This window comes from Nesoenas mayeri (genome assembly GCF_963082525.1).
Source record: "Nesoenas mayeri genome assembly, chromosome: 15".
Taxonomy (NCBI): domain Eukaryota; kingdom Metazoa; phylum Chordata; class Aves; order Columbiformes; family Columbidae; genus Nesoenas; species Nesoenas mayeri.
Genome location: NC_137559.1, coordinates 9,515,402 through 9,650,112, shown reverse-complemented (window position 1 = coordinate 9,650,112; position 134,711 = coordinate 9,515,402). Strand labels below are relative to the sequence as shown.

Genomic DNA, 134,711 nt, shown 5'->3' with positions numbered 1-134,711 from the left:
CAGCACTGAAGCACTCGAATTGCTCAAATAGCTCTCAGGCTCCTCAAACCAGCCCTAAAGCACACCAAGATACTAAAACTGCCTGGAGCAGCTCAAAGTAGTTCTTAGAAGTCCTCTAAACTCTTCTAAAACTCCTTGAAATAGCTCAAAATGGATCCTAAAAAAGGTCTTGTAGCAGCCCTGAAGCACTCTAAGCCTCTTCTGTGTGGCTGTGAAATGCCTCAAGTGCTCTAATGTGCTCCAAAAGGCCCCTGAAGTTCCTCTGGACCTTTCTAACGCACCTCTCAATGGCGTTAAAACTTTTCAGTAACGTCTCTAAACGTCTCCAAACAGTTCAAAACCACCCCAGACCCCCTCTGAACAACACTGAAGAGGCGTAAGCCACCCTGACACAGCTCCGTGCTGCTCCAAACCTCATTGAAAAATAGTTGTTGCTGCTCAGATGTGCTCAAGCTCTTCTGCGCACCCTCTGAAAAGGTCTCTAAATGTCTTGAAACCTCTCCAGCCCCTTCTAAGCTGCTCCAGAAAAGCCCTAAAAGCTCTGAAGATGTCCACATCCTTCAGAACAGCTCCAGAGCTGATCTGTTCTTGCACAGCTTGGCGCTGTGCTGGCGAGAGCTCTGAGCAGCTGCAGGCAGCTCTGAGTTACTGTTTATTAGAAAAAAATAAATGCCTTTAAATAAATGTATCTGCAATAGGGTTAGAGATTTGTAGAGCTTTTGTAGATCCAGATTCCTCAGGGAATCTGAGCTGCATCTGCAATGCTGCTCTAAATGCCACTGATGAGCTCCAGCTTCTCCCTTGGTTACGGTGGGATGCGTGACCCTCAGGGCGGCAGCAGCGCTCTCCCATCCCAGCCCTCCCTGCATCCAAAAAGCCACAGGGCGGCTGGTGAGAGCCCACCCAGCCCCTTCCCCAGGGAGCCAGCAAACACCTTCAAACACCCTCAAAACCTGGCCAAGACCAACAGCCGCATCCTGCGTCCCCCAGCAAGGACCCTGCAGTGGGGCCGGGGCCCAGCTGCACCCCCAGCACAGGCCCAGCGCAGGAATGTGCCCCAGCTGAGGGTATTTGCTGGCAGCCGGGGGCTGGAGGGTGGTGAAGAGCAGAGACCCCTGGCTGGAGAAGGGATTTCCAGCTCCTGCTCCTTCTGCATCTGGTGCTGATCCCGGGATGGGGCTGGGGTTGACCCTTGGCAGCTGGGATGGGAGGGAGATGGATGATGCCCCCCAACTCCAAGCATCTTGTAGGGCCAAGGGGGACAGCCCTGGTGCAGCCCCTCGCCCTAGGGTGCTGCCTGCATCACACCCGGGATTTGCTGTGGGCAGGAGCACCCGGGGTGCTCACGGGAAGCGTTGTCTCCTGCAGCTGGTCCTCAGGGATGCTCCAGGAGCTCAGATGTGGGACACAAGCCCTACCTGGCAGCTACTAGAGCAAACACCACACACACCCAGACAGGAGACAACAACAAGCAGCCCTTCCTGCACCAGCACATTTTCTCCTCCTGCTCCAAGCTGGAAATCCCTGGGGGAGCAAGGACCTCCCAGCCTGCCCAGGACACCCCAGCCATGGTGGGGGCACAGGCAGCACCCAGAGTGAGCACGGCCAAGACAGAAGCCGGGTGCACCCCTGGAAGGGGGTGTGCTGTGGGGCGGGCAGGCAACGATGGCTGTGGGCGGGCGGGGGGTTCCATCCTCCCCCAGTGCCCGCGAGTGTCCCGGGCCGGCGCGGGGGCGAGGGGCTGCAGCATCCCAGCGCTCTGGGCCCGGCCTGGCAGGGGGGAACAGCGGGCACGGAGCAGCGGGGCCCATGGGAGGGGGCTGGCGGAGCTCCGGGGGCCGGGCCCGGGGAGCCGGAGGGGTCCAACCGGGGCGGGGGCGCGGGCAGCACCTCCCCCCTCTCTCTCTCCCTTCCTCCCTCCCCTCCCTCCCCTCCGGTCCCCTCCTCCTTCCCCTCCCCGCCGAGGAGCAGCCGGCGCCGTGCCGTCCCGTCCCGGGGCTCGGCGGGCTCAGCTCCGCTCCGCCCGGTGCTGCCGCCGCCTCCCCATGCGGGTGTCCCGAGTGGGCAGCAGCCGCCGGCCCCCCGCGCCGCTCCGGCATGGCCCGGCTCTCCGTCAAAGAGCACCTGGATGGGATCCTCTCCGACTTCGAAGGTGCGGCCACGGCTGCGGGACCCCTTCGCGGGGCTGCGACCCCCACTCAGAGGGGTATACCGTAGGGAGTGGATGCCCTCCGGGGGAGGGTACTGAGGGGGATGCTGCTGGGGCTGGACGTCTTGGGGGTGATGGGATGCTCCCCAGGGGCTGAGCATCGTGGGGGGCTGCCCTCCCTGCCGAAGGGGCTGGGTGTCGGGGAGGTGGATGTTCCCAGAGGGCTGAGCGTCGTGGGGGGTTGCGCATCGGGAGGGGACTGGGATGCCCCCTCAGGGACTCCGTATCGTGGGGGGCTGCTCCCCCCACTCCCCGGGACCTGGCCATGGCGGGGTGAGCCCGACGGGACGCACCCTCAGGGGGAGCCTGGCGGGGTGCGCCCGTGGGCGGGGCAAGGGGTGTTGGGGGGGGACTGCAAAGGGCTCCGGGGGCGGGGGGGTGCGTGTGTGTGCGGGCGCACCTCCCGCGTGTGCGTGCTCCGACCCGCGGCTGCGCTCCCCCACTCCGCCGCCTGGGGGGCTGCGGCGGGGGGGGCCGGGAACGGGATGGGTTTGTCGTTCCCTTGCTCACGATTGTCCCCGGCCCCTTCCCTGACGCCGCGGCGGGAGGGGCTGGGGCCGGTGGGGAGGGGCGGGCAGCGAAACCCGACCCGGGGGCTGCTGCTGCCCTCGCCGGGGAGGAATGTGTGCACCTACCCCGGGCACCTTAACCCCGCCACTGCCGGGCCACCCCCAGTCCCTGCCACCCCCCTCCACGCCCCCTACAATCCCCCACCTCGCCCTGCATTCCCCCGCCTCTGTGTCTTCTCCCCGTCACTCTGGACACGGTCTGAGTGAGGATGGGTCAGGGGCAAGGGGCAGGTTTGGGATGAAAGAAGTCATTTTAGTGTGCCCCCGGCAGTGCCGAAGCAGTGAGATGGATGTGGGGAGGGGGATGCTGTCCTTGTGTCCCCATGGCCCCCGGCAGCCTGGCCAGCTGGAGAAGGGCAGGACCGGCCAGAGAAATAACCTGCCCGGGGGGAACTGTTATTAGCAGCACCCGCGCCCCGGCCCCTGACCCCTGCCCAGCCCGGGGCACAGACGTGAGCTGGGGAGGGGATGGGGACAGGACCCCCAGTGCCCTTTGGCCCCCAGCGCTGCCGGGACTGTAGCCAAGCCAGGGCAGCAGCCATGGGGCCGAGGAAGAGGAGGGCAAAGGCGTCCTCACTGTCGGTGGGTGCCGTGCTGGGGCACATTCTGGCATGGCAGGGATGAAGTGGCACAGCGAGGGCTGCCCCCCCAGCCTCCTTGCCGGCAGCAGCCACCCGCTGCTTGGCAGCGGGGTGTAGCGGGGGCGAGGAAGGCTGCCTGGCGGGGACCTGGGCCCCCCATGTTCTCCCGGGGGCTGGGGAACTGGCTGCCAGCACCAAACAGTGCCGCTTTGGCAGAACTGGTAGGAGTGTGGCTCCTGGGGTGGCCCAGCGCCCTGGCAGGAGGGAGAGAGGGAAGGATGGCTGCCCAGTGAGGGCGCTTCCTTCCCCCGGGGGCTTCGTGGGGGTCTTGGCTGCTCACACCTGCCGCAGCAGTGCCTCACCAGGCCATGGTGCCCATGGGGACAGGGTCCCCCACTGTTGCCAAGCAGCCTGGGGTTACTCCAGCAGGATGCTTCGCACCAGAGCCAGGAGCGACAGTGCCCATGGGACAGCAGGGTGGTCCGTGGGGGGCACATTTGCATTGCCAGCAGGCCTGGGGCCACAGTGTGGGCTCCTGGCTGTTGTCACTATTGTGAAGCTGCATAGGTATCATGGCTGCATCTGCCCCCATGGACCATAAAGTTGCTGCTGCATGTAGCTATAGCTCTGGCCTGCCTTGCCATCAGTAGGTTTCAGGGTTAATGCTGGGGGGGGGGAGGGCACGGAGGAGAGTCCTTCCCAGCATGGCTGTTTGGATGGATGCAGGGGGAGACTGTCAGGCGGGGGATCCAGTTACCTGGGCCCGGATCCCTTACAGGGGGAATAAAGCGGGCAGTGTGCTGAGCAGGGAGCCAGCAGCACCGACCAGCCGGGCACAGATAAACTGCAGGGAACAATGATAAAAACCACGGTGAACAATGCAGCAGGGCCATGGGGCTGCCGGCACCGAGCTGGTTTCCCATCTGGCCTTTTGGCACCCGGCTGCAGGAGGGGCACATCCAGGTGCTGGCACAGGGTGGCACTGCTGGGGGTCCATGCATGGGGGTGGCCGTGGGGTCAGCTGGGGAAAGGGCAAAGCCCAGCCAGTGCCGTTGGGTGCCATGCTAATGCCACCATCTCCTTCTCTGTCCACAGCACTCAAGAAGTCGTTTGAGGCAGAGGATGGGGACGAGATGCCCAGCTCCCCACCAGTGTTCCCGCTGCCGTCGGGCACCAGCGAGTGCCACCAGCCGCTGCAGCCCGGCCACCTGGCCCGCTCGGGCACCACTGCCAGCCCCAGCCCGGCTCCCAGCCCTGTGCTGCGCAGCCATCTCAGCACCAGCCTCTCTGTCAGCAGAGCCAACGGCGCCGCCAGCACCGGCATCACCCGTGTCGCCTCCTTCCAGACCCGCCGGGGCTTTGCTGCAGGGCCGGGCAGTGACGGCGAGAGCCTCCGCAGTTCGTCCTCCAGCCTGGAGAGCCCTGCTCCCCCGCAGCCGCCAGGCACCCCCCCAGCTGCTGCCCCCGGCCTGAAGAAGGTCCCGTCTCACGGCAGCGTCTTCCCAGCGGAGCTGGAGCATCCCCTCCGTATGGCCACCACCAGCCACAGCTCACTGCCGGCGCTGGACCTGCACATCGCTGAGGAGCCGGGGATGGGGACCCCCCCACTGAAGCCCTTGCTATGGGTCTCCCGGAGCCCTGCATCCCAACCCCACACCCACCAGCCCTCTTCCCCAACCCCATGCGATGGCACCGAGGTGTCCCAGGGGCTGCCCATGCTCCCTGATGGGCTGGGGGGGCAGCTGCCAGGGGTTGGAGATGTGACCCCCTGTGCGCTTCCGTGGCTGCAGCCGAGGGTCAGCCTGGGTGCCAACCCCAGCCTGGCCCACCGGCCCCTGTCACTCCCTCGAGGCCAGGGAGAGGCATCTCCAGCCCCCACAGCTCCTTCCCCAGGGAGGGCTGAGGGGCTGCCACCACTGCCAGCCCCACAAGCTGCCCCCTTCAAGCTGGTGTCACAGCCGCAGACAGTGCAAGTGAGCTCCCAGCCTGCCTTCCTGGGGGGGCTGGTGCTGGTGCCAACATTGGGGACCCTGGCAGCACCCAGTGGAGCCGGAGAAAACCCCCCCAGTGCCGGGCATGTGGGGCTGCGGGGACCCTGTGCAGCGACAGTGGTGGCTCACGGTGAGGCTGCAGATGGTGGCTGGGCTGCAGTGACACCGAAGCACGGTAGGACTCGCTTCTGTCCCCTCTCCCCACTGGGACCCCCTTATTGGGTGTGGTGTTGCCAAATCCTCCCTCAGTGACACCCACTGCCTTCACTTGCTCCAGCACTGCCAGCGCCAGGGAGGGTATCAATGTGGGGACATGAAAATGCTGGGGACAATGCAGTCAGGATGAGCCCTACCAGCTCCTTCCTCCCTCCCCACCAGTGCTGGAGTTGCTGTGGGGCACATTGGATGCCACCCAGCACGGCGTGCGGTGCGTAGCGGCAGGGGGGCCATGTGGTGCGGAGCTGAGCTCGGCGCTGGCAGGACTCCCAGCCCGCCTGGCCCTGGGGTGCCTGGCGAGCTTCCCGCACCGCCCCGGCGCTCATCATTCTCCCTGGTGCAGGGAAACAGGTCAGGACACATGTGCCCCATTGGCGGCAGCGCCAAGTGCTGGGGCCTTGCGCGTGCCGGCTATCGCCACGATCTTGTCCCGCGTCCAGCGCTTTCTTCGCCTCTCATCCCTCCTTGTCTTGGCACGGGGAGGGATCCTATCTCTCCCTTCCTGCAGGGGCAGAGGATGTGGCAGGGGGCCAAGGTGCACTCAGGTGTGCTCAGCACACACCTCATGCTGGGGGGAGGACACGGAGCTCCCTGGCATGGCCGTGCCCCCGGCTCCAACTGCACCAGTGTGGGCTCCACAGAGCCTGTGTATGTCCCCAAGCACAGGGCGGGGGACACCCAGTGTCCCCCTCAGGAAAGGCTGCAGGGTGATGGGATGGACAGGAGACGGCCGCCACCACCAGTGTTCCCTGTTTGGGTGTTTGCGGCTCATTGCCTGTCTCACTGGGGTGTCATGAGAGCCGCCGTCGCCGGGCTCTAAGTACTGACGCCGGCAAAGGCATCCATACATCTGCTGCGGGCTGGAGTGAATCATCCCCCAGCAATGCCCGTGGCCGCACGGCCCCGCCAGCCTGGCTGCCCTGCCGCTGGCCAGGGGATGGGGACGGTGCTCGGGGCCGAGCTGGGGTGAAGAGGACATGGGGGGACAGTGCCTGGGGCTGAGATGGAGTGATGGGGACGTTGGGGAATGGTACTCGGGAGCAAGCCAGGGTTTGGCAGCACAGCCAAGCGTGGTGTGCCCAGGCTGCAGAGTGGGGTGCAAGCTGGCAGGCAGCACACGGGCACCGACTGCTCTGCAGATGACAGGGGACTGGTAGGTGCTGCTTGGGCACAGTGGTTTCTCTGCCAGGAAGAGCTGGGGATGTGCTGTTTCCCCTCCCGGGAGGCCACTGCAACCCCCAGCTGGTGGCACCCGTGGGTGGCCACGAGGTAATGTGGCACGTGTGGTCCCGTGTCCCGTGGGAGGAAGCATCAAGCGAGCCAGCGGCTGCTGCGTTTCACTTCCACACCGAGCGGGCGCCTGGGTCACCCACGCAGGGCCTCGGGCGAGGAGGAGGAGGAGCGGAGGAGGAGCTGTGGGCTGCAGCCATCCTCCCTGCCTTGCACCCCAGGAGCCATTTGGCCCTGGTGACCAGCTCTCGACAGCAGCAGCTCCAGCTCTGGTCGGCTTGTCCAGGTAGGAATGGCCATGGTTACACTGGGTAGGGCAGCATGCGGGCAGGGGGGTGCTGCTGCAGGGCCAGGGCAAACCGCTCTGTCCCCTGTCCCCTGTGGGCAGGCGCGGGGTTTCACCCACTGCCTCACTTCTGCTTCTGCTCACCACCGGCACGCCGTGGTCCCAGCCCTGCGCCATGGCTCCTGCCTGTGCCGTGGCCAGCCGGGCTGGCTCCAGGTCCGGCCATGGATGGGGATTGTCACCACTGTCCCCTTGGGTTGTGTTTGGTGCTGGGAAAAGTGTCGGCCTTTCTGGGTCACGCTCAGCTGGGTTGAGTAGAGCCGCGGTGAGCTCCTCACAGGCACCTCTCCCTCTGCTTCCCCCCAAATCCTCCATTCTTTTGCTGGAGGAGCCAGCTTCATTCTCCCCACCCGATCTGGAGCCATGCTCTCACTATCCGATGGCCAGTTCGGCGCGATGGTGAGCGGCCAAGCCGAGAGCTCCTCTCTCAGCATCCTCCACCCCTGGAGCCTTATTACAGGCTTCCCTAGGAACTGGCCAATTAGCCCTGCATCAGTAATTAAATTTGTGGAGGAGGCCATGGACCTGGGATTACTTGGCCCTGCCTGGATAATGAGAGCATCTTTAACGAGTCCTGGAACAGGTCTGGCTGCAGGAGCCATTAGCCCTGGAGGTACCTGGTGATGCTAAAGAGCTTCCACGAGGCCGCCCAGCTGCTGACTGTCGCCGATGGGCCTTTTCGGCAGTGAGGGCAGGGACATGAGGGCAGGGACATGAGGGGGGCTCCTGCCCTGCAGGGGAGGCGGTTGTGGTGCAGCACCTGGTGCAGCCCCACAGCTCCACCTGCCACCCTGTCCAGCTGTTTGCAGCTGCTCGGCCCTGCTGCCAGCAGAGCACAAGGTGAGGGGTGACAGCTGAGCCCCTGTGTGGGTGCTGCATGCTGGGGAGCTGTCCCCCCCACCATGTCCTGCCTGCACCCGGCCCGCAGTGGCCAGCCACCCTGGGTGGCTACAGGCAGCGGCTGCTTCACGTGGTTCTGTTTCTGTCCTGGCCATGGTGAGGGGCTGGCAAGGACCAGGGTGGGGGTGCAGGGGGGCTGGTGTCCCTCAGGAGTGGTGACATGTCCAGGTGAGCATCGGGGGTGTCCCACCTTCCTGCCTGCCTGCAGAGCACCCCAGCACTACTGGGTGGGTGGGTTCCGGCAGGAGCAGCCACCCTGCTTGCTCTCGGCCCCCCCGGCAGGGTGTCACTGCTGTCACCAGGAAGTCCCTGGCTGTTTCGCCACTTCTGAGGAACACCCTGACCCGCAGGGGCGCAGGGGAAGCTGGGACATGGGGCACTGCTGTCCCCAGCCCCGACACCTTCCTGGTCATCCTGCCATTGCTCTGGTGAGGCAGTAGGTTTGCACCCACCCGTGGGAACAGAGTGCTGGGTGCCCCCCCGGCCGGATGCTGTTGCCACAGCAACAGGCATGTTTGGCTCCATCATCTGGTACGCCAGGGCTGGACTAGGCTGGACCCTGCCCACGTGTCCTTCGTCCCCAGGCTGCATGGCAGATGGCCACAGCCTCGGCAGGGTGGCTTGGCCGCCTCAGCAACCTGGGCCATCAGCAAGCTGCCACTCGAGCCTCGCCAACGCCAAGAACCGGCTGGCCCATATGGAGCAGGCAGGGAGGCTGTGGCGCGGGGGACGCAGGCGCTGTGGGGCACTGCGGCAGTGGGGCAGGTGGCAGGGCCACCACCCCTACCTCGCCTCACTGTGCCTGTGCCATGGCTGGGCATGGGTGCTCCTCAGAGGGCACACTGCAGGGTTATCCCCGGTGCAGGGTTGTCCCCAGTGCAACGGAGCTGGTGGGTGCCAGTGGGGATGGTACTCACGGCTGAGCGTGCCCGCTCCCGTTTGGTGCCACCACAGCCACCCACGAGGTGGTGGGTGCCATGGCGGGGGCTGGACATCCTTGTGCTTGTGTCCCATCTGCACTGGCCTGGCTGGAGGTCGGCAGTGCCATGTGCCAGGTGGGCAGAGCCAGGTGGGCACAGCCACGTGGGTGCCTTCCCCACTGTGCCAGGCAAGCGGCAGACTCAGCACAGGGGCTTGGCTGTGATGGGGAGGGGGCTGTGGGGGAGGGAGGAAGGAGGGAGGGCGGGGGGAGGGACATTGCCATGCTCACCATGTGTTGGAGCGTCAGCCTCGCCAGAGCCAGGTTTGGTGCCAGTTGGAAGCTGACGGAGGGGAGGGGGCCAGGCTGCAGCACTAATGGGGACAGGAACGCTGATGGCACCCGGGAGACCATCCCGACTGTAGCTAGGTGCTGAGTGAGGGCACCGCGGCACTGAGGTAGGACTCAAACAATGGCCGTGCCGGGGAGGAGAAGGGAAGAAAAGGCTCAGGGGCCCCTCAAGCTGCTGCACAAAGGGCTGGGGTGGGTGCAGGGCTCTGGTGGCCCCCAGGCTGGGGCATGCTCTGGGCACAGTCCCCTGGGCAAACCCTGCATGTCTCTGGGGCTCAGGGTTGCACTGGTGCCTGCAGTCCGCTTCCCAGCACCCCCAAGGCTGCAATTGGGTGTCTGGGCACAGTGTGGGGTGACAGGTCCTGCCCCATGCCCGGAACCCCCCAGGTGCGCTGGGGCTGGAGCGGGTGCTGCAGGAGGTGGCCTCAGGGTGGGTGGCAGTGTGGGCTGGGTGAAGGGTGCTGGCGGTGCCCGCTGTGCCCGATGCAAACACCTTGCCGAGCAGGTGGTGGCATCACGGGGGATGAGAAGGGCTACCCGGTGGCCACGAGAATGCCACTACAGCACCTCCCTGTCCCCATCCACCAGCAGGGTGCCGGGGGCTGGCGTGCCACGTTGCCATGCCGAGCCTCAGCGGCTGCCAGGAATGTGCCGGGGCTGCATCCCCGCCAGGGTGGCTGCTGCTGGGGTAACGGTACCGACAGAGGGGTGGGCACTGGGGGGTCCAGGCTCAGCCAGCTTTGCCCACCTGCACAGGGAGCAGCCTGGAGCCCACGGAGTGCAGCATGGAGCCGCCGGCCGTGCCGGAGGAGGAGGTGATGCCTCTCAGTGTGGCGCCCAGCCCAGCGGGTTGCCAGCTCTTTGGTTATGTAGGAATCGAAGCCGTGCTCGACCAAATGAAAATCAAAACCATGAAGACAGGCTTTGAATTCAACATCATGGTTGTGGGTGAGTGCCTGCTGCGGGGTTTGGTCTCATTTGGGGTGGGAATCTTCATTATGCTGCTGTGCCAGGGGAGATCATGCTTTTAAGGGATTTTAAGGGATTTAAGCAGTAATAAAGAGAAGCAACATCCCATAGACTGTAATGTAGCGATGCTGGTGCATGAGCTCATCCCAGCTGCTAGGATGCTCCCAAATGGGTACTGAGGGGTTATTTGCTTGAGGAATAAGTTTATTGGAGGGATAAACCAGGACTATCCCAACCTCTGGTGTTCTCCCAAGTGGGTACCAAGGTGTTACCATCCTGGGGAATAAATTCATTAGAGAGGACAAACTAGAGTTATCCCAACCTCTGGGATGCTTTGAAATGGAGACTGAGGAGTTACTGCCCTGAGGAAATTAATGTACGGAGGGGGACAAACTGGAGCTACCGGTATGCCCTCAGGACAGAGTGGGTTGGGGAAGTCAACGATGGTGAACACCCTCTTCAAGTCCAAGGTGAGCCGCAAAGCCTCGCAGCCTGGCCAGGAGGAACATATCCCCAAGACAGTGCAGCTGCAGTCTGTCACTCATGGTAAGGTCACCACCACGGGGTTGTGTCCCACGTGTCTGTGGCTTCAGACATCCCCCAGTTCCCTGATTCCCCCTGATGCTTTGTTCCCACTGACACACATCTCTGCCCCATAGTCATTGAGGAGAAGGGTGTGAAGATGAAGCTGACAGTGACAGACACGCCAGGGTTTGGGGACCAGATCAACAATGAGAACTGGTAGGAGACAATGGGGTGCAGCATCCCAGCTTAGTGGGTGGCAGTTTGGGGTGGGGGATTGAGTTCAGATGCCATCCCCCAACTCCTCATCCTCAGTTGGGACCCCATCATCAAGTACATCAATGAGCAGTATGAAAGGTACCTACGTGAGGAGATCCTCATCACCCGCAAGAGGAAGATCCCAGACACTCGGGTCCATGGATGTGTCTACTTCATCCCCCCTACGGGTCACTGGTGAGTCCCCACTCACAGCACCCATGGGTGCTCCCTGCTTGGTGGTGGGGTCACTCTGGGGTAATGGTGGCAGAGTCACTCTGGGGTGCTGGTGGTGGGGTGACCCCGGGGTGCTGGTGGTCCTTGGCAGGCTGCGCCCACTGGATCTGGAGTTCATGCGACGGCTCAGTAAGATCGTCAATGTGGTGCCGGTGATCGCCAAAGCTGACACGCTCACCCTGGATGAACGGGCAGAGTTCAAACAACGGGTGAGGGCAGGTCCCCAATAGGCCCCTTGGGGTGCCCTGGGTCCCTCTGCAACCCCGGCTCAAGTCCTATATACCACAGATCCAGGAGGACCTGAAGACCCATGCCATCAGCGTGTACCCGCAGGAGGACTTTGACCAGGACCCGGATGACAGGGTGCTGAATGACCTGATTCGGGTGAGTGCCAGGATGCCGGGGCTGGGGATGCTGCTGTCCCAGGGGTCCCAGCAGCACCCTGGGGCAAGCACATCCTTCTGTGCTGGCAGGAGAAGATCCCCTTCGCTGTGGTGGGGGCGGACCAGGAGCACCAGGTGAATGGCAAGCGGGTGCTGGGCCGCAAGACCAAGTGGGGTATCATTGAAGGTGAGCGAAGCCCCTTGTACCCCCAGGCCTCCTCAGGTATGGGAGGGGATCTGTGCTGGGTATGCTAGGAGCAGCACCCATGGGTGCATCCCTGCCTGGGTGGGTGCTGGCAGGGTGTGGATGGTGGTGTGGAGCTGTGCCGATGCTCCAGTGGTACTGAGAGCCTGCCAAGCTGCGCTCCCCAGGTACCCCCCTGCCACCCTGCCCTCCTGCCTGCACCCTGCCTGCCCCGCTGCCCATGCTGCCCATGCTGCCTTGCTTTGCAGTGGAGAACCCGGCGCACTGCGAGTTCCCCCTCCTGCGGGACCTGCTGATCCGGTGAGCAGGGGATGGGGCAGGGAGTACCAGCACCCTGTGGAGGGGGTAGTGTGGCAGAGGGGGACAGTAACTTGATGTCCTTCCCACTGCCACCTTGGGCAGATCCCACCTGCAGGACCTGAAGGACATCACCCACAACGTCCATTATGAGAGCTATCGCGTGCGGCGGCTGAACGAGAGCAACCAGCCGGGGCCGAGCCCCCACAACGGGCTGCCTGGCAAGGGCGGGGGTGGCAGTGACCTCTGAGCCACCAGGTCACCCCCCAGAGCCACCGCTGGACCCCCATGGCAGTGCCTGTACCCTGACCAGCAGTGGCTGTGCCTGGACCCTGCCTGGGGTGAGGAGCCCCCAAGAGTGCCAGGCTGCTCCGGCTCCTCATCCCCAAGTTCTGCCATGGGCACAGACGCCTTGGACCCTGCACAGCATTAAAGGTCAAGCCAGAGCCTTCACCCTTCACCATAACCATCCTCCTGCTGGACCTACAACCCTTCTGATGTGCCACCACCCTCCTGTGCTGCTCTGACTGCTGAGGCCATAGAGCAAGACCTTCCCCCAACAAGTGCTGACAGGGTGCCCTGTGCCAGCACCAGCCAGGCACCCTGGGGAGATTGGGGTGCTTACCGCAGAGTGCCGGTGGTTCCATGGGTGGCCAGGGCGGGCAGGATGCAGGTTCCCTCCCCACAGTCACCCCACCCACCCTGCCCATTTACGGCAGGTGGCACAGACGGACTTTGAGCCTCTTATCGGGTGCCGGAGGTGCCAGAGGGGGGCGGAGGTGCCACCCTCAAGGGTGTGGAGGGGCTACACCCAGCTGCGCCCCACTGTGTCACCCCCCTGCCAGGGGCACCTGGCACTGGGTGCAGCTCCCCAAACCCCTCAGGCAGACCCCACAGATGCTGCCCTGCTGGCTGCTGGCCCCGGCACGGTGTGAGCGGTGCGAGGATGGGGGAGTTGGGGCGGCCCCCCCGTGCTCCAGGGGTGCATGAAAGGCCCCATTGTTCCTCCTGCTGTGGGCAGGCCCGGGGGTGGTGCCAGGACAGCAGCACCAGCGGCTCCCTACCCCCCCGCCCTGGCCCTGCTGTGAGCGCCGGCACCTTCGCCCAGCACCGTGTTAATGATCCACCCGCCTGCGCCGCTGCCACCAGCCCCCAGCAGCCGCCCCGGTGAGCCGTGCGTCGCGGTCGCCGTGGTGGCAGCCACGGAGCTGGGGGTCCTCGGTGCAGGCGGCTTGGGGGGCCAGCGGCTCCCTGCCCCGTGCCCCACCCCTCTGTCCCAGCACCCAGATAAGAGCAGCTGCTGGCAGCACCCATTTCCCAGCTTGTGGTGTGAGGGGGAGAGCTGGCCGGGACCATGGCCAGGGTGACGGTGAACCTCCGTGCCGTGACCTCCTGGGTGGGCATCGCCCGGCTCTTTGCTGTCGTGCTGTCCTGCATTGCCTTCAGCTTGGTGGCCTCCACCCGGGACTTCTGGGGTCCCTATGGGACGTGGTGTATGTTCACCTGGTGCTTCTGCTTCGCCGTGACGCTGCTGGTGCTGTTTCTGGAGCTGCTGGAGCTCTACCCCAAGCTGCCGTTCTCCTGGGATGACTTCACCTCCGCTTTCTCCATGTTGGCAGCATTGATGGTCTTCACCACCTCAGTGGTCTTCCCTGCCACCTTCATCAGCAGCCCCTGCAGCGGCAGCAAGTGTGCCCGCCAGGCTGTGGCCACCACCGTCTCCTGCCTCTGCTTCCTCGCCTATGCCCTTGAGGTGGGGCTCACCCGTGCCAAGCCGGGGGACATCAGCAGCTTCCTCTCCACCGTACCTGGGCTCCTCAAGGTGTTTGAAGCCTATGTGGCCTGTCTTATCTTCTGCTTGCTGGATAACTACAGTTCAGAAGCTGGCCTGCAGTGGTGTGTGGCCGTCTACTCCATCTGCTTCATCATCACCCTCCTCATCATCATCTTCACCATTGGCCGGTGCCTCAGCTACATGCCCTGCCCGCTGGAAAAGGTGCTGGTGGGGTACAACGCCCTGGCCCTGGTGATGTACCTCACCGCCACCGTCCTCTGGCCCCTCTACAGCTTCAGAGGCGAGAGCCGTCCTGCGTCCTGCGGCAGGGGCTGCAGGTGGGACAAGAACCTGGGGATCACCTTCCTCACCATCTTCAACCTCATTGCCTACTTGGTGGACCTGGTCTACTCCACCAGGATGGTTTTCATCAGAGCACCTCCCTAAGGGCTCGGGGTGGTCCTAGTGGGGAGAGGGGTGGTGGGACGTGGCCGGGTGCCAGTGCGGGGTTCCTGGTGGAGCTGAGGAAGAGGCTGGATGCCTTGGAAAGCTCCTTCTCCCCGCGCTGGAGCAGAGAGCCACGGGGTGCTCCTGGGGGTGCCTGAGTGGGGGGGCTGGGGAGCTGAGTTGGGGGAAGCAGGGTGTTCCTGAAACCCTGGAGCTGGGGGTGGGGTTGGGATTAAATTGGGTCATTTTTCACTTGCTTCTGTCTCTTCTTTCTTTCCCTTCCTGGCTCTCTGCGGGATCCTCCCCAGCAGCACAGGGGTCTTGGGGATGAGAAAGTGGGGAGCACTGGTAGCACCAGGGGGGCACTGGCAGCAGCACCCGGGGACACTGGGCTCCAGCAAATCTACTTTTCTCCTGCTTGTTGACTCTGCACCAGAGTGAAGCAGGGCATGGCCAGGAAAAAAAACAGCCCGGATGCCTTTGCTTTGGCACCTGCACAGGACCCTGACAAACGGGTTTGGGAGGAATGTGGTTGCTGGGGGGGCTGAGCCTGCCAGGCCCTTGTCACCAGCACCACCGGGTCCTCATCTCCACCACCATCACTCTAGTGGGAGCCCCACTGGATCTGGTCCTAGACATGCTGGTGGGATCCCTATGCCTGCTGCTTTACTCCTTGGGGGCTGCCACCAAGTCCCCAGCCCTGAGGGGACACAGGGCTGCAGGGTGGCTGTCACTTGGTGCCACCACAGCTGGGGGTGCTGAGACATGTCATGGAGAGGACGGTGTCACGGTAGACCAGCGTACCAGGAAGAAGGCAGCAGAGCAGTGCAAACAGGGGAAGGTGTGCCCAGCGGGCAGAGCTCCTGGCATGGTGCTCCCGGATGTGGGACAGGCACCCCACGGGGCACCCCGGCGGCTTTTGGGGCCGCTGTCCCCAGCTTGCACTGCTCCCTCCACTGCCGCTTGTCCTGGCACTACCCACAGCATCGGGGCATCCCTGCTGCTTCAGAGCTTGCTGGGGGCCACGGAGTGGGGTCCCCACCATGATGAGAGGGTGGGTCCCAGGTGATGATGACAGTGCCACAGGTCACCTCGTGGGTGTCCCCTTCACCCAGTCCATGTCCCCATGGTGGCCATGACCCCATGACTGCAGCACCCTGGCACCAGATGGGCTGGTCCCTGCACCCCAGCCAGTGAGGCTGGAGCGTGCCGCGGTGCTGCAATCGCACTGAGTGGTATGGCTCAGCCTTTGCCCTCCCGGCAGTGCCGTGGGAGCTGCTTGCAGCCTCTGAGGCAGAATTTTTGGAGCAAATAAAGTGAAAACCACACTGGCTGGGCAGAGCCCTGCCCAGCACTGAAGCATGGCTATTTTTAGTGCCCAGGTTGATTGAAATTCATGGAGAAAAGGGGAAGGGGAAGCATCGTGACGGCAGTGGCTGTTCCCAGTTGTGAGGCGTGGTGCTTCGTGCCAGTAACGTGTTTGGCTGTGGAAGGTACATGGACGATGCTGGTACATGGGGTGTGGTGAAGGTGGGGTGCAGGAGGCTGGGTGGGCAGTGGGGTGCAGCATGGATGCTGGGTGACGGTGGGTGCAGGGATAGGGGTGCAGGAGGAGGCTTGGGGGCTCCCTGCACTGCGCTCCAGGGAGCACCCAGCAGGAAAGCGTGCGCCTGGTGGCACTGTTGGGGGTCTGAGCCTGGGTAAGACTGTGGGGCACCTCCCGGCAGCTGCCGAGTGTCCCGGGGAGCTGCCGGGACCCCGGTGCCAATCCGTGCTGTGCTGGGGAGCCCTGGTGCCGGTGCGGGGCTGTTGCTATTGTGGTGCCGCTGTCGATGCATTGCAGTACAGGTGTGTAGCCGGTGCGGTGCAATGCCAATGCCGATGCCAGTCCCGGTGGCGTGCAACGCCCATCCCGGTCCCGGTGCCGGTGCATTCCTCCCCCTAGGGGTCGGTGTGCCGCGGCGCGGGAGGTGGTGCGGGAGGCGGTGCGCTCCTGCGCACGGCCCGGGGCAGCCGGGGCACGGCGGCAGCGGGGAGCGGGTACCGCTGCGGTCCGGGTGAGTACGGCCGAGGCGACGGGAGCCCCGGCCCCGCGGGGATGCGGCGGAGCGGGCCGGGCGGCGGGGGCCGGGCGAGAGGGGAGCGGAGGGGAATGGGTGGCACAGTCCGGACCATGGGAAGAGATGCCGATGCTACCGGTCCCGGTCCCGCGGTGCCCCGATCCCGCCGCGGCCCGGGCATCGCCCGCTTGTCCCATGGCACGGCCGGCGGGACCACCCGGGCAGCCCCGGAGCCCACCCCCGCCCCGGACGGGACGTCTCTCCCTCGGGATAACCCCGGGCCTCCCGGGCCGGTCTGTGCTGCCCCGGTGCCGGGATGGGGCAGGGGATGCGGTGACCCGGAGGTGTCCCGTAGGTCCGTGGGTCCCCGAGGTGTTCCTTCCCACACTGCACCCTGACGCGTGCTGGGGCTGCCTCTGCCCCTCAGCGCGGGGTAGGGGGTCCCGGGGATGGATGAGGAGCCTCCCGGCGGGGGGTTACAGCTTCCTGCAACACAGCACCAGCACCCAGCCCTCTCCTGTCAGTAGGATGCCCCTTTGTCCCCACAGGGATGCTCCTGTGCCCCCTCAGTGCCCCCAGGGATGCTCCTGTGTCCCGCAGTGCCCCCGGGGACACCCTTGTGTCCCCCAGTGCCTCTGACCCCCCAGGCATGCCCCTGTGTCCCCAGCTGGACAAACTGCCCCCTCGACAAGGCCCCCTGTGAGTCCCCATCTGCCCCCTCCAAGGCCTGATCCCCCGTTCAGAGTGAGTGCCTAGGGGGTCTCACGTCCCCTCCCTGCCCCAGAGGCCTGGGGGCCATGGTCAGGAGCCCCCTGTGCTGCTCCATTACCCACTCTGAGCATCTCCAGCCCCTGCCGGAGCAGGACCAGGGGGAGAGCAGGGCAACGTGGCAGTGCTGCACACTGGGACAGGTGCTTGGGGGCAAAACCGGGGTGGGGGTTTCCAGCCCAGGGAAGTGACGTCCCACACCTGGCATATGACCAGGGGTGCTCACCAAGAGCAGCTCCCTGGGGCAGGCCAGAGCATGGGTGCTCAGGGATAGGTCCCCACGAACACCAGCAGGTCTGATCCCATCCTTGTGTCCCTGAAACCCTCTCGCTGTGCTGGCCACTCTGAGCAGGTGTGGATGTGGCACCCCAAAGGGATGGCACTATATTTGGGGGGGGACACATTTCCTTCAAGACAGCTGCCTGACAGAGAAGGGGTTAACACCAGGGAGGCTTTTGGGGTGCTGGGGTGTCCCCAGCTGAGTACACCCAGGCTGCTTCTCCCACTGGTGACCTCACACCACTGCCATGGCAACGGCTCATGAAGTCACCGGTGCTGGGAACAGGGTGGCTGCCTCGAGCATGAAGTGATGGGATGGGAGTGCAGGAGGCTGGCGAGCACCATCTCCCTGCTCTCACTGTGCCCCTGGATCCCCCCAGAATGAGCTGTGCCCACACCAGTGCCGAAGCCTCCGCCTGACCCCTGCCTGCCCTGCCCGCGCCACCATGCTCATCAAGGAGTACCGCATCTGCATGCCACTCACCACCGAGGAGGTGAGTGGGGGGCAGTGTGCGACCAGGGCTCCCTGTGCTTCTGGGGCCAGGCAGGAGAGCGAGGTATTGTTTGGGAAGTGGGGTGAAGAGACAGGGTAGTTCTGAGTCACCCTGCCACGGGTGCCAGAGCCAATTTGGCTGCAGGGACCCACTGATGGAGGGGATAGGTGGGGTTCCTGTACCCACAGGAAGGGAGTGCCAGGGGATCGGGTCCATGCCTGGAGAGGGGCCAGGGGATGCTGCGGTACTTTTTGCTGTCCCCTCGTGGCACAGACCATCTGCCTTGGCTGAGCCGCTGAGGTGTGCTTTGGCTACAGCCATTGGGTATGGGATGCTGTGCATAAGTGCTGAGCTGTGTTTTGGGGCGCAGGCAAGGGGCACATCTCATCCCTAGGCATAGTGGCCTTGGAGCATAGAGTCCATCAACAGCACTGGGGGCTGCTCAGGAGCATCCTGGCCCCAGAACCACAGGATGAGTTGGCTGGCAAAGAGCACTGGGGGTTTGGGTGCCTGTTGCACTGTGGTGCTGGGGGTGACTACCCCCACAGGGCACATGGGCTGAGCCCCTGCTCTGGCAGGGAGCCATCAGGGCTGTTTGCCCCATCGGCAAAGAGCAGTGATATCCAGTGATATCCAGCAGCTGGTGGCATCCCCAGCCAAAGGTCACTTGTGGGCATCTGGCACCGACAAGGACGTTTTGGGGAGCAGGGAGCTGTGGTGACAGTGCCCACATCACGCAGCACCAGCCCTCCCCAGGCACTGATTTTGTATTTGCACCTGGCAAAGGTTTCCAGTTTGGCAGACAGAGGCGATAAGATCATGCTGGCGGTGATGGATGGGGTACTCAGCGGAACAATAAAACACTTATTGCGCAGCTGCCTCATGAAATACACACACATACATATACATATACATATACATATACATATACATATACATATACATATACATATACATATACATATACATATACATATACATATACATATACATATACATATACATATACATATACATATACATACATAGTTTTTGCTGGCTCCCGAGTAGCTTGCTGAGCAGAAAGCCTCCAGGCACTCCACACAAGGCATTTGGGCTCCAGACAAGAGCAGGGAGGGCAGGATCTGGCCCTCACCCAAGCACTGGACCAGCCCAAGGGCAGAGGAGGTGAAACAGGGTGCCCCAGTAGACCCCTACGTGCTGCACGGCTCAAGGTCCATTATCTCTTTTCTCCGTGCCTCAGTTTCCCCACTCAGTGGAACAGCTGGAAAGCTGTTAGCCCAGCAAAGAGGAGCCCAGCCCAGCACTGCGCCAGCTCAGCTGGGAGGCTGCTGGGGCAGGGATGGCGGTGCTGAGGCTGGGCGCTGTGGTTGCAGTACCGCGTGGGGCAGCTCTACACCATCAGCAAGCACAGTCACCAGGAAAGCGAGAAGGGTGAGGGCGTGGAGGTGGTGAAGAACGAGCCCCATGAGGACCCCGTCCATGGCCCTGGCCAGTTCACTGAGAAGCGCGTCCACCTCTCCAGGTGAGGCTGTGGCTTCAGCAAGAGGGGGCTGCCTGGGGAGGGGCTTCCAGTGCCCCAGCTCCATGGGGTAGCACTGCAGTGTGGAGCAGGGGCAGGCATCGGGGTGGTCCCATCCCACCCTCCAAAATTCACAAGGAGCATACTTTCCCGGTCCTTGACACCCTGCAGTGCGGCTGCACCCATCTTTGGGGGCTGCACCTGTCTCCCAGGGGTGCACCCGTCTCTGGGGACTGCACCCAACTTTGGGAGCTGCACCTGTTTCTCAGGGTGTGCCCATCTCCTGGGATGCACTTATCTTGGGGGGGCTGTACTCATCCCCTGGGATACAGCTGTCTTCAGGGCATGTACCCATCTGCTGGGGTGCACTTATCTGAGGGGGCTGCACCCCTCTTTGGGGGCTATCTACCAGGATGCACCAATCTTCCCAGGGGTGCACCCCTCTCCAGGGGCCACAACTATCTTCTGGTGTGCTTCCATCTTCAGGGTATGCACCCATCTTTCAGGGTGCAACCCTCCCTGGGGGTTGCACGCCTCTCCATGGACTGCAGCTCTCTCCTACTGGGCACCCATCTCTGGGTATCGGTGGGTGCCTTAGCTGCAGTGCAGGGCTCAGCAGGGATGCCCAGGCTGCTCAGCTGGTCCCTGGGGGTGTCCCCGTGTCCCTGCCTGCAGTCCCCAGTGCCCACTGGGTAGCAGCTCACACCTGGCGCTGCTGTCCCTGTGTCCCCGCTGCCGGCTGCGGCATGCTGTGGTGCGGGCATCAGCTGCCCGCCCCCCCATGACTGTGGAGCTGCTGGCGTGAGATGAGTTATTTTTAGCCACAGCACTCACGATTCCCCTCTCGGGGATGGTATTTATAACGCTTATAAATTAATCAAAACCCACCTCCCAGCTCCCTTGAGGGGCCTGATCCTGCCCGGGGACCATGGGCAGCCATGGGGTGCTGGGCTGTGGTGCCTGGGGGCAATGGGGGCACTGTGGGATCCTGGCCCTGGAGAGGTTTTGGGGTCATGGGGAAGGGCTAGGAGTCCCTGGGGTGAAGGGTTAGGGGTGCCTGGGGAGGTGGTAGGGGTGCTGGGGAGAGGATGGGGGCCCTAAGGCAGAGGTGAGGGCCCTGAGAAGGTGACAGGGGTCCCTGGCAAGGTTCTGGGGTGCAGCTGATGGTCCTGGGGAGGTGACAGGCATCCTTAGGCAAGTCCCTGGAGTGTAGGTGAGGGTCCTAGGGAGCAGGGGTGTCCCTGGGGAGGGGATGGGGGCCCAGAACCAGGGCTGTGCTGTAGGGGGCTGCGTCTGGCAGAGCAGAGCCAGGTGGCACTGGGCAGGGCTGTGCCCACCAGCTGTATCTTGCCCTGAGCTGATCCCGCTCCCTGCTGCTGTGGTCCCCCGCAGCAAACTGCCAAGCTGGGCACGGGCAGTGACCCCCCGCATCTTCTACATCACGGAGAAGGCCTGGAACTACTACCCCTACACCATCACCGGTGAGCCCCGGGCAGGGTGTGGAGACGGGTAGCAGGACACGGCTGGGCTCCTTGTCCCTCTCTGGCAGGAGGGTGGGGAGAGCCCGGCCATGGCCACTTCCCAGTCTCACCGCTCCCTCTCTCCCCTGTGGTGCCACTTGGTGATGCCACCCCATGATGCTGACATGCCACGGTGTCCCTGCAGAGTACACGGTAAGGAGGTGGCATGGGGGCACCTGGTCCCTTGCCCAGCACCTGGTATGGCTGGGGTGGGTGTCTCCTGGCGGTGGGTCTCCCCTGTGGTTGGCGTCTTTAGGGGTGGGTGTCCCTTGGGTCTGGGCGTCCCTTGGGGTGGGCATCCCTTGGGATGGGTGTCCTTGGGGATGTGCATCTCTCAGGCTGGGTGTCCTTTGAGCTGGGTACCCATTGAGGATTCACATCCTTGGGACTGGGCATCCTTTGGGTGGGGGTGTCCCTTTGGGCTTGCTGACAGCCACTCCCTGCAGTGCTCCTTCCTGCCCAAGTTCTCCATCTACATCGAGACCAAGTATGAGGACAACTGCGGGGACAGTGAGAACGTGAGTCTGCACTGCGGCTGAGACCTGGCAAACTCATTGCGTGGTGACATAAATGTGTTGCTGATGCTCCTCACTCTCCTCCCCTCTTCAGATCTTCCGCAGCGATAAAATCCTGGGTGACCACGAGGTCTCCTTCCTGGACATTGCCTTTGACGAGATCCCTGAGCGTTACTATCGCAGCCTGGAGGTAGCATGAGTGGGGATGGGGTGAGATCCCCATGGTCACCCCCTTGTCCCACATCTCCAGGGGGTGCTCACGGCCCTGATTTTCCCCCCAGGACCCCCGATTCTTCAGCTCAGCCAAGACGGGCCGGGGGCCGCTGCAGGAGGGTTGGCGCCAGCACACCAAGCCCATCATGTGCTCCTACAAGCTGGTGAACGTCAAGTTTGAGGTGTGGGGGCTGCAGACACGGGTGGAGCAGTTTGTGCACAAGGTGAGGGAGGTCCAAGGCCAGGGTGAGCAGGGGGAGATGTTCAGGGAGAGATATTGAGGGACAGTGACATGGTGCTGACCCTCATGGTGTGTCACAGGTGATCCGGGACATCCTGCTGATCGGGCACCGGCAGGCGTTTGCCTGGGTGGACGAGTGGTGCGGTGAGTCTGCGGGGTCACCCGGGCACTGCTGGTGACGGGGGGACATGGTCCCTGAGGTGGCTCTGGGTCCCCAGGGTGAGAGTGGGCTGTGAGTTTAACCGCCGAGGCCACTAACCCCACAGGCAGCTCTTGCTCTTCATCCGGCTCCCCTGCTGCCTGCACTGCCTGCACTGCCTGCACTGCCTGCACTGCCTGCTCTGCTCGCTCCCCTGTCCCCATTCCTGCCTGCACCGCCACACACTGCTCATGCCACTGCACACCTGGGAAAGGCTTGGCTGAAGCATGGGGTGGGCGAGAGGAAACCCAGCATCACTGCCTGCACTGCCTGCACCCTGACTGGCACAGAGATGCGCTGCAGGCAGCTGCTGCATGCAGACATGGGACAGGAGCCCCACGTGCGGTGATGGCCGGCAGTGGGTGATGGCAGCAGGTGCTGGGCCATCCCGGTGAGTGGCTCTCTGCCTTCCAGACATGTCCCTAGAAGAGGTCCGGGCCTTCGAGAGTCAGATGCAAGTGGCCACAAACCAAAAGCTGGGGAGCCAGCATCCCTGACCCCACTGCACAGGCAGCCCTGCTGCACACTGCCTGCAGGGGACAGAGACCCCAGACCTCGCCACACTGCCTGCAGGCACGTGCAGGCAGGGGGTGTGTACGGGGGCACGTAGAGTCCCCCCCGCACCTGCTGCCGTCCCCACATGTCCCCTGCCTGAGCTGCCTGCACTACCTGTCCATCCCTTCCCTGCTGCTGACTGGGCTGGTGCCCGAGTGGGGGGCTGGCTGTACTGCCCAATGTCCCCCTCCCTGCTGTCCCCCTGGCCCCAGCCCCTGTCACCTCCCCAGCACCCAGCTCGGTGGGGAGCCGGTGCGGGGGCGCAGGCTGCTCTGGGATGATGGGGTGCAGGATGTGGCTGTGCCGAGCGGCCCCAAGCCCAGCTGTGCTCGGCAGGGATGACGATGGAGGAGGTGCGGCGCTACGAGCGGGAGACGCAGGAGGCCACCAACGAGCTCATCGGCCTGGTGGCACCCAGCATCTCAGTCAGCGAGGTGGGGCAGCCCACGGCCACGCACTCAGCCCCTGCCAGCGCCCCCTCCACCCCCCTCAGTGACGAGGCCCCGGATTTCCTCACTCCCCCTAAGAATTGTCCACGCAAGAAGTCAGCACCAGAGACCCTGACTCTGCCCGCGCTGCGGGAACGTGCTGACGCCGAATGACACTGGCTGTGCCACACTGTGCTGCCTCCCTGGCCGGACCATACCAACCCCGCTGCCAGCCACAGCCGCTCTGACAGGCACCAGCCCTGGAGAGGAACCCACCGTCGGGGCGCAGGGAGCCCTGGGCGGTACCAGCCTCCCCAAGCCACCACAGGTGCCCACACAGGACGTTGCCACCATCGCCGTGTCAGACCTGCTGGCTGCGTGGGGAGGGGATGCTAGGCCGGTGCAGGTCCCCGGCAGCGTTGGGCGTTGCTGCAGGGGCTGGTTCACTCAGCACCACCCGCCCTGGTTTCCACAGGGGCCACCGAGGCTGGCGAGCAGTGGGGGGCAGCAGACAGTGCCCATGTGCCGTGGATGGGCTGGGTGCCGGTGCTGGGCTGAGCAGCTGCAGGGCTCGGCAAGTGATGCTGGAGCACCATCGGCACAGCATGTGTGATAGTGACAGTGACAGCCAGCTGCCCAGGCTGGGGCTCCCCAGGGGCCACTCAGCCCCGTGCATGGCAGGTCCCGTAGTCGGGGGTCCCCTTCACCATCCCGAGGTGGGCTGGGGCAGGCTCAGCCCTCTGTTTTCTGTAGGAAAACAAAGGGCTTTTCAGAAATAAAAGCTCGAGACACGGTGTCCAGCTGCCAGTGGTGGTTTATTTGGCTCTGTGGAGGGCTGCCGTGCCTGTGCCAGGGTGCTGTGTCCTCGGGGGCTGGATGTGTGTGGCGAGGGGCAGCCAGGTCACCAGTCCCGGGATGGGGAGATGTGGTCCTGGGACGGGACAGCAAGGGGCTGGGGTTCAGGTGGGCAGGGCAGGCAGGATGGTGCTGGCTGCAGGGGGTCAGCCCAGCCCTGGGGAGATGTCTCCAGCAGCACCGGCAGCACTGGGCTCCTCTCCTTGCCAGCCATCATCATCCTCCAGCTCTCCAGCGCCTGGCATGGCTGCTGCTGCCGGTCCCAGCACTGCGATGTAGTAGGAGCTGCAGTAGACAGGCGCCTTGTTGGGGCTGGAGTAGACCTGCTCAGGCCGGAGCGAGGCAAAGGGATTGGCAGCGAAGCCCATGATGTGCGTCTCCAGCTCCACCAGGATCTGCAGGGAGGACTTCAGCTCCTGCTCGCTGCCGAGAGAGGGGGAGGATGGGACATTACCAGCCAGCTGTGCCAGCACATGGGGGTGGTGGGCTCATGCTCACCTGTAGACGGTGAAGAGGACGGGCAGGCGGTAGTCCCGCAGCAGCAGCAGGGTGGGCAGCCAGCCTGCCAAAAGGTCCGGGCAGGCATGGAAACCTGTGGAGACAGTGGTGAGTGTCCCACCTTCCTCCTGTTTCACCCTGGCCACAGGGAAAGCTGGCTCTAATGGCACCCGCTCTGTGCTGGAGGCCCCCAGAGTGCATGGTGATGCTGGCAGGGGCTTGGCAGCCTTTAGCAAGGAGGGTCCCATCTCCCCACCTGCACAGGGGACACCCCCTGGCTCTGGGTCCTGGGCTGAGCCACTGCAGCGAAACCTGAGAGCAGGGATCCCTCTGATTGCTGCTTGTACCTGCTACTGCAGGTGGGTGATGCCGAGTGCCTGGGGGATGAGGCAGCCAAGACCTCATTTGGGCTGTGTGAGGTGGCCCATTGTGGCTTAGTGCACAGCCATGACAAGACCTGGGCATGTCATGAGGTCCAGTGGTGCTGGGGCACTCAGGGTCTGTTCTGCCAGGGACATCCCACTCAGGGCAGTGGGGTAGTGAGGGTCTGGGCCCTTCCACGGTGCGGGCACTCACCTGGGTGAAAGCCCACCACCAAGTCAGGGCGGGCGGCCAGCTTCGTCTCCACGTGGCTTTCCCAGAAATCGTGGTAGAGCCCCTTGTAGCTGCTGAGATAGACCCTTCCCCGAGGTGCCGGCATAGCCAGAGGTGGCCTCATGATGGGTCCATCAACCACATCCACCCCTACCATCACCACCTCTATGCCCCAGTGCCCTGGGAACATCTTCATCAGCTCATCGTAGTCTGTTAGCCGGGTGTTGAGGGTCTCAACGTGGGATGCCCCCACCACATGCACAGTGAGGGCTTTGGCAAGGGGGTCGATGCCGAAAAGCCGCAGCCCCAAACCGATGGTGAGCGGCCGCGAGTGGAAGTCAGTGACCAGCCGCCGGACAGATTCACGCAGCTCCGCGTCCTCTGGCCGGGGCTTCCCAGCGTTGGCCCAGAGGAGGGTCATGTACCGCCCAGCCAGGATGGCACTCAGCTTCTCCTCCAGCTGCCCCTGCATGGAGAACCAGTCCTCCCAGCCCTCCACAGCCCGGGCGGGTTTTGTCCAGCTCTCTGTGGGGAATGGGATGTCTCCTGGGGGGAGAGAAGGGAGAAGCATTGGAGGTCGCAGCAGTGGCCTCACAGCCCAAGCCACTTGTCCCACCCAGGCTAGTGGGGGGCTGGAGCTGGGAGGAGGGACCCCCACATCCCTTTGGGGGACCTGTGCAGCCCAGGGTGGGGTCAGGCAGGCTGGTGTGGGGGATGCACAGAGTGTCCCCTGCCCCACCTGTGAAGATGAGCCACTCCACCAGCCGATCCATAGCCACCAGCTTCAGCTTCTTGCAGAACTTCTTGTGCAGCGGCCAGTTGGCACGCTGGCACGCCACGCCGCAGTAGTACACGTTCTGGCACCTGTGGAGAGAGGCAGCGTGCCCAGCCATGGGGGGGGCCATGAGCTGGCCCGCTGAGCCTGGCTCCCTGCCACTCCCCAGGGCCACATCGCTGTTTTGGGGGTGCCCTGCAGCTGGAGGTGGGTGTGGGGGCCAGGGACCCCCAGCTTCACTCTGGCTGGAACTGAGGGCACAGATCCAGTCCCATGACATGAGACCTTCATTCTCCATACCTCTTGCATCGCCGTAGGCTTTTGGGGTCAGGGAGGGCATCGGGGAGCTTTTTGCATTCAGCACAGAACTTGAAGGTGTCCTCCATCTTCTGGAACATGTCAAAGTAAGTCCGGATGCCAAAATCACTGCCGCTCTTCCTCCCGTCCATGGCAGACCTGGAGGTGTCGGGGGTGGGGGGTGAGCAGGATCCAGCCTGCTGCTCTGCTGTCACGGCAGGGCTGGTGTCCTCCTTCCAAGGCTGCCCGGATTTTTAGCTCCAGCTAAGAGCATCCTGCTCTGAGCTGGCTGGGGATGGGGAGCTGGGGAATGGGCTGGTGGAGCGGGGCACCCAGGAGCCCTGTTAGAGCACCCCACCTGTGAGCTGAGCTGGAGGGGTGGGATGAGCCAGAGGAGATGCTCCAGCTGGGGAGACATGCAGGATGCTCTGGCTGAGGCAGGAAGAAACACACACCTGTGCCAGCACCCATGGGTGCTCACTCACTTGTAGTCCTCGTAGCTCTTCATGTTGAGCTTCTGCAGGATGACGTGGGACAGCCCCGGCACGTTGCGGTCCATGGCCTGGAAGCCCAGTGAGTCCACGTCGGGTCCCCTTGCTGCTGGCTTCTCCACAGGCTTCTTGGGCCGGCCAGTTTTAGGGGCAGCACCTGCATTTTGCTGGGCTGTGGCGGCTGTGGGAGAGAGGGGTGTGGGTGAGGGGGCTGGTTCGTGGGTCCCTGGGTGCTGCCGGGGTCCCCCATGCCGCCCACCACCCCCACGCCGCCTCCCGCCCGCCATCCTGCCGCTCGTCCCCGGCTGCGCCAGGAGGAAGGACAGAGGAGCCGGGTGATGTCGGATGGCCCCGACACACGTCCCACTGCTGGCCAGGGAGAGCCAGGCTCAAATGTCAGCCCCGAGGAGATAGTGGCAGAGGAGACCAGCCACGGCCCCTCCAGCAGGAATCGGATAGCGGAGCTATTCTGGTCATCCCCTCCCAGGGAATGGGCCAACCCGCAACAGGGGTCCAGCACCCGCCCTAAAAGCCGCTGGTGGTGGCAGTGGGGTCCCCCAAACCCCTGTCTGCCCCACAGCTGCTCCCACACTGTACCATAGGGCAAGCAGGGGTGGCTGCCCCTGTCCCCAGGACCATGCCCCACACCTCTCCTCTCTGTCTCTCTGTGGCCTGATTGACACCATCCCCGAGGTCCCTGCCCCGGGTCGGGCTGTGGGGACCCCCTCTCGCTCTGAGCTCTCAGTAGGGTGTGTGTGAGTGGCTGGGTGGGCACCATGGCCTCTGACAGGATGGGGCTGGGTAGTGGCTGGGCTCCCTAGGAGCACATCAGGCTGCAGGGAAGGACATGGCGCCCCTGCAGCAACCCCCAGCCGAGACAGGTAGGGTCGGGGGGACCCCTGTGCCCCACGGGGCGCCCTACAGGGGCCTGGTAGGAGCTGCCCACACCCAGCATGGCGGCGACAGCAGCTTCACGGACACGCCCCCCAAGCACGTGGCGCAGAGGTGAAATCTCGCGAGGCTTCGGACACTCGCGGGAGCAGCCGCGTTGCCGTGGTTACGTGACGCGAGCCCTCCTCCGAGGCAGGTGAGACCGAGGTTCGCGCCCCGCCGCCGGCCGGACCCGCTTCTCGCCGCCCCGGCGGCCTCTTGTGCCCGGTGCGGTGAGGGGTGAGTGGCTGCAGGGCGCACCCCGGGACGTGGGGGCCCCCGGGCCCGCAAGTGGCGGCAGGAGGCTGCGCTGAGAGGGCTGCCAGCCTTGGGGCAAACACCGGTACCCTGCGCCTTGGCTGGGGCAGCTGGAGCTGGTGGAGTGTGAGGCCTTGGGAGCAGTGGGGTTCCAGCCGTGTCCCCAGAGGGATTTCACACCTGCAGGGGTGGAGGCACCACAGACCAAGCTGTGGTGTGGGATGGGTCCCCTGGGTGTGTGGGCGCCACTGGGAACGGGCTGATGGCCACAGGCCTTGGGCACCACAGCGTCCTGCTTGAGTTAGAGAAGAAGTGAAATAGAGCTCAGGGCTGTGCCCTGCGCTGGGGAGAGCCCTTCTGGGAGCAGCCAGTCTCACTGAGCCCTCCCTGTGCATGCGGAGGAGCTGAGAGCTGCAGCTGGGTTGCATTTACAGAGCTGGATAATTTTTGCATTACATTTCTCCCTGTCCTCCCCCTGCTCCTCGTGAGAGATTTGTCACTGGCAAAGCCTGTGCTTTTAATGGTGTTTTGACAGCAAAGCCCTGAATAATGCTAGCAACCACGGCTGCTGTGTCCTGCAGATATTTCTGGGAGAGAAATAGAGCAGTTTCATGTTTCTTTCCCGATTCTTTTTCCAGCAGAGCAATGGAGGTCCCTGTGGGGCTGCCTTCCAGAAAGGACTCCTCTGCCTTAAGTGCAGCTGCAGCTCTTCCCAGCGAGTCACAACCAACACCAGCAAAACCAGTACAGGTCACAGTACTGGAGGCACAGAACCTGGTAAAGTTCTTCTGAAAATATTTCTAGCTGTTTAATAAATGAGGCCAGGGCAAATCCGTGTGCTGTGATCCCATTCAAGACTAGGCATGAGGTGATAAGGCTATAGGAAGGAGCGGTGAGAAGCGATGCCACTCCGTGGCTTCCTCCCCACCGAGGGCTTGTTTGCCCAGAGCAAAGACTTGTGATCCAGGTAGACTGGGGAATGCACCTCCTCTGCAGCACAGTCCAGAGGTGCTGCACTGAAATGTACCTCTCTGCCTAGCAGTATGTAAATGACAGCTTTTTTAAGCAAAACACAGTACAAACATATATCAGTGAGATAAATGCCTCTAAAAAGATCCGGCCTTGGATATAAAGCCAGATTTCCCAGCTACACCAGTTTAAATCATGTTGAAGCCAACAGGGTGGCTCTAGTTTTAAAAAAGCAGTGGCTCCAGTGCAGTTACAGGGCAAGACTATGTGCTGGTTCTGATCAAAATGTGACTGCTGTGATTTCCATGTGCTGCGTGACCCAGCTGTCCTTAAAGGCTTCTAGAAGAACTGGCATGTAGGAGGGAATGCAGAGAAACCCGGCTACTGCTGCAAGCAGAAAAATGCAAATCCCTGCTTCTGCTCCAGCAGCAGACAAAAAAAAAGTAAACCAAAATTACCTGCCTGTTTTTTTTAGGTTTTTAGTTGTAGTATTTGAGTACCTCTCACACCAATAGATTCAGCAAACAGCATCTTAAGTGAGAAGTAGAGGGTAAGAGGAGGCAAAACTATGCTGAAAATAATAGATCAGTGGAGTGTTTGCATCCGGCATATTGCTTTATAGTTCTGATTGCTCCATCTTAGAAAAAACAATGGCAAAATGAGAGAGGGTTGCATAAGTGCAATAATAAGAACAACAATATAAACAAAAAAAAAATCTAACTATAAGAAGCGTGGAATCTGCTTGACTAGAGGTGATGTAGAGAAGGATGAGAGAGGAGTCTAGGATAATTAATGGTATAGAGAAAGGTTAGTTGGATTCTTCTGTTTAGCCAATCGTAGAATATGTGCTCAAGGAGACAGTCAGAAGGACTGAAAATTAAAACAAAGTAAATAAATCTCTTTTCTTACAAGAGCCATATAGAACTAATCACCCCAGTGACACGGTGAGAGGAGGCTGAGGGAGAGGCCCATGGAGATGAGGCATCTCTGTGGTTCAGAACTAAAGAAAAGCCAGGTTTGGATACAATGGTACTCATGTTAAGGACGACAGCTACTCCTCCCTGGCTGGGGAAGTGAACCGTGTTCCTCCTGCGGGGAGGCTCTTCAGTCCCTGCCTGTCTCAGCACTTCTCGTGCTGCTGCCTGGCCAGCGCTGCCCAGACATGTGGTCCCTGCTGCCATGTGCCGTGCTGTCACCATCCCTCTTCACCTGTGTTTAAGCCCTCTGTGGAGATATTTTAAAATTCAAACCTCCCCATCTCTGTTTAAAGCAAGTGGTTTGAAGTTGTTGCTGGAGCCCTTCTTTGATTTCAGGGCATTCTCCAAGCACACAATGTCCTGTGAGCTCAGGAGCTGCCTTCTTAGGAGACAATAAAAGTCTCAAGCTTCCTGGAAGCACAAAAATATCAATGGGATATTTTTGGATTTGCTTGAGATATGCCTTTCATTGCCTTTCCTGGGGTGAAACCTCGACCTCTCTGTCCCCTCCCACCCTTCCAGCAGCAGCTTTTGATAATCCCTGGGGCATCATAGCCTGGTGGAGCAGGAAATTTCCCTCCTAAAGACAGCAAAGGGTGAGGCCTCAGGATGGCCAAGCTCTGCAGCTGAAAACACCCAGCAGTATACTCTGAACTGAACTGCCTGCCGGAGGCAACTCTGGTCATGGGCAGAGCCAGCTGCTTAATGTGCTCCTGTGTTTCAACAGAGAAGTATCAAAAGCGATGTGTCAGTGACTTTGGTGCGTGTGGAGTACAATGGAGCAGTGTTGGGAGACTCCTGCCAGACCCAGGTCTTGCCAGACGGGACAGCAAACTATAATTTCACGACCAGCTTCGAGTGCAGCCCCAGTGGGCCCAACTCCTTGGACAGCATTGTGCAAAAACTTGTGCTCTGTAAGTATTTGACGCTGAATCTTCCTCCATGGAGGCTGGTGCTGTCAGCTGCTCCTCTCTGCCTGCCTGCCGCGGGAGTCACTCGTTCAAGAATAGCACTTCAGCAGCAGTGCTGGAGGGGGGGTCTCAGCACTTCTGTTCCCATCTCTGCCAGCTGGAAGAGTCCCCTTTCATGTTGGACTGTGCTCCTTGGCTTCACTTTTCTTGTTAGCTTTGAGGAGATGAAGAATGAGCATGTGCCAGAGCTGACACAGACCCTTTGCAGCCCCTAAACTGTGGGTCTGAAGCTGTCTGAGAAGCTCTGCCAGCTCCTCTCTCTTTATCTTTCTAGTGACAGTGATAGAAGTGCAAAAGGAGAAGAAACAGAAGGAGAAGACTGTGCCCCTTGGCCAAGCTGTGGTGGACCTTCTACCTCTGCTGCAAGGTAGAACATCATTGACTTTCACAGGCTCCGTAAGCACTTCTTACTCCTTGGCACTTTTTAGTCTTTGCTTACGGACCCCTGACTCTAACATACCTTCTTTTGACAAAATGCACTTCATGGCATCTATAGAAAGCTGGGTCAGAGGGAAGAGGAGGTGACATCCGTAGCTCAGCATTAGGAGTTAGTACATGATTTCTCTGCAGATGATCTCACTTTATGCTGTTCTCATTCCTGTTTCTTCCCAGGACAATGTTCATTTAAGGTCTTGGCTCCTTTGTATGCAGTGCCTGCCTCTCCGTTAGAGAGCGTTCAGCTGGAGGCCAAGGTATGTGGAATTTGGAACTGTTCCTTCGCTCATTCAGCTCTCTGCTGCTTTTTAATGGGAAGGCGAGCATGACTCAGCTGCCGAGCTCATCACGGATATATTATGGCCCTATATGTTACAAGCTTGGAGGCCTTTCCTACTCCCATTGACGTCTGTCCCTTGTTGCCTATGATAGGTGAGATCGTGCTAGGAAATGTTAATGTGTGCAGCTACAAAATTGCTCTGGAAAAAGTATTCAAGATGGAAAGCATAGTGCTGCAAAACCAGAGAAAAGGCAAAGGCAGGATTACCTGCCCCACTCTATTAGTCTTCATTTCTGTGGATAAAGTGTCTCAGAGTCCATTATTGTACATGCTCTGACTGCCTTTCCTGCAAAGTCCTTATTCATTCAGCCGCTTGAAAAGTACCCAGTGAATAAAGCAGGGAATGAAGTATGAGACTGGGAAGATGTGTCTCATTTTGCTCCCAAGCCTGCCTGCAGTTAGCACGGGGGGTGAATTGGGGGGGCAGATGTTGCGTTCATTTTTCTGCATTTAAGAGCTGGTACATAGTAAGCAAAGCAGAGGGACACCCATTAGGGAAGATAGTTAATAAATGCTGACCAGCTGGTTTTTTGTTGCCCACCATCCACCCAGGGTGGGGACAGGTGATTAAAGACTGCTCACAGCACGTGGAGACAGGGCGAAGCGTGGCCCGAGCTTTGGCATGCTCTGAATCACCAGGGGAAAATCATTATTTTCCATTCCTGATATTCTTTCTCTGTGGCTCATTTTAGGAGAACCTGACTCTTATCCTTGCCTTATTTGATGAGACCCTTGGGGCATATGCCATACCTCAAGCAGGCTCCAATTTAAACAAAAAAAAAAATCCCAATTCAGACAAGTTGATAATGAAATTCCTCTCTGGAATTGGTCTGTTGGTCTGTTTTCTTTTACATCTGAGGTGAGGAATAAGATAACATTATACATTCTGGCCTTGGGTTTTTGCTTGCTTCTCCCTCAAGAGCAGGAGAGTTATAATTGTCTAGCTACTGGTTCCACTTTATCCTTGTCTCACAGGGTGGCCTTGAAGTGACAGTGCGCACCGAAGAGCCTCTGCTTTCTGCAACGCAGCTTTCAGATGGGAACCTCCTGAGCGTCACGCTGGAGGCTGCTTATTCTGTCCCTGAAGCATTTGCTGCTGCTGGACCCCTACAGAACTTCATGGCTTGCTTGCAAGTGCCAGCAGCCGGGGAGGTGAGGATCGCTCCAGGCACGGTCAGAGGGGTTTTAAGTGCTACAGAGTGGGTTGTTCTTCCACACTATGCACTGTGGGACAAGTGTCTATTCCTGTGGAGTGTACAGCTCCTGGGCTTGTGCAACAGCAGTGTTCAGTACGAGTGCTCAGGCCCTCTGTGGTGTGATGTGTTTCTTTAACACAAACAAAGGTCTGCCTGGTAAGATTTGGATTGAAACTGGCAGGATTTTTTTCCACATGGCTATTTATTTTTTTCTCTGTTCTTTGGATGCGAGTGGTGGAGTGTTTTTTCCAAGCCAGATCCCTTTGCTGCTGCTTTGCTTTGTTAGACCCAGCTCGGAGCAACTGACACTTGCTCCTGCTCATACTGGAAATACAAATCCTTTCATTCTCATGTCTCTCTAGAAAGAATTCCCCTTGCTCTTCATGAATGGCATCTTGAAGCCTGCTGGTGAAAAAGAGCCGTTGCCCCGACCCAAAAAATGGCCCCTTGCTAATATCATGGCCCCTGGTGCTCTGAACATACCCAGCTCCTTCATCGTTGGTGGTCCCTATGAGGATGAGGATGGAGAGCTCAACAAAAGAGAGGTTAGGAAGGACTGGCAGTGTCATGGCTGGAAGAGAACCAGCAGGTCTCACTGAAGGGTCTGAGAAAGACTTGCAGATACTTGTTATGGGAGGAAAGCGGGTGGTTGGTTCTCTGTGCAGTGTCCAGACACAGGGATGGTTCCCCTGGGACGGCAGGCATGCTAGCTCACAGCAGGAGAGTTCTTCAGGCTGCGTGTGGTGGGTCTGGTCCCCTGAGCTGCAGGGCTGGGATTGGTGTCATCTCCTTGTAAGCTGGGCTCCTCATGCTAACAGGCCCTGCTGCCCACAGGGAGGGCTGCTAGCTCACTCTGCTAGGATGGCCTGGGTATGGTGAGTTGGACACCTCTGTCTGATTCATTTTCTCTCCCAGGGAATGTTTTTGGGGATGACACAGGCTGTGGAGATTGCCTTCCTTGTTCTGACTGTGTGCTGTTTCTCAAAGGACATGGAATTCAGGATCCAAGCAGAGAGCACAAAGAGAGTCGTATGGGATGTGGAAAGACGCTGTTACCTGGATCCCGCTGCAGTGGTCACGTAAGGGGCCTGAGAACCTCTCTTCCAGCACAGAGCAGTGGGGAGAAACTACCCCAGAATGCATGCAGCTGAGTGACCTAAGGCAGGGAGCAGCAACATGCAGGTGTTCTCAGATCTCTTATGTGGTCAAACTCTGGCTCTGCCTCACCTCCCATGGCTGCTGTGGCTGTCTGTTGGCCAAAGGTGTTCACAGGAGCAAGGGAGCAGCTAACTGCCTTTAATTGCTGGCAGCAGCTTAGTCCTGCTCTGGTGGGAGAAGGTGAATTGGCTGTAGTTGCTGTCTCCAGGCTGTAAATGCTCTCTCATGCTGCCGGCAACTGGAGCTGGTGATTGTTCCCTCCGTGGTTTGAAGGAAGGGGCAGCAGACATGGAGTAGAGTACGGGCCACACAACTTTCCCCTGAGCTGCTAATTAAGTTTTGCTGAATGCCCAATACATCAAAATCCTTTCACTCCATGTGGGCACTCTTCATCTGCTTTTTTATTGGATAAAAATTACCTTTAGCAGCTCCAAATAATGCTCAAGATCAGGATAAGTACCCCATTTCTCTTTGAATCCTGCTATATTCTTGGCCTCAGCTGCATCATGGCTGTGAATTTCACAGCCAAATTGCCACTTGTGTGGAAATACTCCTTTCTATCTGGTTTGACTTTTAATATTTTCCCCTGCAATTTCATCAGCCTGCTGGTTTCAGAGTTCCCAGGCACATTGAATGGGAGCTCAGGGTCCACTTGCTCTGTGCAGTTCAGGTTTTATACCAAAGTTAATAATGTTCCTTCTTATTTCTTTCATTTCTGAAGTAACCAGGGGAGGGAGAAAACTTAGTGTGCCATGCTCACAATTGTTTTATAGTTGTTTGTGCCGTAAATGCACACAGCAGTAGATGGAAAAGGAAATCCTGCCCTAAAAGCACAAGTGTTCCTGTGGTGCAAGGGTGCTTGCTGTATCTCTTGGGGGTGGGCAGGAGCAAAGCCAAGGTGGGATGCTCAGGCGCAGAAAGGAGGGTGGTGTGGCTCTCCAGCTTGGTTTCTGCATTTTCTCAGTGCCTTCCTTTGTGTTCAGCCTGCAGAAGCGCATTGCAGAGTGCCGGTACTGGCCCGTGGAGGTCTGCAGGGTGTCTGTGGGCTCACCCAGCAAGGGGAAAACTAGCAAAGCTGACAAGGTAAAAGTGGGGAGGGATATGTTGTTCTAGCTTGTGGAGCAGCATTGCTTTATTGAGCACTTTCCTTTCAATGCCTTTGTAATACCAAAACCAGCCTTGAACCAGCCAAAGCAAGTCAGAGACCTAGAGGCTTTGTGAAGGGATTAATCAGCCTTGCAGAGCTGTTAAATAGACAAAGGATAACATTTTTTCCTTATAGCATGCAGAACTCTTGCTGATGATCTGTGGTAGCTTGGTGGAAAGTGATCAAGGAGGTGATGCTTTTTGAGAACTAAGGTAATTTACTGAGCTTATCTCAGTCAATGGCGTTTTAGAGCATATCGAATAAATTCATACCTTCTTTCTCGGGGTCTAAATAAGTTACACTTTTGTACACTAACCAGGATGGTTTAACAAAGAAACAGCCCCTTAGCTAATGGTTCTCTTCCTGACAACTGATCGTGTGTGAGCTCCTAATCTGTTCCAGGGCAAAGTCAGATAAACTGGTATAAACCCCTTTTAGCACTCACTGGTGCCAGGATTTTGCAGATCTGACAAAGATGTCTCTCCCTTGCCCTGCGCAGTCTGCTGCTGGCCCAGCCTCCCAGCCCTCCTTAGCTACCTGATTTCTGCCAAAACTGAGGTGCACAGCTCTGGTGGGCTCACCTGACTTCCTAACCATATGGCTGATAATTTTGCAGCTGTATCTCACAAAGGCCATCCTGAGGAATGTCACAGTGTGGGCATTAGAGAGGAAAGCTGCCCTGCAGGGATTGGGATAAAATTGATATTCTACACATCGAATGGCTCCAGCGCATTCGTCCAGGTTGTCTCGGCTGTGTGCCAGTGACAAAGAGCCACGGGCTCAGCAGGCGCACCCATTTGTTGCATGGCCTCTTCTTAATGGGATCGGTGACCTTATTTCTCTAAAGAGAATAACAGTCCATTCCACATCTCAGTCCCTCGCTCTGTGTTTCCAGGGAGATGAGGACAAGCAGATTTCCTTCCATGGCGTGGCATATGTCAACATGGTGCCTTTGCTGTGCCCTGGTGTGAAGCAGATCCGAGGTGCCTTTCGTGTCTTTGCCTACCACAGCAGCGAGGTGTTTGAGAAGGTGAGAGCAGATCAGACAGCCAAGCTCTGCTCCAGCTCTGCAGCTGTGTTTGCACAGAGCAGGGCTGGGAGCCGGCAGCATGGGCAGCGTGGTAACTCAGAGCCTGGTTCTGAAACTTCACTGCCCTTCTGATGATGGAGAAAAATGAGACAAGCTTCTAGATGCAGACTTCTCAGAAGCAAGGGATTTCTGGGCATGTGTGAGCAGGTTTCGGGGCTGAGAGAGGCTCTGAATCTCACCCCACACCCTTCTGTGCCAGCAGCTGAGCAGGGAGAGCTGTAAGAATGCTCCTCTCTGTCCAGTCTGGAACATGGGCAAATGAACTGCATTGCTGGGAAGAGCAAACAGTGGCTCTAAAAGGATAGCGTTACCCCAGGCAACAACCAAAAAAGCTGTCACTGGAGCTCTTTCAGCTGTAGCTCACGGAGATTTATTTGAGTTTCTCCCATCTCTGTTACTAATAGTGACAGTTACATCTCCATTTTCCCACAGCACTCCTGGAACAGACCTGAGCTTGTTTCAGGAGGGCAGATGCACAGCCACTTTTTTCTGCCCGCTGTTCCCCATGGTGCTCCTGCCCAGACCGCAGGAGCTGGGGGAGTCCCAGCCCTTGTCCCTGCTCTGGCTGGCCGCTGCAGCGCAGGGCTGGGCACACGGCTTTTTGCTGCTCTCTGCTTCAGTGCCATGAATAATGGCTTCTTGGCCGCACAGTACTTCTTATCCTGTAGCATTTACCTGTCACAAGTGAAGTGACACATGCTCTCTCTGTCACTCTCATTCTGTGTTTTTGTGGATGCTTTGGGCTGCTCCTTGGTGTGGGTGATCTCAGTACAGCTGCTCCACCCTCTCCCCAGATCCCCTCAGTTCTTGTTAGCCCAGCTCTGAGGACAAGGACAGCTGGGAGGGAACAGCCTGTCCAGGTGGTCAAGCAGTTTGTAAACAGACAATCTGAAAAACTTATTCCTTGCAATTCACTGACATGTGCCAGGGAAGCTGCTTCACAGCAGAAGGTGAACCAGAGCTGAAACCACTGCAGGGCAGGCAGGGGCACCCAAAAAATTGCAGAGCAGACTAGGCGAGGGTAGCCAGGTTCATCGAACAGCCCACATCATCAGACAAGTCCACAGCCATGAGGCAGGTCCAGGATCAAGCCAGCAATTCAGACCAGTGGGTCTGGATCAGGGCAGCACAGGGCTGGCTCCAGCATATCTGCCACACAGCTCAGGCAAGAATAAAGGGCCAGCACCTTAGTGAAAATGCAGCTCTCAGAAGAAAACCCCACTGAGGTGTTCTCAGGCAGCTCTTTTCACTGCAATCTAACCTGAGGCTCCTGGGAGGTGAGGATGAGGTCGCACAGCTTCTTAATATGTTTAGGACCCTGACAATGTGTGTTGCGATGTGAAAGTTTAAGGCAAAGGGGTGGGGAAGCCTAGTTTGTCCCTTGATTCCTTCTGTTCCCTCTTTGTTTCAGACCAAAAGTCAGCACAGTGTTTTCCGGGATCTCAGGAAGCTCAGTCTGAGTAAGGAAGGGTTGTGGACCCCAGGAATCGGTTCTCCCCTTTCCAGAGCTGTTCACAGCAAGATTCAGAAGGAAGACAAAATCACCAAAGATCCCATCAGAAGGGTAAGGCCTAGAAAGGCAAATTGCAGCATGGTTGCTCCATTTCCACCTCAGAGGTAGCTGGGGCATGTGGAAACCAGGGACTGATGCTGTTTTGCCTCAGCCAACTGAGAGATACTCATGATCTTGAAACTTTAGTACATGCTACCTGAACAGATGTACAACTCGCATCCTGCATTTGCGAAGGTGTGAGGTTTATTGAATCTGAAACAGAAGATGTTTTCTTTTTCTTCAATAGATGTCTAGCCTGCCCAAAATCCCGTTGCCAGATGCCATTGCAGAAACTGAAAACGTCACATCTCTCAGCCTTGATGGACAGGTAATCATGTATCTCCAAAGAGAAGAAAAGACAGCCAGACCATCTCTGCACTGGTGTCTCACACCTTTCACGCAAATACATTCTTCAGGAGTGAGTTGGACAAGGGATGTTTTATGTAGATGCTGTCCTGGAGTTCTTCCAGTGACATCCAGCTGAAGGGCAGTCTAGCATGGGGCTAGAAGGTCTCTGTAAATAATGAGCTGTTTATTTAAAATGATTCCTTCGTATTTTGGCTTCTTGCTCGAAACATCTAGAATGCATATTTATTCTGCAAGCAGACTGATTATTTGCGCTTTCTCCTTTTTTTCTAGACTGGTTTCTTGAGCTGAATTTTGCTGCTGTAAATTATTTTGAGGGCAGGTTATAAAACAAGCTGTATGTCTGCAGTTGGAAGATTTGCTGAAGATCTGTAGCTATATGCTCAGCCTTTTATCATGCCAGTAATGGCTCTAGACAGCATGACATTGAGAGAACAATATTTATCTTCACAGCAATACATTGAAGCAGAAACGTTCCTGGTGATGGAGATAAAGCTGGACAAGGCCTTGGTACCAAAGCGATCACGAGAGGAGCTCATCAGCCGGTGCGTAGAGATGTGCTGTAACTCTGGGGCTGACAGCTCCTTTCTGCAGGACAGAAACGGGGCTGTACAGCAAGGCACCCCCTTGGAGTGCTCTGTAAGGACCAGCTGAGGGCCTGAGACGAAGCCCACGGGAATCAGGGGGAGGATTTGGCCAGACTGTTTAAGAGGTGGCATCTGGTGTGTTGGGAAAACACTTGTATTCATCCAAACTGGCATCTCCCTGACATTCCTCTTGAAAAAGAGAGACACTAGAACAGCACAACAGTGTCTGTGTTCCCATCCGGGATTTGTTTCCCATTAATCCTTGTGGACTTGCCTCTTGCATGTGATGTTCAGCTGCTTGGTCAGGACTGGCCACCAGCGTGGCCTGCCCTGGGTAGCACTGCTGTAACTTCATAGCATTCTGTCTTTTTTTTCCTTTTTGGAAGTATTCTCACAATCTTCTACCCATTCCTTGGCTCTTCCATTAGTTTTCATGTTGTTCCACTGTGGAGCTGCTCTCTCATCTCTGCTGCTTCGAGTCTTCTGCTGTCTGTTTGATTTCAGGCAGTTTCTTCCTGACCAGTTGTAGCCCTGCTGCATTACAGTCTAGGAAAGGCCTAGAATGTATAATTTATTTAATAAAAAAGAGAAAATGCTGTATAAAGTATAACAAGTGCAGGCAGTACATCTCTCAAACAGAAATATAAGCAGCAGCCATTCTTTGAAGGGAAAATATGTGTGTTGTCTTCTGTGCTGCCTGCTGTCTTCCAGGAAGAACAGGCAGAGGAAGGGGAACACCCCTTAGAACAGACCTTCTGGCCCTTTTGATACCATTTCTACTCTACCGCAACTTGTGTGAACTCAGTGTAGCTCCTCCTCGTTCACCTGCCATGTGCAGCTTCAATGGTCAGGCTGAAAAATCAGCCCTCCTGACTCATGGGGAGGGCTCTGTTTTGGGGAGCAGCTGATGTCTCATACATGTCTGCTGGCAGATGAGATCAACAGTGAGGTCCTTTTTCAGGAAGGATGTTTAAATATATATCTTTGTAGCAAACCATAGCTCTCTTTCTTGGGCTCCATCCAAAATCCTCCGTCAGCCCCCACTTGGCCATCTTCACTCACTTTCCGTTGATGGTTTTTGGTTTTCCTTTTCTCACCTGAAAGTGAAGCAGATTGGTTTCCCTGTGTACCACTTGCAGAGGTAACACGTCAGTGTGGGTGCTGAGGCTGGGTGAGGGTGGGGGCTGCACAGCCCACATGTTCAGGCCTTTTGGCTTCCCAAGGAGCGGTGACGGGTCCCTGCAGAGCCAGGGGACCACTCAGGGCCGTGCCACTAGACCCCGCAGCAGAGAGTGCGGGAGGCGTTTGTGTGGGAGAAGTGGCCAGGGCTCAAGACCTGGAGAAGGCCAGGGGCTGTGTAAGCTGGCAGAACAGTTACAGGAGTGGTTTCTGTTTGGTGGGGAGTAAGCAATTTGCTTTGCTTGTTGTAGGAGCCAACACAGGGATGTGACACCTTTGCTTGCTGGGCTGGAGTGTGTTCTAAGGACCAACAGTGTTTTGGTACAAGCAAGCAGGGAATCCTGATAAAAATCCCAGTGGATGGAGGCTGGTTTGACACCAAGGATTTTAACAAAATCTTAGTAAAAATTATTATAATCCCAAGGGCTTTTGATCCATATTTGAAAGTTCATTGTAACCCCAGCAGTGGTAGGAACAGGGTCAATGCACAGCCAAGGGATGTGGAGCCACAGCCGCACTGTGAGAGGTCAGGAACTGATGAGTCAGGTGGCCCAGGGTTTACAGTAATAAAATTCTTCAGAGCTTTCCTCAGGTTGGCTCCTTTCTTACAGCTGTTCTGGCAGACTCAGAGGGTTGTGAGTTAAAGGAATAACAGCTTGATAAGATCTCCTTCTGTAGGAGAGTGTTTTTGATTGCTAGCAATAACAAATGCTAACCCTACTTGCTGGTTGAGCTTCTAGGGTAGATTTTGTGTGATGGGTCAGTCAAGCCTAGTGAAAATAACAACTAAATCAATCTTATCTAATTCCTATGGAGTGTAATCATCAGCAGGGAGTGAGGCAGCAGCTGGTTTTCTTGAGATGCTGTGATGACCTATAAGCATTGAATGTAGGTGCGTGGTCTTCACAGTTCATTCTTGGTCTGAGACTTTGGTTTCCCCCCAGCCCGGGTCCCTGTGAGGTGTCTCAGAGATACAGTGACAGGCTGGAGCCCTCGCACAACAGGCCACCTGCGCCCCAAACAAGCCAACATTGCTGGCAGGCTGTCTGGCTGATCTCTGCTGTCCTCTCATTGACAGGGTCAGCCAGATGATTCCTCCTCGCCCTCCGCTGCCTGCTCGGACTGAAGGAGCCAAGAAGGTACATGCAAGAGCCTGTGGCCTTGTACTATTCTGCTACCTCACCCTGCCCTCATCCCTCTTACACAGGAGAATCTTCATTCTCAGTCTGAGCCCCACAGCAACAGGTAGATGAGGTTTGCAGAGGAAATACACAGAAAACTTGTGGATGTGTTATGTTCATAGCAGTATGCCTTGGGAAGTCATCCCTGGGCTGCATTGCTCATGTTTGCAGCCCATACGAAGGGGAGAGCCAGAGCAAAGGCAGGGAAGGCAGCAGTGTGGGGGTGTTTGGAAGGAAACGAGGTGCAGGAGAAAGAGACTCCCAGAACCTTATGTTTACCCTGGGCAATCCCAAGAGCTTCTTGTCTCAGACTAGCCCACGTGCTTCATCAGACCCAGACAAACATGAATCAGCCCCGACCACTCGCAGGTCACTCAGATTTTTTTTAAAGAACTTTTGTGTGTGTGACATCCTCAGAAAATGCCCATCTTCTGTGGGTACAGAGCAGCCGTTGAAGGAGAATGTCCTCGGATGGCCCCTGGCTGATGGGAAATTCAAAGCAACAGTGGAGGAAGAAGCAGCATTTCAATAACTGACCCCAGTGCTGCTGCAGAATTGATTTGTGCTGGACTGTCTGGAGTACACAGAATGATACATTTTGATTATCACAGCTCATAGAAGCCTCTGCCACTGAGATTATGGAGATTACAGACTCTGCTGAAGAGGGCTGGCCCATGGGTTTAAAAGGCTCCCAGCAGACGAGATATATTTTACTTATAGCCAATTATACTGCTATAGAAGAGATGACAATGACTGAAATACTGCGTTCTGATTGAAAAATATAGCAGGAGCAGTATCTAATTACGAAGGAGCTCTTTTGTATTTACATGTAGATGTTTTTGCAGCCTTCAGGCGTTGACAAGAAAGGATGCATGACGGATTAATTGAGACTTGAGTCAGGGGGAGTTTATGGGAGGCGTGGGCTCTGGCAAATAAAATACATTTCAAGGTTGATGACATAAGTGACTTGTGAAGTTTGATTATTTATTTATTTATTTATTTATTTCCTAGGCTGTGGAATATTATCACAATCACGTCACAAGCATTGCCGTTGCCATCCTAAGTGAATGCCATGAGCTCTTTGGGAAGCAACTGCCTGACCGGGGAGCGATAGACCCCCAAACCCTGCAGGAACAGAAGCGTCGGCTCAACTTAGAGCTCAATAGGTCTGGGAAATATTTCGCTTTTAAGGAACAGCTAAAGGTAAAGAGTCTGTTTGTGCTTTTCGCTTCCTTACTTGTTTTGTCCCGGCAGTTTCTCAGTGAGGAACTGCTGCTCCATGGTGGTAACTTAGGATGATGTGTTGCTCCAGAATCCCTTCCTGCCACATGGTGCTGTTGCAGTGGGCACAGGGGGACAAGTTTTCCCTCTAACAGAGCAAGCACCAAGCTGCTTTGGTCACACACCAGGAGAACTGCTCCTGTCAGTGGAGGCAGACTCCGAAGCTGGTCATGTCCATTTGCCCTGTGCTCATAGCCTGAGGAAGGCAAAGCTGACTGCTCTTGCACACCCACAGTCCTCCCTGGCAGAAAAAGTGGGTTCCCCTCTCTCAGCTGGTTGGCCTTGGCCACAGTGTGCCCAGAGACCCCCTCTCTGTGCCGAGGAGACGAGCCTTCCTGCATGTTGTCCCTAAAGGGACGCTGGTGCATCAGGGAGAGCTGGGAGAGGGGAAAGGAATTCAGCCCTGCTTGCTTTTTTTTACTTTCATCAATGCTGGGCTGGATTTCTTCCTCAGAAATAAGTTGGAGCTTCAGGCAAAATCAGTGTGTTCTGGCTCTGTACAATTACAGAGCTGGTGGGGGGCGGTGGGGGGCCTGCCTTGTCCAACAGCTGCATGTCTCCACAGTATGCTGTAGTGAAGATTGTGAGGGAGAAATACCTGAAAACCACAGCGTTTGAGACCCAGGAGCAATTACAGGCATTTCTCAGTGAGCTCTACGTGTACCTCGTGGACCAGATGCATGTTGCCCTGAACCAGGTAGGGAGAAACCAGAGTGAATTGGGACACGACTTCACTGTGGATCCAGGGCTCGACTCTGCATCTGGTGAAGGCAGGGAGACTTTGGTCTTCAAGGCAAAAGCAGGCTCATGCTTTCATTTGCTGTAGTTATCATATGTGGGCCGTGAGCCACAATTTGGGGCAGATTCTGGTGCATCTATATCCCACTGATAAAAAATACTGATAGTGGGATATGTGCAAGATGTCACTAGTAAAAGTTGCTGTAGCTGGTTCGTGGTGAGGGAGGCTGGATCTGTGCCATCTGCCACCCACCCGGGCAGAGCACTAACCTTCCCGCATGAGCCAGGGTCACCAGTAAGTGACACCATGTAAGTTTGATATGGTCTTGATCTAGGGGATGCTTTTGCTTGTCACAACTGCAAATAACTGATATTGCTCTGTCCTGGTGTGGCAGAGGTACCTGGGAATGACAGGGACGAGTCTCATCACAAAGAGGAGCTGGGACAGCTCACCTTTCCAACCCACCCAGCCCCAGCCGTACCAGGCTCTACTCATTGCAGTGCCAGACTGGGGACTGCTGCTGTACTGGGATCACGGGAACTGTTCCTACCCTACCCAGGGCTAACACTCTGTCTCGCTCCTTAACAGCTACTCTTTGAGGAAGCTGCTCCTCCTGCCCCTCCTCCCCGCATGACCGAGGATCAGCTTTGGCTCTTTGCTCGTGAAGCTGAAGTCAACAAGGACTACAAGCTGGCAGCTCTCTACCACCAGCAGGTAAAGGAGCGCCTGTTCTTTCCTGCCCATTTTCCGTGTGTCTGGGCTGGCAGCCAGCTCGTCATCACGGTGGTGTGGGGCACACAGTGCTGACAGCCCAGCCAGCCATGCCTGTTGTGTGGGGAGGAAGGAGATGAATGTGACCAGGATACTCAGACTGAACGTGTGAGGGATTTTCTAGGGAGATGCTGCTCTCTGGAGGATGTGAGACAGAGCCTGGCCAGGTCACTGAGTACTTCAGCCTTGAGGCCAGGCGAAATGGGATGAGCTGGTCCAAAAAGCGTGCTGGGTCAGCACTGGGATCACTGGGTCCTCTAGGAGGAGGTCAGCTGAAGCTGGAGGACATGTGTTAGGTGAAGGAGGATTAGAGGGAATCCAGCACGATCCCAGTTAAGTAAAAGCCTAGCGTGTGATAGACAAGGACTTGATTGTTGCTAAACTAGGCTGGGGTGGTCAGAGGAAAGCCATGCTCTTTCCAGAGTTGTCTCCCCACTCCACTGTGTGTGCTGAGCATGATTGCAGCCATCCTCCAGTCCTGATCTCTTTTATCTAGAGAGTAGCTAAGGACCAGCGCAACATCCAGTACCGGCTGGACTATGGGATTTTCTGCCTCCTGCTCGAGGAAAGAATGAAAGCCCAGGAGTGCTTCAGGGAGGCTCTTTCTCTGGATCCCCACCACGTCCAAAGGTGCTGTGTGCTCCTAGTTGGGGGTGTCCCCCACACCACTGCCTGGGGCCTGCAAGGCTCATCTGTCCCACCCTGTCCCCAGCTTGCTGCTCTGTGGGATTGTGGCAGTCATGCTGCAGCACTGTGAGGAGGCAGAGATTTTCTTTGAGGATGCCTGCTGCTTGGAGCCATCCAGCGTTGTAGCCTGGACGCTTTCAGGTATAAAAGCAAGTCAGTCTGTGTGCTCAAGGTGTTCCTGTAGTGTTGACCATTGCTTCTGTCCCTGCTCCTCTTCTCCCTGCTCTTATCTCATGGCTAAGGGAAGGATTTTGCTAAGGGTTGAATGTCTGCTCATGCTGCTATTTCTGTATCCCATAGGTTTGTTTTATGAGCTGCAGGATAATAATATTCAGGCAGAAATGGCCTTCCGTGAGGCAAAGAAGCTACTGCAAGCACAGCTTGCCAAGGAGAGGAGCATCCCTGAGGCTGCTGAGGGAGAAGGAGGGGAAAAGCCCATTTCTGCTGCAGATGTGAAGTCTCCCAGCCCAAGTCCAGAAGAGCGCTCACCAGGTAAGGTCCAGCAAAACCAGGAGGTGCTTCAGCACGAGCAATGAGGGGTCTCGGAGCAGTGTGGGAGATGGTGAACAGTGGAAGGAAAGGAGAAATTTCTAAGTATTTCTAAGAGGAGAAATACAAAGAGTAAAGGAAGAAGATGTGGACTGAGAGTTAGAATAGACTGACCACAAACTGCACCAGCAAGAGACAAGAACAGACAGCGTGCTGCTTTAAATGATGAAGCTTTCTGAAAGCAGCATAGCTGGTGCCTCATCTTACCTGCAGCATAGCAGAGGGATAAGTATTTGCATTTATTTTTCTGTCCCAGCCCAGCACTGCTGATACACCAATGTGTGGGCAGTGGCCAGGGCAGCTGGAGGAAGCCAGTGTGCTTTTTGAGGCTTTGGGAGGACAGAGCTTCCCCTGTGACTGTCTCACGTTGGGGCCATCCAGGTTTAGCTTTCATGAAAGCTGTTGCTGTGACCTCCCTATACAGCCTGGACAGCACTGCCTCACCAATTTAAAGTGCAAAACAGATGCCTGGTGGTGACCCTGGACCGAAGGGTTCCTTTGGAGCCTCGCTGAGTCTGGCCTCACCCTGAGCCAAGACTTTCTGTCCTGACTCCCAAATATTTGGCCAGGCTGTGGGGAAATGTCATCTGGCTTTATTTTTAACATTATCACCACCCCATGCAAAGTGGCTCAGGCAGGCAGCCTCATGTCATATGCTTTTTTGCTCCTTCTGATTATGAGGAAAGGGATATTGCCTCATTTATACCCATTTCTAGCTTCACATGGTAATCTTCTACTCAAAACCCCAGACCCAGTTATTGCTTCCTGCAAAAAAAATTCCTTCCCAGTTCTGAAAATCTGACAGATCTTTTACATTTTTTCTCCTCCCCATTTCTGTGGAATTATGCTCCAAACTGGGCAGTTTATGGCAAACTCTTTGTTTGCACCTAATGGTTGTTGTGGGTTTCATTCCAGAAGGGATTCCAAATGGCTCAGCTGACAAAGTGCCAGAGACAGCGGAGCATGCCCAGGACTGCACAGCACCCAAGGAAGAGGCTACGGCACCAGAGGCAGCCCCTAAAGGTCAGGGGATGGGGCTTGGTGTGGAAAGGAGAGCCCAGTGCTGGGAGATGGCCTTGTGCCATCAGTGGGGAGGGAAATAACTTGGGAGCACTGAGCTTTGGCCATCCTCATGCCAGGGCAAGACACAAAGGCTTGTTCTCTGTTCCTAGCTGAGGAATCTCCAGCGGAGCAGGTTCATCCCAGGTTTCAGAGCAGCACTTCTCGGGATGGACAGCCAGCAGGTGAATGGAGCTCTCTCCCTACATGTCATTGCACCCAGTGGCCTTCATGAGCTGCTCGGATGTCTCTCTCCTGAGATCCCAGCTCTTAAACTGTCCCTGTGGATCTCCTCTGGCCGTGTGCTGTGTGATCTCCACAGCTCCGCTCTCCAGTGGGTGCCAAAGAGATGGCAGTGCTGGGTGCTTCAGGCCCAGTGGGTTGGTTTGGGGAAGCAGGGGCATCACTGTAGCTAACTCTGACAAACTTTGGTCATAAATTCCCACCTTTTCTTCCTCTGAGTTTTGGATGGAAAATTAGTGGGTGAAGAGTATAGTTTCTTCTCGCATCTCTTACAAAAACCTAAACCCTTCAGAAAGAAATGCTGAGTTAATCTCTGTTTCAGCCTCCCCTGCCACCTCCTGGCTTTTATACCATGTTGCTGGGATTTCTCTGTCCCCACCAGGGTCTCAGCCTCTGCTCTTGCTTCAGGAAAAAAAAGCCCATTTTGGGACTGATGGAGACACATTTTCTTGCAGCACCATCCCCTGGTTCAGGACTTAGCCAGCCTCCCTGCACAATCTTCATGAAGACAGTGGAATTCCTGATGAAAGTCAATGCTGTCCAGGTCAGCTCAGTGAGGAGTGGAGGAGGTGGTTTGGTTTCCTCCCCTGGGTGATTACCAAAGAGCTGGTGGCAAGCTCCAACAAAGCCCCTTCTTGGGCTGAGAGCACAAGCTGTGGTTACCCCCACTGCCATGCACAAGAGGGAGCAAAACCACCATTGCCCAGAAATGTGAAACTGTGGTCAGGCAGAGTATTTAGGTCCAAATGCTGTTTGGGGACACGGTCATCTCAGGTACGCAGATTCTCGAGGTGCTTGCTGCAGAGCGAACAGCTGAGTCAGAAATGGTGCAGATATGCTCTGCTCTGTACATTTGGAGGTGAGATCCATTATTGTGATGCTTCTAAGGTGCCAGTACTCCTTGTTTCAAATACTTCTGTATGTCAGAGTAATTTTTGTGTCACCTGTGGAATGTCCCTGTCACACACACTCATCTCTGTGGGATCTCCCTGATTGCCACATTGTGCTGCCTGCCTTAATTTTACACAGCAGAAAGAGTTGCTTAAAGCAAAAGAGAACTAGAAGCAATGGAGCTAAATATTCAAAGGAGGGGGGAAAATATCTCATTCCCTGTTCATAGAAGTCACCTAGGTGTGAGTCAGTCCTCCTGCCATGTCCTTCTGGGGGTGTCTGTGGTTTGCCTGCTCTCCTAGCCGTGCTGGTGTGCTGTTCCTCCACAGTTTGTTCACAGAGCGCTTGCCCACGAGCTGCTGAACCTCCAGGGAGGTCCGTCCTGTGCTTACTACCTGGCGCTGGCCCAGACTTACTTGCTGAAGGAAGATTTCTCCAAATGTGAAGAATGTCTCTGTGAGGCCATTAACATCAACTACCTGGTAATTCTCTGTGTGTTCCAGGGGTGCAGCACAGTGTCCTGAAGCAAGACAGTGGCCTGCCCATGTTCTTGCTGCTGTGAACTTAGAGCCCAGGCTTCATTTGCACTTGAGCAATTCTAATGCTAATCTGCAGCAATTTCTGCAGGGGAAGACAATCACAGCTGATGAACCGCATCAGGCGGCGGCTGCAGCACTGCCCTCCTCATTACCCTGCTTATTACTTGCCTTCTGTCATCTCCTGCACTGACAGGCGGCATTTCTGAGTGAGGACTCTCTCTGCAGCATCTTCCTTTCTTTTTCTTTTGATTATCTTTCCCTCTGTTGGTGAGTCAGGCTCGGTTTCATGAGAAAGAAGGTTGCTATTAAGCAGAGAGGGAAGGTGGCTTTGGGAAGGCAGACAGGGCTGTGAAGCTGACATCTCCACATGCCCTTTGCATGCTCACTGTGTACTGGGGAGCCTTGCATGAGCCAGGACACCATGCACGGAAAGGCTGGAGGGGGCTCCCAGTGCTGGTGTTACGCAGGCAGCTTGCTGACTTGATTTTAACTCTGTACATAAAATCTGTCCTGCTATAATTAAACACCAGTGAGTTCTTCCTTTCTGCTTGTGACAGGGCTCCCTGCCCCTGTCCCATGTCTCTGTCTCATGCGTCTCCCAGCCACATCTCACTCCTGGCTTTCTGTGTGCAGAATCCAAATGTCTGGGCTCAGAAAGGGCACCTGTGCTACCTGACAGGGAACTTTCATGAGGCAAAGGAGTGCTATGAGCGAGCCATCGGTTTTGCGGAGGATGCTGCGGATATGCACTTCATCTACCTGCGCCTGGGCTCCATTTACCTGGAAGTGAAAGAGGTGAGGAGCAGAGGAAGGGAATTTTACCCAAAGTAGTAGATTTCAGAACCCAGGTACAAGATGACATTATTTGTAGTTATAGCAAAGATCTCACAACATAGCAAAACCTTGGAGTGCTCAACTCCTTGGAGCGCAGACCTGCCCTGTTCCTTTGTGCCAGGCTCAGCTGCATGGTCTCAGGGTGCTGCTGATCTGTTCTCATCCTCCCAGCAATGGAGGGGACTCCTACATTACTGTATTAGCACCTGCCAGCACAGAGCCACCGCATCGGGGAGGCTTTCAGCACCCCCAGCGGCGGCAGGGACAGTGGGTGTCTGAGCCCCACTGGAGATGGGGTGTTTGGCAAACTGCCGAGGAGTGGGGGGCTGTCTGTGGAGTGATGCATTTGATGCAGAGAGAAACACCATAATCTCTCTCCTGGCAGTATGGCCAAGCAAAGCAGACCTACCTGCTCGCCTGCAAGAACTCTGCGTCCTGTCTCACCTGGCTGGGGGTGGGAATCGCCTGCTACAGGGTAAGTGCAATTACCTTTAGGTCATCTGCGCTTTAATTGGCTCTGTGGCACGGGATGATCCCCTTTAATAAAGTAAAGCTTGGCTGCCTGTGAAGCAATGCTCCTGGCTGAGCTGCCATCAGTGTCCCAGCGTGGCACCCTGGGCTGCTTGTATGGGAGATGTCAGGGGACAGTCACTCCCAGCAGCTGCTTGGGGAGCAGCAATCCTTCCCCCTCATCCCACTGCCAGCACCTCCTTCCCCAGGATGTCATGGCAAGCCCCTAATCTGGGCCTGGGCTTTGCTCCGGGTGCCTGCCTGCACATGACCTGCATGTCACCACAAAGGAACGGAGCTGAATGTCAGCAGAGAGGAATCTTGGTGCTTTTCCTGCCCAAAGGAATCCGGCACCTCTGAAGGGCTGCCAAGGACACCCAGCCCCAGCAGTGTGGGATCTCCCCGAGGAACCTTGTGAGGTTCCTCAAAGGGAGTTTGGCTGAGGGAAGCAAACAGAGAAGGAACTTGAACTTCTCTGTTTCCCCCTTTGGCCAAATGTACATGTCTGCGGAGGCTGTGGGCTCCAGCTGTGGAGGTGAGCCTGGGAGCTGCCTGCAGCCCACTGGGCACCCCCGGAACAGGGATCAGGACCAGAGTCATGTTTTCTGGTGGAGTTGGACCACTTGGTTCCCAGAGGTAGAGGTGAAGGTGTTTGTTTGTGCTGCTTTCCTTACAGCTGGGGGCTGATTTGTAAAGACAGTATGTGCTCCACAGGGATCAGGCGTCAGCTGTGGGAAGCTTGTCCTCCATACAGGAGAGCTGGCTGCTGGCACTGAGGATCACTGGTTGTCTCTGCCCTAAATCCTTTCCCTGCAGCCCTGGCACGGAGACACCCTGCTAGATGCTTTTTCTTCAGCTGTTAGAGCAGATGCCTGTTTGGTTCTGAAGCCTTTTGGCCTGCTGTTTGCCTTTTGTCCACATCTTTCCTTCTCTCTCTCAAGCTGGAAGAGATGGTGGAGGCAGAGGATGCTCTCTCAGAAGCCAATGCCCTAAATAACACCAACGCTGAAGTGTGGGGATATCTTGCCCTCATCTGCCTGCAGGTGAGTGCCCAGCCAGCCAGCAGCTCCCACGACCAGCCTGACAGAGCACGTTCTGTCGGCATCTGTTCATGAGTCTGAAGAACGTGTTGTAAATCTTAGTGGTAAAAATAGTTTGGGGACTGTGCCCAGATGGCAAAAGCAGCGCCCTTCCTCACTGCTTGTCATTGCCTGACGCACATATTCTCCCAGGGAATGTCCTTCATGCTGAGCTTTCTTACAATATCTTACTTTCCCGAGTAATAACCGATAAGACAAGAGGAGATGGCATCAGGCTGGGCCATGGGAAGTTTAGAGTGGATAGCAGGAAAAATGTCTTCATGGAAGGGGTTGTCAGGCATTGGAACAGGCTGCCCTGGGCAGTGGTGGAGCCACCATCCCTGGAGGTGTTTAAAAGACATGGTTTAGTGACAGCATAAGGTTAATGGTTGGACTTGATGGTCTTGAGGGTCTATTCCTACCAAAATGACTCTGTGATTCTAATGTTATTTCACGGAGCACACTGTGGGTTGTGTCCTCAGCAGCTGCTCTCGTGCCGTTTCTGCAGGGAGGCCGGGAGCTGGAGGCCGAGCAGTGCTACAAGTACAGCGTCAAGGTTCGTGTCTCCGTGGGGCTGGGGCAGGCAGGGCAGGAATGGAACCTGGAGTGCTCCCACAGCGCAAAGCACTTGCCCTTTTCACCTGCAAAGTGTAATTTGAGGATGTGGCACAAAAGATTATAGAACCATAGAATAGTTTGGGCTGGAAGGGGCCTTCAAAGCGCATCCTCTCCAAACCTGTGCCATGAGCAGGGGCATCTTCACCCAGATCAGGGTGGGAAGACGGGACACAGGCAGATGTGGCTGGGACAAGCTGCCCGTGCTGAGCCCGTGCTGAGCCCGTGCTGAGCCCGTGCTGAGCCCGTGCTGCCGGTACCGGCAGAGCGAGGGAACGGCCGTTTCCTGGGGAGGCCCCGGGGGTGGGTCGCAGCCGCGGGCCCTGCCTGACAGCCCCCTCGCGTTCCCGCAGCTGGGCCTGACGAACGACGCGTTGCTGCAGGAGATCCGCGCCGCCCAGCAGCGACTCGGCTTCGGCGACCCGGCCTTCTGAGCCCCGCGGCGGCCGCTCCGCCGCTCCTGGCCCCTCCGCTCCCTTCCGGCGCCGCCCTCCCCCCCACCGGCGTCCCGTTCAAATAAAGTCCCCGAGCGCTCGTTTCCGCCCCTCCCGCGATCGCCCCGAAGCTCCCCGTCCCGCCCCGCCCCGCCCCGGGACAGCGGCCGCGGGGGGTACATTCCGAAGAGGCGGGGCGATGCGGGACCACGTGACATGTCTCCCCGCCCCCCCGCGGGGCGTGGCGGCGGGAGGTGCGCGCGGATTGGCGGCGGCCGCGCGGGACGGTTGAGCGTGCGGCGCGCGCCATGGCGGCAGGTAGCGGCGGGGGCGGGGGTCACCGGATCTGGGAGGACTCGGTGCACGGAGATACCGGGGGCGTCACGGGGTCTGAGGAGCTCGGGGCACGGGGAGGCTCGGGGCGCGAAAGTAACGGGGGCGTCACCGGGGCGGGAGGACTCGGAGCACGGAATTACTGGGGCTGTCACCGGAGTCGGGGCAACACCGGAGCTGGGGGGACTCGGAGCACAGAGATAACGGGGGCGGCACTGGGGGTGGAGGGTGGGGGCGTTACCGGGGCTGGAGGGCTCGTAGCATGGGGGTAGCGGGGCTGCCAGCGGGGCTTGGGTCGTGAAAATGGTACCAGCGCTGGGGAGACTTGAGATACGAAGATAGCGGGGTGACATCAGAGAAGGGGACCTGGGGTCACGGGTGCGTCAATAGGGTCCCCGCTACAGGGGCAATGGGGGGTGTCGGGGTGGGGAGTACCGTCCCCCCACCAATCCCGGTACCGGCAGCCTGGCAGCGCCCCTACCTCAACGTCTTCAAGCACTTTCGCGTGGAGGAGTGGAAGCGTTCGGCCAGGGAGGGGGACGTGACCGCTCTCACGGTAACGGGGGCACTGGCGTCATGGGGTGGGGGATGGCACCGGCCATAGGTGGGCAGCGCTGACACCCCCCTCCCCTTCACCCCTCTCCGTGGTTCTGGAAGGACACGAGGCTGAAGGGAACTGTCTACCGGATCCGGGGCTCCAGCCCCGCCAGCAGCTACCTACAGCTGCCCCGCACCGGGACGCAGTCGCTGGGGCTGGCAGGACGCTACCTCTACCTGCTCTTCAGGCCCCTGCCCCGCAAGCACTTTGTCATCCACCTGGATGTCACCACTGAGGTACGTGACACAAGGTGGCCTCATTAAACCACTGTCGTTAGTGTCATGGCCTGATTAAAGGAGCAGGGGTTGTGGCAGCTGTGGTCTTCTGCACTTGGGGAGTGCAGAACTTGGCTGGTCCTTGTTGCTGCTGGTGGGTTACCCCAAATTGGAGATGGTTTCCATCCTCATGGCATCTCTGCCGGGGAGAGGGGACGCAGAAGGGACACAGCCACACAGCTTCTCCTCTGCAGCATTTCCCTGCCAAAGCCACCAGGGTGACTAAAGCTCCGTGTGTCTCTGTCTTGCTCAGGAACATCAGGTGGTTCGCATCTCTTTCTCCACCCTCTTTAAGGAGTTCAAATCCACAGCCACCTGGCTGCAGTTCCCCTTTGTCTGTGGAGCAGCCGCTGGCTTGGTGAATGACCGCACGGCCAGGACATCCAGGCGCGGTGAGGAGCGTGCGTGGTGCTGGTGCTGCTCGTGGTGCTGATGGGACTAGGCTGGCATGCTACCGCCAAAATAAACTGTTAGAACATAAATTGAGTTCAGAAGTTGACTTGGTGCGTTTGAGGAGAGTGAGTGGTGGTCCTGAGCCCGAGACCCTGAGCAGCTGGAAGGTGGGAGCTGGAGCTCCCAGGAAGGATGTCTCCCAGCCCCATTCTCCTGAGCAGTGGGGTGCAGCGTCAGGTTGGGTGCAAGCCCCCAGAGGCAGTGGGGCTGTTTGTCTGTCCTTCGCACCCCTGTGCTGCAGGAGCAAGCTCCAAGGCACATTTTCCCATTTCCCGTCTTGGCACAGACAAGCCAAGTCTGGGAGAAGTCTCACCTGGTAAATTCTTTTTACTCAACCACATTAATGTTGCGTCTCCTGTTCTGCAAGGTCCAAGGTCTGTAGCATCTTTTCCCAGCTTCCCTTTTGCAACCTGCTGCTCTCCTCCCCAGATCTCATGGGAGCAGCCCCTGCTGACGTGCGCTGGACCTGCCTGGTGCTCGACCTCTGCTCCATCCTCTCCCTCTACCTCAACCGCCATTACAGTCACCTGAAGAGCATCAAGCTCTGCGCCAACCTGCTGGTGAAAAACCTCTGCACGAGTGACTTGGTGTTCGACCCAGGTGAGGAGCTGGGACCTTGGGGTGGCCTCTGGTTTCTCCAGCCTGGCTTGGATGGAACCCCTGCAGCTTGGAGGTTGAGAATTTCAGGAATGTTCCTGTGCAAAGGTGTGTTAGTTTGTCACAGACCATGGGGTTGTAATCTTTGATTTTCAAGTGTTCTCAAGGAGGGAAGTGTTTTGTGCCCATGTCCCAGCTCCACAGGTGCTGGAGAACTCACTCTCTTTATCTGTCCCTGTGCTGCCAGGTGTGACCTTCTCCGAGGCCCGGCAAGCCGACCTGGCTTGCCGCGGCATCGCTCCCATGCCGCGGGAAATGGCTTTCCCTGTGCCAAAGGGAGGGAAGTGGCACGACCTCTATGACTACATCAGGTACGGCTGCTCCTGACTGCGCTGGAACCCAGCACGGCTCCGAGACCTCCTGGTGCTTTGGGGGAAGGCAGGATGGGGATGACAGATCCAGACAAACCTGGGATTTGAGTGGAGACATTTTGGTCATCCCAGCTCCAGCATTTAGGTGTTGTTAATACATCTATCCTGGCCTAAGCTTAACTGCTGATAGTGGTGAAGTTTTGGGGCAGGAAAAAGGCTGTAGAGCACTACTGTGCCTGGTGTTAACACCAGTCCTCTCTTGCTGGGATTGCTCCCATAGCTCTTTCTAGGAGTGCTTCAGTCTCTTGCTAGTTAAAGAGCAGTCTGAGAGGGGCTGCAGAGCCATAAGGCCTCGCCTGGGGCATGTGTAAGTAAACCTTCCTCAGCATCGCTACTGGGCTCCCAACAGTGATGAGGGTTTTCGTAGAGAACTCTGTCAGTCACAAGTTGCAGGTCGTCCCTGTCATCAGCTTAGCGGTGTTGTCTGAAGCACACAGTGCCGAGTTAACCCCTGGAAAGTAATGACCAGATAAGACCTGGGAGATGCTTTATTATCCCTGCATTTGGGGGAGGAGGGGGAATCTTACAGGAGACAGTGAAGAGGCTTTTATGCCAGGCAGTGAGTTATCGCGTTGGCTTCCCAGGTGCTGGTGCAGCATCTTGATAACACGGCACCTTCCTCTGACTTTGCTCAGGTTCCCACCCGAGGGGTCCAAGCTGCTGTACGACTCCATCCAGAAGGGCCCTGCGGCAGGTGGGAAGGCTGGGGGCAGCAGCCCAGGCTGTGCCATCCCGAGTGGATGCCTGGGGTTTCCAAAAGAGCCCAACTTGCTCCTTCTGTCACCCAGGTGACCAAGTCTCGGAGGACACTGCCCACCAGCCACCCCAGTCGGTGATGCTCACCAAAGCAGTCCGTGACCGACTGTCCCTCGTCCATCAGATAACCAGTCCCAAAGCTGTAAGTGCACTGTGGAAGAGGCTGGAACATCTTTCTTTCTGCCTCCCATGAAGTTTTTTCTCCACATATTGTCTTTGAGTTATTTTATTTAGGACATAGGAGCTGCTTGTTGTCATTCACAGCTGATCCAGGCAGGGCAGACCCCTGATCTGGGCACGGTCTGTTGGTCGCAGCCCTGCAGTTCATGACTGGGTGGTTCAGTCTGATGTAGCACAGAGACAAGATAAATGCCAAGTACTTTGTAATCTCCAGACATCTATCATCCTTGTCTCAGGCTGAGGTAGCAAATAGTTGTGTCTTCAAATTATAGATAGGGAATGAGGACTGGAGACTAAAGAACTTGATCAGATGCCCTTAGGGAGCAGAGTGGTGTGTGGGGTCAGAATTACAGGCAGTTGCCCTCACTGCTGGTTTGCTTTGCTATCTGGAGGAGATGAACTGTGCATGGACAACAGTGGGAGCACAGGGAGATTGGCTGGGCCACGGCCAAGTTTAGGACTGACAGGGTTGCTCTCCTTCCATATTGTTCTGTCATTGTTTGTGTCGCTGTGAAGAGTCGCTCAGGAGTGACATGAGTTGTCTCCTGTCTCTGCCTTTGCAGTGGGTGGAAGGCTGATCTCTGTCTGGGTCTTTGCTCTTTCTCAGATGCCACGTCGGTGTCCTGTAATTACAAAAAGCATTCCTGAGGTTCACCTGATGGCCCCAGGGCCTCCAAGAGCTGGGCCTGCTGTGGAGCAGGAGCTGGAGAAGAACCAGAGACCACACAGTATGAGTGACACTGGGCAGTCACCGGCAGTCAGTGATGGTGGCATCCACGTGTACGCTCACCAGCGGAGCGAGCGAACTGTCCAAGCCATGCCCGCCAGCTCAGAGGAGGTAGGCGAAGCGCTGAGGAGTCACAGCAGCCCCAGGGTGGCTTTGACATGTTAACAGGTGATGCTTGCGAGAGGGAACACAAGCTTCAGGCTGGAGCTTCAGTTAATCCTATGGATTCCTTTTGCTGGTTAGTTTTTCTGACTAGCAGTTTTCCTTCCCACTAGTACCTTAGAATCATAGAATGGTTTGGGTTGGAAGAGACCTTCAAAGCTCATCCAGTGCCACCCCTGCCATGAGCAGGGACATCTTCACCAGCTCAGGTTGCTCAGAGCCCTGTCCAGCCTGGCCTGGGGTGTCTCCAAGGATGGGGCATCCGCCACTTCTCTGGGCAACCTGGGACAGGGTCTCACCACCCTCAGTGTAAAAAATTTCTTCCTTGTGTCTGGCCTGAATCTCCTCTCTTTTAGTTTAAAACCATCACCTCTTGTCCTGTTGCAACAGGCCCTGTTAAAAAGTCTGCCCCCATGTTTCTTATAGACCCCTTTGCCTTGAAAGAGGGACCCTGTGTTTCAATGCACTGACTTTAAGCCAATAATGTATGTTTACTAATTTGCCCAGAGCATGTATGGGAAGGGCCCTGGACCAGGCATGCTGGCCAGCAGGAGAGTCCCTGCCTGCAGGGTAAGAGAGCAGCCCTGCCCGCGGGGTGAGGGGACAGGACAGCCCTGCCGGCGGGGTGAGGGGACAGCCCTGCCTGTGGGGTGAGGGGACAGTCCTGCCTGCAGCAGCCAGCTCTCTCTGGGCATGGCCAGGGTGCTGGGAAGGGCTGGCTGGAACCCCCAGCCTGGGTGGGTGAGCTGTTTAATGCTGGGCAATCCCAGCTCCTTCTTCCTTCCAGATTTGAGTTATGCCAGGTTAAATACTTTCAAGTTATCCCCTCTAAAAGGGAGAACTCAAAGCTGCCTCTGTGCTTTAGAGAGGAAGGAGCAATGGGGATGGGGGACCTCAGTCCGACCACAAGTGCAACAGTGCTGTTGTTTGTTTTATTTTTCCAGAGGCTTTTACCAGATCCCATCCTGAAGCTGAGAACAATTATTGGCTTTGGAGGCTGCAGCACCAAATGGGTCAGTAGCTTGGATGGTTTGGGGAGTATATGTGTAATCACAGATTGATTTTTTTGGAAGCATAAAAGACAGCTGAGTGCCATCCTTCCTGCACTTTTTGATGGGGAAAATGGCCCCAAAGCAGATGGACATGAGCTTACATTTGTGCACGGGTCTTCTACTCTTATGGTGATGAATTAGAAATTATGGGGCCTTTCAGATCTCATGGCTTCTGCATTTTAATATGGTAAAATTAGAGCCACTTTGTAGGAGTCTGGAAAGGAAGAGCTGTAGTTTAGATTGTTTCCGTGGGGCACTGCGCCTTGCAGGAGCCCAGCTTGCGGTCTGTATTAGGGTGAAGAAAGGGTTATTTTGGTTCAGCCAGTTCAAGGTTCTGCCCAAAACTTATTTTCCTTGTGTCTGCTGTTCATGTAGTAGAGATGATTGGTACAGTAAATCCACTGAATTGAGTAGTATGTCTGTGGGGCTCTTAGTTTTTCTTTTTAAGTTAGAAGAGTTCTTGTATGGAAGAGCATCTTCTCACCTGCACAAGTGCAGCAGATCTCCTGTGGAAGAAATCTCCACAGGTCCAGCCTAGGACCTGGGGCATCTCTGGAGGATCTGCAGCCCTCTCGCCTTTGTCTTGGTCCTGCAGGCACTGTGGACTCGGGATAACGCTGCGGTGGTCTACCCCTGCCACGCTGTTATAGTCACCCTGCAGATCCAGACCGGAGAGCAGAGGTTCTTCATCGGACACACAGATAAGGTGAGCGTAACTCTCTTTACACAGCTGTACAGCAACACTGTCCTCGTACCCCAGGAGCACCCCTGGTCTGTCTCAAGAGTCCCTAACGCAGTGCTTCCCGCAGGTGGCGGCGCTGGCCTTCAACGGGAGCAGCACCTTGCTGGCTTCCGCGCAGGCTGGTTCCCTGAGCGTGGTGCGTGTCTGGGACTTCCCGACGGGCACCTGCCTCTCGGTGTTTAAAAGCCACGTCCGCTCCGTCTTGTCCCTGAGGTGGGTTTTGGCCCGGGTGCAGGGATGTATTCAGCTGGGATCAGTGTTGCAGCTTTTCTGTGCTGCTGGTGCGTGATAAAGCAGGGATGAATTGCAGCTCTCCTTCAGCCACCCGTGTTTATCACCAAAACCTGCTGGCAGCTGGCCCAGAACAGCCGATTCACTGCCAGCTCCCTCCTGAGTTTATCCCACAGATCTTGCTGTCTCCCCATACCCTGATCTTGTCTCCTTTTATTTGCCACTTTTATTCACATTTGTGTAGAAGGAGCTGCTTTTCACCAAGCGACCTCTTCTTGCAGCTTTTCCTACAGTGGAACAGTTCTGTGTGGTGTCGGAAAGGATGGGCACGGCAAAACGGTGAGAACTGAAACCTGCGTTTTGGAGTTTTCCCTTCCCTGCAAGCAAGTAACATGACGTGGCAGTTCTCCAGATTACATAGTTTTTTTGCAGACAAACCTGTGCTCTGGGCTTTCTTAGACACACTCTTCACTGTAGCCAGAGGGAGATCCCTTTTTCATTAGCTGCTTAGAAATACATCCCTTCTACCTGATGCTTATGAGTGTCTGCATGCATGATCCTTGGCTGCAAGCAAACAGATTGTTTTGGAAATGGCATGAGACATGTGCTTGCCTTGAGGTTTGGGGCTGTTTCTGTCTCTGGTGTGGTCCCTGCCAGGGTGTTGAAGGTGGCTGTGTGATTCTGCCTGCGCCTTGTGGGGATTGCCGCAGGCTCACAGGCAGCATTGCCACCCACCTCCACAGCCGTTTGGGGCCACCAGGCTGAGGGTGACACGTGTTTGTGTGGCATTTTGAGCTGGAAGGCTTGCAAGCATGCAGTGAAGGAATGAGAATTTAAATGGGAGGTTCAGCACTGACTAGAGCCAAAGATTCCTTTTTTATAGCATTTAGGGTGAGATGTGAGATTTAATCTTTCAGTTCTGAGCATCACAGGCATTGCATGCTGGGCACTCAAGCTGCCACCCACCGATGTAGCTAGGGGATGACGCAGATCCCACGTGTAGCAGTCAAAAATAAAATTGTTTCATGGGCCTGGGGGGTTCACTTTATCAGTTTTCATCCACTGATCCCTTATTGACAGCCCCCAGCAATTAGCCGTGCTGTCGCTAACTGCGTACCGCCTGCAGGAAAAAAGCAAACAGCACTCCGTTTCTTTTTTCCCAGCACATGGCAGCGATCTGTGACCTGGGTGGGAGATGCTGAGATGGGTCCTGGGGGGCTGGCTATGAGCATCTCTCCCAGCGCAATGCTTCAGCCTGCCCTGGCCTTTGAGGTGACGCTGGGTCTGTTTTTAACACCATTCTCAAATGCAGAACATCAAATTGCCTTAATTTCTTCACCCATGTTCTCCTTTCCTTTGGGAAAGGTGCTGTGAGAGCCAGTGCAGCTGCACACGTGCTACCTCCTCGCAGACCAGCTCAGTCCCAGTTCAGCTCTTGTGTCTTGGCAGAGGGAGTTCCCACTCCTCTGTGGATTTTCTTTCCAAGTGTAAACCCTGTTGCCAGGCAGCCCTGAGATTTAGAACCTATAATTATGGATGCCAGATAAATACACTGCCATTAAGCTTTGCAAAGCTGTTGGACTGTTCTAAACCCTCTGTGTGAGAGAGTATTTTTTGCCTGCTTCAATTCTGTTATCAATACTTTGTGTGCCCAGCTCCAGAGCAGGCTCCCGTTTGTGCAGCTGGTCAGCTGCTGTGATGAAAAGCCCTTTTGTTGCCAAGGTTTCCATGTTTGAGCAGCTCTGCCATTGTATCTTCTTGCTTTAGATGGTGGTGGTGTGGAACACTGCTCAGGTGTCCCGTGGCGGAGAGGTGGCCATGCTGGCCAAAGCACACACAGATGTGGACATCCAGGCCTTGAAGATCGCTTTTTTTGATGATACCAGGTAGCACGCAAAGAATATAAATCAAAAGCTTTGGTTCTGGCCCAGCTATGGGGGGAATGGTGGTGCCGCTGCTGCCATCCAGTTGCTACTGCTATTCTTGGTCCTCGCTGTCAGCTGGTGGCCCTTTGGGCACTGACCTTTCACCAGGGGCTTGGAGAGTCCTGCCCTGGTCCTCACGTGGTGTCTCCTGGGACAGGATGGTGTCGTGTGGCCGGGACAACATCAGGCTGTGGCGAGTGCGGAATGGAGCGTTGCGCTCGTGTCCCCTCGACCTGGGCGAGTACCATTCCCTGGAGTTCAGCGACCTGGCCTTCGAGGAGGGACACGTGGCCGAGCGGGAGCCGGAGGACCGCACACTGTAAGGGGCTGCTGGGCTCCACCGTCACCCATCTGGGGCTCTCGGCTGCCTTTAGCATCCTCCTGCCCCCTCCTCTTCCTCTGCGGGAGCATGGCATTTTGCCTGGGTTTTCCCTGCAGAATATAAGTGCCTTCTGGAGCTGGGAGAGCCTTTCTTCTCTGCACGCTTCACTTCCCAAAAGAAGCTCAGCTGCTTGCAGAATAGCCCAAGAAATGGGTCTTTTCTCTTGCTGTATTGATGTCTTGTCATATTTAGTGAATGCCACCAACCTGAGGCTTGTGGTTAGCTTCTGTAGGCAGTGGGAGGAGTGTGGTACATATCCTCTTGTATAGAGACAGATACATGGTTTTTTTTGTTGTTTTATTTTAATCACCAAACCTAGACCTTTGTTGATCACGGAATCACAGAATGTCAGGGATTGGAAGGGACTTCAAAAGATCATCCAGTCCAATCCCCCTGCCGGAGCAGGAACACTTAAATGAGGCTACACAGGAAGGTGTCCAGGCAGGTTTTGAATGTCTCCAGAGAAGGAGACTCCACAACCCCCCTGTGCAGCCTGTTGTTGATCCCACACACTGTTCCATACAGGCAGGTCTGTCGGCTCTGCTGGCCCTGCCATCCCCCGGGCTGTGTCCTGTGGCAGAGAGAGGTTCCTTTCCGAAGTCTGTGCCGAGCTTTTAGCTCTTTTGCTAATTAACGTTTCAAAGGGGCAAGAAATAAAATAGGAAGCTCTGAGTTGTAGATTTGTAGGGCAGCGCAGGGAAAGGTGCCCTCAGACACGCGTTGACCTGTTAGGTTACTATGAACCAGAATTGCTTCCCATCAGGCAAAGAGTTTAATGGGTAAACCCAGCTGAGCTTTTCCTCAGCCACACCGGCACGGTTCCTCTTCACCCCGGGGTGCCAGCCCAGGCTCTGTCTGCTTCACAGCTTCGTCTGCAGCAGGAGCGGCCACGTCCTGGAGGTGGACTACAAGAACGTCTGTGTGCGGAGCGCACGGCGGCTCCTGCCCGCACAGCCCCGGGCAGGCAGCGGCGCAGGTAGGAGCGTCTGCAGGCAGGGAGCACCTGTGCCATCATCAGCGTCACAAAGTAATTCAGACAAGTCTCCGGTAAAATAAACTGGCTATTTACCTACTGCAAAGGGTTATTTGAGGCTGCTTAAATCTTTGCTAGCTATTTGCTTCTTAAGTACCGCAAATAATCTTCCTTAGTATAGCGAAGTATCATTTGAAGAAAGAATTTTAGCTTTCTCAATGCTGATTGCACTTTCAGAGAAACACTACTTTTAGAAACATGAAACAAGGTCTTCGTTTGCTGATGGGAATCTTAATGTAGAGATGGAAAAAGCCAAACAGACCAACGAAAAAGATGAATTTGGAGATTTTTTCATTATTCGGCCTGTATGGAGTGTTTGGGAAATCTTTGCTGCTGAATGTTAAATAGTACAGCTTTCAGCTCTTCCATTAATTTTAACAGCAGGAAGAATTCACTTTCAAGTTTGATTGCTCTGATATCTTAAAGCTTAGTGCATAGTTTGCTTTGGCAAATTGAGCTGATTAATCTAGGGCATGTCCCTTTGAGAGGTTTGTAACTCTGGTTCTCACTTCATGGGCAAGGAGATTAAATGATGTCCTTGGGTGTCTTCTGGCAGCAGTGCTGGCCCGTGCCAGAGCTGTGACCAATAGAAAAAAACCCTAAATAAAAGACTCCCAGTTTCTGTAGATCTGTGTTCTCTCTCCCATGTCACTACACTGCAGAGAGAATTTGAACACGGAAATGAAAGGGTTTTGTATCTCAGGCGGTTAATCTAACACATCCCTTGCCACAAGATCCTGTTCAAGGCAAAAATACAGCAGGGTTTAACAAGTGGTAGGGAATTTCTGTGCCTGGCAAGAGTTGCACAATGATAAAGAGGGGTGCTGCAAAGGGATGGGAATTGGACGTGTTTTGAGTCCTGAGACTTAAGCTGCTGGTGTGGGTGGACAATTGGACTGGGCAACCCTCAGTTTGAGTTTTCTTGTTTCAAGTGTACAAGGTACTGTTGTTTTTTGGGTTTTCAGGCCCTGGGATTGCTATAAACAGTATTAGCCTCTCTTCAGCCTTCTGTGCCACGGGTTCGGAAGACGGCTACCTGCGGCTGTGGCCACTGGACTTCTCGGCCGTTGTCTTAGAGGCAGGTGAGTAGAGCTGGGACTGGTACTTCTGAGCTCCACATCTCCCTCAGGTGGCTGCTGGGAAGCCAGAGCTCCACTGTCGTGTCTCCTCAAGCAGTTCTCATGAATGAGGGCATGTTTTGTGGCTGCTGTCTCTACAGGTGGCTGGCTTGGAAGTCTTTTACTTCAACAACAATTATTCATGTTCATTCTTGTACCCTGTAGGAGAAAGGCAAGATCTTGGGGGTGAGAGCAGGTACTCAGTATTGATATCTGTGCGCTGGTACCCCTGGCTCTTCTGTCCATGAAAAATTAGGGGAGAAGTTGAGCAGTTCTTCTCTCTTTTGAAACAACTGCCAAAACAGCAGAGCCCAGGGACTTTTAGAAAGGGCAGAGACTCATTTGTCACTAAACTGAAACTTGCAGGCATTCAATCCTGAGGTCATGTGGGATGTTCGTTACTTTCCTAAATGTGAATCTGGTTCGGTAGCTGTGCTCCAGCTGCTGCTGCGCTTTTTCCAGGGGGATTTGCTGACTCCTGTGTCTTTCCCCAGAGCATGAGGCTCCAGTGAGTTCTGTCTGCATCAGCCGGGACAGCCGCAAAGTCTTGTGCACAACCGCTGCTGGGAATCTGGGATACCTGGATATCCAGTCCCAGGACTATAACACCCTCATGCGCTCTCACGAGGACTCTGTTTTGGCGTTCTCGGTGGAGGGGATTTGGAATCAGATGGCAACGGTGTCTCAGGACAGCACCATCCGAGTCTGGGACCTCACCTCCATGCAGCAGGTGGGTGAGATGAGAGTCAGTGGGTGTCTCGCATTTATTAATAGTCCGTTTAGCCTCTGTTTAGTCTAGTTATCAAAGCTCCACTGTCCTTAAATGTCCTTCCTGAAGCATGGGGGGTACCATGGGCAAAGAATCCTTCTGGAGTATGGAGTTCTGAGAGTTTTAGCTTAATAGATAATTTGGCCTGAATTTCTGAAGGTACTGTTAAACAAAGCTATTTTCCTTCATCTTTTGAATATTGCTTTTTAACACAAAACATAATACCCAACGGCTTTATCAAAATGCCTAAAGATCTAGGACTTCACCAGGCTTTAGGTCCATCCAGGCAGGATGAGATTTCTGCTGTGGGACATGCTCACGGTGAAGGTCTGAGGCTGTTTTTGTGGTGGGTACGGCTGCCAGGTGCAGCTTTACCCAGCTTTGGGCCTGCCGTGTGTCCCTCCCCGCAGCTGTACGACTTCACGGCTGCAGAGGAGATGCCGTGTGCCGTGGCCTTTCATCCCACCCAGCAGATCCTGGCCTGTGGCTTTGACAGCGGGATGGTGCGGACCTTCAGCCTGGCTGACTCCGATCTGTTGGTGGAGCACAAGTGAGCGCTGGCAGCGGGAGCTGCACTGGGGCACGTGTGGGTCTAACCACGGCTATAATTGTGGAGGTGGGAAAAGCGCTTTTTGTGAGCTTGACAATCCTTCTGTCCCAGCTAAGTGGTTTTCAGGTGGAGAGAGCTGCTGTACCACAGCTCTGGGTGGTAAAATCCAACCTGCAAAGTCTGTGAGGACTTTCTTCATGACTTCCCGGTGGACAATTGGTCAACAGTGGGAAATGGTTTATCTTAGAGAGCAACCAAACAGGGGGCCCTTGCGAGCCTCAGTGTGGGAAGCTGAGGATGCTCCATAGAGAGAGGGAGCACATCCCACCCAGGGACAGCTGGAGTGCTGTGCCTGCTGCTCGGTTTCCCAAACAACAGAGTCTTGATTGTCCTGGCTTGTTGCAGGCCTGAGCACCATGGGTTCCTCTGCCTGTCTCTGATGATTTTGGTCCCCTGGGTTCTTCATGTTGCTGCTGTTTTCTGGGGACTTGTTTGTTTGTTCTCCACTTTTTTGTGTTTTCTGCATTCTTTCAGGCAGCACCGCACTGTGATAATTGGACTGACCTTCTCTCCAGATGGAAATTTCATGTTCAGCTCCTGTTTGCAGGGAACTCTGGCTCTTTACAACTGTGTGGTGCAGAAAAGCCATGTCCTGAGAGTCCTGGGTAAGACTCTGGGGTTCTGGGTCACCTTTCTTCTTCTTCTGCTAGCACAGACATGTTAGCACCAAAACTAGACCAGACTCAGCCTACTCAGAGATATTTTCTGATGAACCTTCTCAGCTGTGTCATTTGTGTTTGTACCGTATGTGTGAGCAAACCCCTAGCAACTGCCAGCCCTTCCCTGCGTGTTCAAATGCTCTCAGCTTGCTTGGTGTTTTGATTTCATGAATAGGCTGGAATCGCAGAGACCTGCCCTGTCAGGTCTGGGTTCAACAGTGCATTGCTTAGAAGTAACACAGGGTAGAGTCTTCTTAGTTATTCATGCCCAAGCCCTGACTCTTTCCATTTTGTGTATGTGCGGTTTAAATTTGTTTAAACAAGATTGTTTTCCTGGTCCTACTGGCAGCACAGCTGTGCAAAGAGCCGTGCTGCTGAGTGGAGAAGGTGGAGAGCTGCAGGCAGGAGGGCAGTTCAGAAGCATTAATGTCATGTTGAATGCACACTTTTGAAATGGGCTGTGGCAGCACAAGTGTGGGCAGGAGAAGGGGGCTCTGTTGTGCAATGTTGTACAAAAAGGAGGAGGATCCTGCCCTAAGAAATGTGCAGTTGAAGTAGGTGGAGAAGGAATAGGGACTCAGACAGAACAGGGAATTTGTCCAAAATCACCCAAGTTTGGTGTCAGTGCTACAGCTGGATCTTCACGTTTTGACTTTACTCTGAACCTCTGTTTGCTGCCTGCCCACATTCCAGGGACAGAACAGTGGAATTTTGATATAGGAATAAATAGAGAATTGCTCTGATTTCTGTGATTTTTAGACCTTTGGGTCTGTCTGCCCACAGGACTGACATCAGCACAGTGGGGTCTGGCACTGACTTCACTCTGTGCAGGGTTCACACACCAAGGCTGCAGCTAAGATCTCACATCCATAGCTCCTTGGCATGGCTTCTTGTAATGTTAAAAAATAAACACTAAAATCAATTTTATTCCCTTGTTCTGCTGTCCTTGAAAACACTGCATGTTCAGTCAGGTGACAAGCCGTGTATCTAGACCTTGTCTTTGAGGTGGTTCACTGCCCATTTTGGGTGTTGCAGATAAAATTTGTAGCATCTTCTACAACAGAGGTTTCTTCTTTCTCAAGGCAGAACATGAACCCAAGGCTGACTCAGAGGCAGGAGAAGCTGCGGCTATGGGTCAGCAGCACCATCACAGAGTGAGCTGGCTGCAGCCTGGGCTTTGCTTCTCTTTTCACTCTCTTTTGCTGTGGTTCTCAGGCAACGTGGTGGCCCGGGATGCTGGGAACGGTCCAGACGCTTTGGTGGTCAGTGGGGACAGCCGTCTCTTGGCCTTTGTGGGTCCCTCCAAGTACGTGGTGACCGTGATGGAGGCCTGCTCACTAGATGAGGTACCCAGTGGGCTCCCTGCGTTCCTGGAGGAAGGTGGGGAGGGAGGGGAGCACATGTCACAGGGGACATTTCCATTGTCTGTGTCAGATGAGATAGATCAAGGGCCTTGGGCTCCAGCAGTGTTGGAGAAGGTACTTCCCTGCACAGCAGGTGCTTGTTCACGATGCTTACAATGAGGTTTATGTTCCATTCTGTGTGGTAGAAACAACAGAAGTAAAGGTTTCTCCTTTGGCTTCATTCCCCTCTAGAAAGATAACTGGAGGTTTTGTGTAAATTGTCAGCTCCAATTCCCCTTTGTGAGCTGCTCTCCTGCACAGCAGGGACATTGCCTGGAGCCTGCAGCCCCTCAGTAGAAGGGACAGAAAGGGTCTGGGAGGCTCTGTAGCTTCATGCTGTGAGAGCCACAAGAGCAATCCTGAAGCTTCTGCAGTATTTGCTCCAGGATGTTGGTTCAGTAGCTCTTTGTTTCACAGCTGCTGAGGGTGGACATCAGCATCCTCGATTCGAACAGTACAGCCTTGGACTCTGCAGTGAGAGTCTACTTTGCTCCAGTGCCTCAAGGCCAGCTCCTGGTGTCCACTTCTTCCAATAAAATCCTTGTGCTTGATGTGAAAACGGGACGACTGGTGCGAGAGGTAGGACACCATTAAATGAATGCAGAGATCTTGTGCCATGTGGGGCTTGGACACTTCATGTAACTGTAGGAGACTAAATGAGAGAAGAGCTCATCCTGGAGCTGCCAGGCTTCCAAGAAACACATGAGTACCAGGCATGTAGTTATCCTGGTACGGTCATGCTCAGGGTGAGCCTGAGCTTGCCCTTGTTCTCTGTGCTATTGCACTCCTGTCCTCTTGCTGAAACTTAAGTAAGGATATGAACTAGCTCAGTTAATGCTGCTGGTGCCATTTCTTGTTCTCAGGTGTCTCCCGTGCACAAGCTCTCCTGTTCTTCCTTGGCGCTGAGCAAGGATGGCCAGTACCTGCTCACTGCTGGTGACAAAGTTATCAAAGTGTGGGACTATCAGATGCGCTTTGATATCAACTTCCAGGTACTGCCCACAGAGAGAGGGAAGGGGGTTGCATTTGTCCTCATCAAACATTTCTGTATCCCTGGAGAAGAGAGCAGCAAATGCCCTCTGTGGGACCCGGCCCAGTGTCCCCAGTCCCAGTTCGCCCGGCAGCTGAGGAAAGCAGCCCTGTTCCCACGCTGTAATAACGCTGTGCTCTGAGCACAGGCTGGGGCTGCCAGAGCACCAAGTGAGCCCCTCCGCGAAGGACAGAGGTGGTGTTACCCCTGCTGGGGACAAAGCCACCTAGAGAAGAAAATGGCTCACACGGGTTTTCAGAGGTGGCGAGAGCTGGGGTAAGGCCTTGGGGAGCTTCAGCTTCTGCTTGTTTCTGCAGATCAGCATGCTGAAGGTCAGTCCCATGTTGATCAACCCTAGATCTGAGCATTGCAGGAGTGGTGCTGGCCTCTGAGGGGCTCTGCTGAGGAGTGCAGACACTGGCAGTGCAGGGCGGGGGGTGCAGTAACCACCGTGCTGATAGGACTGGCGTGGTGGTGGAGAAGGTTAAGGTGTGCTCTCTCCCAGGTGTACATCGGCCACTCAGAGCCAGTGCGGCAGGTGGCCTTCACCCCAGACCAACGGCAGGTCATCAGTGTTGGAGATGCCATCTTCCTCTGGGATTTCCTGGCTCTGCCTGCTGAGCGGTCACCCCCAGGCAGGTGAGTGCTCCGTGTGGGGCAGCACCTTCCCCTCACCTCCCCTGCGCCATCCCCTCTCGCTGTAATGCCCGTCTCTTGCATTTCCAGGGCTCATTCCTGTGAGTCTTCTCTGCTGCTGGGAGCAGGTGAGTCTCTTCTCCTGTGAGCTGTGCTGGCCAGCAGGTTGGCAGCTCTTCCATTGCTGCTCTTCATGGCAGAGCATAGGGTTTGGGGCTTGTTCGTTCCTTCCCTCAGGGAGTCACATAGTGTGGGGGGCAACCAGCTAATTAGCTCCAAAGGACAGTCTCCAATTAACTAGTACCTCTGAGCGGGACTCCGCCAAGGAGGGGACGTCCTGAGTGAAACTGCTCTGGGTTTTCTGGTAGGTCTTTCAGCTTTGCCTTCTGTCTTTCCCTGCCTCCATCTCTTCTGTCTTTTCCCTGCCCTCACTGTCCCTCTCTCTGTCTGTCCCTCCTTTTCTTGAAGGACAGACAAGTGGTTTCTCCTGTGTAAGAGGAAGCTGAAGAAATGAGCCTGGAGGTGTCACCGTCGCTCAACCCAGGAGGATGAGAGGATCTAAGGGATGAGGGAAGTTACACAAACCCTTTTCTTTCCACAGAAGGAAGCTCTGAGAAGCTAAAGGACACCTCTGAGACACCTCGGCAGACAGTGCCTCTTCCATTGTTGTCCTCGCCACCGTGTTTGGATGTCAGCTCTGTCCACCAAGCAGGACATCAAAGTAAGAGGAACTGCTTACAGGAAAGGGGAAAATTAATCTTGTTTTACAAAATCTCCTTGCCTAATTCAGCAGCATCCTTGGAGCTGTCCCGGCCTGTGATCCCCTTCCCACAGACTGACAGACCAGTCTGCATTTTCCTTCCCTAAAGCCAGCCAGAGGTGTTGGGGTTCAGCACTGCTTTATCCTCTGCTGTTCTTCATAGACTAAGCTGCTGGCACAGCTTCTCTGAGGGCTATAGCAACTACCTCGCTGGACATACCCAGGAGGACATGTCTGCTTTGCCCTTCACCCTAACAGATGGGCTGTTACACCGAGCAGGATAGTGACACTGCCAGAAACCAAAGGGTTGGTCACACATGAAGCAGTCCTGAGCGACTTGGATGGCTCCATCCTTCCACTAATTTTTCTCTTCAGGTATTTCCTCCGAGTCAGACAAAGAGGAGGAAGCAGGTCTGCAAGACAGCAGCAAGACGGTGGTAAACGGAAACACAGGTGCCTCGGTCCTTGTGGTGGAGTCGGTCAGGAATGAGGACCTTGTTGTTGTGAGGCCCAAAGTGCGGCAGGAGAGCTCGAGGTCACCTGGGGAATCAGCAAACGGTAAATCAGGGATATTCCCATCTTTTACAGAGGCTTCTTCGGGGCACGATGTGCGCAGGCCTGCACGGCAGCTTGGTCTATCCCTGAAAAATAAAGAGGGAGGTTGTAGCAGGGAGGGTGTTTGCCTCTTCTCCCAAGTAGCGAGTGACAGGATGAGAGGAAATTACCTCAGATTACACCAGAGGAGTTTTAGATTGGATATTAGGAAAAATTTCTACGTAGAAAGGGTTATCAGGTATTGGAAGACGCTGCCCAGGACAGTGGTGGAGTCACCATCCCTGGAGGTGTTTAAAAGACATGTAGATGAGGTTCTCAGGGACATGGTTTAGTGCCAGTTTTAGGTTAATGTGTTAGGTTAATCTTGAGGGTCTTTTCCAACCAAAATGATTCTATGATCATTATTCATATGTTACAGATAGACCCAGATGTGCGCTGAGGTGTTCCTCGGGGCTCACAAGAATCAGTACTGAGGGAAGCTCACATTGGTCTCCAGGACTGCTTGTTTATTCTGGCTCTTTCCCTGCTGCCACTTCTAGGCACACCAAAAGCCCCTTTTCAGCTTGGAGCCAATATCATCTCTAAGTGGCACATTCTATAAACCCAGCTGAAATTAAAGCTCCCAGTGTCTCTATTAATAGCTGCACAGCCTCAAAGCTGCAGCAGTTCATGGCGAGCTGCCAGAAACGGGCAGCTGCCAGCGCTCAGCCCCAGGCAGGACGTGTTGGAAAGCTTCAACAAAAAACGGTGCCTCCACTGCTCTTGTTGAAAACCTCTTTCTCGCTGTGTGGCTTATGCTTTTGCAGGGATGCCCAGGGCACGTAGTGTGGATGCCCTCAGGCTGTTTGCAGTGTGGTGCGGCTGAGCAGGATGATGGGGGGAGATGAATGTTCCTCCTTTGCTCCTGGAAAGCTGGGGCTTTTCCTCTGGCCAGTTGTGTAGGAGCGTGTGTGATGCTGTAGTCTTGATTTTTGCCTCGCATGTGTGTGTATGTACATGCATGCACAGATATGAATGGAAGGGGAGCCCCAGCCCAGCTGCTGCTCCCAAACCACTCCCAGGAGCAGCATCCCATCCTTACCATTTTCTTTGTGTGGCAGAACCCAGCAAGGAGACCAAAAGTCCCAAGTCTCAATGCTCCGTCCGCCCAGATTCCTACCGGCATTTCACTCCTCGCTTTAAGGCATCGGTGCTGCCCCAGGTGAGAGTTGTGCCAGGGCTGGTTCTCTGGGCAGGTGGCAAACAGGTGTATTGAGGCAGGGATCGGTGGGTCTTCCATATTGTTTCCATTTTATTACCTGTTTGAAAGCAATTTGTGAAATATAACCCTGGGCCTGATGCTAAATTAGAAACTTCTAACATTAGTTCCCCTTTCTCCTCTACATTCAGCTCTTTCCAGACCAGTAAAAAGTGAGTTGTGATCAACTCTTTTTCTGTTCAGTAAATCTGCATACATTTTTATCCAAAAGAAATGGAAATGGCATGTGCTATTGAAAGTGGAAGACGAGTGAGCAATGGAGTGATTCATCACGCACCCATATTTGTGAGCAGCTGCGTTGGCAGAGCAGGCTGGGGAAGGCAAGCCATGGAGTGTAGGGAAGATAGTCAAGGCACAGCTCTCGCTCTGTTAACAAACAGAGCAATAATAAAACAGAAACTTCACTCAACCTTTTCCTAAGCTCTGCTATTCATGGTGCTGGGAGAAAAGCTACATTCAGCTTGCACCCTCAATTCTCTCCTCTGTCCCTCCACCTGGTAGCTTTTTTTTCTCCCCACTGTCTTCCTATTGAAACATCTACATCTCCAAATCAGCAGAACCCATTGAACTCTTTCCCAGCAGAATGAGCAGCTGCTCATCTGCTGGGCAGTCGCTGCCAGCCTGTTTTGTGCCCCAGCTGAAAGCATCTGTGCCTGGTTTTGTTGGTGCAGTTTCTCTTTCGTATGTAAGTATGCACTTTAGTATTTGTCTGTTGATGTATTTAACCCGAGTTGTGCAAGTATTGGCATGAATTTGTGTATCGCGTGTGAAGACGTGTGGTTACACACATGCTTTTTCTTATGTGGGTGTTGAATGTACTTGACTGGGTCATCCTTCTAGAGCTTATTTTAAGCCAGTGTCTATTTTTCTTGCAGAGTTTCTTGTCTCCTCCAGCTGGCAGTGAGGTCTTGAAGCTGAAAGCAGTGATCGGCTACAATGGGAACGGCCGAGGGAATATGGTGTGGAACCCGGACACAGGTACACTGGGAAGTCTCTGCAGGGGTGGGAGGTGTGAGAACTCAGCCAAGTTATGATCTTCTAGCTCTTGGGCTGGGAGCTTTGCTTTAACACAGGGGTTCTTTGCGTTGGTAAAATCCACTAACCCTTCTTCTTTGCTATTGGCAAACGTTAGTTGATACAGGCAGACTCAGGCTTCAGTTGTTGAGTGGGCAGAGCAGAAGGGAAAGCTCTTGCACAGGCCATCTCACCTCCATTCTCCAGGCTGGAGTGATGCCCAACAGCTTTGCTTTGCTCAGGTTCAGAGAAGTGAGATTTTACTCCACGCCCAACTTGATGGAAAGGATGCTGACAAGCTGTGTTGAAGACCCAGCTTTTACATATTGCTGGAAAAAAAAATGAATTTTTCTGAATTGTGATGTATGTTGTAGTGGGTGAAGCCTTTACATGGAAACATCCCATCTCCTTCTTCTCTGCTAGGCTTCTTCGCCTATAGCTGTGGCTGCATCATCGTGGTTGAAGACCTGCACTCGGGATCACAGAACCACTGGCTTGGCCACGCAGAGGAGATCTCTACACTCGCCGTCAGCCATGATGCCCAGGTAGGAGAAGCTTCTGCTGCCCCAGGCTGGATTTTGTCTGTGTCGCTTTGGGCTAAAGGAATGTCACAGGCTAAAATCCCATTTGTCTGTTCCTTCTTCTGCCTGCTGTGTGGAGACCTGGGGCCATGGAAACAGAGTCAATGATTTTGGAGCCTGGCTGTCCATTGTGCTGCCTTGGTGTGACAGTAAAGGCTGCTGCCTTCCTCTGGGTGATGCTACTGTTCCCTCCTGCCATCAGCTGATAGTTGTTCTCACAGAATTTTCCTTTTGCCAGCCACATCCCTTCAATTTGAGACTAACAGTTGCTAAGACTAATTAATGAAGTGTTCTCTAATTACTTACCAAGGTCTCAGTGACAACATATTGTTCTGTTAGGTTCTTGCCTCTGCCTCAGGAAACAGTAATGAAGACTCCCACTGTCAGATCTGCATCTGGAACATCCAGGATGGGGTTTGCACAGTAAATCTCTTCCATCACAAGACACAAGTACAAGCCATGGCATTCTCTCGGGATGACAGATTCCTTGTTACCCTAGGTGAGTACACCTGTAACACCAGGTCGGCATGCAGGAGTACACCCTAGAGTAGACAGCTCACAGGAGGAAGGTGCTCTAAGTGTGCAATACCTACAAGAGATGTGCCAGACTTGTGGATATGAAGCTGTTGCCTGGTAGCCTCAGGATGATGGATAATGCAGCATGTAAAACTGCAAGTGATCTTGGGTCCTCCTGGCAGTGACCACCTACAGAGGTACTCTTTGCAGCTGAGCATGCTGCCAGCAGTATTTTGAGGGGAAGCACGCACCCTGTGTGTCTCAGCCACAGGTATGAAAGCTGGGCTCCCCCAGCTCCCTTTCAGCAATTTCTCACTGCCTCAGCTAGCTCATTTTTCTTTAGGTTACAGCTTTCTTCTCCTGGCTCACTAGTGCTTTTTAAGCCTGCGTAAATAGTTTGAGTTACTATATATAGTATCCAAAGGGAAAAACCTTCTTCTGGAGTTCTTATTACTGCTTAGGTGGAATTGCATAGAAGTAGCCAGGCTTCAAACTGTGAGCCTGCTGCCAGGCAGCGATGCCAACACAAGACGGACGCTCAAGCTGTCTGTTTTGTTTAGGCAGGGGACATTTAAAGGACAAATATGCAATTAGTAAGTTATTGTTTTGCATGAGAGAGGACCTGTGGAGCAGGCAATACGCTCTCTGTGGGCTAGTGAGTCTACCCTTGGAAAAAAGCAAGGTTTGCTGGAGAGGAAGAGAGCTTTGTGCTCTCCTTGGAGCAGCGCAGGAGGGGAGCTCTCCTCCAACAGCTCTGGTCTGGGCTGCAGAGAAGATAAAAGCTGAATGTCTCCACTGAGCCTGTGGAGCCTGGGAAATGCAGCAGGGGGGCACTGTCCTCCGGAGCTGTCTAGGAGCTGGACATGTTTTGCCATCACTTCGGCCAGTGCCTTCTACTGCCACCCAGATACAGTATCTTCCATTAAGATCAGGTCCCATCTCAGCTTTGACCTCAGCAAAGGCAACGTGCCTTCCTTATTTCAAGACTGTTGTTCACCCTGAGTGCACAGTATCGCTGGAGGGCTGGTGTGGGGCATATGCTGAGGTGTGCAGTAGCTTCTAGAAACAGCAGAAAATCTGCTCTGTCTGCTGAAATCCCTACCACATCATCCACCGTCTGGTCCAAACTCTGGCTAGAGGCTGCATCGCAAGGCTGAATTTGCTACAGCCACCGGCACAAAGCGTTGGGCCAGTTACATCTGTCCTCAGCTCGGCTGAGGGCCCATCATGTTGTGCAGCTTTTGCTGAGCACACAAGGAGCCATGTGCAGGCCTGGGACCATGCTCACAGCAGTTGTCTCTGAACAGCTGGACAAGGGAGCAACACGGTTGGTGCGTGTGTGCAGCATGTGTGCTTGCGAGCATCCTGAAGAAGCACTGAGGCTGCCAACTTTCTTCCTATTCTTTCCTATTCTACCTAGGGGACTACAGTGATCGAACCATTGCTCTGTGGAACACCTACACTTATGAACTCATGTCATCGACTTGTGTCTCAGAGCCAGTCCACGATGTGGCTTTTAGTCCTTTTTCTCACAGAGAACTGGCCTGTGTGGGGAAGGGAGCCATCATGTTTTGGCTGTTGGAGCAGCAGGGAACTGATGTCAACCTCAGGGTAAACCTCAGTTTTACCTTCTTTTAAAATTTATGCTCAGCATCTCTGACTGTTTTTCCAAGCCCCTGGTGAGTGCGATAGAGGCTCTGCCTCCACGAGTCTGTGAGAGCTGATGATTTCTCTTAGTGAGATCATGTTGGCTGCCTGTGAGTGGCTTTCAGTTGTATTTGAGGCATTAACTGCATGAACTGAGGGTAGGACGAGTGGTAGGGTTTTTTCACATAGATAAGCACCATGTTCTCTCTGAAGTTTCTGTTCTATGTGCTCGGCAGGTTCATCGGGCCCCGGCCCCGGCTGTGCTAGGGCCGGTGGAGCTGACCTCTCTATGTTACGGTGCCGACACTCTGCTTTATAGTGGGACCAACTCAGGCCACATCTGCGTGTGGGACACCAAGACTAATCACTGCTTCATGACATGGGAGGCCGATGAGGGCGAGATCGGTGGGTGCAAATGCCTTGGGTATCTATCAGGGCTGTACCAAATTCCTTGGGAACTTGTTAGGGAAGAAAAGCAACGAGCCTACAGGCTTCCAGATTTCAGCTGTGCTCAGAAAACCTGTTTGCCATGTTGGATGCGAGATGTGTGGGGTGGCAAGGGATCTGTGACCTGGGTTTCCTCATCAGAGCTTTTGGGTTCACCTCTAGTCTGCAAAAACACTAGGTATTGGGCTGTAAAAGACCCCTGCTGCCCTGCCCAAATGAACCAGTGGCCTGGCTGTCCAGAGCACACCTTGGTTGATGACTGGCAGTGGTGGGTGTTCACGGGTGCCCTTTGTTCCCAGGTGTGCTGCTGTGTCGGCACAACAGGCTGGTTAGCGGCAGCAACACAAAGCGCATCCGCCTGTGGGAAGTGACTGCTGTGCAGGAGCTAAGGCTGAAAGGTCCTGACGCCAGGTAGGAGCTTGTGGCCCCAGCATCTCCACTGCACTCACACCCCTCTCGAGAACACTCTGTGCTCTTGAGATGCCCCTAAAATGCTTTTCCCTTCATCTGGCAGCTCCCAGGACCTGAGAGGTGGATTTTCACAGACAGACATCAGCTCTGCCTGCAACCACACGTCTCCTGTTGCTTTTCATCCTTAGCTTTTCCTCTCCATCCCATGACTACCAATTCTTTCTGACTGGATCTTTTAACTGAGTTTTTGCCACAGATAGCTGAACACTCTTAATGCTGGAAATGAGTGGCGTTTATCATGCCTGAAGTTTGTGTCAGTTATTTGTAGAAACTCCTTTAAGAGAATTAGTGAGAATACATTGCCTTTGTTTCTTCTCTCACGCTATTGCATCTTGTTTTCTTTCTTTCTTCCTTATAAAGTATAGCTGCAGTGTAAATGCAATGGTGAGTCACTGTTCAGTTTACAGGAGCCCGTCATTGAACTGTTTAGCTGCAAGTACCTGACTGGGCTCATTAGAAAATTGCATTTAAAGGACTGGCTGTTCTCATTTCAGCCAATCCTCCCTCCATCCTCCTTTACTCCAGATCTAGCTCGGTCCTGCTACAACATGAGATCGCTCTCGACGGGACGATAGTCAGTGCAGCCTTTGATGACTCTCTAGAAATGGGAATCGTGGGCAGCACAGCAGGAACGCTGTGGTACATCAACTGGACGGAGAATGCGAGCATCCGACTGATCAGCGGCCACAAGAACAAGGTCAGAGGGGCTGGGCTGGGGTGGTTTGTCCTGCAGAGCAGCGAGTGCTGTGCGTGCTGTCTGTGCTCCAGGACGCATGTGCGGGCTGCAGAAGCGTTCCCTGCTCTGGCCATGGGAGAGCTCAGGGAGCTGCAGGGGTCACTAGTGCTGGTGGGACAATATGGAGGAGTCTAGGGAGAAATGGGCACGCTAAGGAGTCCAGCATCAAAAAGTCTGAGCTAACCTGCTCGAGCCTTAGGTGTGTAACAGCCTCAGCCCAGGAGCAGCTGTGGGCCTTTCTGCTAGAGCAGAAGAATGTCATTTGTAGTCACTAAAGCTTAAATCCTGACTGCTGTGACTTCTGCCTGCCTTCAGTTTGCTAGCTGGACATCCATACAGGAGAACACCACCACCACCAATACAACCACACAAACAAAAAAAGGCAACAAACAAACCAAAAAACAGATGAAGAATGACAGTTCTGAATTTTGCTGTTGCTTTTGGGGTACTTTTATGCTACAGAAAACAGATTTCAAATGATTGAAGAGAAGATATTTTACTTACAACTATGTTGCATAGTGCCTAGCTTTGGGGTTAGCTTTACTGCTTTCTATTACAAGCCTAGCTGTCAGCCCAACATTTGAGGACAAAACCAAAGCACCCAACCTTCCTTTACGTCCTTTTATGGATTTTGGCTGGTGTATCTCATGAGAGAGGTCCTGGGAAGTGAGAGGGCAGAGGAGCTGATGTGCTCTAGTCTGTAGCATTTGTTCCCCTGTTGTCTATCTCCGTTCTTGCTGCAGGTGACCGAAGTGTGCTTCAGTCCTGACGAGACTCACTGCGTAACATGCGGGGAAGATGGCAGTGTGAGGATTTGGTCTCTGGGCAGTATGGAGCTGGTGGTGCAGTTCCAGGTGCTCAACCAGGTAATTGTTTGTATTATGTCAGTCTCTTCCTCGTGGTAGAGCTCACAGTCCACTGCTTGGGTTTGTAAGGACTGTTGTGTCTTCGTGGAACATAGAATCATAGAATAGTTTGAGTTGGAAGGGACCTTCAAAGCTCATCTAGTCCAACCCCCTTGCAATGGGCAGAGACATCTCCAAGTGGATCAGGTTGCTCAGAGCCCTGTCCAGCCTGGTCTGGGATGTCCCCAGGGATGGAGATGGGGCATCCACCACCTCTCTGGGCAACCTGGACCAATTTCACCACCCTCATTGTGAAAAATTTCTTCCTCATGTCTAACCTGAATCTCCTCTCTTTTAATTTGAAACCATCACCCCTTGTCCTATCACAATAGGCCCTGCTAAAAAGTCTGTACCCATCTTTTTTACAGGCCCCTTTTAAGTACTGAAAGGCCACAGTAAGATCTCCCTGGAGCCTTGTCTTCTCCAGTCTGAACAACCCCAACTCTCAGCCTGTCCTCACAGCAGAGCTGTTCCATCTCTCTGATCACTTTTGTGGCCTCCTTTGGACCCGCTCCAACAGGTCCAGGTCTTTTCTGTACTGAAATTCCAGCAAAATAAAGCTGGAGAAATACTTGCAGGTGGAGATTTTGGTGCTTTTGCTTCCTTCAGCGTGCCATGGGTTTCTGCCCTGGTTGCTTTGCAGAGCTGCCAGTGCCTGGCCTGGGAGCCTCATCCCATCGTCGCATGGGGAGCTGAGAGCCAGCACGTAGTGGCAGGGTACAGCGATGGCACCATCCGCGTGTTCAACATTTCCAGAACAGAAATGGAGCTGAAGATGCACCCCCATGCCACTGCACTTACGGCAATTGCCTACTCCACGGACGGTGAGGCTGCATCAGGGAGTGTGATTTGTTTGTCCCTGGGCTACCCTGACCTCCAGCTGCTGCGCACTGGTGACCTGCCCAGACTCCTGAGGCCACGGAGAGCTGGAGAACTTCTGTCAATGAGCGTTAGTGACTCTGCCAGCTGAGTGTGTGGTAAATGGGCCACAGGAGGTATATTGGCAATGGTATAGGAAAGGGGTTTGGGCACCAGAAACATTCCTTTGTGTCCTCCTGCTTATAATCTGCAGTGGCTCTTCAGTGTGTTAAGGAAGTTCCTTTTCCCCAGGCTCCCCATAGCAGAGACCCAGGCATGGATTCCAGAAATTCTTCTAAAATAAAGAATTTATTCACAAGGTACAGTGTAGAGCAGCTCAAGCTGGTGCCTCTTGAAGAGGGACCCTCAGCATGAAAAAACTTGGACAATTACACCTCCACAATCCAAACCCCCACCCTCCGTGCATCATTGCAGGCCAACGGCAAAATTAGAGCCTGAGGTCTCCCCGTTCTTCTTGGGAGCTCTTCATTTTCATCAGGCACACCATCAGTTAAAGTTCTGACCTTCAGTTGCTATTTTGCACCCACAGCTGGAGAAAATAAGTTCTTGGCAATAGCAAAAACATTATTCTGTTAGACAGCGTTCTGTTCCTTTACTTATCTACAAGGACGCAGCTCCCCTTATCTTCCAGCTTGAGGACTCTGAGGCCTTTTTTAGTTAATGAAGCAGAAAGTTCAAAGGTTCACATCTTGTAGAAGTTATGCTAAGCAAACTTACTTATGCTACAGAAGCAGTTTCTAAACACATTCTAGAAGAAGAAGTATACCAGATAATTCAATAAGCTAAGGCAGGCTGTTGGGTGTTTTAGTGGGTGTCTCCAAGATGTCTTATCTTACCCAGCCCTTGACTCAGATGATCCCAGTCTTTCATGGTGTTTTGGGACACTGGTATCCCACAATCTTAGACTCTTCTTCTATGGTCATCTTCTTCTTCTACAAGAAGTGTCACATTCTCTTCTCTGTGCTGCCCACAGGAGAAATTATCTTATCGGGGAGCAAGGACGGGCTCGTGGCTGTCAGCAGCTCTCACACTGGAATGACTCTCCGTGTCCTTGCTGACCACAAAGGCTCCCCCATCACCGTCCTCCAGTGCATCAGGAAGCAGGTGAGACCTCACTCCTTGCCCCGGTGCTGGGCAGGAGCATGTTCCCCGCTTCTGTACTGCCAGAATCACAGCATTGCCGTTGTCTTCCATAGTACCGTGATTTTGGGGTAGAAGGAAGTGAGCTCTGGCTGGCCACCAGCTTGGACCGGCGGGTCAGCGTCTGGGCCTCCGACTGGCTGAAGGACAAGTGCGAGCTCCTTGACTGGCTCAGCTTCCCGGCTCCTGCCGGCCCTGAGGTGAGTGTGGCCCCTGCCTGCTCCTGAAGTGGGTCTCAGCAGCAGCCAAGCTGGAGGAGGGATGATGCCTCAAGGCTCTGAGCGGGATGGGGCCAAAGAGAGTGTGCATGCTTAGGAAAGTCATCTTCATTAGTTCTGCTGCCTGTAGAGTATCTTGTTAATTCACCTTCTTGCATGTCAGAAGGCAGTGGGAATTGTGGCAGTACCTAACTGCTGGGAAGCACTGACTTTGTAAGCATCAGGAGTCAAAACTGCATCTGCAAAGAGCTGACACCCCTGTGCTATGCAAAACTGAGCACAGGCAGCAGTGAGCACAGTGTGCAGAAAAGACCTAATTATCAGCATGCTGCTAACGTTGACGTTCCCAAAGAGCATGAATATTCAGAGCCTGGAGCCTGGTGATGCGTTCATAGAGCAAAGTACTCCAGCCCTGTGTGTCTGTGATGCTTTGCAGAGCACTGGCACCAACCCAGGTGTGGGACTTGCGCAGAGGACACCTGCTAGAAAGGGAGGAGGGTCTGTATTGGGCAGGACGTGGAGATGGTCCCCAGTGCATGTGACAATCAGCAGAAGGGAGCTGGGTCTTTTTTGGGGACAAGCGGTGGTGCCTCAGCCTCCCACCCTCAGGGTCAAGCCCCATCTGGGCCCATACAGCAGTTGGATTCTGTCAACATTTCTTCTGCTTGTTTCTAAAACAATAGATTTCCTCTCCATGAAGGAAACACTACAATTCTCTCCACAGTGAACTGGAGAGGTACTAAAGATCTGTTTTCTGGGCCCTATTTTCCTGTGTTAAACCAGTCCATAACCCAATGCCACCTTCAGGCCCATGTAACAATAATGCTGTCATGGAAATTCAACCTGTTGGACCCTTGTGTGCCCCACTCCTTTGACAGTAAACAATTTCATTCAGGTTTCTGTGGCAGTGTGTGGTTGCTCCTTGCTTTGCCATGAACACATCTGAGATGGCAATGCAAGAGGGACGAAACAGCCTCCACTGTACTAATTTCCTGCTACTTGGACACCCGCAGCCCAAGGGCTGATGTCTCTCTGTGCTCTCCTTTTTTTCCCCACCGTGGTGGGTTGGGCTGGAGAAGCTAGCCTCAACTTTCTTCCCTTTGGTTTCCCTCACCAGGGTCTCAGCAGTCTCCCGCCTAGCCTGGCTGCCTTCTGCCCTTGGGAACCCGGTACCCTAGTCTATGTTGGCTTTGGGATGCAGAAGGAAGCCTTGTTTTACAGTCTGCGCAAGAAACAGGTACCCTAGCCCTGTCAGGGTGGCATGGGCCCTCGTCTGCTGCTGCGGGGCCATGGCCATGTTGAACAAGGCACAATGCGGGGAGGCAGCGCTGCCCTGTGTGTAAAGCCAAGTCTGAAGGCGTGGGGTGGGTTCAGGCAAGCAGCTGCTTAGGGCAACAGCTTTTAGGCTCGGAAACTCCTGAGTGTGGCCCAGGTGAGCGGCAGGGCCCTGCCCCTGCCTCGGGCTGCGTCTGGGCAGGCTGCCAGTCCCTGCTGCTGCCCTGCTGCCTTTCCATGATGGGAAGGGAAGGTGTTTGCTTTCAGGAGCACTAAATCATTGAGCCGAGTCTTCTCTGGCAAGTCGATGCCTTTGGCAGGTTTCTGAGCTCTAAGAGGTGCTGAGCATCTATCAGCCTCCCCTTTGAGAGGAGCCCTTCACCCTCCTAACAACTGTCACTGCAGCAGCTATGGTCTCCTGCCTGCTCATTTCTGAGGTGTTGGTGTGTTTCTCTTGCTGGAACACAGGTTGTTGAGAAGATCTCCCTGCCATACTTTGCCACATCGCTCAGCCTGTCTCCTGCGGCATGCTTCATGGCTGTCGGCTTTGGTGGTGAGTACTGGAGGGTGCTGTGGGCTCTGCTGCCCAGCTTGCCTTTGGTGGGGAGGGATCTGTCCTCCTTCCTCTAAGTGGGGGGAAACCAAGTGTCTCTTTTCCTTTAAATGAGAGAAATGTGTGCAGACACCATCCTGGGTTCTCAGACCCTGGGTGCTGCAGTCTTGGGACTGTGGGTAGCTGCCTGGGTGCTGGGCAGGGTCTCTGTCAGGCAAGGAGAAAGCTCTGTAAGACACAGGTCAGAAACGATGCATGAGCTCAGTCCTGTTCATCAATAAGCAGGATTTGTCACTCAAATGACTGCTTGGAATTATGGCTGTCTCCATCTCTGCTTACGAGCAAACAGCTCTGTGGCTGTGTGAGCTGACAGAAGGGACCTTCCTCCAGCATGGGGACAATCAGCACCCTTCTCCCAGCAAGAGCACCTTGTTCCTGAAGCTGTTTGTACCTGCCTGGGGAGGCAGCACTTACATCCCTCCAGCTCTGACAGGGGGGTGAGCTCCACGCCAGCCCCAGAGCTGTGCTGCATCTGTTGAGCCCAGAGCCAGGCGCATGGGGAGCGTGAGACAGCAGAGCTTCCCTAATGCCTGCTGCTGCATTGCTTACTGCAATGTGACGCTCTAACATGCAGCATGGAGCTGCCATGTCATGCTCTCTCCCCATTACCAGCCATCAGTTGCTGTCCCCTGTCACTCGGCTCATGGACAAGCAGTGCAGCAGGGTGACAAGGCTCTGGGGAAGGTGACTGGGAAGGCTGCTCCTGGCAGGGACAAGCCTCATGGTGGCAGAGCCTCCTTCCCCCAGCACTGAGCTCCCTCCTTTCCCACAGAGCGGCTGCTGAGGCTGCTGCGCTGTCCCACCGGTGCCGTGCAGGACTACGCCGGCCACGATGACGCTGTCCACCTCTGCCGCTTCGCCCCCTCGGGCTGCCGCCTCCTTACGGCCTCGCACAGCGCTGTCCTCCTCTGGGAGCTCACGGGCAGCTGAGCACGGAGGCCCCTGGTTCATCTGCACTGCTCCGCAGGGACAGCAGCCTTGGGGGGCCTTGGGCCGGGCCCTGGCTTCCCCAGTGGGGCACCCGCTCCTGGGCCAGGTCCCGGCTTAGGCCTCAGCCAGGCCCCAGCCACAACCTCCCCTCTACCAGCGGGCTGCTGCGGCCGGGCGCGGCGTGGGGCCCGCAAGCCAGGCCCGGCCGGTTGCGGGATGTGTTTTACGGCCCCGTTTGCTGTTTGGTTTTGTTAATAAAACATGGAAAGGTGAAGCCAGGTAGTCTCGGAGTGCTCGGCGCCGCCCCCACCCGCCAGGGGGCGCCGCTCTGCCCGGGCCGCTCTGCGCCGCCGCTCGCTGGTGTGACCGGAAGCGGCGACGACGGGGGGGACGCGGCGGCGGCCCCGGGAGCGGCGGCGCCGCCATGAAGCGGGACGTGCGGATCCTGCTGCTGGGGGAGGGTAAGGCGGGGGCACGGCGGGGTGGCCACCGGGATGGCCTGGGAGCCGGGGGGTGCCGCTCGGCACCGGGAGGGCCTCGTCTGCGGGGAGCCCGGGGCAGCCGCCGGGCCTGCCCGTGGCCCGGCGGGGCGGGAGCCGGGACCCCCCGGTAGCAGCGCTCTCCGGCCGCCCTTGCCAGCCCGCGGGCCCTCGTTACAGGTGGCTTCTGTGGGCAAGGCCCTTCCCTCGGGCTCCTTCCAGCAGCCCCGGACTCCCTCCGCGGGCAAGCCGGGCTGCCCCGCGGCACCGGCCTCCGCTCTGGGGCCTCCTGCTGGGCAGGGGCACCCACGGCCCTTTCGCCCACGGGCCGAGCCGCTCCGCGCCCCGCGGGTGTGCGTGACACCAGCCGCTGGCTCCGGTCGTGGCAGCCACCTGCGGTTACCCCCGGCCCGTGTCCCGCTCGGGCTCTGCCCAGACGGTGTCAACGTCCTCCCTTTCTTTCCTAGCCCAGGTGGGGAAGACATCGCTGATCATGGCGCTGGTGGGCGAGGAGTTCCCAGAAGAGGTGAGCGTGAGCAGGGGACCCTGGGCCCCTCGCTGGGTGTCCCCTCAAGCACTCTGTGATGGGTCTGTCCTCAGCAGTGGCTCTGTCCCCAGCAGTGTTACCCCCAGGTGGGGCTGCTGAGGGGTGCGTGCAGCTCTCTGGGGACTGGGGGCAGCCACGGGGCTGGTTCAGTGGAGCTTAAGCCTGTGAGGACCGTGCAGAGCTGCAACTGAAATGGTGGGGTCTTCAGTCTGTGCTCTGATGCCTGACATGGGGCACGATCTGCCCTGGCGAGGGGCACAGGTACCTCCCAGGGTCCTGCTCACCGCTGCTGCAGCCAGCGTGCTCCTGCTGGGGGTTTCCATGTCCACCAGTGCCCCAGGCCATAGGGCCCAGCCCTGTGCTCTGTGGCAGGGCTGTTTGCTGACCAGTTGCGGCCTTGGGGCAGTGGCACCAGCACAGAGCCCTTAGAAGGGGCTGAACCACATTCCATGCCCGCTGTGCGTGGCTGGAGTTGGGCCTGGTGCTTTGAGCTGGGCCATCTGTGAGGAGCAGCATCCAGCCTGCCTGTGTGTGCCTCTGGGAGTCTCTGGCTTGGTAGCTCACTGTCCCATTGCGGTTCAGATACAGAAACAGGGTCGGTCTGGCTGGGTGTGTTTGCCCTGTGTTATCATGTGGCTTGTCTCAGTGCCCACAAGCAGATGGTGCCTTCTGCGATGTTTGCACTGGGAAGCATCAGCCCAGGACTCAGGGAAGGACTGGCTCCATGCACCTTCCTGTGCTCTCACAGCAGAGCCCGGGCAATCGGCTTAGTGCTTCTCCCAGCTGCTGAGAGGTCAGGCTGGAGAGCCAGGAGAGTACAGGGGGCTTATCTGCAGAGCCATAGCAAGGGTGGCAGCGCTGACTTGTCTGAAAGCTGCTTTTCTGATGGGACTTAGCTGTTAGGAGCTGTTTCTTGAGTGAGGGCTCAGGGCTGGGAGGCGGTTGGTGGTTTCACTGCGGGGACACTGCGCGATGGCTGGACTGCAGCAAGCCAAGCTGTGGCTGCAGCCTGGTGGACCAGGAGCGATCCGTGGTCTGGAGGTCATCCCCCTGTGGCCAGGAGGGCACTGGGCAGTGGGGATCTGAAGTTCCTTGTCATCTGTCCTCTTGGCTGTGTTCAGCATGGCTGGCTGGAACAGAGTCTGCTGGCTTTGCAGGTGCCCCCTCGTGCGGAGGAGATCACAATCCCGGCTGATGTCACCCCCGAGAAGGTTCCCACACACATAGTGGACTACTCAGGTAGGGCCCCGTCCCTCCTGGCTCCCTGCCCGCCTTGTTTCTCCCCTTCTCTGCTCTTCCAAGGGGAGCGGGAAGGGGTCCCCGCTGCTGGGGGCGGTTAGTGACGGCTCTCTTCCCCATCCAGAGTCAGAGCAGACGGAGGATGAGCTGCAGGAGGAGATCGCTAAGGTGAGTTGGGCTGGGTGGCAGTTGTGTGACGGGAGCCTGTGGTGGCCGCAGCCCTCCAGCCAACAAGTGACACATGGCTGCTTGTTCTCCCCATTCACCACCTGGAGATGCATAGGCAGTTGGTTATCTGTGGATTAATGCTATCAGTTTGTTTGGAGGTTTGTTTAATCCTTCTCTGCTTTGTAAGCTGTGGTGTGTGGCTTGTCGTGGCCCTCCAGGGAGCCTCCAGAAGGAGAGCACAGTGGGACATGGCTCACTGCCCATCAGGAGGTGGAGGCTGCTGAGCAGGTGATGTGCTTGTAGCCTCAGGATGTTCCCGGCCGACTCAGAAGAGAGGAGAAGCAGTTGCTGAGCTTGGGCAAGACCCCTCCTGCTCCCTTCATTAGGTCCCTATGGCTGCCTGTTGAAGCAGTGGCACAGAGGAGTTGGTTTGGAATCTGGAGCCCCAGCAAACGCTGGGCGGGGAGGGATGAGGGCTCCCATGTCCCTCGGAGCAGCTACAGAGGAATAATCCAGCCGGATGGCTGGGGTGTGCCCAGCTGCTCTTCTCTGCCCTGGGATTAACCTCGGCTCTGCGCAGAGGAGGATCTCTTGATTACAGATAATAGAACTGTTTCTCTCCTGTGTGTCTCACATGAGCAATGCAGTTTAATCTCTCCACCTTGGCAGCTAATGGCCAAGGAGCAGAGCTGGTGGGTATGGGGCTCCTGCTCCCTCCATCCAGACAGCAAGAGTGTACAGAGGCTTAAATCGGCTCCAGGAAATCCTCCCTAAACCCTTGTGTGTCCTCAGGATTAGCGCTAAACTCTCTCCTGAAAGGGCCAGTGATCCCTCCTGTCTGCTTCATATAAAGCGTTGGTGGCAGCACTGTCTGCGCGGGGTTGGAGAGGGAGGAGGGCAGCGCTGCCAGCCCAGCACGTGGCACTGACGGAGCCATCGTGGGGACGTGGTGAGGGGTGGGAGCAGGGAACCAGGACACCAGGCGAGGAGGCAGATGTGCTGGTGGTAGCTCCTGCAGCAGAGGAGCCAGGCTTTGCTCTGAGCAGCCCCTCGTAGAGCTGCTCTTGGCAGTGGGCGAGTCATCACTGTCGGAGGGCTGTCTGTATGTCTGCATACTCGTGTGCGCTCCACCACCACTGCCAGGTTTCAATGCAGGCGTGCCGGCAGCATGTGGGGATACAGCGTGGCTGTGCCTTGGGCCTCCCTGCTGCAGAGGTGCACCGGGACCCTCACTCACCACCCATTGCCGCTTCTCTCTTGCAGGCCAACGTGGTCTGTGTGGTGTATGATGTCACCAAGGAGGCCACCATCGAGAAGGTACTGGATCCCCTGCTGGAGTCTTGAGTGGCCCCAGTCCGGCAGCAGCACCGGAGGGTGTTCCCAGTGCCAGGTCCTTCCTGGTTGTGCCAGCTTTTTGGTGCAGGCCGGTACTGATGCCCCCCAGTCCTGTGGGGTTTTGGTGTTTGGTGCCCCTGCAAGCAGAGGCAGGCTGAGCACAGCCCAGGCTTGCTCCCACTCTGGTTGTTGTCCTTATGTGCTGGGGGGCAGCAGGTTAGTAGGTTTGTCACATCTCTCTGCTGGCATCCAGCATCCCTGGGTCTGCCCTGCCTGCTGGTGTGGGGGAATGCCAAGGAGCAGATGGCTGCAGGGCCCTGCTGACTGCTGCGGTGCTGGTGCTGGGAGCTGTGCTGGGAGCTGCCTCTCCCTCTCCAGGCTGTGCTGACAGACCTTTCCCTATGTTCATCTTTCAGATTCGCACAAAGTGGATCCCCATGGTGAACGGGAGAGTTGAAAAGGGCTCCAGGTACTGTGTGCGACATGGTCCACAGGCTCAGAATTGGGGGATTCTGGAGGCTGTGAGGTGCCTGGCACCTTCATTCCTTACTGAGGTTGCTCAGATCAAACCAGCTTTGCAGTTTTTGGCAAGACCACTTGTATGGAAGGACATGGGGGCTTTTCTCCCTTGCAGATCTAGCTGAGGCAGAGGGCTGTGGGAGGGAGAGGGTTTCTTTCCCCCTTGATCTCAGTCAGTCAGAGAGAGGAGGCTGCTGAGGGAGTATGGGAGCACAGAAGCCACAATCTGTGTGTGGATCACTTGGGCAGAAGGCTGCTGTGCTGGATTAAAGGCTCCTAAACATATTGTTGCTGGGTGAAAGCGTAAGCAGGATCAGGCAGTCTGTTTCTCCAGATGGATGCTCCTAGCTGTGGGAGGCAGGAAAGCTGCTCTGGACCTTGCGGAGGAGGATAGGGAGGCTTCCCCGCTGCCTGGGAGCACATGTGGCTGGGGCAGCGCTGAGACTGAGAAGGAGGTGGCCTCAGTCATGATCTCTGACTCTGTTTTTTTCCCCCAGGATCCCCATTATTTTGGTGGGAAACAAGTCTGATCTGCAGGTGGGGAGCTCCATGGATGTCATCTTGCCCATCATGAACCAGTTCTCGGAGATTGAGACCTGCGTAGAGGTGAGGGAACTGGAGGGTTTTCCTTTTGTTTTTTTCCTAATGGTGGGCAGACATTGCTTTGTGCTTTGATGCACATCTTATCTGGCTTGAGGAGCTTGTATCATCCTCCCTCTGTCCCCTTGTCACCAGCCTGTTGCCTGTCCCCACTCACAGGGCTGTCTCTTCCTTTGAATCCCCAGTGCTCTGCCAAGAACCTCAAGAACATCTCTGAGCTCTTCTACTATGCCCAGAAAGCTGTGCTGCACCCCACCGCCCCCCTCTATGACCCAGAGGAGAAGCAGGTAGGAAGCACTGCTCACAGCCCCCCAAAGAGTCTCCTGCCCATCACAGCACTCTGGGCTGGTGCTCCGCTTTTGCCCCTGCACAGTAGGGTGGAAAGTTTGGGCTGAGGCAGCCAGAACAAGGGGAAAGCGTTACCCCTGGGCAGAGCCGACAGAGGGAAAAATACCCATCTCAGTGCAGCCAGCTGAGTATATCCAGGCCAGAGAGATCTGCAAGGACCAGGGACATGTTGAGGCCAAAGCCCTTGTGTTCCAGATGATGTGTTAGCCATGGTGGGAAAGGGGCCAGAAGAAACCTTCCCCATGGGCTGTCCTGCTTCTGACTCCCAGCTCCGAGGTGCCTGTGGTACTGGCCTAGCTGGGCCATGCTCCCAGCCAGCACAGGAAGGGAACTCCTCTGCACATGGGGTTATAGGAGGAAGGGCCAGGATGAAGGTCATGCCCTGTTTTTGACATTGTGGTTGGTCTCTTGCAGCTGAAACCTGCATGTGCACAAGCGCTGACACGGATTTTCAACCTCTCGGACCAAGATAACAACCAAATCCTTAGTGATGATGAACTCAACTACTTCCAGGTAGGGCTGGCTGCAGAGCTGAGGTATTTTCCAGGCCATTCTGGAAGGCCTCTGTGGTCCCCTTTCCATCCAATACCAGGCAGAAAGATTGCCCTTCTCCTGACACAGCCTTCCTGTTTGCATTCAGTACTTCTGCTGTTGTACAGCTAAAGCACTGTAGGGTGCATCTCCAAGCACATGGGGATCTGCAGGTCTCCCATTTTCACTAAGCTTGGGCTGAGTTTGCTCTGCAGTGGGAAGAGCAGAAGGCTCTGAGGGTGTTGAGAGTCAGACGTTATTGGGATGCTGAGGAACAGGGCCTTGGTCAGGGTTTAAGCCTGTAACCCTGAGCTGGGTGGATTTTTTCACCTAGAAACCCCATCTCCTTACTAAGGGAGAGAGATGCTGGTGAGACAGAGGGCGGTGCTGTCTGTGTGCTTTGCTGGCAATGACCTTCTTTCTCTTGGGAGGTAGAAATCCTGTTTTGGAAACCCGCTGGCTCCCCAGGCCCTGGAGGACGTGAAGATGGTTGTGTGGAAGAACACCACAGATGGGGTGCAGGACAACGGCCTGACGTTGAACGGTAACAGCGCAGGAGCTCCATGCCCCTTCCCATCTCATTGCGAGGGGCTCTGTCCTCAGGCTGAGCCTCCTGGCTGTCATTCTAAGTCTAGTTAGTCCCTCTTGTCAAAGCAAGTCTGAGCCTGCTGTGGCTACGAGAGCTCTCTGTCCCGACAGCCTGTCTTCCCAGGGAAAGCCTGGTCTTGAGGAGTGGGTCCCTGAGGCTGAGTGCTTGGTTGGCCACACTGTGCCTGAGCCGCCCGATCTCTCCTGCAGGCTTCCTCTTCCTCAACACGCTCTTCATCCAGAGGGGCCGGCATGAAACCACCTGGACGATCCTTCGCCGTTTTGGGTACGACGACGAGTTGGAGCTGACAGATGACTATCTCTACCCACAGTGCGTATCCTGCCGTGGAGTGGGGCGGGCAGGGTGTGACACCCCCATGGTACGCAGCTTGGACTCCCCAGCACCTTTGCTTGCTCGTTTCTGCACCCTGGGCTCTACCATGTTCCTCAGCTGAGGCTGAATCTGCACCCTTGTCTCATGGTCAGGTTCATGCTCCTCACTGTCCCCTTGGGGCAGGAGCTGACATGGGGGGTTGGTGACAAATACAACAGGCCTCGGAGCTGCTGCCTGTGCTGCTGGCTCTAAAGTAGGCAAGCAAGGAGGTGGGGAATGAAGGCCTGTCCCTGACTTTCCTTGACATCAGCAAAGGGTTTTTGAAGGCTGTTCTGTCCCCGCCTGAGCTGAGGCAGAACGACTCTGTCAGGAGCAGTGAGCTGTCAGCATAGCCCTCCTGGCTGATTCCACAGCTGCTGTCTCTTCTCTGCTCCCTGCCACCCTGGAGGTGGTGATCTGGCAGTAATGAAACGGGTTGGCGTGTGAGCTGCTTCATACTCTCCCCAGACAGCAGGCTGTGCGGGGAGGCGACAGGGCTGTGCTGGTGGAAGGCACCCCGAGGGTAGCTGTGCCCTGCTGAAGCCCTGGGTACAAGGCAGTGTGAGGGCTGCATCATCTCCCTGGCTGCTTGGGCAGCACAGATGTACCAAGGAGAGGTCACTGTGCAGCCTCGAGGCCTCCTGCTGAAAGCGAGGGGATATATCAGGGTATAGCCAGGCCTGGAGAAAACTGCTGACCTTGAGTGGGGTTGGGGAGGAGGGGCTGTGTGCTCAGAGTGAGCTCTGGCTTGGCCAAGGACCTGCTCACACGCTGCTCTTCATCCGGGGCTTGAGGAGGTGTGGGAGCTGCTCACTTGAGTCTCTTCTGACAGGTTCCGCCTGCCCCCCGGCTGCTCCACAGAGCTCAACCACCTGGGTTACCAGTTCCTGCAGCGGCTGTTTGAGAAGCACGACAAGGTGGGCAGCGTGTGGTGGAGCTGCCTGGAGAGGGGACACTCTCTGCTTGGCCTGCACGCCTGGGTGTACCTGCTCTTCTGTCTGCCCCACTGTTCCAGGGAGCAGATGCAGCACCAGTGAAGGGCTTTTCTCTGCCACAACGCTCCCTTCATGGCTTCTTGCTGAGGCTTTGGGAGCAGGAGGTGGCCACAGTGAGCTGTAGGTAGCCTCATGGCATGTCGAGGGCATGGACTTGTGATCACTACCCTTGACTAAAGGGCAGCCAGTAAAGTTTGGGCCTTCAGGGGATAGGTCTGATTAACACCAAGCTGGCATAGCCCCTCAGTGCCTGGCTGCAGCAGGCGTCAGCAGGGACAGCGGGCACAGCTGCTGGCCTGGAGCCACACGCTTAGCATCTACACGGCTGCCAGCCCTGTGGAGGGGGTGCCAGGCCGGAGAGAGGGAGTGAAAGCAACTGATTTTGTCATACTCTTGCTCTTTGGAAAGAAAAAGCAAGAGCAGGGGATGTGTTGGATCTGCAGGCACCTGCTTGGACTAGTTATCCAGATGTTGGTGTGCGCTTGGGCTACGGCAGCTCCTTGGCCATGGGGAGTTGCAGCATGGAGTCCCTGGTTGCCTGGATGCTGGCAGGTCCTCTGTAGCATGGCCCTGTCACGCCCCAGCCTGAAGGTGCTGTGTTGGTGTGCATTTAACTGGTGGCCGGTGGCCCAGATGTCACCCACAGACCTTGTGTTAGTTACCCTGCAGCATGGAAGGCCAAGCTGGAGTGATGCGGGCTGCTGTGAGGCGGCTGGCCTCAAGGAAGCTCAGGGCTATGGGTAGAGTGTGGATGTGTCCTGCCCAGTGGTTCCAGCTGCAATCGCAAAGCAGAACCCACCTGTCTCTTGCAGTGATGGGAGTCCCTGGGTCACAGGCTCTCTGCATGCTCATGCAGTTCTGGCCTTGCTTGCAATTGATTTCTACCATTGAGAGCATCCCTGTGTTATTCTGTAGCAGCAAGCAGGGTGGCTGGTGTGGTAGGGGCCCTCTCTGGACCCTGACAGTGCTTGGTGTGGCTGCAGAGAGCTGCATGAGCTGTGTCCCACCTCAGCTGCTGACTCCTCTTTGTTTCAACAGGACCAAGACGGAGCCCTCTCGCCTGCAGAGCTGCAGAACTTCTTCAGTGTCTTCCCCTGTGTGCCCTGGGGCCCCGAGCTCTACAACACGGTATGCACCACTGATAAAGGCCTGCTTTCCCTGCATGGATTCCTCTGCCAGTGGACGTAAGCTCAGCCCCTCTCCCCTGCCTTTAGTCACATCACTTTGCCCTTGCTGACCTTGTGCTCCGTCTCTCCAGGCTCGTGGCTTACCTGGATGTGCGGCACTGCTTGGAGTGCCTGGGCTACATGGGCTACCCCATCCTCTCGGAGCAGGACTCTCAGACGCAAGCCCTCACGGGTACGGCCATGCCCTCACCTCCTGTCATGACTTGGGTCCCTCCTCTCACTCACCCAGCCTCTCTCCTGTCAGTGACCCGGGAGAAGAGGATCGACCTGGAGAAAGGCCAGACCCAGAGAAACGTCTTCCTCTGCAAGGTGCTGGGAGCCAGGGGTGCAGGCAAGTCTGCCTTCCTGCAGGCCTTCCTCGGCAGGAGCCTGGCGGTGAGTGTCTGCTCCCCTCTCTGGCTCGCTGTGGCAGGGTGTCCCGGTGAAGCAGGAGGCAGAGCCATGAGGTGGTTGAGCAATCTGTTGCATGACAGCACCTCCCTGCCCATGGCTGAGCCCCAGTGTCCCGGCAAAGGGCTTCACAGCCCTCTCCCTGCCAGCGGTGCTGGTTGCTGTGGCTCTTGTGTCCTTGGTTTTGCCTGAGGCAGTGGTCCCGCTCCCTCTGCTTGTCCCAGGGATCTGAAGGGGCTGTGCCTTTCCCAGGCAAACGTATCTCCCTGAGGTGATGCAGCTTTCCCTGCTTGTTATGAATGGTGTCTCATGGCAGTAGCTGGCTGGCCTTCAAGTGGCTGTGACACCATGAGGACTCAGGGCAGTGGGAAATGCTCTCCTCTCCCAAGTGCTACTCTTGCTCTGGGCTGTCTGAGACTGTTTTTGTCGGTGGCAGGCCCAGAGGGAGAACCCAGGAGTGCCATCCCTCTACGCGATCAACACGGTGCACGTCAGTGGCCAGGAGAAGTACCTTATAGTAAGTCAGGAAGAGGAGGGAATTGCTGTTGCATATGGCTTGGGGGAGGGCTGGGCTGTGTTCCTCCCAAATGGCTGCCGTGCCATCCCATCACCCCTGAGCTGGGTTGTGGCTGCAGTGACACCAGTGCAGTCTGTGTACTGGCGTGAGGAACAGCCGATCTTGAGTCGGTGCTGTGCCATGCATCCCTTCCCCTCCTGCCCCAGCTGTATGAGGTCAGCGCCGACACAAAGTTCATGAAGCCATCAGACGCAGCCTGCGATGTCGCCTGCTTCATCTACGACCCGAGTGACCCCAGGTCCTTCAGCTACTGTGCCAGTATTTATAAGGTAACTGGTAGGGGCCCTGTGGGACTTCAGCCCCACATCTCCTAGGGCTTGGTCACTCACTCCTTGCTGGACCTTCTCCCTGTCTCTGCAGCAACACTACATGGACAGCCAGATCCCCTGCGTCTTCGTGGCCTCCAAGACAGACCTGCCAGAAGCCAGTCAGCAGCCTGCGCTCTCCCCCACCGAGTTTTGCTACAAGCACTGCCTCCCGCCACCCTTCCTCTTCTCCTGCCATGGCCAGGGGCTGCCCAGCACTACTGTCTACACCAAACTGGCCACTGCTGCCACCTTCCCGTGAGTATCCTTCTCCTGATGTAGGCGCTTGGCTGTGAGCAGAGCTTGGGGAGGGGGCTTTGTCCGAATGCTGCCTCCACTGTGGTGCTTTGGTTGGTTTCTGTCTAGCTCTTGGTGTCGTCTGCTCATACAAGTAATTGAAACAAAAAGGCCACCTCTTCCTCTGCTTGGAGGGGGCAGAGGGGACTCAGCTCTCTTCTGCATTATGTGTGTCTCTGGCAGATTTATTAGATAGATCCTGTCACAGGAGTTTTTGTTTTTGAAGCCTAAGATAAAAAATGCTGAAGGGGAGTCACCAGCCTAGTTTGCCAAGGCCTGCAAAAGGGGGGTGGCAGCTATTTTCTCCTGATGAGGTGGATCAGACTGAAAAAGAGGTCAGTGAAGCGAGACCTCTGTTTCCTCAGCCTCCCTTGGGGAAGGAACTGCACCTGAAAGGGGCTAGGTGATGGTGTAACGCGGCAGCCAGGCCGGGCATGGACAGTGTTGTGAAATCTGGGCAGGAGAACGTGTCTGTGTGTGGCGTTGCTCTGCTCGGGGCGGGGAGGGGACTGAAAGCTGAGGGTCAGCACAACACTGAGGGCAGAGCCCTGCCAGGGAGAGCGTGTGGGTGCATTGGAAGGCAGGATGGGATTACTAGTGAGTGGTTTTCCCTCTAGCTTCTTTTCAATAAACAACTTTATTTTTAGAGCTGACACTTTTTTTTTTCCCTCTGCAGTATTAAAATTTAAATATTCTTAATATATCTTAGGGTATGTGGCATAAATAAATAACAGCGTAATGGAGGACCAGGGATTGGCTGTTCTCCCCTGATTTAGTGGAGAATGAATAATGGATATGTCTTTCCTCCCTGGAGAGGAGCACGTTGATGCAGGACAACACATGTTTAGGAAGGGAATGTTTACACTGAGGCAGGACTGGGTCCCATCCCTCGCTGCTCTTAGGTCGGTGTCACCAGCTGTGCCAGTGTCTCCACCTGCATCCACCTCTGGGTCTCTGTGCACTTGGAGTTGTAAAATCAGCTTGACCTAGAAAGAAAGATACAGACCTCCATACTCGTACTAATTATTTAGGTGTTGGTGTGCTGTTTCCAGGCCACGAGAGGGTAGAGCCACATCCGTCCCACCAGCAGGGCTGGGAGCCATGCTTTGCCTTGATGATGATGCCAGATGGCGGGTGCTCTGGCTGGTGGAGCGGGGAGGCCACTCGCTGCTCTCTGCCTTCGGCTGTGCCACGTCCCCCAGCCTGGAGCTGTGCCATGGTCACCCTCCATCCCCCTGGGGACACGCCAACCTCCCTGCTTGCGGGAGAAGTACTTGGGGCTGCTGGGGAGCTTCGTGTTCATACAGCTGTGCACCTCGCTCACTGGCCTCTTCTCTCTTTCCTTGCAGCCACTTGAACGCTGTGGAGCTGGGAGCCGCATCCTTCTGGCTCCGGGTGGCTCTGGGAACAGCAGTGACTGCTCTGGTAGGGTTCACGCTGTACCGCGTGCTAGCCAAGAACAACTGAGAGTCGGTCTCCACGCTGTCCTCCCTGTGACACCAGCCTCCTCGTCCCCAGTGGCGCCCTGGTGAAGGGCCCTGCCTCAAGCTGGTCCCTGGTGGGAAATCCTCCTTTTCCCCCCAGCCTGGATTGCAGGACCAGTGAAACCAGACTTCCCAGCACCAGCAGGATAGATCCCCCAGCACTGGCCAGCCTAACCCTGCTGGCCTCTGCAGCATCCTCGCCCACGTGGCTCCTGCCCAGCTGTGGCAGTCGGGGCCAGGCAGCTCTTCCTGGGGGCTCCACCTCACCAGCACCTGGAGCATCACCCCCGTCTTTTATGCTGTTTTTGTTTGTTTGGGGTTTTAATGTTTGTTTTTAAGTTCAAACATGAGTGTTTCAGTATCTGTTGGGCCAGGCACGTCCCTTCTCTAGAGGGCTGTGCTGATGCCCTCAGTTCTGGGGGGTAACACTCGTGGAGCCCCGGCCCCTCTGGCAGCAGCAGAGCTGTCGAACGGCCCCATGGTTTCAGCCTGCTGCGGCCCACGCCATTCCCTGGCCCTGTTTCCTGCTGCCAGCACTGTGTGAGGCAGCCTGGGAGGGCTGGGCATTTACACCCCCCACGTCCCTGTGTTTTGGGGTCACTCCTGGCCTCATCCTGCTGGGACACTGTGACTGCAGCTCCCAGCCCCAGACTGCAAGGGGAGGGAATGATACCCAGGGCCTGTCCCAGTCCCTTTCTCTCTTGTTTCTGTGTAAAAGTAGAGCCCTGCAGGGTACCAGGCTCTTGACCCATCTGTCTTCCTCCCCTGCCTGGCTGTATGGCCTGTCCCCTCCCTGCCCTGGCCACCAGTATTCATGGCCACCACTATTTGCAGGGTCCCAGGAGCCCTGGTGAGGGCTACAAGGGCACAGGGAGCCCACTGTGCTCCGAAGGACAGGCTGCAGTCCTTTCCTGGCAGTGCCATTGCTGAGCTCGTGCCATGCCACACATTGGCATGCAGCCCTTGTCCTGCTGTCCGCTCTGTGGGGCCCTGGTCATGCTGAGGGTGTCCCAGAGTACAAGACTCTGGGCATTGCATCTCCTGGAACAACTGGAAGCTCTTTCCTCCCCTGTCTCCTGCCTGCACTCGAGCCAATGTCACCTGCCAGACAGCCACTGTGACTTCAGGCCAGCACAAATCTGGAGCCAGTGTCTCACAGCCTCCCTGTCTCCATGTCCCAAAGAGTGAGGCCAGCCTGTGCTGGCCCCTGTGCTCCGCTCACACCCATCCCTGGGCTCCCATCCTGCCAGGGGGAGCCATGGTCAGCTCCTGGCTCTGTGACACTGGCTCTGTGATGCTGGCTCTTTGGCTTTTCGAGCACACTCAGGGTGGGTTTGTTTGCAGGCAGCTGGTGGGGCAGCACCAAGGTACAGCTGGAGCTGCTTTTCTGTACATTTTTTTCTATTTAAACTTTTTTTATTGTGGCCCAAAGCTGATGAGGGGGTTGAGAAATGGGTGGGCAGCAGCCAGCATCTCTTACAGGGACAGTCCCAGGGTGGTGCCCCCATCCTGCTAGTGCCCGGTCCCCAGTGCTGGCCAGACGGGTGTCCCTGTCTGTGCTGGAGCTGCTGGGCCAGTCGGGCACCTGCTGCCATCACGCTCACTGCTGGCCCACGTCCCCTCTCGGTGGCCAGGCCCACCACGTGCAGTTGTGCTGGTCTGGTGGTCTGACCCCGCTTCCGGCACCCGTTCAGGTGTGGCAAAGCCATACTGATTTAGGAGGTTTGTTCTCTACAAGAAAATAAATTTTTACACACCTTCTGCTTGTACACCGTGTCCTGTGTCTCCTGGGGAGCTGGAGCCCTTGCTCCCGCCAGGGCTGTGCGAAGCCCAGAGCCTCCTGTGGCTGTGGTGTGAGTGAGGAGACTCCAAGGGCCTGCGCTGCCCACCCCATCTGGGAATGGTTAGAGGGATTTAGGGCAGAAGCTGAAGCTTGGCCCTGTGGGACAAGGATTGGGACTGACCTTGCTCCTGGGTGCTTGGGGACATGGATGACTCTGCAACAAGTGTACCCACAGAGAGCTGGGGAAGGAGGTGGTGGGTCCCTATGTCACTCCAGTGGGATCTCAGGGGTGGAGGAAAGCAGGAGGCTTGGCTGTTTCTAGGAGCTGTGGCCCTGCATGTCCATCCTCACGCAGGGTTAGGGGCTCCCTGCTTCCCTGCAGCCACCTTCCCCTACACGCCTGCAGCTCCTGGGGATCTGCCCCCCCATCTGCTCCCATTTCCCTGTGGCAGCTTTTCCCTCGGCTATTTCTGTCTCAGCAGGCTCGGCCACAGGCACAGGGCACCAGGAACATGGATGCTGCTGGGGAAAAGGCTTTTCCCAGCACCTCTCCAGGGCTTCTGCTCTGAGGCTGAATGGGACCAGACTGCTCCCGCCATGTGCAAGAGGGTTTCTCCAGCCTGCCGGAGTGGGAGAGGGGCCCCTTTCCCCTGTGGCAACCAGGGCATCCCTCCAGGGTGTGTGGGGGAGCACAGCCGGTGGTAGGAGGTGATGCCAAGGTGGCTGGGACACACAGTGCTCTCTGGTGAGTCCAAACCAGGCTGGGCCCTGTGGGATCTGTGTGCCCACGTGCCATGGTGCTTATTAATAGCGCTGGTGTGCCGGAGCCGTGCGCATTGTGCTGGGGCAGGCACAGGTGTGGGACTGGGGATGCACATGGCAGGAGCTCACCCATGGCCACACACAGTCCCCGAGGAAGAAGCCTGGGCACCGCGCTGCTGCCTGGCATCTCTGCCTGCCTTGTGCCAGCTGGCATTGCCGTGGCATCGCTGGCCCACACAGCCCTGCCTGCTGCCTCCCAGCCCCTCTGCCCCATCATGGGGACAGCCCCATGCCACAGCAGGAGCCCAGGGCTCCCCTGACAGCCCCTGGGGGAGCAGGGATGGTGCCAGGGCTGGGTCCTGGAGATGTGCCACCCTGTGGGACAGGGTGCAGAGGGGTCTGGGGGCAGCAGGCCCAGCCCAGAGGCTGCTGTGCATGTTGTGTAAAGGGTACCAGTTCAAGGTACCCAATGACAGGCTGCCCTGTGTGCTCGATGCTGGGGCAGGTGCCAGCGCCGAGGCACCACGTACCCCATGCCAGGTGGAGCACCCATGGGGGATGCACCTGGACCTGTCCCAGCCTGTGAGTGCTGGGATCAGGATGGAGGTAAAGTCTGCAGACACCTGTGCCAGATTCTGCAGGTGCTGGGATGCAGGTGCCATACTGGGATGCAGGTACCATAACAGGATAACAATTCCTGTAGCTGGATGCAGGTGCTGCACTGGGATGCAGAAATCTGTACCAGGACGTGGGTACCAGTACCGGGGCGCGGGTACCATACCAGGCTGTAGGTGCCTCTATTGGAATACATGTACCCATATTGGGGTGCAGGTAATGTAAATAAAATGCAAGTTCCAATATTGGGATACAAGTACTGTACTGGGATGTGGGTGCTTGTCCTGGAATGCAGGTGCCATGCCAGAATGTGGGTACCACGACCAGGATGTGGGTACCACTACCAGGATGCAGGTACCATACTGGGATGTGGGTACCAGTACTTGGATGCAGGTGCCATACTGGGATACAGGTACCATCCCGGGCTGCCGGTGCGCGGTGCCGGGTCCCTCGCCGCGCCGTGTCTCGGGGCGCGGAGCCGGGGCTGCCGGCGGGGCGGAGCGGGGCGGGGCGGGTCCCGGTTCCTCTGGCGGCGGCGGCGGAGCCGGGGGGGAGCGCTGCGCCGCGCGCTGCGGCGGGGGCGGCTCCGCTCGGCTCCGCTCCCGCCCCCGCCGCCGCCCCGCTGCCATCGGCGGCTCCAGGCGCCGTCGCTCGCAGCTCGCTCCCGGGCCCGCCGCAACGCGGGGCTGGCGGGGAGAGCCAGCCCCCCCACCGTCCCCGCCGCCCGCGCCGCTCCCCTGCCCGGCTCGCCGGCCCCGGGCGCGGGGGAGCGGCGGAGCCCGCCGCCCGCCGGGTGCATGGACAGGAGCTCCCTGCTCCAGCTAATCCAGGAGCAGGTGAGAGCGGGCTATGGGGGGAACCGCCGGGCACCGGGCAGGGCTTGCGGGGGGGCGGGCGGGAATCGGGCTCCGCTGCGGGGGGGCCGCCGTGCACCAGGCATCTCTGCCAGGAGGGATGCTCGTATGCACCGGGCACGGCTGCCGCGCATCTGGCATCCCGCGGATCTGGCAGGCAGCGGGCAGGGCTGCCCACCCTGGGCGGCTACCGCACCCTGTTCCCCGCTGAGCATCTCCCGGTGCCCCCCGTCACGGGCCCGGCGGACTCGGCCCCGCCGTTGCGCCGCTGAGATCGCGCAACTCAGCTCACTTGTGGCCTCCTCCTCCCTCTAACACTCCCTGCTTCGCCTGCCCCGGGCCAGATCCTGCCGGGTGCACCCTCAAGGACGAGAGGTGCTGGGCAGCCGAGCCTCAACGCCTGCCGCGGTGCTGAGCCCCAGTGCTGGGTGCACGATGGGAGGTCCCAGGGCTGCCATGGGGCTCAGCCACCCCGGGGAGTTTTGCCCTCATGGGGGGCTGCATCCGGCCCCGTGACCTGGTTGCAGGATCAGGCTGTGGAACATTAACGCCACGTAGTGCTGGGCTTTGCTCTGCTGGCAGGATCTGGCCAAAATCCGTTAGCACCCGCTGCACCCCGGCCCCGTCCCTGCTTGGTGCTCGGCTTCGAGCAGCTCCCCTTCTGCTCGGCCACCTTGTCCCTCCATCCCCTGCCAGCCTAGGCCAAGCCCAGTTACCAAACCCTCAGTGGGGAGGGTTTATTGGGGGTCAGGAATAGTAATGGTCTGCCCTCGCCCCTGGCTGGCTCTGTGACCTTGGCTGAGTCTCCCAGTCTTCCCAGCTGGGGTGCTGTCCCCCGTGTCACCCCACTGTCAGGTGTGGGGTCTCTGCACATCTCTGGGCCTTTCGGGGACGAGCAGCATCTTCCGCGGGAGAGAGCAGGACCTGAGAGAGCCCAGCAGGGTCGAGGGGCTGAGGGGGGCTGGGGATCAGGCCCCACCAGGGGAACTGGAGGGGGCCAGCAGAGTTGGGTTGGGAAGAGATGCATCCTGAAAACAGAGGGGCTTCTGGCTGCTGCCAGGGCTCTCTGGGGGCCAGTGAGCTTGGCATGTGCTGGTGCGTGGGGACATCGTGTGCCAGGTCCCGGCGTGGTACATGCACGTGGTGCCTGTGGGATGGTGTGCGTTTGGCATGGGGGCTGCATGGCCCCAGGGTGCAGGATGGCTCAGGCTGCTCCCATGGGCTGGCAGCTGCTGTGAGGATGCAAGTGCTACCTGCACCCTACACTCTGCACCCCACAGCCTGCACCTTGCTCCCCACCCTGCACCCATGCCCACCTCAGGCAAGGACTCTGGGCAGCTGGACGTCCCTTGGGACAGGGACTTTGGCTGTTCCCTGCCAGGGCCAGAAGGATGTGGTGCAAACTGGGTTGGGGGTACAATCCCATGTCCCCCAGCACTCCCTCCTTGCCCATCTCATGAGGATGAGTTTGCTCTCCTGCTTTTCATTCCCTGGTGAAGAAAGGAGCAAACCCAATGCTATTTGCTGGGTGATTCTGTGAGGTGCGGGGTCCTGGCCACCCTTGGCAGGGTTTGAGCTGTGCTCCAGCCATCGGAAACCCTTCTCTGTCTCCGTCCTCCTTATGCCACACCAGGCTCATCACCTCTATGAGTGGGATAGTGTGGGGTTACCCCATGGTGTCCGATGCCCGATGGTGCTGGGTGCCTGATGGTGCTGGGTGCCTGATGGCTCTGGGTGTTTGATGGTGCTGGGTGCCTGGAGGACTCAGGGTGTCTGGTCAGTGCTGGAAGCCCCAGGGATAGTGCAGGATGTCCTGGCACAGGATGCCCAGTGTGGTGGAGCTCAACACCCAGCAGCGAGGGCACACGGGAGGAGGAGGAGGAGGCTGGTGCCAGGGCTGCGCGTGTGTTTAGCTTCGTGGCTTCCTGGCTGGCAGGCTGCTGGCGTCAAGAAATAACTGAGTGGGAGAGTGTTGGCTCCACCACGGAGAGATGGGGATGTCGGCATGGCATGGGGCACCCACACCATGCAGGGTACAGGATGGGTGCAGGTTGTAGCCTCCCTTGCAGAGTCAGGGGCTGCTGTTGTGGAGTGGTACATGATGCCACCAGGCTTGAGGCCAGGGTGAGGGATACCGGAAGGTGTCCCCATCCTATCAGGGAACTGCAGTCCTGGCATCTCAGTGATGCCCTGTACCGTGTCCCACAGCTCGACCCTGAAAACACGGGCTTCATCGGGGTGGAGACATTTGCCAGCCTCGTGCACAGCCATGAGCTGCCCCTGGACCCCGCCAAGCTGGACATGCTGGTGGCCCTGGCACAAGGCAACGACGAGGGGCAGGTCTGCTATCAGGAGCTGGTAGACCTGGTCAGTGCTGGGGGGGCCTGGAGGCGGGGCGAGCGGCTGGATGCCAGCTTGGGGGTGGGCACTGGGCACCTCCCTGGGCCCCTGGGGAGGGGGTGGACACCAGTGGTCCCCAGGGACTCCCCTGGCATGGGATGATGGCACAGCCTTGGGGTGGCTTGTCCAGCCAGGGTGGTGGTGATGGGCAGGGCTGGCCACAAGCCCACCGGCCCGAGCTGCCCCTGCGGCCCCCGCGGGCACGGCCTCTCTCCACAGATCAGCAGCAAGCGCTCAAGCAGCTTCAAGCGTGCCATCGCCAACGGGCAGCGAGCCCTGCCCCGAGACGGGCTGCTGGACGAGACCGGCCTGGGCTTCTACAAACGCTTTGTCCGCTACGTGGCCTACGAGATCCTGCCCTGTGAGATGGACCGACGCTGGTATTTCTACCAGCACCGCACGTGTCCGCCCCCTGTCTTCATGGCAGCTGTCACCCTCACCCAGGTACAGGGCACGGGTGCCATGCCCAGGTGGATCCTGGCTGAAGTGTCCTGGTGCCCCAGGGCAGACAAAATGGGTGACCCTGCTTGTGATGTCCTGGTGCCCACAGAGGGGCTTGGATCTGAGGTGAAGGAATGGGTGACCCCATCTGTGATGGACTGGTGGCCATGGCAGGCTCAGCCCCAGGGTGGGGAGACAGATGACCATGGTTGATGTCCCGGTGTCCATATGGGGGGAATCAGACCTGAGATAGAGGGGACAGGTGACTCTCATTGTGATGCCTTGGTGCCTATACGGGGGGGCTCAAAGCCAGGACAGAGGGAATTAGTGATCCCAGTTCTGATGTCCCAGTGTCCATGCCGCTGCTCACACCTGAGGTGGAGGGGCTGTATGACTTCTGTTTTGGTGTCCCCATACCCACGGAGAGCTCAGACCTGGGATGGAGGGGCTGGTTGATACAAGTTGTGATGTCCTGGTGCCCATATGGGGATCTCAGACCCAAGGCAGGCGTGTGGCGTGACCCATGTCCCAGCGCTCTGCTGCAGCTCAGAGGGATGGGCAAGGGTCTCAGCAGTGCGGTGGTGATGACCATGGGGTTTGCCACAGATCATTGTGTTCCTCTGCTACGGGGCCCGGCTGAACAAGTGGGTGCTGCAGACCTATCACCCGGAGTACATGAAGAGCCCCCTTGTCTACCACCCCGGGCACCGGGCGCGGGCCTGGCGCTTCCTCACCTACATGTTCATGCATGTGGGGTAGGTCCCTGCTGGGGATGCAGGGGGCACACTAGAGTGGGGACACACTGAGGGCTGCATGGCCTGAGCCACTGTATGTCCCCTCCTGTGTCCGGGCAGGCTGGAGCAGCTGGGGTTCAATGCCCTCCTGCAGCTGATGATCGGAGTCCCCTTGGAGATGGTGCACGGCATCCTGCGCATCAGCTTCCTCTACCTGGCTGGTGTCCTGGCAGGTGGGTGCATGCCCGGGGTGGGGGGCTGTCCCCATCAGTCCCCATCACCAGCCCCAGGGAGGGCACGGGGATGTGCACCCTGAGTTTGATGGGGATGCAGGGCTTCTCTTGCCACTCACTCTTGACTGCTGGGTACCATTCTGCACTGCCAGCATTGCTTGCCCCCGAGGGCTGGGGGGCAATGCAGCCCATAATTCGTTAATGTGGACTGTAATTAATTAATGTTGGAGCGGCGAGGCACCACGCTGAGCCCTGCTTACGCCCACAGGCTCCCTCACTGTCTCCATCACGGACATGCGGGCCCCCCTGGTTGGGGGCTCAGGGGGGGTCTATGCACTCTGTTCAGCACATCTCGCCAACGTTGTCATGGTCAGTGCCCCTGGCGTTGGAGGGGGGGGCACTAGGGAGGGTTTGACATCTGGGGGATGAAAGGGGTGGGTGCCATTGTAGGGTGGGCAGCATGGTGTGATAGTGGGTGGGGGAATACCGGGGGGTGGCTTTGGGGGGGGGTGGGTGCCATTGGGTGACATTGGAGGGTGGGCAGTATGGGGTGACATTGGGTGAGATGCTGTGGGGGTGGCATCATGGGGTGAGCACCATCATGGTGTAGGGAGAAGAACCTTGGGTCGCGTCATGGGGTGGGAGTGGGTGAGGACCTGGGGTCTCTATGGGGACAGGGCACAGCTCTGCTGGGGCACACTGGGGGCCTTGGTGCCGGACCATCCCCAGTGCCAGCCCATCGTCTGTCTGTCTGCTCACAGAACTGGGCCGGGATGCGCTGCCCCTACAAGCTGCTGCGGATGGTGCTGGCGCTGGTGTGCAGTGAGTAGCTGGCTGTGCCCTCCACCCCTGGGGGTCCCCATTTTTTGGGGGGGTGAGGGAAGGTGGCATGCTGACCACCTCCCGGCTCTGTCTTACAGTGAGCTCGGAGGTGGGTCGTGCCGTCTGGCTCCGCTTCTCCCCACCACTGCCGGCCTCGGGTCCCCAGCCCAGCTTCATGGCACACTTGGCGGGGGCCATCGTGGGCATCAGCATGGGGCTGACCATCCTGCGCAGCTACGAGGAGAGCCTGCAGGACCAGTGCGGCTGGTGGGTCCTGCTTCTCTCCTATGGCACCTTCCTCCTCTTTGCTGTCTTCTGGAACATTTTCGCCTACGACCTGCTGGGGGCACAGATCCCCCCCCCGCCATAACCCACCTCCCTCCCCCCAGCCCGTTGTTTTTGTTTGTTTTTTTTTTCTAATATTGCTGGCTGAGCCCCAGAGGAGGATGTGGGGAGCCCTGCGCGTGACATGGGGACAGGCCACCCCCTTGTTGCCTGCCCCCTCGGTGCTAGCTAGCGCACTGCTCTCCCCCTCCGTGGGCTGCGTTCCCTTGCCCCCAAATGTACCCTCGCAAACCCCTCCGCTCTGCCCCCTCCCCCCAAAGGATGCTTCAGCCCTGCACTGGCATCGCCAAACCCCTACGGTGTCTGCGGGGCTCAGGATGTGCCCCCAGGAAGGAGCTGAGTTGAGGGACTCCCCACTTGTTCCTGCACCCCCTTTCCGGGGTGGCAGCCACTCATTGACCCTCCAGGGGGCACTTTCACACGAAGGACTGGTGCCAAAATAGGAGCGATTTATTTTTCTATGCCAAAATAAATATAAATAAATGCAAGAGAGAAAAAAGAATAATAACACGGGGCAAGCCCAGCAGGAAGGCGAATCAGCTGAGACCAGCACAACTCGTTTGAGCAGTGCCCTCGGCAGCGCAACCCCCCTCCCTGTGCCCTGACCCCCCCGCTTTGCTGCCAGCCACCCTCCCCCTGGCGGGGTCTTGCCCTGGGACGGGGGCATGGGGGGAGGCCCCTGCTCCGACACCCCTCCCGACCTTTTTGAAGTATAAATAAATATTTTGCACACTGTCAGGGCCTGTGTCTCTGTTTGGGGGTGCAGGGATTTTTGGGGATGTCCCCTCCATCTCTGTTGGGTCCCTGTTGACTCAATGGGGGCACCAGGGCTGGCTGGCCCCGAGGGGGACGTGGGGGGGGAGGGGACAGCCAGGGACAGGACTTACTGGAGCAGAAAACGCCAGGATGCATGAAACGACACCTGGCTGAGCCCCGCGGTTCCGGCTGCCGCGGCGAGAGGGGGCGGATGGGGATGTGTGTGCAGCAAGGGCTGCACCCCAATCCACCCCACGTGCTCCAGCGCACCCAGCTCTGGTGCCACACCCCCCCCCACCCCGCTTCGCACCACTCTGCATTCCCCCATCCACCCCACACCTCCCATCTATCCCCACACCGCCTATAAAGCCCCATCTCCCCCTCACCCCAAGCCCCATGCAGACCCCCGCCCCGGTGCATCCCCGTCAAACCCCACACCGCTCTGTACTCCCACACCCTCCCCGCAACTCCCTATTCAGCCCCATCCTCCCATCCAGCCTCCCCCACCCCACCCCACCCCACCCCGCCCCGCCCCACCCCGCCCCGCCCCGCCCCGCCCTGCCCCGCCCTGCCCTGCCCTGCCCTGCACCGTCCTATCCAGCCCCACAACCCCTGCCCCACCCAATCCCCCATATCCCCTCCATGCAGCCCCTCCCTCCCGCCCTACAAACCTCACCCGCGCCCCGCCCTTCCCAGACCCCGCCCCTCCGCACACCGCGCCCCGCCCCTCTCCACGCCCCGCCCCTCTCCACGCCCCGCCCCTCCGCTCCCCGGCCACGCCCCCTCGGCGGTCCGGCCCCGGAAGCGGCGGCGACAGCGGCTGTCGCAGTGCGCGGCCGGAGCCAGCGGAGCCGCCGGCCCCAGCGGGCCGGGCCGGGCCGGACGGCGCCATGAAGGGAAAGGAGGAGCGGGAGGGCGGCGCGGTGGGGCCCGGGGCAGCAGGGCCAGGAGCGGGAGGCGCGGGGGGCGGCAGCCCCGAGAAGAGCCACAGCGCGCAGGAGCACAAGGAGCAGGGCAACCGGCTCTTCGGCGGCCGCAAGTACCCCGAGGCCGCCGCCTGCTACGGCCGCGCCATCGTGAGTCCCAACGGCACCCTCACCCCGGGCTGGGGACCGACCCCCGGGGTGGGACACCCTCTCCCCGCCCCGGATCTGGAGCTCCCCCCCGCGCTTGGCGTGGGCACCCCCGGGACGGGATTCCCCTGGCCTGCACACTCGTCTCTGGGCCTGGCCAGGACCCCCCTGGATCTGGGCACACCCCCAGGGCTGGGCCCCCTCCCTGGGCATGGACCCCTTTTCCCTGGGCCTGGCCTGGCCCTGCCATCTTAGCCTGGACTGCTTTCCCTGGGCTTGGACACCCCCAGACAGGCCTGTCCCAGCACCAGAGTCTGAGCTGGACCTCTCTCTGTCCACACCCCCAGGGTGCCCCCAGCCTGGGCCTGTCCTGACCCCACCACCTTCTCAGGCTGGGCTTGGTAGGGCAAACCCACCCTGGGGTAGAGGGCTCCAGCCCTCCTGGGTGGGGTATAGTGCTGGGGGGGGCTGTCACCCCCAGGAGGAGACACATGCTGTCCTATGGGGACTGGTCTCAGCTTGTCTTCTCACTGTTCTGGCAGCTCCCCACAGGGCTGCAAGCCCGAGCTGGTGCTCCTGGCTCTCATCAGGGTGACGGCGTTGCACAGCCAGCTCACCGAGTCACCCTGTTGTCATCGCGTCTCACCTCTGCCAGCTGTTACCATCACTGGCCATAACACAGGTCTTGCCTTGCAGAACCGCAACCCCTTAGTGGCCGTCTACTACACCAACCGAGCCCTCTGCTACCTGAAGATGCAGCAGCACGACAAGGCACTGGCGGACTGCAAGCGAGCTCTGGAGCTGGACGGCCAGTCGGTGAAGGCTCACTTCTTCCTGGGCCAGTGCCAGATGGAGATGGAGAATTATGATGAGGCCATTGCCAACCTGCAGAGAGGTGAGCAGGCATGGTGCCGGTGTTCCCCCTCCCCACCCATCCACTGGGAAGGAGCTGGGGATAGGGAGAAGGAGGCCGGTGCCGGCTCTGAGATGCCCTTTCCCTCCACAGCCTACAACCTTGCTAAGGAGCAGCGGCTGAATTTTGGGGATGACATCCCCAGCGCACTGCGCATCGCCAAGAAGAAACGCTGGAACAGTATTGAGGAGAAACGGATCAACCAGGAGAACGAGCTGCACTCCTACCTGACCAAGCTCATCATGGCGGAGAAGGAGAGGTAACACAGGGTCGTGGTGGTAGCACCTGTAATAAAGCTGTCAGTGCAGAGCCCCACAGCTGGGGCGGCAGCAGCAGGGGAGGGAGCGAGAGCGTCCATCCATTGCATCTGATCTCTCCGCTCTGTCCTAGGGAGCTGGCCGAGTGCCAAAAGACTCAGCAGGAGGAAAACGTGGATGAGAGCCGGAGCCGAGTTCAGCTGGCCAGCATCGAGGCCAAACACGTGAGTGGGGGGGCCAAGGCTGCTCACGGAGGCTGGGACATGAGCTGAGGCTTCCTTGTCCCATCCTCATCCCCATGCTCTCCTGTGGCCAGGGATGCCGTGGCTGCAGCTGTGCATGTAAAAGCCAGGGCACCCCAGGGCAGAGCACGGCTTCTCAGCCTTCATTTTGTGTCTCAAGCTGCTGTTACTGGGCTTTCATGTCCCTCTGGGACAGCTGCCCCTGCTCTGTCACCTCTTGTCCCAGCCCAGGGCAGCTCAGCAGCGGTGACACCTGTTTACGTCCCCAGCTGCTGTACCTGTTGTTCTCCGAGGGCTGTGCAATGTGAGCAGCGAGTGGCCGCGTGCGGATCTGGGTGCTGGTCCAGCACAGGGGACTAATCCCAGGATAAAAATAGCCCCACAAAGGCAGGTTCAGGTTATTTTTAAGCTGGATCACTCCTGCCACGTGGTTCAACCCGGAGCTGTGCGAACACTGGCCAGGGGCTGAGAGGCCACCAAGGACCTGCCGCCTCATCTCCACCTGCCACAGCACCCATGGGGTGGGAGGCTTCAGAGCTCTTTCCCTGGGGACCTAAAGCCCCATACACCAGGGTCCTCTTGTCATCAAGGCCTTCTCTTTCAGGACAAATACATGGCGGACATGGACGAGCTCTTCTCTCAAGTGGATGAGAAGAGGAAGGTGAGCGTACCCTGGCATCTTCTCGTCTAGACCTGCTTGCTCTAAACCTGCTTTAGTCTATGCTACCAACTCTTCTGTCCTCCCTGCTTCCCCCTTTTGGACTGGCATCACCTTTCAGCCCTTTTTTTCTTAATGCTGGGCTCACCCAGCCCCTCCTGACCCAGTTCTGCTTCTCTCGAGCCAGAAGCGGGACATCCCTGACTACCTGTGTGGGAAGATCAGTTTTGAGCTGATGCGAGAGCCCTGCATCACGCCCAGTGGGATCACCTATGACAGGAAAGACATTGAGGAACATCTCCAGGTACCATCACGTTGGGGGCAGCGGGGGCTTCCCAGGACCACCTACAGTTGTCCTCTCAGCATAAAAGCAGCTGCCTGCCCAACTAAAGGCTTAAAAGCCTCCTTAGGTTGGCCCAAGTTACCTGCCTGGGAAGGTAGCAGGTGTTGCCAGGTCCTGCCTGAAGCAGAGGCGGCTGTTGGCAGGGGTCTTGTGCCTTGACCTGCTCTCATCCTGCTGGGAGGCACCTTTGTGGGGGTTTCCCTCCATCCCGTTCTTTCCTCCCCTTGGCAGGCATGTGGATGCCTGGCTGCTGCCGGACACTGGCACAGCACCGGCCTCATAGCTGCCTGTGCCCTGGGGCTGAGCCAGACGCGTGGAGTAACCGGTTCACAGTCATCTCCTCCCTTGCAGCGCGTGGGTCATTTTGATCCGGTGACGCGGAGTCCCCTGACGCAGGACCAGCTGATCCCCAACCTCGCCATGAAGGAGGTGATAGACGCATTTATCTCAGAGAACGGCTGGGTGGAGGATTACTGAGGGGCCCTTGCTGGGCTGGCACCATGCCTTACTTGCTCTCCAGCTGTTCCCCCTCCACTCCGGGTGCCCAGAGACCCAGCAGCAGCACTGGGTGAGGGCCTGTTGCCATCTCCCCTTCCTAAGGAGCCAGAGTGGCTGGGTGGGCACGAAGGCTCCTCAGGCTCCCCATTCCACCAGCTCTTCATGGACCATAGTGCTTGGAGGAAGACCTGCCGGGTGGTTTGGAGAAGGCTGGCTCATTGTGGTGGTCTGGAAGGTCTCACCACCATCTTCATCACCTAGAGAGCAGGATCCCCCTTGGCTACAGCAGCTGCCAATCCCTAAAGATCACATCCTGCTCCGGGGAGGTGCTGTGAGGAACTTGCCAGGACGAGTGCCTGGTGCTGGTCTGGCCCAGTCCCCTCCCCGTGTACATAGTTGTTTCTGCCTCCTTCCACCTCCTGCCTGGTCAGGGTCACGTTTGCCTTCTTCCTGTAAATAGCCACTTGTTGGGGTGGGAGACCCACATTCCTGCTGTGGTTACCGACATGCCCTCCAGCTTCTCCTGGGAAACAACTTGCCCTGGGCTGGAAGGGGGTGGCTCGTGCGTCCCCTTGCCTGCTGGGGACCATGGTTCCCTGCTAACAACTGCCTGGGTTAAAGTTCTTCTCTCTTTTACTGAAATCTCTTTAAAAAACATAACAAAACAAAAACAAACACCAAATCCATGGCCGACTGAGCTCCGGCCTTACAGTCAGCTGACAGCCTGCCTGGCTTTTAAGCACCCTCTGGAAGTTTGCCAATGTCAATTAAAAAGATATAAATAAAAAAAATTCAGCAATAAATGTGAAAAAAAAATAGCTGGAGTGGTTCATAGCAGCAACATTTGCACCAAGCAGGCCAGGGCCTGGCTTAGGAACCAGCACCATCCCACAGGAGTGGGTTTGCCTGCCCCAGTGCTGTGACCCACCCTGCCTGTGTGGGCTGGGGCTCACCCCTGCCTGCCCTGCCCGCGGCCCCATTTCGGCAAAGATGTAGCAACACGGGATGAGCTATGGCAGAACAACTTTAATCCAAGGGGGATGGAAAAGACCAGTAAAAACCAGAATGTCTTCAGGGACTTGGTCCCAACACCAGTAGCTGAGTGGCTGGCAACAGAAGCCAGCACCTGCCCCAGCTCGTTGTCACCACAGCCGAGATGAGAGCAGCATGTCCTCAGGCATCCTTGCTCTACCCCAGGAAGGTGGAGATGAAGACGCTGGTGTCCAGGTTGAGCGTGGCGTGCCACCAACGGTCGGGGAAGTACAGGACCTGCCGGAGGGAGATTCCATGGGCTGCTGGGGTGTCACCCTGCCTCCTCCCACAGTCCCAGGGGTGCTGGCAGGGCTGCGTGGGTGTCCCCTCCGCCTTCCCGACGGGAGGCAGGGTGACGCGCAGATGCAGGCTGGCCAGGCTCACCTCTCCGGGGCGGAGGGTGCACTCCAGTGGGCGCTCAGCCAGTGGCAGTGCTGGGTACGTGTGGTGCAGCCAGGCCAGTGTCGTCTCGTTGGGGTGGAAGTGGGGTGTTTTATCCGGCGGGTACAGAAACCAGCGCTGGAAGACACCAGTGGAGGGGCAACACACCCCCATTTCCCCTTCAGCCCCTCAGGCTCAGCCTCCGGAGGGCTTCCCCATGTTCAAGGGATGCCTATTGGGATCTTTCCCCCTTCTCGTCAATACTTCTCCTACCCCCCAGGGCTCGATTTTCACCTTCCTGCCAAAGATCACCTCGGAGTAACCGGGGCCATGCCAGTGAAAGGGAACACCGGAGCCAGAGCCTATGGCAGTAGGGGGATGTCAGTGCTGGAGTGACCCCCCCCCTGCATCCCACTCTGGGGCTGCCCCCCCCGCCTCCCCAGCACTCACCCGCGATCCCAAAGCTGTAGGCAGGGCTGGTGCCCGGGATGCGGAAGGCAGGGGGCACATATTGTTGGAAGAGGGGGCCCCACTCGGTGAAGTTGTTGTCCCCAAAGAAATAGAGGGTGTCTGGGGGGTGGAGGAAAATGGGGAAGATGAGACCGGTGGCGGTGTGGGGGGGTGCTGGCTGTGGAGAGCAGGACTCACTACCCACCGCTACCCAGCTGCGCCGGATCCTGTGGCTTCAGCAGCTGCTCCACATAGTCCCGGAAGGGCACGTCCACTGCGGGCAGGGCAGAGCTGCGGGGGCCACACCGGTACCCCCGGGCAGGCCCTGCCCGCCGGGGGCGCTGCAGGGAGCGGTCCCCGTCCCCCACTCACCTTTCCGGTAGGAATAGGTGTTGGCCGTGCTGAGCCGCACCAGGTGGGCCCCGAAAGCCGCCAGCAGCTTCTCCCGGGTGCAGAGGGCACGGAAGGCCTGGGGCAGGGCGGCGCGTTGGGGCCGGGATGCCGCCCCGCAGCCCCGGGATTACTCCTCAGCCACTCCCCTCCCGGTACTCACCGAGTTGTCCGTGACCCCGCGGAGGATGACCGGCCGGGAGAAGGCGAACCTGGGCGAGAGCACCGCACTGGCCTCGGCCCCAACCCCCCGTCTCCCCCGGGGCCCGCCCCTCCAGCCCCCCTACACCCCGGTGTCTGTCCCCGGTCTCCCGCCCGGGGCACCGGCGCCTGCCCTCGGCCCTGCCGTGCCCTCGCCCCGCGACCCTCTCTCGGGGCAGCGGCCGCCCGTACCGCTGCAGGAAGAGGGAGTAGGTGAGGGAGGCGTCGGCCCGCTCCACCGTGCACCGCTCCTCCTCCGGCACCGTGCCCACCAGCCTGCAACGGGAGGCTCCTTTCGGCATCGGGACCGGCCCCTGCCCCGGGACCGGCCCTGCCCGCCCCTCCGCCCTTACCAGCCGCCGTCCGGCGGGTCGCCGCAGCCCGCGGGCCGGGCCCAGGCCAGCGGCAGCAGCAGCGAAAGCAGCCGCCGCACCCCCGCCATGTGCAGCGGGACCCGCGCCGGTACCGGCACGGCGGCGGACCACGCTTCCCGGCAGGCACCGCGGCCCGCGCTGGCACCGCGCACTGCCATTGGCCGGCTTGGCTACGGATCCCGGCGGGGGCCATGCCTTAAAGGGGCCAAGCGGGAAAGTGGAGCCCACCGGCTCCCGCGGCGCGGAGTGCGACAGGCACCGAGCTCCCCCCGGGGCCCCGAAGGCCGCTGCAGCCCCGTGAAGCGAAGGCAAGCGCCACGGCTCCGTTCAGCTGCTCCATTTTGGTTTAATCCAGTACAAAAAACACTGGGCTAGGGGCTGGGGGCACACACAGCCCCTATTTACACAACAATAAATAGAGGAGGGAGCTGCGGGCGGGGGGCTGCCTGTCTGCCCTGGCCGGCAAGGGGCTCAGGTGTACTCGCAGAGGTGGCCGCAGCCAGCGGGGCAGTGGGAGCTGGTCTCCAGCCACTTCATGATGTGCTGGAGGTGGCCACCGTGGCTGCAGCCTTGGCACCAGACGAAGAGCCCCTTCACCACGTGGTGACAAACAGCACACATGCTGGCACACTGCCGACACCTGCACCAGGGAGAAGGGAGCAAGCATGAGAAACTTGGGGGAAATAAGGGGGGGAAGAGGGGGCACCAACCTCCTCTTCCTCCTGCAGCCCCTTGGGGACTGCCATTGGTGACAAGAGCACAGTCCCCTCCTCCCTGCCCTCACCTGTCACAGATCCAGCCCCTGTTGCTCATGGGCCGCTTGCAGTTGCTGCAGTTGACATGGAGGGTGGTGGAGGCCTGGTTGAGGCAGTTGATGGCTCGGCACGTGCTCAGCTTGATCACCTCGTTGGAGATGTTCCAGAGCTGGAAGCGCTGCAGCAGGTCAATGTAGGATGTATACCAGTGTTCCTGGGGACAGCCACAGACAGTTGAGCCCTGACATGCCCGCAAAAGTCCCCTCCTCTGTCCCCAAGGCAACATCCCTGCAGTAAGGGAACTGCTCTGCAGGGATGTGGAAGAAGTGTCCTTTCCCAAATCAATGGGCCAAGGCCACTTCCCCACCCTGGCCCTGCAGACAAGTTGGGTACCAGGGGTCCTGGAGCAGCCCCCTCCAGGTTAGAGCAGACCTGGCTAGGGCTGGAGGACAGAAGTGCCCAGAGGCCAGGCAGGATCCCATCACTTTGGGATACACCACATCTGGGTCCCACTGCGTCTCATGGGGTTGAACTCAGCCCTGAAGGGAGGGTTCGGGTCCCAGCCAGCCAGAAAGGGGCTTCCCGGGGTCTACCTGGGTCTGCTCATCGATCTCCTTGCGGATGCGGTCTCCCAGCACGATGAGGACAGACACGGCCGTCTGCACATCCCCTTGCTCGGCGTAGAAGAGCAACGTGTCCCGCACGATAGGATTGAAGAAGTCAGAGGGCAGGCGGTTCTCGTACAGCGAGTGGGAGATGGAGATGAGGGAGAAGGACTCCACAGGCGTCAGTGACACCGTCTCAGCCTCGTTGCCGCTGACGTGAGGGGAATCAGCCTTGTCCTGCAGGTGGTCCAAGGCTGATGGGTTGTCCACAATTTCATGGCGCAGGGGGAAGGCTTCTTGGGGAAGGCTGTATTCCTGCTCCTCAGCTGCAAGGAGAGATTCCGAATGAGAAGGGAGGAGAAAATCCAGCCACGTGTCTGGGACAGGCAACACTTCCCAGCACCAGCCATGCACTCACTGTGTGGGTTCTCGTGGTCCATCATATACAGGTCATCTTCATCCGCTTCCACGTCTCCCAGCAGATAGTCAGCAGGGACATCGCTGCCTTCTGTCTCTTCATTGTCTGCATGCCCAAGGAGAGAGAAATCAGCTCATCCACATCCCCTGTGTCCTGCCCCAGCAGGCCAGGCTGTGCCCAAACCAGACATCTCAGCTCCCCACTGCAGTCATGTTCCTGGCACTTGCAGTCACCACTGTGGGAGGCACAGGAGAAAACTGTCCTTTTGCAACTCCCCAGGGCTCAGTGTGCTTCACCTGGGGGCTGCAACAAGTCCAATCACCCCAATTTACAGGATAAATTTACTGCTTTGTCCCACATCAAAGCCATTTACAGATGAGGAGGGAAGACCTGCAGGACTGAGACTATGCCCGTCCCAGAAACATTACCCTCGTTGTTGATCAGGGTGGAGGAGGAATCCATGAGGATGTTTTCTGAGCGACTTTCTCCTTTGCTGCGGTCCAGTCTCGACTCACTACCCAGCCCAGAGGGAATGTCCTTCAGGTTAAAGCTGGGAAAGAAGTCACTTGCTCAATGTAAGAGTCTCAGAAGTTTACAGCTTCCATTCCAGCCAGTAAACAGCCTGGATATAGGTCTCCAGCTGCAATTTGACCGGTGAAACACAAGACATGGCATTTTCCCTGAGAGCACAGAAGTCAATTGTCCCCACTTTGTAACTTAAGAAAAAGAATAAAGACACATTGCAATTGTTACGACAGCCCTTTCTCCAAAAACTGTGCATGCACTGAAAAAGGATTTCAGAGCACAGTGTAGACTCTTGACTCTAGCTCTTAACACTTCCCTTCACCTCAGAGGTAGGTAAACAGGAGCTGCCTTGCTACAAGGTGCTTTGCTGTTTGTTATGCATCACCGTTCTCAGGCTTCACCGAGATGGAAAAGGAAGGGAACAGGGTTGAAGCAAAGCTGAGCTCTTCAGCTTGCTGCCTGTGGTGTTTTAGCCAGTGACAGACAGCAGATCACCTGGCTGCAGAGCTCAGTCAACGAGAGTATTTTGTTTGATGCTATTTGAGTCTTTGCCACTCACTCTGGGAACCTGGCCCTGCAAGGTCTGATAGCTAATTTAGAGTCCTCACCTCTCACTTTCACATGTCATTGAGAAGAAGAAAAACAAGTTTTCCTGCTTCATCAGCCCACGACAGGGCTCTCCACGCCAGCAAGCTGAGCTGGGCTGTCCTCTCCCTTTGAAAGGCAGAAGACAACCTCTCCACACCAGTAGGTCTGGCTCCAGTGGCAAAACAGAGGTTCTCCAGCTCCAGTCCTTGGTCACTGTCACTAATTAAATAACTGCAAAGATGGTACCAGCCCAACATCCCACCACAGCTTTGAACCTTGTTTCAAGGAGGGAAAGGAGCAGCACACAAGGCTGTATGCCTCAAGGCCAGGCTGGCCACTTGCTTTTCATACCCACGTGGAAAATGGCTGCGTTCAAATGAAGCCAACTTGCAAACCATCGTGCCCTGAAGCCAGGGGAGAGCCGTCCCTGCTCCTGCCTAATGACCTCAGCCCAGCCGAGGAGCTGTCTTTGCTCTCACCCTCATGGAGCCGCCCCCACCACTGCGTTGCTTGGCTCCATCACCCTGTACCTGTTCATGAGCGGGAGGGCGGTGCTGCCTTTCCCCAGGCTGTGGTTCAGGTTGGCAGATGACACGATGCCAAGGCTGGAATAGATAATTCGCAGCATCGTCCACGTTTGAGCCACCTGTGTGAGAGATAGCCGTGGTCAGACCTTGCCACGCTAAAAACCAGGCCCTGTGCCTGACCGCAAACCCCCATCATCAGCTGATCTAGAGAGCTGACAGCCTCTCAGGGGGGGTCTAGTTTCTGGGGAAAACCTGCACTTGCTGTGGGCAACAGTGGTTTGGGTTTGGTGCCAGCTGGAGACACCTGGGGACAGCCAGAGGGCACAGGCAGATGGGGAGCTGCCACCCAGTGAGGCTGGCGGGCCTCATCCTCACAGCACCTTTCAACCTTGGCACCAGCCCAGGGCTGTGCTGGGAGTCTCCAGCCCAGATCTCACCTGGTTGCGGTCCAAGCCCTTGGCCACCTTGGCGTTGTGGTCGCAGAGCTCGGCCAGGGGCCTGCCGGCCAGCGCGTACTGCTTGGCGGTGTGCACAAACCAGTCCATGCTGCCACTCTCCACGTCCGTCTCAAAGACGCTGAGGGCGCTGGAGGAGGAGATGTACTCAAACTGCTCTGTGGGGTCTAGCTTGCGCTTGAAAAAGATGGGGTGACGTCGGTCTCCAATGTAGGGTTTGCGGTTGGAGTCAGAGGAGATGAGGCTCTCCTTGGCAGCGAAGGCCAAGTCTCCATAGAGGCTGTAGCACAGCCCCTCAGGGTTGGCCCGGTCAATGGGCTGGCTGGCATCCTTGAAGATGTGCTGGTAGAGGGTGCTGTCCTTGGAACCCGACAGAAGGAAATAGGGGTCATGGAGATGACGCCACACGATGCCTGTGGTGACGTCCTTGTGTTCCTCGAACATGGCAGATGGGATGAAGGGACGCCGCACATCCCAGACATAGATGTTGTGGTCCACCATCATGGAGCAGGTAGCAATGTGGTGCTTGCACTCCGGTCGCCACTTCACCCGGGCCACCGAGGCGATGGTCTGCACGCAGTAAATCTCCTTTGCCCGCGTGGTGTTCATGTCCCACACCTTCACCATCTTATCCCGGCCGCCTGTTGCCAGCCAGCCCCTGGGTGAAGGGTGGAGAAAGATCGTGAGACACCAGCTTGCGCCAGAACCCGTGCCCGTTCACCTCTCCTCTCCTGTCCCAGCACAGATGTGACCACATTGATGCCATGGAGAGGCAGACGGGCTGCAATCACACCCTCCCACGCGCTACCCTAACACTCCAACTCTCCAATAACCAGGTGAGGCAACACCCCACCTTCCAGCTCCCATTTAAGACCTTGTGTCTTTAGAGCCACACTCATCTGAAAGGCTCCCAGCCAGACCAGTTCCCTCTCCCTCTGGTTTCCACTTGCCAGGGACACAGAGAGGGGAAAAAAGGCCAGTTTGAACACATTTCTATGCCTCTCTAAGCTTGTCAGGAGTCACAGTGCTGCCTGGCAGGGAGTGAGGAAGGACCCACACACCACAACAACTGTTTCCATGCACAGCCCAACTACCTCAGGTGAAAGACATGAGGAAAATGTCATCAAACACAAGTCGCATCCCAGAGCGGCTGCACAGCGCCTGTTGCTGAGCTCGGCACTGGAGTGAGAGGCTGCCCTGACACAGGGTCAAGACAGTAGCTTGCTGTATCCCACCATTAGCAATCCAGTGCCTCAGGATCGCCCGACTTGTCAAAAAACAAAAACAAAAAACCCCAACACACCCCCAAATCCTCAAAGCAATAATTGCTCCCACCTTTCAGCAATGGCCTGGTCCCTAACACAAGAGGCCAGGGTATCAGAGACCGTGCTTTCCCCTTCTGAAAAATGCCCCAACCCTGTTTTTATGGCCTCCCTCATCTCTGCTAAGGCCAGGTAACCAGTGGGGCCCAGCCCCACACACACACCTGTCCTCTGGGTGCCAGTCACAGCAGAAGACAGGACCGTTGTGGGCTGTGAACATCCTCTCGTAGCGGTCCGGCCGGCGGATGTCCCACAGCTGCACGTTCCCGTTTTCAAAGGTGGCAGCGAAGGTGAAGTAGTCCCGGATGCTGAACTGGACATCACGCACGCTCTCCGACTGGCCTGAATGGAGACAGAAGTTGAGATTTGTTGAGATAGAACTCCAGAAAAGCTAAAAACTCCACTAGAACAGGCATGGAGGTCACCAGCTCAGAGAGAAGGGGAAGCAGGGAGGGGAGTGGAGTGGTTACCTCCCACCTCCTGTGCAGACCCGTGCCACTATCAAGTGGCAAAAAAAGCACCACAGTGCTTCTCAACTCCTTCCCTGCCTACTCTGGACACCATGCCCTGAGCAAACCCTCCTCCACGGCATAGAGAAAGGCCAAAAGCCCCAGCCTCTGCCTCTCACCAGGGTAGAGGGGCAAGAAACAGCCCATGTTCATACCAGAGAAGGTGCTGACAGAGTCCTTCTTGCGCAGGTCAAAGCATTTCATGTAGCCATCCTGGGAGCCGCTGAGGAGCATGTAGACCTCGGTGGGGTGGAAGCAGACCTTGTTTACAGTGCGTTTGTGCTCAGTGAAGAGCTGGTCTTGCTTGTTGCGAGATGGCTTGCCCAGGTTCCAGGTGACGACCACGCCGTTGGTGGCGGCGGTGGCCAACAGGTTCTCATCCATCTGGTGCCACACCACGTCCGCACAGCTGAAGTTCAAGGAGGGTTTGCGGCCAACACGGAGATTCAGCTTCTCCACAAACTGGTCCTCCTCGATGGAGTAGATTTTGAAGATGTTGCGGCCGGCCACCACTACCTGGGCAGCATCGCGGCACACGCTGATGGCATTGGCAGGGGCGTCCAGGTGGCAGAACATGGTCCGTCCCGTGAGGGTGTTGCCCCCCAGGGCGGTGGTGACCCTGGCCATTTTCTCCATGGCTGTTCTTGGGGCACACTGACCTCTCCGGGAGCTGGCTCGGAGGCTCGTGTCCCCACAGGCTGCATTCACGCTTGCGCGGCCACCCTGCTCCACCTCAGCCAGAGCTGGGAACAGATAGGCTTGGCTCCTGCAGCTCCTGGTAGGCCCAGGTGGCTTTGACTGCAGCTTTTTCGTGGCCACATCAAGGGGCTGCAGAGGTGAGAGGCTCCAACCCGGTTGCTACAGCCCCACACTGGGCTTCTCCTCCTACTGTAACTCCCTCTTAGGGAGCTGTTGAAAACCTATTCTGTGTTTCTTGTTCCCTTCTCAGTTCAGCCGCCTGAGATGCTTCGCTGATGAGAGCAGCTGTCGGTGATGCTATGGGCCGTGGACTACAGCAGCGTGGATTGAGGTGAGCAGCATCTCCAGCATGAGGCCACAGCCATCTCCGTGGGGCACTCCCGGTGCCCGGAGCCCCTGCAAGCACAGGCAGGGTTCAATCTGCTTCTCTGGCAGGCGGGGGGCAGCAGCTTCCCTCGCTAGGCAGAAGAGCAGCTCATGCCACCCCTGTCCCAGGCCAGCGTGCCCGGGGCGGGCAGCTACTCCGGAGGAGCCCCGGGCCCAGCCAGGCTGCCTGGGGGTTGCGGGCTCTCTGGGGCACCCACAGGCCGGCTCCCCCGAGCCAGGCCCTCCCGTTCCTGCGCCCTTTCCCCGCCAGCAGCCCCAACGCCCCTCACACCCCACACTCCCGCACCGCAGGACCCGCTCCTGACCCACTGAGCTCCTCAGGGTCCCCTCAGCGCCGCCAGGGCCCGCTCCCGCCCCTCACACCCCACATTCCCCCACCTCCGTGCCCACTCCTGGCCCGCAGAGCCTCCTCAAGGCCCCCTTAGGGATCCCTTCTGCCCCCCAGGCCCTCCTCCACCGCCGCGGTGCCGCACTCGCCGCCGCCGCCGCAGCCCCGCCGGCAGTCCGTGGCAGCAAGCCCCGCTGGCCGCCGCCACGGAAACGGCCGATAAGCCCCACCCCTTCTTCCGCCACTCTCCGCCCACTTCCGCCACTGAGACCCGGACACCCCGCCCCCCCGCCGGTGTCCGGAGCAGCCCCACCCCCAGAACAAGAACCCGCCCTCGGGAGGCTCCGCCCCTGAGCCAGACCCCTCCCACGAATCAGACCCCGCCCCCGGCACAGAGCGGGGATGTTCGGGCGCGCTCTGGGGGACGGGGGTGTCAGGGGGCTATGGGATGCATCGGGGGTTGCCGTGGAAATGTGAGGTGCACTGCGGGGGAGGGTGCAGGGGGAAAATGGGGATGTTAGGGGGTGAATATGGGGTGAATTGGGGTGGGGGTGTCAGGGGGACGTGGGGTGTGAAGGGATGTGATGGAGAAAATGGGAGTGTCAGGAGGATATGAAGTGCATTGGGGAGGTGCCGGGAAGATCTGGGGTGCACTGGTGGGGAGAGGGTGCAGGGGGAAAATGGGGATGTAAGTGGGTTATGGGGTGCATGGGGGGTACAGGAATGCACTGGGGGGATATGAGGGTGCACTGAGGTGTGGGGCTGCCTGAGGGATTGGGGGTACCGCGGGGGGTGGGGGTGCACTGGAGTGTAGAGGTACACGAAAGGGTGGCTATACAGGGAGATACAGGGCTGCCCTGGGGGGTGGGGGTGCCCTGGGGAGGTGTGGAGGTGCACTGCTATGGGGGGTGTGGAGGGGATAGGGGGAGACCCCAGCTCTGGGGCTGTGGCTGTGCTGGGGCTGCCCACGTGACATAGAACTGTGGGGGTGCGCAGGGCTGGTGGCACCCCCAGGGTCTGCTGCTGTCACAAGGGTGGAGAGACCCTCGTGTGCCACTGCCCTGCATGTCCCCTGCCCCTGGCCAGATGCCTCGGCTTCCGTGTGCAGCTCGTGGAAGCATGCTGGTGGGTTTGGAGGTGCAGGCAGCCCCCTACCCTGGCTGCCACTATATTGGGGTGCTCCATACCCCAGCAATACCACCCTGTCCTGCGGCCCTGCTGGCTTCTGGTACACCCCAACCCCCATTCCAGGGCCACAAGGGTCCTCATGCCATTTTGGGGCATATTTTGGACAAAGGAGGGCATGGAGGCGGTGGGTGGTGCAGCAGTTCCTTCCCGGCCAGTACAAAGGCAAAACAAACTGAAAGCGTGTCCGTGTCCATATCCATGCCCATGCCCATGTCCGTGCCCATGTCCACGCCCATGTTCCTCCTGGGGCTGTGTGGGCAGCTGGTGTGGCAGCAGGCGATGCCCCGGGGATGGCCACCAAGTCCCCTCCCACGCCGGGTCCCCTCGGGCACCCCAGGACAGTGCCCAGCTCAGCTCAGCCTGGGAGGTCCCCCTGGCCCCTGCTTGATGCTGGCATCAGGGCCATGGCTTTCCAGCTGGAAGAGTGGTGGCAGTCGCAGCGTGTCCTGAGGTGCCACCTCCCGCTTTCGCTCTGTGCCCCTGGAGTGCCCATGGTGGCTCAGACCTCGCTTTGGTCCCCGGGGACGTCCCATCCCTGTCGGACAGGTTGCTCCTGGGCATCGGCATCCCGCGGGGAGCAGCATCGCCCCACTGACCCCATGTACACCAGGATGCAGTGGGGTCCCTGGGGCGAGGGGGATGCTTGCCAGGAGAGCCTGGCTCCCGGGGCAGGATCTGGCTGGGGCAAAGCTGTATGTATACAGGGGCCAGGTGGGGGCTGTAACTTGTCGCCATCCCCCTTTGGGCACCCCGGAACCTGTCGTGCCATGAGACTGAAGCAAGCGAGCATGCGAGGGTGGCAGGCGGAGAAAAACATCGTATTCACCAGGAGAAAGCACTGGGCTCCCCAAGGGCAGGGCCGGGGGCTCAGAGGGACACGCAACATGGTGGGGAGCGGCTCAGTGACCCACTCCTGGGGAGTGAGGGGACCTATTCAGCCTCTGCCACCATCCACGGGTGCCAAAAATAAGCATCCTTCTCTTTCCCATCCCCAGGAGCATCCTTCAGTCCCCAGGAGCATCCTTGGTGTTGGGGCCCTGTGCCCACTTGGCACCAGTACGGGGAAGTAGGATGAAGCCGTCACCTTCCCACTTTGTGTTTCCGTGATGCCTGTTCATCTGTCTGGAAGGCGTTGGCAGAACACTGAGAGGAGGACGGGCGATGGTGTTGGTGTGGGGGCAATTTACAGGGAACCCAGGAGGGCTCTGGCGAGGGGTGATGGCATCCCCCATCTTCCCCCAGAGCCCCATGTCCCTCAGAGACATCGATGCAGAGGGTGTCCAGGGTCAGTTGTAATCAATGGCGTCTTTCGCATCCCTCTCGGTAGACGGAAAGAAATGGGGTGAGCGATGTCAGATGGGGTGGCGGCAGGGTGGGCGTGGGAGTGGGGGGGCCGGCTCCGGCACTACTCGATCACCATGCAGCACGGGAGGTGCTGAGAGAAGTACTTGAAGAGCTCTGGGGTGGCTCCGGGACAGTTGGTGAGCTCCAGCTCCTCCAGCTCCTGCAGCTGCACCAGCCCTGACAGTCCCGTGGTGGTCAGCAAGGGGCAGCCTGGAAGAAGACAGGGCACACTGTCACTCCAAAACACCAGCACTCCAAAAAACAGCATCCAAAAGAACCCTAGTGTCCCTAAACACAAGCAGTCAAAGCGACCAGCACTCCAAAAAACAGTACCCCAAAACACCAGCATCCCCCCACAAAATAAAAAAGCTAGCATCCGCAAAAACCAGCACCCCAAAGCACCAGCATCCCAAACACATCAGCATCCCAAAAGAGCAGCACCTGAAAAAACTAGCACCCCAAAAACCATGGCACCCTAACAGCCTAGCCATGGACCCACCCCTGGGAGCTGGGCTGGGTGTGGGTGCTCGGGTGACTTGAGGGGGTGCAGGAGTTGTGTCATGCTGGGGAGAGGGTTGCTGGCTGTCCCCCAGGCTGTCTCTGTCCTCCCCAGTCTCTCCCCATCCCTGTTGGGACCCAGCTGCTCCATCCCAGGGTTCAAGGGGCGGCTCACCGGCCAGTGAGAGGAGGCGCAGGCTGCCCATGCTCAGGAGATGCTTCAGGCCAAAATCCTGCACCTGCAACAGAAAAAAAGAGTGGGAGGGGGGCTCCACAGGGGGCTCGGCATTCCTGGGGCAGGGTGCCAGCGCAGGGTGCAAGGTACAGGGCAGGGTGCTGGGGCACGGAGCAGGGTCAGGGGTGTGGGTGCTGGGGCAGGGGCAGGGTGCCTGGGCAAGGTACAAGGGCTGAGTCCTTCTGAGTTCACAGGAGCACCCCATCCCTTCTTTGCTTCCCAGAAACAAGTCCAAGGGCCCCAGCTGGTGTGGGGTGCCCACCCTGAGATCATGGCCTGTCTCCAGGGAGGTAGCAGCCACTGTGCCGTCCCTGCCATGTCTGCTGAGACGGGCACGGCTGTGATCCCCCACCTACCTGGCAGCACCAGCGCAGGTAGAGGCTCCGCAGGGATGACATAGTGGACAGGTAGCTGAGGCCGGTGTCAGTGATCCGCACGCACCTGCCGGGGACATGAGTGTTATGGATGGCTGGGAGTGGAGCATCCATAGGTGCCCCCAGACTGTGGCACCGATGCTGTACCCACTGCCTCCAGCTCAGCTCAGCAGGTCATATGCATGATGTGGCATAGCTTGGCATGGTGGGGCATGACATGGCACAGCATGGCTCAGTATGGCACAGCATGCCTTAGTACAGCTCATTATGGCCCAGCATGGCACAGAATGGCTCGGCATAGCCCTGTACCTGTCGAGCACCAGCTCCTCCAGCTTGTGCAGGTCGCAAGCGATGTACTCCAGGGCCATGTCTGTGATACGAGGGCACCAGGAGAGATCGAGACTGCGCAGCTTCCGTAGGTTCTCGGCCACCAGCTCCACCCCATCGTCTGTCACCTTGGAGCAGCCCGAGAGGCTGAGGACGCTCAGGTTGGGCAGGCTGTGGACCATATTGACCACGCCATGGTTGGTGATCTCCCAGCAGGAGTTGAGGCGGAGGGTGTGGGTGGTGTAGCCTTGCTTGGCAGTGAAGTAGGCGAGCGCCGTGTCCGTTACGTGGTAAGCTTGCAAGTTGAGCTCGGTGAGGTTGGGCAGGAGCTGCGAGATGGCGGCGATGGCGTCGTCGGCCACATTGATGCAGTCGCTGACGCTCAGCGCCGTGATGCGCGCGTTGAGGCTGGACCACAGCCCAGCCTCCGTGAAGTCGTTGCAGCCCGACAGCTCCAGCCGCACCACACCCTGCATCTGCTCCAGCATCACCTGCCAAGGGGCAGGGGGTCAGTGCATGGTGGACACTGCTGCCCACCTCACACACCCCCACACTCCCGCCCTGGCTCCCTCTGAGCCCCCTGGGTCTCTTCCCACTGCCCCCAGCCCTGCAGGGGTCCAACTTTCTCCCTAGGACCCCCCCCAGAGTTGGAGCAGTGCCCCATTCTAGGATGTGTCAGCATCCACAGGGGAACAGGAGGGGACAGGCAAGGACCGCTGGCCACTGTCTCCCTGCTCTGCACCAGGTGCTATTGGTGGGGACAGTTCCAACCCCCAGCCTGTGTGCTGGTCAGGGAGGATGTGGCTGCAGCTGGTGCTGTGTTTGGCCATTGCATGGGGTAGGGGACCTCGGCGGTGACCACTCCTGGCCCTGTGCAAGACCATGAGTTGCCTCATCTCTATCTGATCTGCAGCCCCTTTGCTGGGGAGCAGCCAGCCTAGCAGGGATGTCTTTGTCCTCTAAGCCCTGCTCACCACACAGCCACATGGCCACCTTGCCTGGCCTTGCCTTCCTGGCAGCATCTGCAGGCAGTATCCACAGGCAGCAGGGATGGAGCCCCCTGGCAGCATCCTCAACCCTACCTGGGAGGGCAGCACAGGCAGCAGCCGGTCCCACCGCCTAGATCACAGGCAGGGGCTCCTGACGCTGCCCGCATCTGTAGGATGGCCACACTGTCTGCTGCTTGCCTGTGGCCAGTGAAAGCTCTGCCTGCCCCTGCGTGTGTCCCTAGGGCCACGGGGAAGGACCTGCCATTGCCACATCTCCTCCACCCCAACCACCTCACCAGAGTCACCTACCTCCAACCCCGCATCTGTGATGGTTGACCTCTTAAGGCTCATGGACTTGACCCCCTTCTTGGAGAGAGGGTAGTTGTCAATGAACTCACAAATGTCCAGGTCAGAGACGCCCACGAGGCAGAAGCCATCGAAGCCACGGATGGCAAAGCCCTGCAGGCTGACAAACTCCTTCTCACCGCTGGGCAGGATGTTGTAGAGCTCTTTGGTGTGCAGAACAGGTGTCAAGCCCACCCAGAACTTGGGTTGGTAGAGCACCCGCCGCCACGCCTTGCATACCTGTGCCAGCACACACTTCTCGCACGCTGAAAAGTACCAGAACAAGCGGTTGAGGATCTTTTCGTCCACCGCCAGCTGCCTTTCTGAGGGCGAGCCAGGCAGCCGCTCTGGTGAGGGCTGCTCCGAGCCTTCGCTCGTGTTCAGTCCCACCAAGGAAGGGCCGGGAGGAGAGGAGACGCTAGCCAGAGCGGCCAAGGAGAGTGGGGAGGCCAGGCTGGGGATGGGCAGGTCGCTGCGGTGGGCTAAGGCCGGGCTGAGGATGGCAGGCACAGAGGAAGGCTGGCACAGGCGGTTTTTCATGGCGGGGGTGCCTTTGGTGATGCTGGCAGAGCCGAGGCCGTTGGGTTGTGTGGGGATCTTCACCAGTCCATTGCGGGGCAAACATGGGGGCTTGGTGTCACCGTTTCTCGGGTTCGACATCTTCCACAGGTCTCTCTGCAACACAGGGGTGTGGGATGAGGGGCTGCTGGTCTGGCAGGGAGAGACGGCAGGGAGGGTGGGCGGGAAGGGTGCGCAGGGTTGGGGGATGTTGTGCCACGGGTGGGCAGGGAGACCTGGTGGTCTCTGTGCAGGGAGCAGGGTGGCACAGGGAGGTGGTGGTGCAGGGCTGCTGGGGACAACCACAGAGGGGACATAGCCAGGGCACAGATTGGGGTCTTCCAAGGGGCTGCCTGGCCCTGGTGTCCCTTGTGATGGGGGATGGATGGGTATTTGTCCCTAGATGTTCACATCCCGCTCTGAACCCAGGATCCAGCCACTGATGGGAGATGAAGCAGGATCATAGAATTGTAGAATCACAGAATGGTTTGGCTCAAAGCTCATCCAGTCCAACTCCTGCCATAAGAAGGGACATTTTCACCCAGAGCAGGTTGCTCAGAGCCCCGTCCAGCCTGGCCTGGGATGTCTCCAGGGATGGAGCATCCACCACCTCTCTGGGCAACCTAGGACAGTGTTTCATCACCTTCACTGTAAAAAATTTCTTCCTTGTGTCTGGCCTGAATCCTCTCTCTCTTAGTTTAAAACCAATACCCGTTGTCCTATTGCAACACGTCCTGCTAAAAAGTCTGTCCCCATCTTTCTTATCAGCCCCTTTTAAGCACTGAAAGGCCACAATCAGGTGTCCCTGGAGCCTTTTTACCTACAGGCTGAACAACCCCAATGCTCTCAGCCCTTCCCCATAGCAGAGGGGTTCCAGCCTTTGATTTTGTGGCAGGGGGAGGGGACAGTAGTGGCAGAGTTGAGCTGCCTGTGCTTGCCATGCCAGCCATGCACTCCACAGCGATCTGTGTTGGCTGGGAGCCTCACAGCAGCCGGGCAGCACCCAGGCAAACCAGGTTGATAAATATTTCAGTGGCAATGAGGACAGCTTTCCAACGGCCCCACCACACTCTGCCATCCATTATTCAAAGCATTTCCCTCTATAAATACAGAGGTGAATAATTGATGGGGGCTTGGCCCCCCCTCCTGCCCCAGCCAGTGCCTGGCGCGGGGCCCTGCCTGTGTGCTGCCTGTCCTGGCTGCACCCTGCTTGCCAGTGCTGTGCCAAGTAGCCAAGTCTGTGGCTGGAGGGCACTAGGAACCTGGCAGGCCCTGGGGACACGGCAACGATCTGGAGGCTGGAGAAGCAACTTCCAACCCAGGGACAGGGTTCTCAAACCCTTAGGGGCAGCCGGCACATCCATCCGGCAGTGGCTGATGGGACCTGAGGACCCTCTCTATTGCCTTCTCTCCCCCTGACCCAAGATAAAGCGAGGAAAATGTTTTAGCCACTTGAACTGCAACAGAGAGGTTGGGTCCATGTGGTGGCACCAAGGGAGGAGGATCCCCACCGGTGATGCCATGGCTCTGGTCCATGGGATCTGATGATGTTCCATGCAGCCTGGGGGGGATGGCTGCCAAAGAGGGTGCAACCTAGATCTCCTGCTGCCCCCAGCCCATCATTTCCACCCTCACAGTATCCCCAGGCCTCATCCAGCCCTCCTGAAGCAGCCACAGAGGGAAGTGGCCACCCGAAAAGCACCATGTAAGAGCCTAGGAGGACAGGCAGCTGCCAGCAGCACAGCTGGCAAGCCCCACGGGGTGCATGGTATGTGACATCTCCTGGGGATGGCCTCCCCACCACAGCAGGGCCACGGGATAGGGCTGGTGGGAGCTGATGTAACCTCTCTCATGGCAGCATTGTGGAGGTGCCTGCAGACAGCCCTGCCCAGTGGCAGCGGCACCACGAGAGCCTAGTCTCTGGGGATGAGCCCAGCCCTGTGCAGACAGTCTGGCGCCGCTCCCTGCTCGGATGCAGCCTCTGCTGCCTCTGCTCATGACAGAGGAGCTGGGCCTCTGATGCTTGGACATGTTTTAAATTCACTGGAAAGCAGGGGAAGAGGAGGAGAAAGAAGGAAGAAACTTAAAACCAGCGGCTCAGTGCTTGGCAGCAATTAGGGAAGTAAACACAACATGCACCAGGGTGTCTAACACAGCCACACAGCACAAATCCAAACAGATAATTACCAGGCTGTTGCTCCAGCATGGAGCCCATAGCCAGACCTGTTCAGCATGCTGGCTGACTCCAGGGAGAGAGCAGGTGGTGGCAGAGGGGCAGCCCTGGGCCTCAAGAGCCCAAGGGGACAGTCACGGGAGGAGACAGATGCTGACAAGTCGTCGATTGAAATGCAGCCAGCGGGAAGTGTTGGCAATGGTTACAACCAGCTCAGACCTCGGCTGGTCCCCAAGGCTGGGCTCGGGGGGTGCTGAGCAGATTCAGTAGCTTTTCCGGTCCTGCCTTGGAAAGCTGAGCCAGGTCCCCCCTGCCCCAGGCGCTGAGGCTGCTTATCTGGCTGACAGAAATCCCAAACCATGAATGAGCTGGGAAATCACTTCAAATAGAAAGACGGTCAGAGTTTCTGGCCTTCTGGGCACAGGGAGGCTCAGGGGAGGCCAGGCAGGTAGGCTGGCTGTACGCAGCTGTATCTCTCCAGAGAAATGGTCAGGGAAGGATTTGTGGGTTCCTACCACCCCAAAAGGAGCAGGACTATGCCTGGGGAGAGGACACCAGCCTGAAGAGGGTGGGTAGGCGGCACAGACTGGGGAGAGGAGTGGGTCTGACAGCCACTCTGTCCTGTCTCTAGCACTGTGGGGCAGCACTGGGATCTGCCCTCCACTGCTACTGGAAAGTGCCCGCCTGCAGCCAAGCAGCCCCTCGGGCTTCTGTGGCCCAAGGCTGAGCCCACATCACTCCAATGGACAGTGTGAGCACCGCAGCCCCTGAAGGCCAGAGCTGCTGTATGCTGGGATGCTCAGAGCACACTCTGGCCTGTAACAGGCCCTCCCGCCAGCCCACTGAGACAGCAGAGGGATAGGGAGATATGAAGCCATCTGCCTTGAAGGTGTCAGTACAGAGCCCTTATGACATTCCAGCAGCTTCATGAACACCTCCATATACTTTTTGGTCACCCCAAAGAAGCAGAAGAGCAGAGATCTGGTCTTTCCTCTTCTCCCTGTCATTTCACTGTTTGCAGACTCTGTGATGGGCCAGCTGCAAGGCCATCAGAAGGAGAGTTCAGTGCTTGGGATGACCATTCTCACTCTGGGACCCCACAGGGAGGGCCCAGCTTCACAGTCCCCGCTCTGCTCTCACAGACCACAACTCACAGGGAAAGCGGCTGCCAGCAGTGGAGTGCCAGCTCCCAATCCACAGTGGGAGTAAACCTGACAAAAGCAAAGGGCAAAGTCTTTTAGTCTCCTGAATTCACTCCAGGGTGCACATTTCACAGGAAACATCATTGCCAGAGAAGTCATTCATGAGGGTTTTGTCATCCACAATCAACGATGATGCAGTGGTGGGGGGCGGATTTGACGCAGAAAGAGAGAAGAAAGAAGAGGGTCTAAGAGCCTGTCACTACAAACATTGCACTCGTGATGAAGGTGCTGGGGATAATAGGATGAAAGCTGCCAGGAAGAGAGAGCTTGTCCAAGCAGTTGGAAAGTTTACCATCTCCCTGTGGTGGTGAAAAGGGATGAAGGTCTGTGATGGTGAAAAGGAATGAAGGTCTCAAGAGATGGTCAGGATGATTAGCCACCCTGTTAGCGACACTTCTGTGTGGGTGTTCACTAGGACACGCCAGGCTGTGGCAGATGAGATGTGCTGGATCAGACTGTCATCCTGCTGTGGCTGGGCTTGAGGGTGAGCTCTGGACCAGCCAGGCTTGGACCCTACCGAGGGCACTGGGTCAGCCTGGCTCAGAGACCACCGAGCCCTCGGACTGGCCAGGCCCGGAAGCCACCGGGGCCCTGGTCCTGCTCACCGGCAGGCCCATTCAGCACCGCGGACAGCGGCCCGTTCAGCACCGCGGACAGCGCCCGGCACTGCACCTTTCTCGGGGCCGCGTCACTCCGCAGGGCACCCAGCAAACGTGCCCTGAGGGGCACCCTGCCTCGGCCGCCACTGCGAGGATCCACTATTACACCGACAGGTCCCTCTGAGGATCCACAATTACCCCACCAGATCCATGTGAGGATCTGCTGTTGACCACCAGGTCCTTGTGAGATCCTACTACTACCCCACTAGCTCCCTGAAAGGATCCACTGTTACCCCACCAAGTCCTTATGAGATCCACTATTGCCTCACCAGATCCCTGCAAGGATCCATTATTGCTCCACCAGGTCCCTGCAGTCCCTCCTTCTGTCCCGCTAGCCTGCCATGAATCCCTGTTATTGCCCTGCCAGTATCCAAGGCTGCTGCAAAATTATTTCTGTAGAGCTACTGCTTCAGTGACAGTGCGCTGCTTGGCAGCAGGCAGCCATCGCTCACGGTTTCCTGCACACACACACACACACACACATATACATGCACACCCAGACACACATGGACACACACACAACCACCCCATCAGAGCCCCAGGAGGTGGTGGATGCACCTTGCATGTGTCTTGGTGTTCAGCTGTACATATACATGCACTCACACACACACAAACAGAGATAAGCACATGCACGCACACACACACAGAGGGTTGCATCAGCTGAATTCATTAGCCCATCTATTTTTACTAATGCAGCAAATCAAGTTGCTCTACAGGCAGAGAAAACACACCCGAGACATAGTGCCATGGCAGAGCACCCAGCCAAGGCTTTTGCCCAGCACTCCTGAGGGTAATGGCTTCCTGGGACTCCCCCAGCTCTACACAACATTCCCAACCAGCAGCAATTCCAGACAGGCTCTTGCTGACCAAAGCACATGGTAGTCATAAAGATATCCCACCATACAAATTGCCTCCCCCCGCAGAGCTCAGAGGTATGCGAGCTGCCTCCTGCTCTGATGCTATCAGGTCAGGCCACTGCCTATGCTGTGAGCAGTCAGAGGGGTCTGTGATCACTGGCCTCTAAGGCCAAGTCCCCTCAGAGGCCTTGGATCACCCCAGCAGTGCAGAGGAGCCACAGAAGGCCCTGGAGGAGCCATTGGCTCCCCTGGAGATGGAGGGATAGTGGTTGTGTTTGGATATAAGCTGCCTGTCCATGTGCATGTGTGGTGTGCACATCGGTAGCACTCACACAAGTCAGCTGGGCGAGAAGCTCAGAGCAGAGCTCCAAACTCAGTGCTGAATATTCACCTGCTGCACAAGCCTGAAATTTGTAGTGTAGAAGGGCATTACTGCTCTGTCTGGCCCCAGAGACCTGTCCTTTGTGTGATGGGAGCCAGGAAACTCCTTCCCGAGATTACCCTGAGAGCTCCTTGGGAGACTGGGAGCTGAGAGAAGCTCTTCTGCTCCCTTGCTGGCTCCTAATGACATCGAAGAGTGTGTTCTACCTTGCAGTGGAAAAGAGGCTCAGGAGGAACTGGGAAAACAACTGGTTTGCATCCCATTCTTGCTGGTTGCCACTCAGCGTGGGGCTGGCTGCTGAATCGCTCACTGGGACTCAGACTGCTCCTGGCCAGGCAGTGGAGCCATCACGATAGGGACTCCCCAGCACAACTCTCCCTCAGACCCCACAGCCTTTCTGAACAGCAAGACTTGAGGCTGGGCTATGTCGGGCATGCTCCAGCCCCCCAGGCCTCGACAGGAAAAATTTCCTTGCAACAGGCAGCAGGGCCCCCTCCAGCTGCTGCAAACCCTTCCTACAGCAGTGCTTATCTTCTCCGCTAAGACCCAATTCTCCCAAAGACATCAAGCCCTGGCCTTCCTCCTTACCCCAGGAAGCCCCAAGTCCTCAGGGGGGAGCCCCCACCCAAGATGAGCACGGGATGCACAGAGCAAGGCAGAGCTGGACCACAATGTGCTGCCCTGGGCCCATCTCATCCAACCTCCTCAGGAGGTCCCAGCCCTCACCCTCATGGGAGGATGCCAACCTTCACCCTGCTCCCCCCCAACTGTGGTGAGGGGAAGAGGGAGCAGCTCCTCTTACGCCGGCTTCTGCCTGGTCTGGCCCGCCCTTACTGCAAACCCAGCCAGACCCCAACCGATGGCACCCAGCACATTACAGCCCTTCTCAGCACCCATCTTGGTTCCAGGAAGGGCTGGACAAAATGCAAGACAAGGAGTAGGAGCCAGGAGACCAAGGCCCATGGCTGTCTCCGAGCCCCCTACGGACTGATGTGCTCCTCGGGTACTGCTGGGTCTTGAGCCTCTTCTTCAAACCCCTTCATGCCTCCAGACATAGCAACAGCCACACGAACAGCAATGCCCCTTTGCCCCTGGGCACAGGGATCCGGATCAGAGCACACGTTGGGGTGAGGCAGGCAAATGCCCGCCCATCATCGGGGTCATTGGTGCCAGGCTCCTGGGACTCTGGGACAGGCAGGCAATGGTCAGCAATGAGACTCCTCGTTGCAGGGGTTGTGGATGCTAAATGCCAACACTGGCTCCAAAAAGCCATTAGATGAATTCTGGAAGCAGAGGCACTGGTCTTATCCTGCTCCCAGGGCAGCCGCCTGACCACCTGATTCCCGCAGCTAGGACCTGGGTGCAGGTCACACCTCCAGCGGGGAAAAATCCTGGAGATAAGGCTTCTGCTTACCTGACCTGTCCCAAAACATTCCCTGTTAGCTCTGGCCCCTTCCTCTGCACCACCAGCCCTGGAGCACCTGGCAAACATAACCAGTCCCCATGGTGGGTGGGCAGAGGTTTGATGGGGGTGGGATGCTGCTGAAGGAGCCCCACTCGCCCGCACACCCTATCCTGCTCCCTCCCACACCATCAGCACCCACTCACCACCTGAATCCCTTTTCTGTCTCCTGGAGCTGCTCCATCCACGCAAACCCTGGCAAGCAGCAACAGGCCATGACCCCACAGCTAGGGGCCAGGACGGCACCTGCCCTGGCTCATGGGTAGGGAAACTGAGGCACAAGGAGGGCAACGTGGCTTTGCCATGGAGTTGCCAGAGTCTAAGCCAGGCAGATCTTAAACCCACAAAGCATGAGGGAAGGATCCAGCCCCCAAACCCAAAGTGCTCCCACTCCAGCCTCCCTATTCTCGGCTGGAGCATGGCCACATCCCCACAAAATGGTCAACACAGAGGTGACCCTGATGAAGGGGACAAGGGGGCCCTTTCCTCCTCTCCAGACTTCCCACACATATTGCCATGGCCCAAGTGTGGGTCCCTCCATTCCCAGAAGCAGAATTTGGGGAGGTGGGATGTTCCCAGTGCCAGGGATGCTCATCCCACTGCTCCCTACTGCCATGGACCCCCTCGCACGGGGAGAAGAGCAGGCCCAGTGGATGGCAAAGGGATCGATGTGGGGGAAGCCAGCTCGGGGAAAAATAGATATCTAGCTCATTAAAAATGGATGCTCAAGTGAGTCCTCCCCACTCCAAAGCCACCTCCCTCCCTCTTCCTGGTAGCCGGAGTGAAATCAGCACCCAGCTTTCAGCAGAAGGGAGATGCCAGCATGGCACGACACTCACTCTGTGCTCACTGCTCCCACCCTGCTGTGTGCTGAGACATTCTGGTTGTTGCAAATAGGGCCTGAGCCCCCTCTACCCTGGGCAGAGGGGGGTTGTGGAGCAGGACCTCTGTCCAGAACATCCCTGCTGCAGGGGCTGCCACGCTCTGGCCTCCAGCACCTGGGCACCACCATATCCCACCAATGCCGGTCCAAGAGTCAGAGCCCCAGTACCTCGACCTGGTGCCTCATGGCACCCCAAGACCCTCATCTGGTTGAGGTTGTGGGGGTCCGTGCCTGGCTGTTGCCACATCCTCAGTTTGCCTCAGTTTCCCCCACTACCCAGCTCCCATTTCCATGCAGCTCAACCTGCCCAAACAGCCCTCAGTCCCAGCCAGCCTGCCACATGGACCCCACAACCCATTCCCATCCCCTGCACCACCCAAACAACCTGACCTCAGCCCCTCACCTCCCTTCAGGGCTTCTGGGGTGTCCCTGGCCCAGTGCTGGGCTCTGTGGAACCCCGCTGTGGGGCTCAGCCCCTTCGGCCCCATTGCAGCTGAAGCCTTCCCCTTCCTCCATTCCCTGGGCCCCAGGATGGAGAGTGGCTGTCCCTGTCCCATCGCCCAGCCTGTGCCACCTCACAGTGGAGGAAAGCCCCTCCAAGGTGTTGGGGTATCAGGGTCTTGGGGTGCAGACTTGGGGGTGCCAACATGGTCCCATGATGCCACTTAGGAGAACAAGGGACAGTTTGGGGGCTGACACTAGGCAGTCAGCAGCACTAAACCCGGGTGACCCTGTCCCCACAGCAATGTCCCCCTAAACTCCCGTCCCAAAGCATCCCCGCATCCTCCAGTACCCACCTAACACCACAACCCCCCCGTGCCGTTCCCCACCCGGTGATGCCCAGCCAGGCTGAGGGGCAGCAAGGAGGCACCACCTTACCCCCCAACAACCCCCCGGTCCCCAAATCGGGCTGAGGGGCGGGGGGGCAGCATCACCGGGTGTGGAGGCATCATCGACCACCATTCTCCGTTGAGCTACCAGGAAAGGGAAGCGGGGGGGGGGGGCGCCACCGGACCGGGAGCCCCGGAACCGGCTCCGCCGCCGTTATATAACGCGGCTCCATGATGCGGGATGCGGAGGGGGGCGGTTGCAGCCCCGGTACCGATGCCGATGCCGGTGCCGATGTCGTTGCCCGTCCCAGTACCGGTTTCCGGCTTTGTGTTGTAAAGGTTTTTCCCGAGCGGTTCTTACCTCCAGCACCGTTTCCCGAAGCTCATGCCATGCCTTGTGCCCGTCCTCTCTTGGTTACAGGAAAGAAAATCCACCGGGAAGAAAACCGGGAAAACCCCCCACAAAAAATTTCCCCGTTGGAAAAGGGGCCGGATCCTGCCCGGCCCCCGCCCCAATCCCGCTAAACAACAGCAAAAATAAACGGTGGGTGGGGGGAAAGGGGCCGGATCCGGATCCGGGGGGAGATGGAGAAGGGGGGTCCCTCCTGCCAGCCCAGGGAGCTGCTCGCACACGCACACGCGCTTTCGCACACGCGTGTCAGCGGCGGAGGTTGTTAAAGAGACACGATCATCGGTGATGATAATGGATCGTGGAGGGATGACATCGCCATCGGCACCGGTACCGGGAGGGAGCGGCGAGTTGAGGGTGCGGGACACGGACATGGAGGGAGAGATGCGGGGGGCGGGGGGGAGTGGTGCGGGCAGGGCTGGGCTGGCAGCTGGGTGTGCAGGCAGGGGGGGAGAGGGTGGGTGGGTGGGTGAACGCAGGGGGGGAAGGATGGAGGGAGGAAGAGAGAGAGAGGGAGGGATGATGGAGAGATGGAGAGAAGAATGGAAAGATGGAAGGATGGAGGGAGGGATGATAGAGAGAAGAATGGAGATGAAAGGATAGAAGGATGGAGGGATGATGGAGAGGTGGAGGTTGGAGGGGTGGAAGGAGAGATGGAGGGGTGGATGGAGAAATGGTGGGGTGAATGGAAAGGCAGATGCTTGCTCTGGCTCTCTCCCCGCCAGGGTGCTGGCAGGCTGGAGATCCGGGTGCAGACTCCTCTCACCCCAGTAGCTGGCTCAGGCCCTGCTCACAGCCCCTGGGGTGCAGCAGGGATGGACACTCCAGCTTCAGCACCCCAGGGTGCTGTGGGCACCCAAGGAAGGGTGTTGTGCTCAGAAGCCAGAGGGGTTCACCCACCCAGGCCATGGCTGGCAGCAGGACCTGCAGCTGGAGGGTGCCCTGTTGCTGCCCCCCCTTTTCCATCTCCTCCAGCTCCACACCCACCCAGTAACCCCAGTCTTGGGCCCAGCTCCACCATTGCTCCCCAAACTGGAGGGAACTGGTTAGATGCCATATTCAATCCCATCCCCTCTGCCTTCCCCTCATGCAGCCCCATGTGAGCCGCAGGACCAGCTTGGCCGCTGCCCCGGGCTGGGCCCTGGGGAGGCTGATGGAGCTGCCTGGATCCGGCCGCCTGGCTCCTGCCTCCATTATTTATAAGGCAGGTCAGGTTTCGCACTGGCAACCGGGAGGGGTTTGGGGGAGGAGATTGTGCACACACTCACACCCACACTCATACCCTCACCCCACCCTGTCCAGAGGGTGACAACCACAGGAAAAGGGGCCAGAGGGGCAGGTGACCACAGGGATGTGCGGGTCAGTGGCCTCACCCAGGTGGCACATCTTTTCTCGATTGCCTGAGGAACTGGGGGTGCTTCCCGCTGTGATCCCTTGTCCACCCAGCAGTGCCCTATTCCCCTGTGGTGTCCTGTCCCCATGGGGTTGTCCCAGGGGACTTGCCACCTGGCAGCAGTGAGCGGTGGTCCAGCCCTTGGGATCATGCACCATTTGCCCTCTCAGTGCATCCCTGGACATCCCCAAGGTGGTGATAAGAGTGAGCCCAGGGCCAGCCAGCCCTGTTGTCCCCTTGGTCCTGGCACAGCCCTGTTGTCACTAGCCACTGCCAGCCTCAGGCCCCAGAGGGGACATGTTTGGGTGATCTCATGTCCTGGGAACACTGAAATGTCAAAAAGGGTCACAACCACTGGAGGAGTCCCTATGCAGGTGAACTCTGTGCACGTATCCCCAGTGAAGGGGACACAGTTGACGTGAACAGTCTGTGCCACCAGCTCTGGGGGATACCTACATCCTGGGGTACCTGCTGGGGGGTGCCTGGCCACCCCAGCTCACCCCACAGCCATGAAGAACCCCAGCTTGTCATCCTGTGCTGAGGCAGGTTGGGCTCCTGGAGCCTCCTCGGAGCATGGGAACTGTCCCTCCTGGCTTCCAGGAAGGTGGTGGCTGGTGTCCCCATGCTTGTTCCAGGGCAGTAGCCAAGAACCAAACACCACCACTCCTTCACGACTTATCTTTATGCAAACTGCCAGCACCCCATTGGCCTCTGCTTCCCTCCCAGCCCCACTGCCCTGGGGATGCTGAAGTCTCTCAGCCCCTGTACTCAGTGTGTCCCCATGGCGACGGGACCCTGGGCCGAGCAACACTGGTCCAGCTAGACCACCGGTGCCCAAGCTGGACTGCAGTGTGCTGGGTGTTGTCACCACGGCAACCGCCATCGCCTAGCGCCGGCTGTCTCCCGGTAACCCGTCGCCTAGCAATGGGGGATTTTTCACAGCTCGGGATGAAGAGTTGAAAGTTATTTTTAGCCTGGGCTGCGAATCAATAGGCAGCTCCATTTGCCACCCTGCAGGATGCACGCGCAGGGGCCTTGCTGCGGTGGTGTGAGGCAGAGGGGCCGCTGAGGGAAGCAATGTGGCCTGGCTGGCCTGGGAACACCACCCCAGCACAGCCTGAATGGAACCCTGGGGCTTGGCCTCCCCTGGGACCCCACTCCAGTCTCAGCAGCCCCCTCCAGGGCTTGGGCCCCCTTTGTGCTGACCCCAAGGCTCAGCACCTCTGGGCCTCCTCACTGTCCTCCATGGAGCTCAGACCCCTTGCTCCCCCACCCTGCCAAGGATCTGACACCCCCCAGGACTGTCCCCCCTTCAGGCCACAGGCAGGTGAAGGTGGGTGAGGGCAAGGTCAAGCCATGGGGACCCTCATGCTTCTGTGGAGATTCTCATATTGTCAGGGAGATGACCACACTGCTGTGGGAACATTCATCTCACTCTGGGAACCCCCATCCAGCTGCTGGGAGCTTCATCCTGCCATGGGGATCTTCTCTCATTAGTGCAGACCCCCTTCTTCCCATGGGGACCCCGCCTTGTCCTGGAGACACTCTTCTTGCCATGGGAACCATCTCCTTGCCATGAGGACCCTTGATCAGCCACAGGGACTGCTGCCTTGCAATGGGGACCCCCATCTTGCAGTGGTGACCCTT

The 134,711-nt window shown here is 57.5% G+C and overlaps 12 protein-coding genes across 14 annotated transcripts; 8 read left to right on the top strand and 4 right to left on the bottom strand.

Annotated features, from left to right (window-relative positions):
* Positions 1-2,097: 2,097 nt before the first annotated feature.
* Positions 2,098-12,430, top strand: SEPTIN12 (septin 12; the record flags this gene model as incomplete). Its single annotated transcript, XM_080354138.1, has 11 exons — positions 2,098-2,152; positions 4,455-5,525; positions 10,069-10,260; positions 10,699-10,827; positions 10,941-11,022; positions 11,119-11,256; positions 11,387-11,504; positions 11,584-11,679; positions 11,769-11,865; positions 12,132-12,183; positions 12,286-12,430. 11 exons carry the CDS (start codon positions 2,098-2,100, stop codon positions 12,428-12,430), a joined length of 2,175 nt encoding a protein of 724 aa, XP_080210264.1.
* Positions 12,431-13,534: 1,104 nt separating this feature from the next.
* Positions 13,535-14,401, top strand: MYADM (myeloid associated differentiation marker; the record flags this gene model as incomplete). The annotated part of the gene is made up of 1 exon (XM_080354090.1): positions 13,535-14,401. The coding sequence occupies one exon, from the start codon at positions 13,535-13,537 to the stop codon at positions 14,399-14,401; it is 867 nt and encodes a 288-aa protein (XP_080210216.1).
* Positions 14,402-17,945: 3,544 nt separating this feature from the next.
* Positions 17,946-23,369, top strand: LOC308046325 (cytoplasmic phosphatidylinositol transfer protein 1-like; the record flags this gene model as incomplete). The annotated part of the gene is made up of 9 exons (XM_080354063.1): positions 17,946-18,002; positions 19,379-19,527; positions 20,917-21,005; positions 21,190-21,197; positions 21,491-21,562; positions 21,654-21,749; positions 21,841-21,996; positions 22,094-22,157; positions 23,104-23,369. Exons 1-9 carry the CDS (start codon positions 17,955-17,957, stop codon positions 23,367-23,369), a joined length of 948 nt encoding a protein of 315 aa, XP_080210189.1. The 5' UTR covers positions 17,946-17,954.
* An 827-nt stretch (positions 23,370-24,196) lies between these two features.
* Positions 24,197-26,992, bottom strand: MSS51 (MSS51 mitochondrial translational activator; the record flags this gene model as incomplete). The annotated part of the gene is made up of 6 exons (XM_080354026.1): positions 24,197-24,473; positions 24,549-24,642; positions 25,125-25,688; positions 25,882-26,006; positions 26,218-26,373; positions 26,700-26,992. The coding sequence occupies 6 exons, from the start codon at positions 26,990-26,992 to the stop codon at positions 24,197-24,199; spliced, it is 1,509 nt and encodes a 502-aa protein (XP_080210152.1).
* Positions 26,993-28,538: 1,546 nt separating this feature from the next.
* Positions 28,539-51,272, top strand: CFAP70 (cilia and flagella associated protein 70; the record flags this gene model as incomplete). Its single annotated transcript, XM_080353929.1, has 27 exons — positions 28,539-28,670; positions 30,567-30,753; positions 31,085-31,177; positions 31,423-31,502; positions 32,561-32,737; positions 33,144-33,326; positions 33,769-33,860; positions 34,923-35,022; positions 35,982-36,116; positions 37,588-37,740; positions 37,976-38,056; positions 38,548-38,639; positions 40,939-40,999; positions 42,053-42,244; positions 42,888-43,019; positions 43,650-43,775; positions 44,329-44,462; positions 44,545-44,660; positions 44,820-45,011; positions 45,984-46,091; positions 46,826-46,914; positions 47,591-47,743; positions 48,434-48,595; positions 49,020-49,109; positions 50,086-50,187; positions 50,732-50,779; positions 51,192-51,272. 27 exons carry the CDS (start codon positions 28,539-28,541, stop codon positions 51,270-51,272), a joined length of 3,291 nt encoding a protein of 1,096 aa, XP_080210055.1.
* A 308-nt stretch (positions 51,273-51,580) lies between these two features.
* WDR90 (WD repeat domain 90) lies at positions 51,581-81,319 on the top strand (the record flags this gene model as incomplete). The annotated part of the gene is made up of 42 exons (XM_080353976.1): positions 51,581-51,701; positions 52,010-52,161; positions 52,263-52,439; positions 52,732-52,870; positions 53,361-53,531; positions 53,776-53,899; positions 54,595-54,653; positions 54,748-54,857; positions 55,503-55,733; positions 56,292-56,354; positions 56,729-56,797; positions 57,432-57,542; positions 57,646-57,791; positions 58,091-58,148; positions 59,577-59,695; positions 59,892-60,053; positions 60,983-61,092; positions 62,115-62,231; positions 62,762-62,997; positions 63,447-63,586; positions 64,121-64,251; positions 65,521-65,651; positions 66,126-66,287; positions 66,572-66,700; positions 67,244-67,377; positions 67,938-68,095; positions 68,510-68,692; positions 69,790-69,890; positions 70,823-70,925; positions 71,385-71,506; positions 71,882-72,041; positions 73,479-73,669; positions 73,942-74,110; positions 74,452-74,563; positions 75,149-75,320; positions 76,103-76,225; positions 76,908-77,088; positions 78,117-78,247; positions 78,340-78,483; positions 79,619-79,738; positions 80,245-80,329; positions 81,162-81,319. The coding sequence occupies 42 exons, from the start codon at positions 51,581-51,583 to the stop codon at positions 81,317-81,319; spliced, it is 5,715 nt and encodes a 1,904-aa protein (XP_080210102.1).
* A 385-nt stretch (positions 81,320-81,704) lies between these two features.
* On the top strand, positions 81,705-95,040 carry RHOT2 (ras homolog family member T2). 2 transcript variants are annotated; one of them, XM_080353705.1, is made up of 19 exons: positions 81,705-81,780; positions 82,266-82,324; positions 83,503-83,584; positions 83,709-83,752; positions 85,016-85,069; positions 85,504-85,556; positions 86,104-86,212; positions 86,392-86,493; positions 86,969-87,067; positions 87,521-87,629; positions 87,884-88,004; positions 88,879-88,963; positions 90,080-90,225; positions 90,300-90,400; positions 90,473-90,603; positions 91,055-91,135; positions 91,342-91,464; positions 91,556-91,758; positions 93,147-95,040. In XM_080353705.1, exons 1-19 carry the CDS (start codon positions 81,744-81,746, stop codon positions 93,262-93,264), a joined length of 1,857 nt encoding a protein of 618 aa, XP_080209831.1. In that variant the 5' UTR covers positions 81,705-81,743; the 3' UTR covers positions 93,265-95,040. The 2 variants fall into 2 exon arrangements, with proteins under 2 accessions (XP_080209831.1, XP_080209832.1); XM_080353706.1 differs by having other exon boundaries at positions 81,724-81,780; positions 82,271-82,324.
* A 2,198-nt stretch (positions 95,041-97,238) lies between these two features.
* RHBDL1 (rhomboid like 1) lies at positions 97,239-102,380 on the top strand (the record flags this gene model as incomplete). Of its 2 annotated transcripts, XM_080353707.1 has the most annotated exons (8): positions 97,239-97,277; positions 99,504-99,662; positions 99,915-100,139; positions 100,743-100,891; positions 100,991-101,103; positions 101,372-101,472; positions 101,865-101,925; positions 102,024-102,380. In XM_080353707.1, 8 exons carry the CDS (start codon positions 97,239-97,241, stop codon positions 102,293-102,295), a joined length of 1,119 nt encoding a protein of 372 aa, XP_080209833.1. In that variant the 3' UTR covers positions 102,296-102,380. The 2 variants fall into 2 exon arrangements, with proteins under 2 accessions (XP_080209833.1, XP_080209834.1); XM_080353708.1 differs by lacking the exon at positions 99,915-100,139.
* Positions 102,381-103,828: 1,448 nt separating this feature from the next.
* STUB1 (STIP1 homology and U-box containing protein 1) lies at positions 103,829-107,770 on the top strand. The gene is made up of 7 exons (XM_080353759.1): positions 103,829-104,102; positions 104,796-104,994; positions 105,106-105,271; positions 105,403-105,493; positions 106,116-106,172; positions 106,357-106,473; positions 106,864-107,770. The coding sequence occupies exons 1-7, from the start codon at positions 103,917-103,919 to the stop codon at positions 106,987-106,989; spliced, it is 942 nt and encodes a 313-aa protein (XP_080209885.1). The 5' UTR covers positions 103,829-103,916; the 3' UTR covers positions 106,990-107,770.
* A 278-nt stretch (positions 107,771-108,048) lies between these two features.
* Positions 108,049-110,083, bottom strand: JMJD8 (jumonji domain containing 8). Its single transcript, XM_080353760.1, has 9 exons — positions 109,818-110,083; positions 109,657-109,740; positions 109,427-109,475; positions 109,246-109,342; positions 109,079-109,147; positions 108,874-108,993; positions 108,718-108,785; positions 108,427-108,561; positions 108,049-108,279 (listed from the first exon to the last, which is right to left on the bottom strand). Exons 1-9 carry the CDS (start codon positions 109,994-109,996, stop codon positions 108,199-108,201), a joined length of 882 nt encoding a protein of 293 aa, XP_080209886.1. The 5' UTR covers positions 109,997-110,083; the 3' UTR covers positions 108,049-108,198.
* Positions 110,084-110,147: 64 nt separating this feature from the next.
* WDR24 (WD repeat domain 24) lies at positions 110,148-117,154 on the bottom strand. Its single transcript, XM_080353758.1, has 10 exons — positions 117,007-117,154; positions 115,698-116,637; positions 115,198-115,375; positions 113,694-114,369; positions 113,260-113,375; positions 112,045-112,166; positions 111,617-111,721; positions 111,187-111,524; positions 110,623-110,807; positions 110,148-110,478 (listed from the first exon to the last, which is right to left on the bottom strand). The coding sequence occupies exons 2-10, from the start codon at positions 116,176-116,178 to the stop codon at positions 110,310-110,312; spliced, it is 2,370 nt and encodes a 789-aa protein (XP_080209884.1). The 5' UTR covers positions 116,179-116,637; positions 117,007-117,154; the 3' UTR covers positions 110,148-110,309.
* Positions 117,155-119,549: 2,395 nt separating this feature from the next.
* FBXL16 (F-box and leucine rich repeat protein 16) lies at positions 119,550-122,916 on the bottom strand (the record flags this gene model as incomplete). The annotated part of the gene is made up of 5 exons (XM_080354089.1): positions 119,550-119,698; positions 120,162-120,225; positions 120,578-120,662; positions 120,905-121,413; positions 122,221-122,916. The coding sequence occupies 5 exons, from the start codon at positions 122,914-122,916 to the stop codon at positions 119,550-119,552; spliced, it is 1,503 nt and encodes a 500-aa protein (XP_080210215.1).
* Positions 122,917-134,711: the final 11,795 nt, after the last annotated feature.

Coding starts and splice junctions, on each gene's coding strand:
- RHOT2 (XM_080353705.1), top strand. CDS start 81,744: ATGAAGCGGGACGTGCGGATCCTGCTGCTGGGGGAGG. Junction 91,465..91,555: donor ACTGTGCCAGTATTTATAAG/GTAACTGGTAGG, acceptor CTGTCTCTGCAG/CAACACTACATGGACAGCCA. Junction 91,759..93,146: donor GCCACTGCTGCCACCTTCCC/GTGAGTATCCTT, acceptor CTTTCCTTGCAG/CCACTTGAACGCTGTGGAGC.
- STUB1 (XM_080353759.1), top strand. CDS start 103,917: ATGAAGGGAAAGGAGGAGCGGGAGGGCGGCGCGGTGGGGCCCGGGGCA. Junction 105,272..105,402: donor ATCATGGCGGAGAAGGAGAG/GTAACACAGGGT, acceptor GCTCTGTCCTAG/GGAGCTGGCCGAGTGCCAAA. Junction 105,494..106,115: donor CCAGCATCGAGGCCAAACAC/GTGAGTGGGGGG, acceptor CTTCTCTTTCAG/GACAAATACATGGCGGACAT.
- JMJD8 (XM_080353760.1), bottom strand. CDS start 109,996: ATGGCAGTGCGCGGTGCCAGCGCGGGCCGCGGTGCCTGCCGGGAAGCG. Junction 109,476..109,656: donor TACTCCCTCTTCCTGCAGCG/GTACGGGCGGCC, acceptor GCTCTCGCCCAG/GTTCGCCTTCTCCCGGCCGG. Junction 108,562..108,717: donor AGGTGATCTTTGGCAGGAAG/GTGAAAATCGAG, acceptor GGTGTCTTCCAG/CGCTGGTTTCTGTACCCGCC.
- WDR24 (XM_080353758.1), bottom strand. CDS start 116,178: ATGGAGAAAATGGCCAGGGTCACCACCGCCCTGGGGGGCAACACCCTC. Junction 114,370..115,197: donor GACTGGCACCCAGAGGACAG/GTGTGTGTGTGG, acceptor CCCTTCACCCAG/GGGCTGGCTGGCAACAGGCG. Junction 111,722..112,044: donor CACCCTGATCAACAACGAGG/GTAATGTTTCTG, acceptor TTGGGCATGCAG/ACAATGAAGAGACAGAAGGC.